Here is a 144,179-nt window from a genome sequence, read left to right as displayed (position 1 = left end):
TTTACTTTACCGTGTTAGTTGTACAGTAGATGTACAAGCTATGCAGCCTTTTTCACACGCCATTTTTATTAAAGAAAAAAGACCCCCCCCAAAGGTCTCATGATGGAAAGTAAAAATGAACTGAGATAATGTGGTTGCACAAATGCGCGCACTACCATATAAAGTAGATTAACTCCAAACAACATTTTGATGTTCTAGTAGGCTTTTCCTGACTTTTTGTGTGTGTGCTTTATAGCCGAAGCCAGAACGTTTTTGTGCTAACACTGACTGCTGGAACTGTTTCTAATTCCCTCCACCTTGACTAAGGCCACATTTGCAGCTGAAGGAAAACAAACCCACAATATGATGCTGCTATCACCATATTCACTGTCAGTATAGTATTCTTTTGGCAATGAGCAGTGTTGTGTTTGCCCTAAAAATACCTTTTGCAATTATGTCAAAAATAAATTCAACTTTGGTCTCACGCGGCCATAGCACATTTTCCCACTTACGTTTGGGCTGTTTCAAGTGTGTATTTTTTTCCTTTGAATGAGATCAGAGATTGTTGTGACGTGTACAAAATAGCCAGCACTTTTCAGAAATTACTGCAGCTCATTCAGTGTTGCTCTCAGTCTTATCATTCTCCCTGGACAGTTTTCTTCTGGTCTTTTCAGCAATTTTAAAGGGATGTCCAATTCTTGGTATTTTCTCCACTTCATAACAACCGTCTTTGCTGGTTACAAGGGATTAATGCCTTGAAAAGTCTTTTGTGTCCTTCTCCTGACTGATACCTTAGATTTCAGCGAGATCCCGCTGATGCTGTGGAAGCTTTCTACGATAATGGCTTGTTTTGCAACATATGACTACAAAGACTGGTTTGTTTGCGGTTAAGATCAAACTTGTTATTTTTATTTTATTTTTATTTATTTTTTCAATTGAGTTCTACAGGTTGTAGGCCACTTTTGATAGTGCCAAGTTTTGAAATTTGAAATTATCTGTCTCTTGTGACTTTTGAACGGGGATGTGTGGACTTCATATCCAGTGTAGCATGAGTTGTCCTATGTAAACAATTTAGTTAATAACAACGCTGCTTGAAAACTATCTCTTCTTTTTCTTATTAACTGTTACCTTGTAGACTGGACTTGATGCAGCTGTAACTCGTGTTCATTCACGGCTGCATTTTAATTATGAGTGACAACTTATAGCAGTGGAGAGAATCAGAGCCGGGCCTATTTATGGAGCATTCCAAATGGTAAATCTATACCCAGCGTGGGACACTTTGTCTCCCCGACATCGCCTCCAAATAGCCAGAGTGGTAATGAAGTCCTAAATACTGTACAAGCATGCTCGAAAGGAAGATCGAGCACACCTAAACCACCGCGTTAACTTTGCGTCTTAATGTTATTTGATCCTCGCACGCTGGTATGCAAGTCACTGTGTTACAGTCACTTAACGATGACGAGCATAAAAGTGAGTGAAATGTAGGACTTTATTACAAGAAACTTCGAGAACGCCGTCGTCATGACAACCCTGGTCGACACAACAGTCTCGTGGACGCAAGTAGTCTAAATCAGCCAATCGGAGGACAGGATCCCGTCACGTGGTTGAATGCCCTGGGTCCTAAATCACCCCTAGTCTTTTTGCAGTGACTGTAATCGAGCCCGCTGCACCTGTGGCGTACACGGACTATTATGTTGATTTGAACCGTTTGTTTTATTAGTTCATTATTTTCTTTTCTTTTACGATTTTTTCCTCGAGATGTTCAGACGCGACAATGTCGGGGACATTGACGACGACCCCTTCTTCTCGTAAGTTATTGGCCACAACAATTTAAGAGAGTTTGTTTGATACTCCTGGAATGGGGGTTCAAATCTAGAATATTTTTAAAGTGTAAAAAATAGAATGTGGGAGGATTTCTCTCAGTCTCTGTCATCTCTCAGTCTCTGTCATGTGTGAGACCGAGACGCAAAGGATCTATTAACAAAACGCCTTGGTGAATTCACTCATGGGGAATGGATTGTAACCTTGCCTGCAAACTTGAGTTCTCGCGGTATTCGTTGGTTCCGAGTAGTTGAACTCTTTTGAGTGATTCTCGTATCACTCTGGCCAGGATTAACTTTAGCAGGTTAAATGGTTTGCTCCACTTTCTCCTTCATATCAAGGTCCAGTTTGTAACTACATAACGTAAATGATGCTGAAATATAATTTTTAAGAATTGCCATCTTAAACCAATTACTCTTGTTTCTGTTCTGAATGTGGAGATGTGCTGGTGCTCACTGCATGGCGTATCTAATGGAATACAGGGACAAATCCCACCCCCAAATCCTGAAAAAGCCTATACCACCGATTCGCAGAGTGATACGAATACGTGGGCTCCCTGTAGTTTTACACAGAATTAAACTTTCGAAATGCATAATGTTATCGTAGCAGTTTTAATCCAGTAAGGGATATTTAAGTACAAGTCAGTTGTATTTAACTTTTTATTACGATACCTTTCATTTAATCATTTAGAAATGTTTGTTTTCAAACCGTTATTCGTGTACATGTGTCATGTTAATGTTCAAATTGTGCATTATGTTAAAGTGGCTAACAAGATAACTGTGATGTAGCAGGTTTCAAAATATAATCAGTCTATAATCAATACACACTTGTTTGATGACTAAGGCTTTAAATGGGAGGTCAACTCAAACATGTTTTTTTTCAAGAATATGTTCTATGCAGGCCCACTAGTTGAAACAAGGCATTCTGATTAATGTTGATTTTGTGGAATATGAGTTAATCCACCCGTTTTTAGCTATCTCGTGGGGGCAGCCGTTTTGTCACTTCTGTCGACTGAAAATGACATCACAACTGCTCAGGCTCAGGTAACGACCAATCATGGCTCACCTGTTTTCTGAAGCTGAGCCATGATTGTTCGTTACCTGAGCAATTGTGATGTCATTCTCAGTCGACAGAAGTGACAAAATGGCCGCCCCCTGAGATGGACAAAAACGGGTGGATTAACTCTTATTCCACAAACACAATATTAATCAGAATGCCTTGTTTCAATTAGTGTGCCTGCATAGAACATATTCTTGAAAAAATATGTTTGAGTTGACTTCCCATTTAAAAAAATTAAAGGTAAAGGATGTCAACCCTCCATTTTTGTGTATGCGGCCCTCGGACGACAAAGTTTAGACAACCCTGCCTTGACTGTTGGGAATTACAAAGTACATGCAGTGGAACCTTCAAGCTCTCACATGAACTCATGGAAATGGAAATGAATACCACAAGAGTCAGCACCTTTTTTCAACCGTACAGGCAATGTTTTAAGCAACTTTTAATCATCATACCCTGCGTAGAGATCCATTCCGAGCACACCGGGATCACATGCGCCAGATGATGCGGAGCTTCTCTGAGCCATTTGGTGGACCCTTCATGCCCAGCATCACGGACGGGAGAAGTCGTGGCCACAGTGCGGCGGAGCCTCCAGCACTGAGGGGCGAACACAGGGTAAGAACATGACCGTGACGTATAGGAACCGATCCAATCCACATGTGCAAGCCTCATTAGTTGTGTTCTCAAGAAATTAAAGTATGGAGGCTTAAGAGGAGCAACACTCGCACAGACAGGCATTAGGCTATGATAGTGTCTGGTTTAGAAGAAGGTCAACAACACCCTTGGCCTCTCCAAGCGTTATATCTGTCGCCCAGAGCAGCACTATTTATAGGCCATTGTTTCACTGGCACATTATAGTTTCTTGCAAGTACAACAGTCTCAAAAGTGACTGAACTTGTTCCAAACTCAAACTGTCACTGTCATCAAACAATTTCATATCGGTGCCGGCAACTTGTTCCAAGCTCAAACTGTCACCGTCATCAAACCTTTCATAAGTAACATTTGAACATTCTTAACACAAGTGTGAAATGAAAGTGTAAGCTGGCATTTTACTAAAAATTGAGCGTCCATTATTCGTCATCCGTCTGCAGGGTGGGTACCCTTCCGTCTTCTGTCATTCGCTTTTTTTCCACTCGAACTGGATTTCATTCTGCTTCACAACGGTGGTATACAAGGCTGCGACATGAGAGCTTTTTAAACTACTTACATTGTATACTTACATTGCTATAATAAAAGTGTGAAAACAATTGCAACTACTGTGCTAAATAGATGACTGACCTCCATCTTGATAAATCACTCTATGCGTGTCATGCAGTTTTAAAATATTTGATATTTTTCAATCTTGGGGTACATGAACCAGCAGATGGGAATACAGTACATCATGTACTACGTAAAATTTGAACAAACAGTCTTTGCTGGTCTAATTTCAAAACAGATTTGTTTAAATGTAATATTAGGTGATCATAAATTAGGATTCCCAGTCATAACGGCCCTCTTTAGGAAGCCAAAAGTATGATGTAGCCTGCGACAAAAATGAGTTTGACACCCCAGATTTAAGTTCTATCACTTTGAGATCTAAAAAAAAAAATAGCTGTTGCTGTACCAAACAGAATTGGACGCCGCTACTTGGAAAAAAGGGGGACTCAAGTTTTGTACCCGTTAACCTTCCCTCGAATCAGGACAAGCATGTGAACGGGTTTAATCCCTCCATACCATGGAGGCCTGCATATTTATCCTTGATAATGACTTTCATTACAAGCTTGGCCTCAATAGGCAGCAACTCGATGCCTCTTAATTACTGCAGCCTGCTGCCATTAACTTGATAATGCGTCCTGCGCTAATGACCTCAGTGACTGAACCGCAGCTATCCAAACATTTGGTTTGATCCTTTTGGTTTGCATGGGGTGCAGATATCCACATCATATTTTGCTCGTAAGTCGTAACTTGCTCATTTACCAACCGATTTTCATGACGTTTAGTTCTTTAACGCCAGTGCATGTGCAATCATTTTTTATCGTTTGAAAACATGCCAATAAAAACATATTTTTACCAGTGAAAGGTTACTCCCAGTTCCCTTACAGCATTGTTTCCAACTTTATGCAGCACAATGTACTGGCATCCTTGCCTTTTTTGTCTTCTTGCCGGGCGTCCACACACATGGAATTCATGATTTAACCCTCCCATCTTAGCATCATTGTAGTCACGCAGCTCAAAGGGAGTGTCATACCTACCTATTCATATGGTGAATAATCAGTGGCGTGTACAGATAAACTTCAGGTGATGCTGAAGCACTTGCCCCTCTACCCAAAGCTCTCGGTGGTCCGTGCATTAGTAAGTAAGGAGCAATTGTAGTAATCAATACAAATACAATTCAATGAAGAAATCGAACAGTCAGTCAAGATAACTGGGCTCAGGTAACGTCCAATCATGGCTCAGCTTCAGAAAACAGGTGAGCCGTGGTTGGTCGTTACCTCAGCCTGAGCAGTTGTGATGTCATTTTCAGTCGACAGAAGTGACAAAATGGCCGCCCCCAGGAGATGCCTAAAAACGTGTGGATTAACTCTTATTCCACAAACGCAATATTTAACAGAATGCCTTGTTTCAACTAGTGGGCTTGCATAGAACATATTCGTCAAAAAAAATGTTTGAGTTGACTCCCTATCAATACCAAACGTCTTCTATTGACATTTCCAGACCTATGTCAAAAGGACGTCACAAGTCAAGATGGTGGTCAAGTCAGTGAAAACAAACTCTTGTATGACATTTATATAGATAATGATTCAAGCTGGTAAAAACCTAAAATATCTAGGAAGGATACAGTGCATTTTATCACACTTGAGAACGATTCCTACCATTTAAGAATTGCTCACTACAAAGCACTGCATTCTTGGTTAGCTTCCATTCCGGAAAGTCTAGTTCCACCCTCTTCACTCTGTTTACCCACTTTCTCTGTCAGGATCCACACAGTAATATGGAATGATAATTTCGTTTCCATCATGTTATGGTTGGACTATCCAACTGCACAACAACCTCTAGGCATAATTTTCTGCAAGCTTTATATGCTAGTCACAGGCAAAAGCGATACAATACAGTGGATTGTTTTCACCGACTAAGGCGTGGTGCATCGTGAAATGCCAGGATGTTCGGAATTGTCAATAAAGTATTCCATGTGTGCAGAAGTCCCTTTTTTTTCCTGGAGCACTTGCCCCCCAAAATGTCTGTGCACGCCACTGTGAATAAAAATGACAATAATTATATAATGAGTAATACTGATCTAATGAATAGTGTAGATGAGATCAATCTCTTTGATTATGCCAAAACCTCATTTTTGAAATATGGGTCACTGTGACTCATTTTGCTGTGGAAGGTCACATTTCATTGAAATGTGTCGCAGCTTGACATGACTGATTGAAAAACATGCAGTTGGGTGTTAAAATGTTTCTGACACCTATTCACACTTATGGTTTAAGTTTTCAATGAACCTAACGTGCATGTTTTTGGATTGTGCCAGAGTACCCGGAGAAAAGCCACTCAAGCACGAGGAGAACACGCAAACTCCCCACAGGAAGCCCGCAGCCAAGCGATGCGAACTCCCAACTTCAGAACTGTGAGGCAGACGTGTTGCCCCCTCAATACAATAAAACTCAAAATCCAATGTCACTGAAATAAAACAATTTGGTAATTGAACAAATAGCAGAAAATATTAGGAACCTCAAAGCGTAAAAGAGCCATCGTCTAGTCACTTCAAAATATCTAAGGCAGTGTTTTTGTATATGGTGGTAAAAAAGAAGCCACAAAGGTTGTGTAACAGTTAAGTGTGTTCAAATCTTATTTAAAACATTCTTAATACAGTTTACTCATTTACTGACAGCTGTTTTTGAGCATTTTGACTGATCTTTACCCACCAAACCCACCAAAAGAGTAGACTAGAGGTTTAATTTGACCGCCTTGCCTTCTGTGGTAATCAGCAGTAGAACATGGGATGTTTTCTGACCAAAACGTGCGAAAACATTTTTTTTGGTTTGTAAAAAGAAAAAAGAAAAACTACGTTAAGCAGAACGTTGACTTCAACACTAATATTTTTTGCTTTTGTGACACCACAAACTATAAAAGAAAAACAAAAACAACACGATAAAAGGTATTTTGATTCCATCATAATTATTTCATTACACATAATACAACGAGACACGCTATGTGTGATGCTGACTCACCGCATGTCTCGAGTTAAACATCAGTGGCTTTTTTACAGTGTTCATCATTCACTACATGAACTCCACAAAAACCCAACATATTTGGGATGAAATGTAACAATTTATTAATGTCATGTTATAAATATCGGGCTACCGGTAATGTCAGACCCTATAGGATCGTATAGTTGTTACAGTGGTTTTACAAACCTCAATATCATAGACAAGCTGGGCGTGACCCTCTTCCATGCCTGTCTGCCAAAAAACATACACTAACGATATAGTGTTGGATTTCATTTGACGTACATAGAAATCCAAGATATTGTTCAAAGATACCTCTCAAAACTGAGGCTTCCTCTCGTTCATCGAGATTGGTGCAACTTTGCTTCAGTGTCACGATTTTTAATTCATCGTATTTTGCTTTAAATTCTGAAACCAAGGCATAATTTTCTCGTATTCAAGAGACGTTAGTCCTTCACATTCTGGTTGCGAAGCAAATCATGCTGGAACACGTTGGCCACATAATACACTTGAGTATTTGTCTGTTTTTTATCTGTATTTTTTTTTTTTTATCTAGTTTGCAACACATTAGATTCCCAGAGGGAAAAGTACTTCTGTCCAATTACCTTTCATGGAGTTAACTTAGCAAAGAGTGTTCACATTTCCCTGCTGTCTCCTGAGGGAAGCCGCTCACTGCTTCATATCACTTTTCATCCTCTGGGCATGCTTGTTTATAAATGTACAGTCACATGGTGCTGTTTTTGAGTCTTAGAATAATTCAGATTTTCTATTTGTTTGAGATATTTAGATAAGAGATATATATTTTTTACTGTATGACTGTATTTGTGATTAGCACGTGACTGTAGCATAGTGGAAGGTGTTGATAAAAATGTGAACAGCCAAAATATTCAAACAAAACTCTCAGTACAATGCAGTGACCTTTGGAGCCTTAACAACACGTTCCTTATCTTGTACCCTCACGCTCTTCTGCTCAAAGGCAGTCAGGTCTAAATATAAACAAGTCACAAATGGAAGTGGCATTTATTTATCCAAAGATGCCACCGTGGGATAAAATTGGCCTGCCAGATAGTGAGCAGGAGTGTTTTATTTACATCAGCTTGACCTTTTGGGAAAGAGCTGAGCGAGCGGAGCAGAGCAGCCTTGGACTCTTCAGCCCCTGCGTAGCCTTCCCAGAATGAAGCTCAGTTTCAGCGTTAAAGCCCGCGCTAATCTCTGGCAATGCGACCCAATTACACATGGAACACAAGTCATTCAACACCACGCAGATTGTGGCCCCTGCGCATAACACACACATGCATAGCGATAGATGCCAAGATGCTAATGCAGAGCTGCGGAGTCATAAACACCGGCAGTTTTGTTCTCGATGAAGCCCCGTCTTCCTGTCGTCAACACGCAAGGCTTCAACTTCCATAATTATAAACTTGCATGTATCAGAATGATCAATTTCTCAGGTAAACCAGCAGATTCCCTGCAAAAACTCCACTTTGTGTCTTCTCATATGTTCTATATTGTGCCTAAAAGTCTATGCTTATTTTTCATATAATTTTTTCAACTTTCAGGACCTCAGTCGCTCATTGTTGCCCTTTGACAGAACGGTCAGTAGATTGCTCTTCAAGTAATGTTCAACTGTTAATCTATTTTTGTCGAATGCATCCTCTTAACGCTTCCTCTAGTCTAGTACTCATCAAAGTAACCCAAACTTGTGTCCAAAAAGTCACTCTTGCTTCTTTTTTTATATATAGTTACTTTCAGGTATCATTCGGACAGATGTGAGGCCAACAGCTTAATAAGCTTTGCAGTTTTTATAAGTCGTTTCCGTGCCTTATGGCTTGCCAAATGAGTGTTTTTTCTGTCCTCGACTGCAGTTCTGTGCCAAGTTTTAGACGCTTCATGGCCGTTACACTACTCCAACGTGAAAAACAAACTACTCCAACGTGAAAAACAACATATAAAATTTGTGATAAACAACACAGCGAGAGGCGTCCTATTTGCACCGTGGTTGAAAACACCAAATTCCTTGAGCGGGCGTTCGCATAAAGCCAGGGAAAGTGTATCTTGTAACTCGGCATCCACAAAAGCTTGATACAGCGGAAGCCTGCCGAGTTCCGGTGGAGCCCTCTGGATAGACTTTCCCAGGCTTTGCACGAACGCCTGCTCTCGAAGTTTGGTTTTTCATCCATATTGGTGGTAGCAGCATGCCACTTTATTCTCCATTACAAAGCTGACTGTTTACACAGCAAGCAGCGACTCTCTTTCGGTCTTTCATATCTATAATCCCTTTGAACCCAGAAACATGTCACCCTCCCCCAGAGGTGGCTAGCAACGAGTTACATTTACTCCATTACATTTATTTGAGTAAGTTTGGGGAAATTGTGTACTTCTAGAAGTAGTTTTAAATCACAATACTTTTTACTTTCACTTGAGTAGATTTGTGAAGAAGAAACTACTCTTACTCCGCTACATTAGGATACATTTAACCCGTTACTTAAATCCCCTCCGCGTACGTACGTCTCTCTCTCTCGCTCTCTCTCTCGCTTTCTCTTTTTCTTTCTCTCTTTCTCTCTCTCTCTCTCTCAAAAGCCGCATTTATTTTGTTATTCGCTGTCTGCAGCCTGTGAGAGACTTTTCAGTCAAAAAAAGTACAGGGGCTGAAATTTTGTGCTATTTGTGCTTAATTTATTTATTTCATTTTTATTTTATTGTTTCTTAAAGTACTTTTAATTAAAAAAAATGTTGTGGTAATTACCATCCTCTATTTTGTTACAAAGACGTCGATATTGTCATTGTCTACAAACATATCTTAACTATATATCACCTTCGACTGGCTTTAGTGGTTCAAAGTCCACAAGCCCATCGTCTATATCACTGCCCTTACTCATTTCAAAGCTCCCGCTATCGATGTCGCCCGCCATTATGACTCGAAAGAATTCCAGAACAACCTCTGCGGGCTCACGATACCCTCACGTGTATATTCTGATATATTTCATTGGTTTAGAGAACAAAAATTGGTTTAAAAAAAAAGAAAATGACATATATGTTCTCCAGGCTTAAAGGGTAGAAAGACACAACAGCGCTCCGGGCTTTAAGGGTAGAAAGTCGGTCCTTAATAGGTTAAGGTACATGATCCTGGTGAACATGTCTTTTCCATTGCGCTGCTTGTTTAGCACCGATCCTGTTTATAGGAACTTGCCATGATAGCATAAATTGCAGAGATGGGCACTTACCTTATTTTGACGGCCCATGCTCTATCCGCAACCTTGGCACACTTCCGTCATCGTCCCTCCGTCCTTATTCGTAAAAATAATCGTTCTCCGACACCGTCCGTCCTCAACCTTTTTAAGGCCTTCCGTCTTTATATTTCATCAGTCATCAGCTCTGTGGTATTGTAGAAAGGAACAGTGGTCTTTCTTTTTAAAAGAACGCAACACGTCATTCGGTACTTGATCCGGTTAGGGATGATGACAGGGATGGACAAAAACCCACTTCGGTCCTTGCGTAGTCCGTCCTTTTTAAAAAACTTCTCCTCCGTCCCCAAAATGCGCTAAATTGCAGTCAGGGAGGCAAATGCAAGCCTGTGCTGTCAAATGCTGATGAGCACAAGTGTTCGCATCTGTCCAAATAATACCTGGAATGAAACAGAAAGGAAATGTATGGTCTTTTTTTTTTAGACACCCTATATTTTTTGATGTTCACATACTCCATTTATTTTCACAACCAAACAAATTGCTTGATTCTTGAACAGTTATTGAACAATGGTCGAATAATGCAAACAATTGTGTTTGTTTTGCTAGCACCTCACTTAAATCCAAATTGTGGTGTTGTCCATAGACATACAAATCTGAACACAATGCAAATCTGGTGTTATAAACTGTTATAAAGACAGCACTTCAGTCTTTCTGCACCTATCAATTAGATTTTCTTTAGTCTTAAGTCAACCTAAAATGCATGTTTTGGACTGTAAGAAGCCAAAGTAGCTGCAGAAAAACGAGCATGAGGAAAACATGCAAATTCTGTGCATGAAGGCCTGAGCTGAGATTTGAAACCCAAACCTCAGAACTGCTAACAAATAATCCACAATGTTGGCCGTGTTTCTGAATATTGTGTGAACGTGTCAAATGTGAACACTGTAAACTGGCAAAAGGTACGACGCAGAGGCGAGGGAACCGCGGCACATGCCAATTATGACCTGCGACTAAAACTCATGAAATATACACTATATACTCTTAGTTAATGTTCATTTAACTCCTACAGGTGTAAATATACTTTTTTCATGTATAATGATCAATGAAAAAACAATCACGTCAATATTATGTTGTGACTGAGTGAGATTCAAACTTAGAAGTTAAGATGATGTCTTTTCAACCAGGAGCCAGTGATGATCGGGTGCAATTATGTGAAAAGTCACTGCATGAAATACAAACAACAGTCAACGCAAAATCGCAAACAGAACTCGACAGCATCACGTCTTCAAATAAATACGGCCTGACAATTTTAGTGTTAAGTTTAATTACCGCTGTTAAGTTTAATTACCGTACACAATTCTATACTTACGATGCCAGTGGTCCAAGCCAAAAAGAAATAATTGTTTGCATGCGGTTTACGTTGCCGTGGTTTGCGTGAACGTTAATAGGTCACAGTGTGGTGAATGTCCCACTTTAATGGATGTAACACGGATGACGCATATGGCACGCCGAACCTGACGCATGTTTTGCTTGTATATGAGTTGTTCATGAGCTGCTAATGCCTTGAGAGCAGGTGGCATCCAAGCATAAGCTTCCAGCCGCGGTGACTATTCTTTGTACCTTGTGTGTTTGTGCAGGACGCCTCCACGAGCCCTTTCGGCATGTTCGACAGCATCATGACCAACATGAGGAGCAGCATGGATGGGATGTACAAAAACTTTGTGAGTTCACACCCAAAACTGTTTTTGTGCCTCTTACATTCGCAGTGCAAGTAGAACTGTGTTCATTTGTGTTTGTGTGTAGGAGAACTTGTCTACAGACGCAAACACGCACTCATTCAGCTCCTCGTCAGTCATGACGTATTCCAAGGTTGGAAACGACCCCCCAAAGGTCTTCCAGGCCTCGTCGTCGACACGCCGGGCCCCAGGAGGTGTAAGTGCATCACCACAGGCATATGTTGACCCTCTCATGTAGGACCGGCTGATTGGGTCATTAAACTCTCAACTTAACTTTTGTTTATCTAGCTGTATTCAGTCAACTTATTGATGCTTCTCTGGTAGTAGCAATCAAAACAGTGGTCTTTGTAAAAGCAGAATTCCTGATACCGTCTGAGACTGAAGATGTGCTGACTTGTGGTCAATGAATTTAGACTGTATTTTTTAAGGAAATAGCATGCTTGGTTGGTTTTGACTGGCTCTCATCTTGGTGACAAACTGCATTCGGAGTCAATACAACTTTATCGTTGTAATATTATAATGTAAATCTTTAAAAACCTCTTGAGAATATAAACGTTTTGGTCGAAAATGTACGACTTCAATCTCAAAATATACCACTTTTTCTTAAAAGATACAGATTGACATTAATCTCAAACGATTATGACTTTGGTCTCAAGTGTTTGTTTTTTTATCAGTGAGGCCCTAATTACCCTTCCTTGAGTTCTTACCGCTGCCAAGGCGGTTAGGTTTCCATCACTTGTTAGTAAGCAGGATGACACTGACCAAGGAAAAGGAAAATATTTCCATATTTGGATAATACTATACACATGGACAAAATTGTTGGTGCCCGTCTGTTAATGGAAGAAAAAGCCCAAATGGCCACAGCAATAACATTGAATCTGACAAAAGTAAAAAATACAGTTTATCAATATAAACCCAAATATTAACCAATGAAAATCACATTGCTTTTGACCTATGGTTCATTTGTCAGATTCAAGTTATTTCTGTGACCAATGTGTTTTTTCCTTAGAACAGGGGTACCAACGATTTTTTTCCACATTTGCAGAGAAAGATAGCCTTTAATTTCTTAGTGACTACAACATGAATCTTAACGACAAAACCATTGTGCCTGCATGAGGTGATTAGCTGTGAAAATGTACAGTACGGCTCTAATCCAAATGAGTTTTTTTCTTCCTTGGTGTGCCATTAGAAAAAAAAAATCAAATAACATATACAGTAGCTATCTGTTTTGAACAATTTTTAAACTATCAATATGCTTATTCATGTGCAGATGAAGGAGACTGTGAAAGCCTTGAAAGACTCTGAAAGTGGTTTGGAGAAGATGGCCATCGGTCACCACATCCAAGACAGAGGACACGTCGTTGAGAAGAAACTGAACAAGAAAACAGGAGATAAGGAGTTTACACAAGACTTCCAGAATATGGATGAATGTGGGTTAATGAGTTTTATCAGTGTCATGCATGGCATTGCATTGATTTTGCTTGTCCTTCTCTTCATGGCCGTTCTCTCTTAGCTGAAGCACAGTCCTTTGACAAGGAGTGGCAGCAGGAGTTGTCCAAGTTTAAGCCGTCTAGCTCCATGGCTCAGCTGGAGCCATCCCGACGTCGCAGAGGTCAGCAGGCACCTTTAGCTGCACCTGAGCGGACCCACAGGTCAGTAGAAGCACAGGTTAATACCAGAGGTGGGCATTCCGTTGGACTGACGGACCGGTCCATCTAGCCATCACTGATGGATGCCCGTTTTGCTGACATTAGGTGATAGATGGAAAACTTTAAAAAAAAAAAAAAAAAAGACGACTAAGCACAGACAGACGGAGGTTGATTTTCGTCCGTCTGTGTAATCATCACGAACCTGGTTAACTCCATTACGTTATGATGTACATAGTGCACTCCATTTACCATTTTAAACAAATCGGGCCAGATAATGGATGGATGGATTTTTCAATTTTTCATCTGTTGGACTTTTTTTTTTAATTGTACGGATTGATGATTGACAAACTGGCTTTGATGTTTACTGCCTTAAGCACAGTTAAAATAGCATGACGGACTAACCGACACACGATTACAGTTTAGTTCGGCTTGAAAAATAGACGGGATGACGGACGGGTACCCAGTCTGCTGACGAATGACAGACCAGAAAATAATAAAATGCCCACCTCTGGTTAATACAGTAGTACCTCCATTTATTTGACCCGATATATGCGTTTTTCAAGAGACGAGCCATCATAAGAGCTGTCGCAACAAAAATGTTTAGTTGCCATACATGGTGGCAGGAAACTTCACAACAAGCAGGGCTTTGTGAGCACTTCTTTAAGAAAGAGGCTTCAAGCTGTTTATTGCCACTCGCAGTTGAAGTCTACTTAAAAATTAAACAAAACAAAGAGACGTACACATATTTAACCAAACAATATTGCTTTGTCTTATGGAAGTCTAGTATCTTAAGGCTAACACACGATTCACAACGCTTTGGACAGGCTCACAAAACTAGCATCGGTGTTGCGGTAATTTAAACCCCTTACTCACATGTATGTCTGTATTTATCCTCTGCATAAATCAAAGACTTATTATTACTATTTAGTTTGTTCTTACTGTATGTGAGTCAACATTTGAAGTTCAACCAAAAATCTCTGGAAAAATATACCTCAAAAATTGATGAAAAAATGTCAACCTTGCCATGAGTGATGATGAAGGCGTCGAATGTTTGAGCTTGTACTTTCTTTTTTGGGAGGTTTACCAATGATGGCAAAGAGAACATCTACTATATTTTCTTTTGGACTTGTCGTCATTAGAGTCAAAGGTGATGGAGCCTATCCCAGTTGGATTTGGAGGTTCCACTATAATCATGTGTCATTTTCAACAGTACAGGGTCGTGGGGTTGGGGGACGGGATGCTGGAGCCTATTCCAGCTGACTTTGGGTGAAAGGCGAACTACACTCTGAACCCTGATCTGGTTGCCAGCCAGTTGCAGGGCATCTACTATAATCAACAACAAAAAAAGAAAACTCAGACCAATGGCTTTGTTTATTAATGTGTTTTGTTGTCTTCCACAGAGAACCCAAGTCCAAAACTAAGAGTATCCTGAAAGCTTCCAACTCGACAAATCAGTAGAAATCATCATCATCATCATCTTCTTTGCAAGTCTCCATGGCTCACAATACAATCGCACACACACACACTGAATGGTATCATCCCCATGACTAAATCAGATGGAGCTGACCCATGAATTGAAACATACACACTTGGACTTTGTATTGTCACAGTTTCTCAAGGTTTGTTAGTGTTGCACAGTTTATGGGTGGCAACTTGACGTTTAAGGTGCTGCTTCTGCTCCCATCTCACTCCATATTAACGGTCACATCTCCCACTTTGGTCGCAATGGCATAGTCGATTGAGGAAGTCAGGGAGTGAAGCGTTGCAAATAACAGGATAACCGTGAAGTGTTGGCTGGTTTCTGAACGAGTGGACCAATTGGTGTCCACCAAAGAGATAAGTGAGAAATGTACAGGAAGTGCCAGCAGAAGAAAAATGTGTGGACACTACCACAGGGGCAGTTTGATCAGGCAGACAAGACAGCGTATAGAGTTTTTTTATTTTTATTTTTTCACTCTTAGCCCATATAAGACACTACTGTCTGATTGACTTGCTGATGGGATGGATGCTGAAAAAGGAATTCCACTTAAATTGTCACTGTAGGGCCGTAACAACTTGAGTGACTGACTTAGGAGCTACTAATGCGCTTAGAATAGGTCAAATGTATCTTGTCGAGTACCTAAAATGTCGTGTCTGCTGTAATCATTGTACAAAGAAACATTTGTTTCCCTTTTTGTATTGTTCATTTTTCATCCGAGCTCAGTAATGCCATTTGCAAGTGTTGTGTATATTTTTGAATATACATTTAGCATCAAAAAATAAAAAATGTCTCCACCAAAATGCGTCGACAGATAATTTGGGATCTAAGCACTTGATCTGAAACGTCATACCCACAAATACTACTATTCGGCACCTGGCCATGACAGAATATTCAGTCGCTCTCCCCCTTTGTAAATACAGTACACAATGGATATAAAAAGTCTGCACACCCCTATTCAAATGCCATTTTTGTTTTTTGCGGATGTAACAAATGAGACCAAACATGTTATAAAAGACATGGGAAAATGTGAGTCAAAAAGGTCATCATAAAAATAATACATCTACACAAAAACTTTGACAAAAATAAAGTGAATCCAAATAGAGAAAAATGATGAAGCGTGTAGTGTTTTTCTCCGTGCAGAATTACCTATATTTGGCAGGACACGTGCTTCTCAACCAGGTAAAGGAGTTGCCGGTTGAAGAGAAGCACCTGTGGCTAAAGCCAAACTGTGGCAGTGTTTTTACTTTCTGGACATGGATTTGACAAACCTGAGCACACATTGGGGAAAGGGTTCAATATTCAAAATACTGTACAACAAAAACTACTTGATAAGTACACATTTGGCACCACCTACTGGCCATATTGAAACACAACGTAAGAATACGTAGCAGTTGTATTAAATTAATCTTGTATTCTTTAGATTTTGATTGATTCATTTATAACAGACAATAGTGATTTTTAGGTCGTTTCATTACCTTACATGTTTCGGCGTGTTACTTTCGCCTTCATCAGAGAGACTTTGATCAGAGAGACTGCACTCCCCTTTGTAACACGCCGAAACATGTAAGGTAATGAAACGACCTAAAATCACTATTGTCTGTTTTAAATGAATCAATCAAAATATAGGTAAGAATACGTAATTCAAGACAGGAGGACACAACTATGGGAGATACCAGACCAGTACAGAAGTTTAAGTGTCATCAGAGATTGAGTTTGAATTTCTAACGTTTTTTGGTTTTTTTAAACCATTAGAACATTGTGTTAAAAAAATGTTTGGACACAACTATATAAAGATATGTATGTCGTCATTGTAGGATTTTGTACTTCTAACATTTTATTTTTGGGGTTTGTTTTTAAATATTTTTTGAACATTTTTTTTTTTTTACTTTCAATTTTCAAAAATGAAGTTTGTACACAAGTATGGAAGTATATCTGTGCCATCAGTTTAAATTTTAATGTCTTAACACCACTGGAAAATTTTTTCAAGAATTGCATTTGGACACAAGTATGGGAGAATACCTGTTTATACCTTAGTTTGACATTAAATTTCTAACACTGAATATTTTTTTCCACCAAATTTACAACAGTGATTCTTTACCATCCAAAAAATTCTATGTCAGAAATTAAGTTTCAAAATCCAGTGTCAAAAATTCGTTGTAAAAAAAAAACAAAACACATCCAGCTAACCAGGGAAAAGCTATCAAATCTTACACGTCATTCAGCCTCCAGCATATTGGTACAGCGCTCTTGTGTAAGGAAATTCCTCAATACTGTGACAGAACACTCCTGTTGTGTGCACAGCAATTACTATCAGTTTTTTTAAATACATTACAGCAGACATCTCCGTTTTTTAAAAAAATACATTACAGCAGACATCTAATTATCTGCTTACGGGATGCTGAGTCACACTGTGAAAGCGCAGAAAATTGCAACAATGTACTTTGCTGTGTTCTCTGTAGAAAAAAATAACAGGCATATCCAGGATCCAACAGCAAAATTGCTCAGAGGAAATGTGAGTTTTTGGGTGTAACCTTGTAGAAACAAAAAAAGGCCTGAAGCATTACTCCTCTGGTGGAAGTGGTACAAAACAGCAATAAACCCAACAATACATAACATTTCAAGAGAAGTCCTTGCGAGAAGCTCTACATGATTCCTGAAGGCTGTCCCTTTCCCGCGATCTTCTTGGAACACTCCAACAGAGCGTTGTGGATGTCCTTGGCACATGAGATTTGGGACTTGATCATACCAAGGTACTGGGCATAGGACATGGACTCCGTCTGCACCGTGTCCGGTTTGGTGGCGGTGGGAACCAGGTTGGGCGAATGCTTGGCACTGTCGATGCTCTGCGAGAGGCACTCATACGCCAACCGCTGTGACGGTGGATATAGGTGAGTGGAAGACAACTAAGGAAAAGCAGAAGTATTAAAGGTGTCAGTCTCACCAAACACAGCTCCAGCTGGTCGCAAAGGGCGTAGAACTCCTCCAAGCTTTTGTCAAAGCGCTGAACAGCACTGTCGTTGCTTGTACTAAAGCACAAAGAAACAACACAACCTGAAGAATTTAATAGCATACAATTACAACCTCATAATAAACGCATTTTACTCATAATTTTCCTGTAAAACTTCATTTTGTAGAAAACCTCCAAAAATGATTGGGAAAAAAAAAATCACAAAATTATCATCCATCCATTTTCTACATCCTAACTAGTAGAGCTGTTAACCGCGGCCCCCCCACCACTCCAAATATTGTGATTCAATGTAATCATCTTCGAGGTCCTCTTGCCATGTGTTTTTAAACAAACCTGAGCAATAAATTTATCTGTATTATGATCAGATTCATTGTAAGTAAACGTGTTGGTGTTTTTGGTTACCTTACACTAAAATAAGGGTAAATGACCCAAGACTTAATATGAAAAACAGATGTATCTACTCTACAATTAGAATTGCTAAGTTTTTAATTTACCAAACACTTTGACTTGCAGTCTTTTACGTGCTCACTACAACTACTTCACAATAGTTAAGCAAGTGTGGTTTAAACGTAAATCAGATTACAACAATAAAAAAGCGTGCATACACACTATATAAATAAATAAAATATACATATATATTTACTGTACATATTCGACAAAAAAAAAAAAAAAACATTTACTGATCGACCTATATGAAGCAGAGGGAGTTTATTTTGGGGGGTTTTAAGTCCCCACCGTAGGAACACAACCCTGTTGTGAACTGATGATCCCCTGTACAGTACAACAATAACAAATAGGAATCGTACGTACACTCCGTTGTCTATGATCGTGTTGTGTGTCAGGTTGAGCGACGCGATCTTCATTAGGTTCTATGAAGATAAAAACAAAGTCACCACTCTTTCAACAACTTGTGTGACGCGTTTGAGCGCGCATCCTACAAGGGCTTGTAGGTTTTATTACCTGAAGACTTTCTTTCAACTGCGGAATGAGCATTTTAAATCGATGCACCGGGTCAAAGTCTTGCTGTTGATTCAACTGCTGCTGCTGTTGTTGTTGCTGCAGAGAAGTGGCTTGTTGTTGTTGTAAGCCTGGACCGCCAGGTTGCTGCTGTTGAGACGCCATCTTGGTTAGGTTAGATGAGCACTCTGACACCGGAAAAACAACATACATTTCCGGTTGAGCTGTATGCCATTAGTGCAGTTTGATATTCACTCATTTTTACCATATTTTGATGTACTGTATTTTTTGTGAAAATAAAACTTTTTTTAAAAAAAGAAGAATTAAAATGACTTTTGAATAAATTGTCCACCCCGGGTTGTATAGAAGGCGAAAAAGGATGTCAATGTTCCGTCTTTTATCAAAAATGTAAAAAATAAATAGAAATATTGGGGGAGGATGTCGGGGGAATAATTCGACAGATTTTTTTCCCCACAGTTTTCCCAGTTGCTGTGGCACGTTTCTCAGATCAGAATTGAATTTCTCAAAAGTAAAGTCAAAAGTTAAATTTTCACATCTTGTGCACATCAAAAAATGAGTTTCTCATTGGTTTGCAGAAGTTTCAAATTTTTTGGAACAAGATTACTGAACATTTAAGATACAGTTTAGTTTACATGAGAACATGCCTTCATAGATAGAACAGTATACTGTTATAATGACAAGATCACTAAGCAATTTGACTGACCCGCACACAATGACACAACGACTCGATTTGCCGTACTGATGGCACTGACAAATATTTACTTTTGAACGATGTACTAAGGATTTTGAGAAAGAAAATGGCTTTTGCAAGGGAACTATGATATTTTTTCTATTTCTAACAATTGTTTTGAGAAATGTACTTAATGCTTTGCAAATTTCAATTGCGGGCCGAAAAATGTATCCGTTAGCTGAGAAAAACTCAATTAAAATTGAATGTGTTTGGTTTTTTTTTTGTGTGTGTGTGTGTTTTTTTTATGTTTATTGTTTTTTTGTGGGGGGTCGGCGGGGGGCTAACTAAAACGTTTGAAATAGATAGAAATATCAACTGAGACCCAAAACAGAAGGTTCATACCAAAATATTCATGTTCTACAGCTACAATAAATTATTAAACCTATCCGAAATTAACACTTTTTACTACACTCTTTTTATTATAGCCTGTTTTGGTGACATCTCCAAGGAGATGTGGTTACTCCGGAAAGAAAGCTTGTCTTGTAGACAAGCAACTTTAAATCTCAACTCAACTTTATTTGTATAGCAACAAAATTGGACAAGTAGTTTTGATCAGTTTAATGATCGTGTACATATTTGAATGCGGTATACCGATTGCGTGTTTAATTGCGTATTTTAAAAGAAATATATATATATATCTATTATTGTCGTTTGTAAATGACGCGATTAATACATGAACGGAGAATTCTTTTATTTGCATTCTAAATCTGGTTTGCTGCTTTTGAACGTCATCGGTTTGAATGAATAACAGGCGACTTTGAAGGCGAATCAGCTCCCTTATAAGTGGGCCGGAAACCCCGTAGTCGGCCACAGCAGCGCTATTGGTTTCATCGCCGCACTATCCAAAATGGCAGGAGCCGATGGAGACGATTCTCTTTACCCTATTGCCGTTCTCATCGATGAACTGCGGAATGAGGACGTTCAGGTGGGTGGCGAGCGCTTCATTCGATCTTGCTGTTAATATTCAGAGGGAAACAGGAGTCCGGATGTGTGACATTTTCTTCACCAGTTGCTAACTGGCTAGCATCGCTAACCAGCGGATATGCTAGTTGGGCCTATCCGGATTTCTCAACCATGGGCGCACCCATGAATAAGCAATCGCTTGTTAATTATGCCTACTGTGTTAAATAGGAATTATACGCGCAAGTGGGATTTGTAGTTCGCCACCAGTTGTTGTCCGGCTGTGACACTGATGAACTAGAAGGAATCGGGCGCTTTAGAGTTACTGGGCTAGCCTCTGACGTATTCCCGTATCGATGGTTAATGACAATAGCGTTTCATTTTTAGCGAGATGCTGTTTCTGTTTGCTATTCTGTTGGGTACTAGTACATATTTCATTTTAAATGTTTCAGTAGGTTGCACTTTGTGTCGCTGCTTGATGTTTGTCCTCGCCGGTGGGCTTATAACACGATAATAACAGGACCTGTGCTCTGCTGTATTCTAAATTCAGTCAGTTACCACTCGCTATTCGCCAACCACTCTTCTTCGAAGGGTACGCACCCTCTCTAAAATGTTCTCAATTGTCTTTATTTTTTATTTAGTAAATGAGCGCAAACTGAACATTCTGAATACGACGTCAAGATACTTTCCTGTCACTAATTCTCTCTCTGCTGTTCTACAGTTGCGACTGAACAGCATCAAGAAGCTGTCAACTATTGCACTGGCTCTCGGAGTGGAGCGAACTCGCACTGAGCTGCTTCCTTTCCTCACAGGTAAGCAATTAACTCAGTACAGCCAATAAAAACAAATGGGGCGAGGGGGGATAATTCGACATTCGATATTATTCGACAGTCATGTTGTAACAATGTTATCACATGCTAAGGTACCATCAAGAATAGTGCCATATTTTCAAATCTGTATACTGATGTCAGTTGGAATGCTGACCTCTTTCTGCGTTAGACACCATCTATGATGAAGATGAGGTGCTCTTGGCTTTGGCTGAGCAGCTTGGCAATTTCACCATGTTGGTGGGGGGCCCAGAGTACGTCCACTGTCTCCTGGTATGTTTCAGACCTTCTACAGCATCATTTATACTAAAATGAAACACACTATTTTAGGCCTTATGATTTCGTTAAGGCTGGATTTACACTTAACGTTATTTTTTTCAGATGACTGTGTACTAGGGCAGAACAATTAATTTGAATTGAAAAATTGAAAAACATTGCAATGTAGTAGAATTCAAATTACAAAAGCTGTGGTGTGATGTGGGTGTTTTTACTTTACATTATTTATATCTTGTCTAGATAGTCAGTGCTTAAGAATTGCAGTCTACGTGTCTAAATGTAATGTTTCATGGCGCATGAAAAGTTGGTGATAAAAGTCACAGATTTGTTGCCATCGTTGCTGTAATCTAAATTATGACTTACTGAGTTATGCTTACGCCACAGCTGTTTAGTAGAGTTTTGTGGGGTTGTAGTTAATGCTTAGAAGACCGCAAGTCAAAGTATATAGCAAGGTAACAACTCTATTTTTAATTAAACTAAGTTTTTCATTATTTAATGGCGTATTTAAGATATATGTAAGCCTAACCAATGAGACCACAACATTTATGTATAATAAATCTATTCTTTAATTGTAGTACAGATTTAATTTATTGCTTTTTTAGTGAAAAGTACATATGCAGAGGAGCTTGAGTAAATATTCCATATTAAATCACAATTGCAATACAGGTATTGAGGGTAAAAAAATGTAATTGGATTATTTTTCCCAATTGTTCAGCTCTGTGTACACATGAAACAACTTGCAGGCGTAGTCAGCCAAATTCGTGGAAGTAACTGCACAAGGGTCAACACGGGATAAACAATAACACAAAAATAATACAAATACAAAACTGTTACATCAGTGTTTTGTTGGATTTTTCTCACCCATTGATTTAAAATGAGGGTAACCACCAAATTACTCCACACTACTAGATTCATCAAAAAATTGATTTTAAAAACATTTGACAACTGCAGCCATACATGTTCAGACTTGAACCATGCAGTGTAAATCCAGCCTAAGAAGCTATACAAAGTCCCGCCAATATGTCATCTACCGCTGTCCTCCTTTCCCTGACTCGTAGCCTCCTCTGGAGAGCCTAGCGACAGTGGAGGAGACCGTCGTCCGAGACAAAGCAGTCGAGTCCCTGCGTAAGATCTCCCAGGAGCATTCCCCAGTTGACCTGGAGGTCCATTTTGAGCCCTTGGTCAAGCGTCTGTCCTGCGGTGACTGGTTCACCTCTCGCACGTCAGCCTGTGGACTCTTCAGTGTCTGTTATCCGCGTGTCTCCAGCACTGTCAAGGCGGAGATTCGCCAGTGAGTTGAGCTTTTTACTTTGCACAGCCACCAATTCTTTTGGATTTGTTTGTATTCAAAGTCTGTTCCTATGGTGTTGCTTGATTGACCAGATGTGTTTGTGTCCACTTGTAGGCATTTCCGCACTCTGTGTTCAGACGACACCCCGATGGTCCGTCGTGCTGCCGCTTCAAAACTGGGCGAGTTTGCCCGTGTGTTGGAGTTGGATTATGTTCGAAGCGACATCATCTCCCTCTTCACGGCTCTGGCTTCTGATGAGCAGGTACCGGCCTGCTTCCAGAATTATCTGATGTATCCGAGATAGTCACAGAGGGAAGCAGAAGCTAATCAGTGTGATGGAAATGAACCACTCTTTTAAAAACAAGACTAAATGGGAATAGAAAACTTCACATTGCTGATCCACCTTACTCAATTTTATTATGTTTTTGAACAAGCGTTATTTAATTATAGCATGAATTAAACCACTCAAGTAATATATGCTAAAAGATAACTCTCATACAAGTCTTAGTTGTTTACATCTTCACTCAGTGCACCCTCTTGTCTAATGGCCAAAACCAGCCAAGGGAGATGCACCACTCATTTTCTTGCTTAATAATGCAACAATGAATCAATAAAAAATAGTAATTATTTGAAAATGGTTCAGAAATGTTGGATGGCTGGCTGCCCAATAATGACATTAAAACACCTGGACTCTGAACAAAGGTAACTTTTAAAATTGCTGGAGACGGCTTTCTAAGTTTTTGCTGTCATCCATCACGGGGACTTGAGATGGATATTTTTATTCTCTTAAATTGTCATTCTTTCCAGCAAAATAGTGTTGCATAGTAAATTAGTATGATGCTGGCTGAAATGAAGTCAAACGAGGTCCTCTGCGTGATGTGTTGACAGTTCAGTTCATACCACGTTTAAAGCGTGTTTTGTTTTGCAAATTCCGATCCTTTTGAGCCTTAAGATTTTCCTCGGAACGTCCGTTGTACTTTTTTTTACTGTCAATGTACTACTTGGTTCTTGCAGTGTGCAAACTTGTGCCTTCACTTTGCTCTCTCAGGACTCCGTGCGGCTGCTGGCAGTGGAGGCTTGCGTCAGCATTGCCACTCTGCTGCCTCAGGAGGACCTGGAAACCCTGGTGATGCCCACCCTGCGACAGGCCGCTGAGGACAAGTCCTGGAGGGTCCGCTACATGGTGGCTGACAAGTTCTCTGAGGTAATCTTGACACAGAATTGCACACGAATGGGACAACTATCCGTAATGCTGCATTTGAGATGGATGCAGTTCATCATTTGGAGTAGAATTCAGCTGTGCTGTTCAGCCTACTCTTGCTGTGAATTTAAATGAGGTGGACTTTGTTGAGTTGCAGAATAAGCCCTTTGTCCTGCTGACATTGATTGCCACCGTGCCAAAGTGCTTGTTATGAGATTGCGCTTTTTCAGTGCCATTATGATGGATGTTCACTGGGCTCTCATTTGGGCTGTGCTTAGAATCACTACTCTCCTCTTAGCGCCTCTCATCGATGTCAGTCGTTTTAAGAAAAATATGTAAATCTATTAACAGCGATTGCTTCAAGTTCTAGTATGTGCTGATGGTACAGTTGGTTAGAACTATTTTGATCAATTGAAATGTGCTACAACTTGTAATTATTTTGGCATCAAGCCAAAGATGCTTAGTGTTTCACAACCTTAGATCATACAATATGTTTTTTATTTAAAAAAAAAAAAAGATTAACTATTATAGTTATATATATATAACTAGGTCCTGACCGATTAATCGGCCAACATTAGCTCTCTTAAAATAAGCACAAATCAGCTTTATTTTCTATTCCTCCATATTGCAACATTGTAAATATTGCAAAATTGCTAATATTCGGGCTTTGAAAGGGTTATTGACTCCATGTTAACGTAGTCGTTGTTGTAAGCGTTAAGAGACCAAAAAATAAGTTATTTCATACATGTTTTTAATTCATCAATTATTGGAATTTTACTCTGCCGGAAACGGCATCTGCCTCCAAAAGAAATCGGTCCGACCCTAGTCTAGACTTAAAAGTAACATCCTGATGTCTTTGACTGTGATGGTTGAAATTAATATTCATGCTAGTCAGTTGTTTTGATATTGAAAGGATTTTTTTCTTCCTCCCTTCTAGCTTCAAAAAGCAGTGGGTCCAGAAATCACAAAGAATGACCTTGTCCCGGCGTTCCAGAACCTTCTCAAGGACTGCGAAGCTGAGGTCCGCGCCGCTGCCGCTAACAAAGTCAAAGGTCAGTCCATAAATTCACATTAGGTAGAGAATATCAACATTTAATATCTTAAATATCTTACTGAGTGTTCTTCTTGTTTAGAATTTTGTGAAAACCTCCCAGAGGACAATCGTGAGCAGATCATCATGACTCACATCCTACCCTGCGTCAAGGTAAAAAAAAAAAAAAGTCATTTCCATGTGCACTTCAGATGCCATTTGTCATAAAGTGTGTGCGAAAAGATTTGTTTTTACAGCCCACCTCTTAACTTTTTACAAGTTTTGATAACACCTTGAAGAAAGATTTACATGCAGTCAATATTCGGGTTAAAGCTCAAGTGTGACGTAATTGCAGAAAATGCCAAATTAAGTCCATCCATCCATTATCGATACCGCTTATCCTCACAAGGGTCGCGGGGCGTGCTGGAGCCTATCCCAGCTGTCTTCGGGCAGTAGGCGGGGGACACCCTGAATTGGCTGCCAGCCAATCGCAAGGCACACAGAGACAAACATCCACACTCACAATCACACCTAGGGGCAATTTAGAGAGTCCAATCAACTTACCATGCATGTTTTTGGAATGTGGAAGGAAACCGGAGTACCCGGGGAAAACCCACGCAGGCACGGGCAGAACATGCAAACTCCACACAGGGAGGCCGGGGCCGTGATCGAATCCACGACCTCTGAACTGTGAGGCGGACGTGCTAACCAGTTGACCACCGTGCCGCCCCCAAATGAAGTCTTAGTAATTAAATATCATACAAAAAACAAAGCATGAAAAAATCATTTCTATTTCGTATATTCGACAAAGTAATCGTTTTTCCAAAGTGAGATCTTGGCGATCGACAACCTGGAAGTGAAACGTCACGTCAAGAAGACGACGGCGGCAGTGTGCAACATGGAAAGTGTACAAAGCCAGTCAGAAATCAACTCGGAAAGCAATATTTTAAACTTATGAGGCAATCTAGGTGTTTGAGTTGGAGGAAGATGAGGTTTTTAGCTTGATGTATGTTGATGTATGTACGAGCCAGATGCTCAGGCAAGGAAAGTGTTGTGCCCAAAAGACCAGACATGGAGTTAAAGCTATATAGGCTACGCCGCTATGGTTATTAGCCTAGCGTCATTGTTTTGAAATTCCATGTTGTGCCTTGCTGTAAATTACACACAATGAGATAACTTGGTCCATTTATTCTGCTAGCACCGAGAGCACGTCATAGTGGGTTGGTGTCCCACATTGTCAAATTAGCGCCATTCCTTGGCCAATTGTGATAGTACTAGTAGGCACAACTCGGGTATATTTAATCATAAAATGCAAGTGAGTTTATAGTAAGATTGCCTTGATTGGCAGTTTTCCAAGTGGACGTGGCATGTTCATTCATCAACGCTAATGCCATCTCATGGCGTAGTTTGAAGAGAGTTCGCTCCCGTGGTGCTTGGTTCTTTTGTGTCACGGGTTTGAATAATTTATTTATTTATTTATTTTTCACTACGTACATGTACAGTTTCTTGCAGCCAGGCGAGAGTTGTAAACGAGACGTTTTGTTTCAAGAGTTTATTGAACAGGTATGCAGTTGAACAGTTTCAATGTCGCTTGTGATGCATCTGCAAGACGGGAAAAAACTAAATTACTGGACTGGCATTGCCCGAGCGGCCCCAGCTGGAATCGGGAGCCAGTTAACGTGGAAGTCAGTTGAACCGTAACACTAGCGTGAAATCCATGCGCTTTGCAAAAACGAAACTGGTCCATTTACGTGCCTTATTCATATCTTTTAGCCACTCAAACAGCTGCTGGCCTGAATGTGAACACTGCATCGCCACACAGCGCCGAGGCATTTCGCCTAAAAACGCTATGACAACGGCAAAGTGCAGTTAGTGGGACAATGCAAGGGTTGCGTCATAAAAATGAACGAACGTATGCTTAAAATAGTTTTAGCCATATTACTCAAAAGTTGGTTGGCCAAGTTTACTTCACACTTGATCATTAAGGTCAAAATTCAGATTTCTGAAACATTTGGAATAGCCTCTTTACATGTACGTGAGTGGACAGAGTTACTCACTCATTTGAATAACCCGATTGCCATCTGTGCACAAATAGACGCCATTTCCGCTTGTTACTGGCTTCTGTCAAAAAAACGCCTTCTTCATGTCACTCACTGCACGAATGAAGCAGACGGTTTCCTCCTTGCTCCAAAAGTGTGGTGTCGTACCTAGTCTAGCTTTCACCATGTTTTGGTTATCACTACGTGGGTTGCGTGCTAAACACCACGCATACAAGCATTTCCGGTCCTTGCGTTTGAGCATGCGCAGAGTGTCCTGTGCAAACGGGGTATACATGCATGTGTATTCGGGTTAGAAAAGGAGTAACCCAGGCATGATATTGGGAATTTTAAAAACCCAAATAAGGGCATATTCAGGTTATTGCACGCGCCTCCATGGCTTTTTAAAACCTGAATACTGGCAACATTCTGGTTTTATAAGGTTTATTGACTGCATATAAATGTGTGTGTGTGTTAGGAGGACATCATTTGGATGGGCCAGCTTTCAAACAACAGGGGGCACTGTTTACTACATTAAACCATAACAGTGTGTGAAGCTATAATTTAGCTATTCTGTTTTTGTGTAATTTAGGAATAAAATCTTCATACTATTTTTTTTTTCCCCAAAGAATCTTATCATACTGTATCACCTTTTACCAATTAATATCATTCATTTTTTTGTAACCTTTGCACAGGAGCTGGTTTCAGACACCAACCAACATGTGAAGTCAGCACTGGCCTTGGTCATTATGGGCCTTTCTGCTATCCTGGGCAAGGATAACACAATAGAGCATTTACTGCCTCTCTTCCTGGCTCAGCTCAAGGACGAGGTAAAGGAAATGCACGGTTCTTTCTTTTTCTACTTCTTGACCGAACTACACAGCCTACAGCCAGTTTGTTACCATCACATGATTTTGTGCAGGCACACTTTGCCCTCAGACCCTTTTTATAATTTTGTTTTTAAACCAAGAAAAAACGAATAGAGTGTTATGGGGCTGTGCTACTAATCAAAATTAAAGTGCAATTACGACGACACTCAATGATTACAAAATTGACAATCGTAAACAATTATTAATATGCATTATTACACAAGGAAATAATACTTGAATTTAAACCTTTTTGTATTTTACAATAACCTTTTAACATTTTATGAATTTTGATTTATTACAGTGTTTCAAAGAAATGTACAGATATTTGTTTATACTTTTTACGTTGAAAGATTTGCTTGTTCTGTACCAAAAAATAAATGATCATTTGAATATTTGTGATTTCAATTATTACCAAAATAATCGTGATGAATATTTCCACATCGAGCATCCCTAGAGGATTATTTAGCACTTTTCTGTCGCTTTGTCCAAACACTTTGGCAGATTATTCTACAAATGTTTTGAGTGAGGTGAAACTGTCATGTGCCTTCGCTTTCCTCAGTCCTCCTTAAAGTTGGCCCACTTTCTTGTCGATGCAAAACAAGAGCCAGACTGGCTAATTAGATTACTCTCCAAACACTGACAGCTTTGACTTGCAGAACTTCAATAATTTATAGTGTAGCTCCTACAGGCCTTTTTTTTTCACTTTAAGGACAACAGTGTTGTTTTTATATTCATTTTAGCCTAGCTGTTCAGGTTGTTCAATTGTGGTTTTGAAAGTATGTTCAAGAATTTGTCCCGAGCTGTTAAATGGTTAATCATTTATATTGAAGCATACTTGGTAGTTTGGCTTTCTCTGCGTGTGAACGCTTGTGCAGGGAGAAGGAAATAAACATGGTGGAAAAGGTTTATGAAATGTGCCCAATTAATGAGCATGTGCCGCAGCGTAAGAATCCCACGGTGCAAGACGCATGCTCACTGACTAAAACTGTAGTTATGACTTTCCTACTACAGTATAATATATTTGCCTACAAATTTGGGTTATGTCAGCTTTTTGGAACAGAACACCGTCATAAACCAAAAGACCCCTTCTACTCGGCTCATGAAATTATATCGGAGTAGGTACTGTACTTGATTTGTCTACATTGAAAATAGTTGAAGGGCTGTGCATTATTTACATTTTATTGTTTTAGGGTTATGCAAACTTCTGACATGAATGAAAACTACAAATTGTATTATGGTATATCAAATTATTCGGGGAAAAAAAAAATGTTTAAAACTTCTGTGTGTCCCCAGTGCCCCGAGGTACGTCTCAACATCATCTCCAACCTGGACTGTGTCAACGAGGTGATCGGCATCCGCCAGCTGTCCCAGTCGCTCCTGCCGGCCATTGTGGAGCTGGCCGAGGACGCCAAGTGGAGGGTCCGCCTGGCCATCATCGAGTACATGCCCCTCTTGGCGGGTCAGCTGGTGAGTCACGCCGCTGAGGGGGACGCCTCAAATCATCATCAAAAATGTTCTGCTGCTCCCTGTGACTTTGTTTTTTTATTGTAGTGTATCAGTGACAATAAAGCATGTTTTGATTTTAATCGCGTCTGTCTGCTCAGGGTGTGGAGTTCTTCGATGAGAAGCTCAACACTCTTTGTATGGCCTGGCTTATTGACCACGGTAAGGCGCTTGCTGCTCTTGTTGATATGTTGCAGCGATTTTCAGAGTAGTCGCATACGTTAATGCAGTGGAACACAATCCGTTCCGTGACGTTGTCATTTCAAAACAAACATTTCATGTACAGTTCCAACTATCAAACATTTTCTAAGTAACTTTTAGACCTTGCTTTCAGACACGTGCAGAGAATCAAATCACTGCATACAGTACGTATCAGGGTCCTACATTTTATCAGACTCCTTATTGAGCGGTCACCATGCCAGAACCAGCACTGGCCCTCTATATATGCATGACATAATTCAATATGTTTCAATGATAATTTCATTAGTCATTGTACTGTATGATTTAAGCCTTTAAGAAAATAGTATGTCTGTAAAGTTACTTTGTTTTGCATGTTATCGTGTGGGGGGGTTTTCAGTATAAAATATATCTGAATATTTAAGATTGGACATTTTCTGGGCTTTATATTTTGTTCAAGCCATCTCTTATGGAAGGATTTAACCTAACATGGGGAAAAAAATGTGTGCAGTGCAGTATCAACATAGTCAATATAAATAATATTTCAATATTATTTGAGATTTGTACTGGCTCTGTTGGACCTACGCTAGTGAACTTGAAGTGGCCCGACACAGTCACATGGTGACCCGGCCACTGTTAATGTTGAAACTGACACTTGGGCATATTTGTGATGCCAAACAAAAGCTCGAACAACAGGAAGGTGTTGAGCTAGGCTACAATGATTAATTGAATATTTTGAGTAGGATAAAGGACAAACCAAAATCTCTTGACGTGATGCTTTGTAGGTCACTTTTCCACATTTCCCCAAATGCAGACACCAGTCTGTGGAAATGAGTGGCACCTTAATGATGAGCCAGAAGGAAAGAGTCCATTAAAAAATTGAATGTCCAAAGTTTTTGGATCATTTCACACTTAGTGCACATTATCCTCCTTGCTATGTACCACAACAATACCTTTGCGATTGCTAACACAAGGTCACGTATCAATGTTAGCTCATTTAAACCAGTGGTTTAGTTAGTCCGTGTTGTAATGTGCCCCGCAAGTCGTTAAGGACATCCACAAGTAGCACGCCTATTCGCTGACGCCCACGTCACTCACCAGGCCAGGACCGGTCTTTGAAAGCCGTACACACACTCATGGTCACAGATACAACAGTAGAACATGAGCAACAATTGGTATCCTGAGCACCAAAGCATCTCTCTATATAATATCTCCACACGGCAATGAGCCACAGTCACACCGAAGAGGTTGCGCAACATGTCCTACTCGGTTCTTCACACGAGAACATTGTCTTTTGTGTCAGGTGTTGAGGGCTTTCTTTCTCTCCAGTTTTCCCCAGTTAGAAATGTGTGATTGAGGACAAAGGACCAGCTGCATTACATCATTGGAATGTTGTGTGAGTGTCTGGCGGGTTAGGGTAAGGGGCCGGGCTACTGTTACATAAGAGAGGACGCACACACACACTCGCTCTCTCTCTCTCTCTCGCTCGCTCTCTCTCTCTCTCTCCAGAATGCTTTCATCGCTGACTTCATACGATCATCTTAGCATCTTCACCATTTGGGGTGCATTTTTTAAGACTTAAATACACTCAAGTCAGATCTCTACTGCACTGCAGTAGTAGTAAGAGTAAATTTGAAAAAAATAAATGTCATTTTGGTCTTTTTCCTCAGAGGAGGCTTCACATGATGTTAGGCTTTTTCTTTGGTCTTAGTGTTCCTTGGTCTTACCTTATCTTAGCTACTGCGCAGAAATATGGGGAAATACCTATAAAAGTTCCATTACTTCAATAATCAACCTTCAGAAAAAAGGAATTGGAATCATAAATCTGGTTATCTTGAACATACTAATATACTGTCCTTGAAATCAAAAGTAAGTAAATTCAATGCTCTGGTATCTTACCAAACAGAGTACAACAGAATTTCTTGCCTAAAAATAATCAAAAACATGTTCATAAACAACAAAGTCTCTACAGCTTCAGGAGCAAGGATCATAAATTCACTCTTCCAAAATTCCGAACAACTATAAAAAGTTTTTGTTTCCATTATTGGTGTGAAATTATGGAATAAATTACATTCAGATTTTAAAACAATGTTTAAGTTTGAATCAGTTTAAGAAGAAATTTTTTTTTTTTTTTTATGAGAAAAATTAACTGTGCAAGATGCTAATGAAGTAAACTGTCAGTGTTTTGTTGTTGTTGACGGAAAATTTAAGTAAGGAAACTATTGTTGGAATAAGGAGTGGGATTAGATAAATTTATGCTTCTTCCCACTACCTTTTGAACATGTAAATTCACTATTGACTGTAAAAAAACGTGATTTTGGTTTCGTTTTGCTATTGAACAGCCCCGATGCTTAGTAGTTTTTTTTTTTGTTTTTGTTTTTTTTAATTTTCCGTCTTGAAGATGCCTTATGTTGTCTACATCTACATGTTCAAATAAAATTCATTCATTCTCTGCCCTCCTAGTGTTTTCAGTCACAGCGGGCAGTCGTAGTTAGCTAGGTGCTAAATTTTGAGCGGCCCGCTAGTCACAGATTTCCTGCAGTCGGTCTAGTCACCAGCTGACCATATTTCCTGAAAGTGGAGGACAGTGCGAAGCGTTGCTGTTCCTGAGAAATTGATCTAACGGGAGGGTTAAAGGTTGTGTTTTTAGCCTTCTTAATTTGATACCTATAAAAGTGGGATCAGAGCACTAATGTAATATTGATTTTTGTGGCGTGGTCGTGCAGTGTATGCCATCCGCGAGGCGGCCACCTGTAACCTGATGAAGCTGGTGGAGAGGTTTGGAGCCGAGTGGGCGCAGAACACCATCGTGCCAAAGGTTCTGGGCATGGCCAACGACCCCAATTACCTCCACAGGATGACGACGCTTTTCTGCATCAATGTGAGTCACTCGCGTGCACGCCCTCTTGCCGATGTTGTGCCCGTTGAAAGGCGATGTAGTTTCTCTAATGTCGAGTTCTTAAGGTCGTGCATGCATTTAATATTTCTCTCAGGCTCTGTCAGAGGCATGCGGTCAGGATATCACCACCAAGCAGATGCTGCCTGTGGTCCTCAAGATGTCCAACGACCAGGTAGCCAACGTACGCTTCAACGTAGCTAAATCTCTGCAGAAGATCGGACCCATCCTGGACGGCAGGTAAATAGTTTTCCCCATCCCTTTGGGCAAAATGTCTCAGTGTCTCTTGCTTGACCGGCCACTATTTTGTCTTCAGCACCCTGCGGGATGAAGTCAAGCCAGTGCTGGAGAAGCTGGCCACTGATACAGACATGGATGTCAAGTACTTTGCCCAGGAGGCCATCAGTGGTAAGCATACCTAACATCTCGAGTCCATATTGGCAATACTACTACTACTACTAACCTTTTATTTCCTCTCTCTCCAGTTTTGCCCTGGCATAAGTGAAGCAATGCATCTCAACTGACCCCTTTTACAAGATATTTATTGATGTTCAAGATCAATGGCTAACTGTATAGACCGATCCGATAACTTTGATTTTCCTCTCCATTTTCCTTCTTCAAGCCCGCTCGCTGTAAACGAATGCTTCACAGTCAAGTGTCAATCAAGTGGTGCATGCTGACTAATAGTGTCACTAGCTAGCTAGGCATCGCCGAGCCCCACCAACCCCTCTCACATTCCTCCTTTTTACTCTTGGGATTTTTTTTTTTTTTTTTTTTCTTACCTGTTTTAGCAACATCAACATGTTGTGGCGTTCTATGACAAGTGGTTTAAAGGCGACATGTTCTTATCTTCACATACTAAGTAGCATCACTTGTCTTGTTGCTCCCCAAATCCTTGCATGAAGGCGAAAGTAGTGGATTTGTGCTAATAAAAGAAGCGGCGGTATCTTGAACTCCTTTTAACTGTATGTACACCAGGGATGGGCAAACTAGAGCATTTGATCTGGCCCGCCATGGAAGAAAAAAAGCAATGAAACCTCATAAGCGGGCCCTCAGAGGACTTAATAAAATGGTTCCCCACCGCTGATGTTTATCCACTTCGATACAGTACAGTTTATTCTTAGTGAGATGGTAGGAAACGTCAATGGACTGTAGCTATGAGGTCTTAATCCTCCCTTATACTGACGTAATATTCACATGAATGGAGAAAAAGTAAAACACAATTAGAATCAGAAAGCTCTTTGCCCAGGAAATAGCTTGCAGTGTTTTATTCTTAACAATTGGCCACCCAAAAAAAAAAAACAGAATCAATTTTGTCTCGCAAGTTGTCAAAGTGTGCTTTCTACACAAAACCACTTTCCAAAATGGAAGCACACTACAGTTTGATAATCTAGTAAAGGGGGGGGGGGCAACGAGAATGTTTTACTAAGGGTCAAGGTGGGCTTGAATGGAAAAATATTTGGTCTGAAGTTCATTGTAATGTGACTTGAAATGCCTCGTCAACGTTTTCAAGTGAGGCTTCCAAAAGACTTTTTTTTAGTCTTGTTAAGGTTTTTTTTTTTTTTTTTTTTTGGGTTGGGGGTGTCTTTTGTGCACCATTTGATGACCAGTGTGGATTTTATTATTTTCAGTGCTTCACACACTTGATGCTGTTCTACTGTATCTTCATCTGAATAAAGTAACAAAGAACATGTGTGTCACATCTTTAATTGGCTAACACTTAACAGGAGCAGGAAGTTGCAGACTAAAATGTCAAAGGCCAGTGTGCACATTTGCAACTGTTAAAGACTAGCCCATCTGTCTCTTAAAAGATAATGTGGTCCTTGAGCCCAAACATTTTCCCACCCCTGCATTACTAGGCAGTGTATGTACCCAACATAATGGTGAGTGTGCGTTCTGCCTACTCTGACCTCAGCTATGGAGATGAAAGCTGTGGTCTAGTGGGAAGTCCATCAGAACAAAGCAACAATTACAGCTGACACCTGCTTTCAGTTTATTTGGCCTGTGTCTTGGCTTCTGTATTGGGGAGCGGAGCAACACTCAGGCCTCACAGCAGGAAATCTTAAAAAAAAAAAACAAAAAATAAAACTTAGGTTTGATCACTGACTTCTGGTTGGTTGCTTTGTTGAGTTTCTCTATACTTTCACACAGGGGCGGAGCCACGGGTGGGCCTGGGTGTCCACAGGCCCACCCAGATTAACAGACTGCCCACCCAGTGAGATTCATGAAAAAAATATATACTTTGACGTTTTTAGTAAATTATTACATTATTTTTGAATTTGTGTTTTGTTGTGTTTATTTTATTGAACATTAAGAATGGCATAATTGTGGTTGTCTAAGGAGGTTCTGAACTTCGTATTATTCAGTCTGTCATTTTATTTGAATATACGATGTGTTGGGATAGGATTGTGCTCAGTGAGAGAAATATTCAGGCCCACCCTGATTTTACCAGGCCCACCCATTAGCCATGTTCTGGCTCCGCGCCTGCTTTCACAACTTCCTTATCTTCCAGACATGTATGCTGGGTCAGTTGAAAGCTAAATTGCTCATAGAGCAAAAGAAAAAAACATGCATGGCGGTCTCTTATTAGGAACTACATGAATCAACAGGAGTTCACTGGAAGTTTGGGCAAATTATAGGAATTTTCCTATGAACAGATGTCTATTTCCAGCAACAAGTCAGATTTCTAAATGTCTATTTCCAGTCAAAAGTAGATTTCTAAATGTCAGATATTTTCAAATCAACATCTCCGCATGTGGGGAGTGTGTTACAGCCCATTGAAACCTATGTTGAACTTTTGGCCATAAATCCAAGCAGTCAGTGTTGTCATAAAACCTAGAAAACAAAAATCGTTGTCAGGCTACAAGAACATCTGAGTTTGACTTTAATTGTTGGCACTAGAAGTGTGATTATGAAATCTGAATACAGCCATGTCCCATTCATAAAAGGGGATGCAAACTTATGCAATCACATTAACGTAAATTTTTACTTCCCCTTAAGATTTTTTTTTAATTTAATTGAGTTTCACAGGTCATAGGTTGCATTCAATTTCCTTCAATCCTGATTAGTTTGCCATTTTCTACCGCCGAAAAACATCCCCGCAGCAAGATGCTGCCACCACCATACTTGACTGTAGAGATGCATTGTTCAGGTGATGAGTGAGCCTGGTTTCCTCTAAATATGACACCTGGAATTCATGCCAGAGTCCAAACTTTGTCTCATCAGACTAGAGAATTTTCTTTGCCATGGTCTGACAGTACTTCAGGTGCCTATTTGAAAACTCCAGGTGGGCTGCCATTTGCCTTTTACTAAGGTTGTGTCTACGTCTGGCCACTCTACTGTATTTAGGAGGTTATCGGATTTTTACTCTGGCAAATCTGCATTGGCCTAAAAAAAAAAAATCCATATCGGTTAGGCACATTTTTTTCCCCTCTTACCCAAAAAAAGCTCCCTTCAGTCAGGCAGTGGGCGCATGCACCCTCTTCCTCTTCTTCTGTTGCTGCTGCTGCATTGTGATGCACTTGTCTGATGCACATCAGCACATTCTGCCAGTGTTGAGAGCACCTTGGGGAGCAGCCCAGAGGCATGAGGATGTACCTCTGAAGACAAGAGGAGGAGTGAAGGTGGATGGCACCTCCGAGACTTGATCGTCTTTCCTCATGCATGTGGAAGCTTTTCTAAAATCGGAGCCTTAGTGTTCATTAAAAGGAGATTACGTGGAAGGAAAACAGCGAATCCGCTCGAGGCCGCTATCCGCTCGCTTTCTTTCGAATGTCGTTAATTTCAGCAGGCGCGTCAGCAGACAGCCGTGAGAGGTCCTGACGTCAATGAAGCTGCCTCCCAGGACTGTGACACTTCTACATTCCAGTGGAACTAGTCGAGCGAAGCCACTGCACTCACAAGCTAACCATAAACACGGATGCTCTGTTGGTGGCAAATAACCTGCACCGGTCAAGGAAAAATGGCAAAAATTGCTCACATTATGCTGTCTGTGACTTTGAAAGACATGCTTTGTGCATGTATGTATGAGAGAGAAATCTTAAGATACTATCTTCCCCAATGTCCCTCAACAAATAAATAAATAATAATACAAGTGATATAAAACTACAGAAGATGTTAAAGTGCTGGATAATGTAATATATGGTGGTGTCTTAAATTACATAGAAGCTTAATTTTCAACTCAAAACATTACACTCTCAAATCACCTTTCCCCATTGAAATTAATGGAAGTGAATGAAGTAAAAACAAGACAAAAAAAACACTTGTTCATTTGTTATATTGTTGTATTTTTTTAAATTATTTTTTAATAATGACCTTGCTTCAGGTCACAGAGATAGACCTATAAAAATTGCGCACCAGAATTAGAAAGTTGCTTCTCAAATGAATCATTTCTTAGCTAAATTGCTCCCCAAAGAAAAAAAAATGTTGAGTTGGTGGTTTGAGTCATTTTGATGACTCGTCATTTTTGACATTCTTATTGGGACTTAATTAGCATGTCCAATTTTAACGTAGAGTATTTCTAACTATCATTGTATCTTTTTGTGTTATTGTGTTGATTACATACTGTAATTGCATGTTGTACAAGTACTGGCTCGGTGAACCCGATCACTCCTGTATATTTGCAGAGAAGACAGAGTATCTGAAAAAGCAGGGAGAAACAACACATCATAGGCACAGCATGCACCATATGAAATGTGTCATGTGTCTGAGACCTCAGGGCTTGAAAATGCACTCAGACAAACTGTCCTAAAGTACACAGTGCTGTACTGTACTATCATGTGCTCATTTTAGACCTTGTGATGGCTCTTTCTGTGAACAAGAAAGTGCAACCACTCTTAACTGGATGAATTATTAAAAGAATACTTTTTAGACAGTATTTTTAAGTTCCGTTACATCTGCTAGGAAGAGTGAGCTATTAACTAGAGCGTATATATTAATAGTGTAATATTTTTTATAATCTCAGTAATGTTAGTTTGTTTTCACAATAGAGGTCTGCACTTAAATGCTCTCAAAATCATATTACGGGAGACCAAAAGACCATAAAACCCATTCAGAAATACAGTAGTCCCTTGTTTACGTGGGTTTACGTTCCCCAAATATACTGGGTGGGGCCGGGGCGGAGCCAGAACGTGTCTAATGGGTGGGCTTGGAAAAATCAGGGTGGGCCTGAATATTTCTCTCACTGAGCACGATCCTCCTGTCCCGCCGACACATCGTATATTCAAATTAAATGGCAAACAGAATAATATGAAGTTCAGATCTTCCTTAGACAACCACAATCATGCATTCTTAATATTCAATAAAATAAAAAAACACAACGAAATACACATTCAAAAATAATTTCATAAAAATTTACGAAATATTTTAAAGTGTATATTTTTTCATGAATCTCACTGGGTGGGCAGTCTGTCAATTTGGGTGGGCCTGTGCACTTTCCAAGTCACCAAGATACTCTAACACATTGCGTTCTGAAAGGCTTTTTCATCAAATGAATTGCTCATAGGTTGTTATAGATTACATTGAAGGAGTGATCTTGACTTACTTTTCCCCCGAAGTCCACCTCTGTCTATGAGGTACTCCCTTCAGTGCCTGTCGGAAAAATGAGGTGCATTACACGGCCATATTCGGCTGAAGGGTTGGACTCGCTGGAATTCCGGTGCTCTGAATCTTTCCAAGTCCAACGTTGACATTTTGACAAGCCGACCTCCGGGGCTTGTAATTATCTGAAATTGACTCACACGCTTTTGGTGCGCTACGGCTACATTGGACGGTGTGCCACCGTGATGAGGAGGTCTGGAGGATTTTCCTCATAGGAGCTCACGTATGTTGTTAATAAATCTCAAATATTGTGCAGCTGGCTTTTATATTTTCACGGGTTGAAATGGACAAGGGTAAGAATGTGCGTATGAATTTTGGTGGCAATTAATCACTGTTTCAGAGACTAGGTGACAACCTAACCAAACCGAGCCAGGAAACAACACGTATTAGAATACTTGGCTCCCCGCTATGACGTAGACAGCCTGAGATGGAAAAAACCCAAACTCTGCACCATAAGTAGGCGTGCCAATCTTTAGTCATCACAAATAAGACCATAGATCATTACAGACTCTTTTAGGGGGGTGAATTTTAGTGCTGACATCATTTTTACATACATACCCATTTTATAAGTGCCGCTGATCAGCCCAATCAACTACTTGGTACTTAAATTATTAAATTTAAACTGACACATTGACTAGGTCCACACCGCAAGTAAATGCGACACAATATTGGATTTTTTGCCCATACGCAACCTGTTGATCTTTTTTAATTTAATTTTTTTATGACAGTCTCAACGGCTCAATTCTGATTTTTTTCAAATGTGACCGGGGCCACTTATGTCCTGTGTGATCCTAGATCGGATACGATTTTATGCAGAACGACTGCAGCCTGAACGGCCAGGTCGCATACATCCAACATTAACGTGATCCGGAATCCAAAATGCGCTCCGCGTGGGCGTGCCCCGACATGCTGGACCATGCGCATTTTCCTTCTGTAAAACGTTACGTTGTGAGTGATGTTGTTTCTTCTTCTGCGCATGCGGGTCACTTTAGGGACGCATTATGTTCTCACACGAGAGAACACAGAGGTCGCATTCATTATGTAATGTGAACGCTTACACACAAAAAAAAACAGATTTTAAAATCCAAATTGAGCATTTAGACCTGCAGTGCGAACCTAGCCTTATATTAGTTTGAAATTGTCCCAGTGAAAATGTTTCTAGACAAGAAAATACAGTTTGCTGCTATACACAATGTGAATTTAATGAATAATAATAACAATAAATCATAATAATAACAGATTTAAAAACAGTTGATTATATAAAAAAAAGAAAACCAATTGTTCATTCTGGGATTCATTTCCCCCAAAATTGCTCCACAAGATTAAAACTTGCTCCTCAAATGAGGTCATTGATTAGCAAAGCTGCTCTCCCTCAAAATATATATATTTCAAACCTTGTTTACAGTATATATGCAAGTCCTATTTTTTCAAACATTGTTCTGTCTAGATGCTAATCCATCCATCTCACAGGTGTGGCATATCATGTGTGTGCCTTGGATATGTTGATTATCACTAAACACAGATTTGTGAAGAATATTAGTGAGAAAAAGGCCTTTTATGCCCATAGAAATTGTTGGATTTTTGACCTTTGTGAATAATGGGAGCGAAAACCAAAGCGTATGATATCGTGTGTGAATCTGACATTGGGTAGATACTAGATACCAATTATTTTATGATTCAACGTTATATCTTTTTTCCCAATCCTAGCACTGGCCTGTGGTGTCGAGTGACTTGCGACTGTGTCCATCTGCTGGTCAGTATGTGTTTGCGTGTTCTCGAGAAGTGTGTGTGTGTGTGTGTCACATTTCTGCACGCAGCATGATCTTCCATGATGTGATTTCATGTAAAAAGGGCAATCTTTGTTCCCTTGATTGTTCCAGTAAAGTATAAAGTGCACTGGGTCATTCCGACGTGCGTGTTCATCTAGAAAAGGTAGAGCCTCATTAATGTCTTTTTTTGTGTGTTTTTTTAATGAACTGCACAGCTCTAATCTGGATCGCCCCCCCCCCTCTCATTTTCTTGCTGGCAAAGATGCAGTAGGATGTTGTTGTTCCCCCTCTCCCATTGCCATGGCAATCGCTGATGTCATCACACCATACTTTAATCTGATGTGTGATAATGTGTGTGTGTTTCACTGGGGGTGCACATGCTGTTTGAATTGTGCCTTAACGGCTTTACCTTGCAAGACTTAATAACAAGCCAGGAGCTGTATTAAAAATTCCATGTTTAAAAACAATTATCAAGGTCAGTTTTGATGGGCTAGCAAAACTGTTTTTTACTGTGATGTGGCCAATGAGTGTACATAATACAATAAAAAAAAAATAATAGTAATAAAAATCATGGGAAGTTGATGTAATCATCTAATAACTTGATTTTTTGTTTGTTGCATTTGATCATTTTATGCATCAGTTTTTCCCAAAACAAAACCATAATCCCCTCCCCAATAAACTTAGTTTTTCTCTACATTTTCCTCAAAATGTAAACTTTTTTTGTCACGTCATTATGACTTCATTATTATTGTAACATATTGCTGTACAATTACAAGTTTATGTTCCTTGTAACATTGCTCCTGTAAAAAAAGTTAGTCTTATCATAACTGTTTAAAAAAAGAAAGAAAAACTTAAAGGGGATTCTGATCGCATTTGTAGAATATGAGTTAAGCAGCAAAATCCCCCCATTTTTAGCCATCTCAGGGGGCGGCCATTTTGCCACTTGCTGTCGACTGAAAATGACATCACAGTTGCTCAGGGCTCGGATAACGATCAATCATGGATCAGCTTCAGAAAAGAGGTGAGCTGTGATAGGTCATTACCTGAACCCTGAGCAACTGTGATGTCATTTTCAGTTGCCGGATCGCAATATTAATCAGAATGCCGTGTTGAGACCAGTGGCACTGTATAGAACGTATTATTGTCATGGACATTTGGGGGTTGACTTCCACTTTAATATTCCCTGTTGTTATGGAAATACAAAAATCAAGAAGATCAATTTCCATTTTTGATTATTAGGATAAGCGGCTTGGATAATGGACGGATGGATAGTTTTTCGCCCACATAATTTTAACCCCAGAAAACATGTGTAACACAAAAACTGACATTAATATTTATAACTTTGTCACATTTGTAATATGACAATGACATAAATGTTTTATTATTTTTTGTGTAACCTTTTCATCCTTTCTTTGTTGCAATCTGCAACGACGCACATGCTTGTACCCTGACTGAAGCTCCCAATATGCTTTCTTGTCCTTGTCTTGAGGTCTGACAGCCATCGTATACCAAGCTGAAAGCATGGCAATAAAAAGCATCCCAGATCAGTTTATTCTTATTGTAATAGTGAACAGGATCGACTGTTGAGTCTACTGGGGTCAAGAGTGTGTCCTTCGCACTTGACTGAGCATATTCCCACGAAAGCGTCTTGCTTTTCCGTGAAGAGGTCAGGTCAGCCCCCATTTCATCTGCATGTCGTCTCATGGATTAAGTGTTCTTGGCCAAATGAGACCAGAATACATTGTCACCTTCCCTCCACATTGAGCGGACAAACACAGATGTTAAAATATTAGAACAAATTGCTCAGTAAGTCCTTTATAATTAAAAATAGTTCAATTTGATTTGAAACCTAATTTAATTTTAGCATTACTCTAATTACAATAACCGGGTTGCAAATCAATGCTGAAGTTCGCGCCAACCATGTTTGCTGCTCGGCTAACTCTTCATGAACAAATTTGGCTACAGTGGATAAAAAAAAAAACATACTGCTTTCAACTGTGAGTAATTTCTGTGTTGAAGGTTTTAACGGATTTGTGAAAAATAATTAGCCCTCCTTGTTTTCAAAATTTTCACGTGTAATTTGTCAGGTTCACCTTAAAGGATGAAATTGCAGAAGGCACCCGTATAAGGGCCTGTATTTTATTTTGAAATATTACTGTTTCAACATCTTTGGTTTTTGGAATATTTGTTTTTTACCATTATAAAGCTGCAAAACACTAATTCATTTTATTTACTCGACGTTGAAATAATACAACAGAGAAGACTTGGCTGTGTTGATGGTCAAGCGCAATTAGGTTGATGTCATTTCTGCTGATGAGTCATGTACGAAACTCCTTTTTTCGCTTCCTCTAGTTTTGGCAAAAGGGTTATGTGTATGTTAAGACTTGCTTCAGAGCATAGTACTATTAAAATATGTGATAAAATAAAATTATTTGACAGGAAAACACAAATAAAATCCATTAAAAAAAAAGCTAATTTAGATTTATTTTATGTTATATTTGATATGTAAATGTGTCCTCTCTCCAGTGATCTTCGGCATTTTAAATACTGAACATAGTCACTTTTCCTGGAGTTATACAGTAATCCCTTGCCACTTTGCGGTTCCGAGTTTTGCGGCCTTAGTGCATCGTGGGTTTTCAAAAAGTATTCATCAGAAAATAAAATGGAAAAATACAGCCATATCAACAGCCATATTGCGGAAAGATGTCTTGTTTCAAACAGTTGAACAGTTGATCTGATTGGCTGCGCATCATCGCAGCCTCACCCGGCATTTCCCGTTTTGTGTCTCGCCAATCTCGTCCACGCTAACAAACAAACAACATTTTTGTTCTGTTCTGTTCGGAAACTCATCACGTTATTCAAATGGGCCGTTCAGTTAGTCAGAGTCAAGCCGGATAAGCAGATCACAGGATCAAGGATGACGAAACATCGCGTTTATTCAAGTTTTTAAAACATATTAGCCTAACTAGAACCCTGGGTTGCATTCAAAGGTCCTTGTTGATGTTACATCTTCTTCATCGTCTTAAAAGAAGAGAGAAGACGACGGCGCCGCCAATGAAGAAGCAGCAGCAGCAGCAGCAGCAGCAATAAGAGCACAAGTAATGACACTGACTTTTGCTTTGCACAACAACAAGGGTTTAAAAGTGCATTAATATACCAGTGATGTACCTTTGGCTAAAATGCACTGCAGGATTCTAGTTAAGGTAAGCCAATAAAAAAGAAAACTATCATATTCCGTCGTAATCGTCCAGCGGATGTTCCTCTCACAGCCTGCATCTTAGTATTTATTCTTTAATTTGCATTTTAAAGTTAGATTTGTTGTGTTACACATATTTTGAATGGATGAAACCATGTTGGGGGGTTCGCAACCCCCCCCCCAAAATAAAAATATATTGAAAAACATTAAAAGGTCAACCTCTATTTTGCCGTTTTTCACCTTCCGTGGGGGTGGGGTTCTGGTGCGCATTAACCGCGATAAATGAGGGAAGACTATTTACATTTTGTCTCAGGAAAACTGTAAAATTTCTACAAAAGGTTATATACCTCCAATTCTAGAATGACCCAAAGTGTCATCATTAATGTGATTTTTTATGAGTGTAGTTGTAGACACAGAAGACAAGGCAGCAATAAGCTGTTCAATAACCCTTTTTTAATCTCAACAGCAAGTTAGCTTATGTGTGGTCGACAACAATGAGGGAAAATTTAGAAAAGTCTATTTCATGTTGTTTCATCAGCAGGGCGTGTGCGTGAAATGAATGTATTGTATCCACTACTACTGTCTTTATGACTTCAGTCTTCACCTATACACAAATATATTGCTAGAATACTTTTGACACGTGTGGCCATCGAGCCAAGGGGTTTAAAAAAGAAACATTGTTAAAAGTCACTAAGATGATGGCTCGCAGTGGCAAAATCTTTGAGGGACTTTGGTTTTTGTACCTTTGAAGAAACTGCTTCTACTCACTTGAGTGTGGGTGGGGGACATGACAAAACAATTGCCAACCATGATAAATCATCACCGTCATTGAAATGTGAAAAGTAAAAGGCACACAGAATACATACACTACCGGCCCGCTCTAATTAATGCTAATTTGTACACTTTTTCAAACAAATGTAAGTTCATGTCCTCCACCTGCAGCAATACATCTACATGTCCAGTTCACCTGAGCCACCTCACAATAATATGAATACAACAGTTGAGTATTTTGTACACATTTTTCTCTTTTGGCTAAAATGCATTGTGGACCGTGGCGTCTGTTGTTATTATTGCTGGCATTACCAATTTTTACTGTCACGATGGCAATGTGAGGTGAGAAAATGGGACTTTAACTCAATATAGTGCCATAGTCAATTCATGAAAAGTGAAAACAAAAACTATAAAGGGTCTCAATGTCGATTAAATGAAATTTTTGTGAGTACCAATGAATATTAGGGCCAATCTAATGTAATTTCACAACCTAGTCAAAATATAAAAATTGTAATTCATTGAGTGAATATCAAAAAACTGTAACCTTACAAGGAAAAAGTGGTAACCCAGAGAAAAAAGTCGGAATTGTGACAAGTTTCAATTTTAACGCGTGAATGGTATTGCCATTATTATAAGTGAATGATAAACTTGTAGCGTTGTAAGAATAGCCAGAGAGAGAAAAAGTCGTAATTTTATGAAGTCAAATATTAAAAAAGCCGAACTCTTAAAGTGGAAGTCAACGCAATTTTTTTTTTTTTTTTTCAAGAATATGTTCTATGCAAGCCCACTAGTTGAAACAGGGCATTCTGATAAATATTGCGTTTGTGGAGCACGTGTTAGTCCACCCGTTTTTCATCCATCTAAAACTGCCACTAATGAAAACACATTTTTTTCAAGAATATGCTCCCAGCAGGCCCACTACTTCAAAACACGGCATTGTGATTAATATTGCGTTTGTGGAATATGAGTTAAGCAGCAAAATCAACTTTTTTTTGGCCATCTCTGGGGGCGGCCATTTTGCCCCCAGCGATGGATAAATATGGGTGGATTTAACTCTTATTCTACAAACGCAATATTTATCAGACTGCCACGTTTCAACTAGTGGGCTTGCAAGCCTTTGGCTATTTTTTTTTTTTTTTTTAACATTCCAAATGTACTTACTGTAAACTATAAATGTATTCTTATAAAAGTGCTTTTAAATCACAAGATTATGACCAATATTTTAATTTGGACATTACAAATTTTTACTTGTACTATTTTTTGACCAATATTTTAATTCGGACATTACAAATTTTTACTTGTACTATTTTACTTTTCTTGTAAAATTACACAACTATTCCTGTTTAATGACAATTGTATTCTCGCAACTACAAGAGAAAGTACGCAATTTCTCTTGTAATATTAACGTTTTATTCCCTTCCAACTATTCATGTAATTACGACCTTTTCATCACAAGACTACATTCTCTACAATGTTATTCATAAAATTATGACCAACGCAAAATCGACACTTATCTTTCTTGACACATGAACAATTTGTAAAATTACAACTTTTTTCCTTGTAAGATTATGACTATATCTAGGAAATTTAACCCCGCTCCCTTTTTTTTTTCTTTACTTATCATCTTGGCTCCAATAGTCCTTGGTGAATGAGGGGTGTCTATTGCTATTGATAGATAATAAAAGCATTTGAAAGCTAATGTCATTTGTCTGTCATTTTTGTTACGGTTGCCGTACTTTAAATTAAGACACCTCACTTCTCCCCCCCAAAAAAGAATCACTTTTCAATTTGATTTGACCACCCACACAATTAAAATGTCACCTGTCGGAAAGATACTTCAACTGTATTCATCACAGTCCGAGTGCTGCTCGAACTAAAGAATAAAATAACTAAAAAAAGTCTCTCTCATCCCGACGCCTCCTTTATTGTCCATCCCAAAAGTGGTCACACGCGGCATCATCCGTTACATTCAGTCCAAGAAAAAGCGTCATCCTTCTCAGTCACATGACATTCTCTCCAACTTGTGCAAAAACAAAACAAACAAACAAAAAAAAAAACACCGCTCTCACATCTGCGCTCGAGGATGTCATCAGTTCCGAATGACAAATCAGGTCAGAGTGAGCTGCACAGATGAGGTGCATCATCATCATCATCATCATCATCATCTTTATCTTCATGATCATCACAGAGGATTAATATTGCTTCAGTATTGCCACAAAAAGGTACAATAATAAGTTGTCACCCAACATTCACTACCGAAGCCCTCGTTTACCATGAGACACAAATCAAGCGCTCCTCGGGTTTGAAGGTGGAGAAGCCTTTCAGTAGTGTTAGTTCAGTAGTTGCAAAGGAAACACTGAAGAGACAAATGTTCTGTGTGCGTAGTCATCCAATTGGTGAGTCTTCCCATCAAAATACTGTGTGCTCTTATTGTTAGTGTTGCAAGTGGTCAACCATACGACCATTGTGCCCGCCACTGTACAACCTGCTTGAGTGCAAAGTGACACCTGAAATGGTGCTTCATGATAAATGAGGGCATTGTCTTATCTTGCCACTAAAAAGTGTCTAAAGACTACTTACGGTTGTTGTCCAAGGCGCCTTATTTTAAAAGAAGAACAACATTGCCAATGGCAAGCCGTTTGAGCACTTGATTCATATCCTTGATACCCATCTTAAGGTTCATCTCCTAGTGTGCTCGTTGTCCACACTAGTCGGCCTGAGTTGTTTGAGCATGTATTCTCTTATCCTGCTAGTGCACTGAATTATGAAGACATCTAAACCACGACAAATAATTGCTCAAGTGGCTTTATGGCAATCCATTGGACAATTCTCTGCTACTAGTGCTACTACTGAATTTAAACATTTCAACCTGTTCTAGCCAATGTAGCACTCCATATAGTACTCTGGCAGCACGCTGTCATCAACGAATGCAATTTTGCCTTACGAGTAACATGTACTTGTCCTACTAGGAGACTAAAGGTGCCCTACGAGTGAGGACAAAGAGCATACTAGTACTAGTACAGGGACTTTAAGCAGGATATCAAGGGTATCGAGTTAATTTTATTCACTGCATTAGTTTGCTGTCATAATCAAGCGCACCAACTACTGGATATTGAATAAATGTACAACAATGCCAAAGTTGTCCTACTAGTGAGGACAAAAGAATGTACGAGTACAAAGTCCCTGTAAAGTGAAACTAAAAATGTCTTCTAAATATGACACACCGGCAGATGGATTAAATGAATTGCCAAACATGTAAAATGAAGTTTCAGAATCATGAAAAATCAAGCCGATGTGCCTGCTTCCAATGGCTGTGGGAGTGTCCACTGAAACCACGCCCGCTCAGCTGTCGACCAGTTACCACTAGTATTGCTGGAAAAGCGGATGCTACTCTACCTATCATTTCTCGTATGCCTACAAATCCATACGTGTTTGAGCCGCAAAAACATCTGCCGAAAGCCTCTGGTGGCTGAAATATATCCCACTGGGTCGTCGCGGAGCAACGAGATGCACCAACTACCAGCTAGCTTGTGAGCTAAAAGGCTTTGGGCCTAGTAATAATAACGAAGCAACACACAATTGTGCTGGATAAACACTGCTGCGAACGAAGGCACTCAAATTCATAAAGAGTGAGGGAGGGGGAGGACTCATGCGCGATGCTGAAGTGCGTCACTGGCCGTTATAGCCACGCCCCCACGTTTGCACGTTTTCAGCAATTACCTTCAAACACCGATAACTTACTTAAACTTTCTGAATTCACATTGCAGGGTCTTTAAGATGGATATGAAGAATAACTAATAAAGCCTTGAGAATTGCTATACTGGTGCGGAGAAGGCACGTACTAGTACGTGGGCCTTAAACTACATATCAAGGATATCAAATAAGTGCAACCAACTTGCCATTCTGCCAGCCATTTTGTGCTTTTGGGTGCCACTCAGTCCCAAATGAGCTCACTTCCAAAGCATTTCTGTGTGAAATGCTGCACATTGTCATCATTGTCGTCGTCTCACTGCCACTGGTGCAGCCCCGCCACGGCGACATAACAAGAGTTCCGAGTGCAGCGGCCCGCTCCCCGCTGGCCTGGCGCTGAGGAGGGGTGGGGGAGAAGGAGGGAAAGGAGGTCAGCTAAGGGAGGGATTTTGGTACGAAAGATTCCTCGAGGTTCGTCCCAACTAAGAAACGGAGTTTTCGTTCGTCATAGGAAAATCAGCGCATTCCCCCGTTGCTTACGTCCGTGTCTCCAAATCTGTCTGCTGCTCAGGATCTCCGTGCTGAATACTGCTTCTAACTTCCCCTCGCGAGGCTTCAGTTGACCAGCACAAAGCCGTGCTGGGAGTCCACCGTCTCCATCATCTCACTGTCCAGGAGCGGGCTCTGCAGCTCGGCCAGAAGCACACCCTCGGGCTGGCCCGGCTCGCTTGAGGCCTCCGCCCCGGGCCGCTCCGCCTCGCCTATGACGGGAGGGGGAAGCAGGCCCAGGTCGAGGGGGAACTCATACTGACCCGAGGGCAGGGCTTCAGTGGAGAGGCACCGGGCCTGCTGCTCTACAGGGTAGCAGAATCCAAGACTGGTAGCTGAGGTTTCATGAGGCGATTGGTGGTGTTGATGGTGGTGGAGGGTGTGCAGGGGATGGTGTTGAAGGTGGGCGACGGGGGGCAGGTGCTGGGTGTAGTGGTGGTGGCTCATGTAAGGGTCATAAAAAGGGCCCTCCCCCGGTTCCATAAGGGGGCTCAGGCTGTGGGGGTGGCTGTATGGCGGTGAGGCCTGTGTCTGCGGCGGGGGCCCGCCGGCCGACATCGGCGGCACCTGGGGGGAGTTCTGGGAGGCTGCTGGGTCCAGAGGGGCGCCACCCGCTGGATAGGAGCCTTCGGCGATCTGCATCTGATTGAAGTAGACGGGCAGGCCCAGACCCTGCGACTGCTGAAGGTACATCCGCTTCTGGTTCAGTCTGTGAGGACGACACAGCCGAGTTGGACCACTGGTTCTACATCATTACATATTTCATATGGCTGTCACTGTGCTAAGATTACATGATCAAAGCAACTCCTCTTCCAGGAACAAATATGATGCAGCCATTAATAAACGGTATTAAAAAACAACAAAAAAAAAGGACACTAAAAACGTGTGAGCCAACCAGCCTAATGATACGATTGTAAAAGAAAGCCGAAATTACACAACTAGTTGCTGAGGGAGTTTATTTACTCCACTGGGAGACCTTTTATTTTACACAAACCCATTTGTTGAGAATAATATCAAACAATATTACTGGCAAATTAAAGTGTATACAGCATGTCAAGTGAAACTGCTGTTGAACATAAAGAAAAATTATTATCATGGAGAAATGTAGAGAAGCGGCAAATTATAGGAAGACTGACCTCTCAAAGGCATTTCAACTACACAATGATATTGTATATGCAATGTTAATAATCAGTGTCAACACGAACAAATATGAAAGTTAAAGCTCTTTAAAAACAGGAATTCTATTTACCGTGTGCGGTATGTGTGTGTCCCTTGACCAGTTGTAGCTAGAATTGTTCAAGTGTATTTCTTGCCGATTGTGTCTCTGGCTTAATAGCTACGCTCTCGCTCGTCTCGTTTCCTGCTCGTCGCCACGTCCTTATTCAACGCGTTACGTAATATCCGCCCAGCGGACAACAACTTAACTTCCGGGTTAGGGGCGAACTAAATTAAACGGATACATTTGAATCAATTTCAATATAATATTTGTTCTTTTTGGGGCAGACTTATGCAATCATTTACAGACAGAACTAACACGTAACAGAGCTACCTGTTACATTAACATGGAGACACACAACCTTGTGGTGCCGTCATGTCCACTGGAATGCTAAGAAGCCATCTCCACTAGAGTAAAACCATCTTCAGTACTGCCACACCTTCATTCAATTGAGATAATGGTCACTTGCATTATGTGTGGCTGCTTTGGTTAGCAATGGAGTTCAAATCTCAGCAGTCAACTATAGTATTGATGAACTGATTACCATATTTTTTCTGATGAGAGGTAGTATCTATTTGAGGGAGGCGTTGAAGAAAAAACGAAATATTCTACTGTGGATACAATTAGAAAATTTGGAATGGTCTAAGTGTTTAAAAATGACTTACCGGTGCTCTTGCAGTTGCTGCTCTAAACTTCGGGGGGACTCCTTACAGAACATCTGGCAGCTCGTGGGACTGTTTGCCAAAACGCCGGTCTATTGGACAGAAGAAACAGGAGACCGCTTTCAGATAAGCTCCCCACTTCAATGAACATGTGTTGTATGAGCTACAAAAAATATGGACAAACTCATTGGGACTGACCATTAAACCAACAGGAGTGAAAATTCAGTGGTCCCTCCGTTCACGAGTGACACCATGAAATTTTTTGAGATATGAGCCGTCGCTCAGCCCAATTGTTTGTTCTGAGTTGCGAGCAAAAATTGTGCTAGCCATGGTGGCAGCGAACTTCACAAGCAGCAGCAGCAGCTTGGCAGATAGTGAACAATTCTTCAAAGAAGAGGCCAAGTGCTGGCATCAAGTTATTTCCACTCGCAGTTGAAGTTTACTTTAAAACTAAAGAGAACAAAAACAATTACACAACATGTGTTTAACCAAACCACAGTAACATTGTCTAACTAAAGTCCACTGTCTCAATGCTAACTCACAATGCAAAAAGCCATAGACAGGCAAACAACACTAGCATTGATGTGGCACTTATTAAACCTTGAAGCAACCTCTGTATGAACACAAGCAGCACATCGTCGCTGTCCTGTGAAAAACATTTGTCCATTTTTTTCATTTTCTTAATTTATCACTTTTCTTAATAATAAAAAAAAAAAATCCAAAATTGGACATACATGCTTTTCACAGGACAGCGACGACATGCAGACAGAGCCTACAAGAATACTCACTTCTCAAAAAACAAACAAACAAAACAAAACAAAACACTAATATGTTGCAGTTTTCATCAAATCCAAATGCAGTATGTCTGCAGTATGTCTATGTAAGTCTACCACGCCTGTTGGCCAAGGTTCACACAGCAAAAGGAGCAGCGCAATGCACATTGAATTATCATGACAAACCAACTGTTTTAATTCTTTTCATTCTATTCAATTAGGTTATTATTGTATGTTCTTAAATGTACATTCATGTAGAGTGCTATTTTTCTTATTGGGGAAAAAAACATCGCACATTTTTTTGTTGACCTTTTTGAGGCCGTGGAATGTATGCATCTCAAAGCCATTCATTTTAAAGGAGGAGGCTCTGAAGGATAATGGCGATATATCCTCTGAAGCTTAGAATAATCCAAAATGTCAACACTGAAGAATTAGTCCGCCTAGTTCAATGCGATTGGATATTTAATAGAGAAAGAGGTGTGCTATGTACCAACACTCTTGTCCATTTAGTGTAGATGAAGTTGAATCAGAATGTACCTGCAGACGATGGGCGAGGTACTGCGTCTCCAAACTCTGCCTGCGGGACAGGAGAGGTGGCTGCGGCCCACCTTGGTATAAAGTCGGGCACTCCTGTTGCTTGGTTGCCTCAGTCTTCCAAGACAAACATTGACAAGTTACAAACAGGATGTCTATGACTACAACATACTGTTCACATCAACTCAAGGACACACTCAGTGTCCATCCTACTCGTGTTGGCTAACAAAGCTGTGTCAGGGCCCGGGTGCTTCATGGCGCGGTCTAAGTGGATTATCCATACCATGTGCTGCCAAAATGCCTTTGTGTTGACTGATCAGACAGATTCCTTTCACTAAATGGCATGTTCCACAGGGATTACACATTGGTGGGCGAATGAGAGAGCGTATTAAAAGACTGATGGGGCCCAAACATAGGAGCTGTGTTATTGCATTATGAAAGAGGGGCAGCAAATGAACAACCAGATCTTGTCCGTTTTGGCTATCAATTGTGCGTTTGTGTTTATATTTACTGGAAAACACATGAATCCTGTTCCCATGCAGTGTGTCTCATTTAGTGTGGATGTGTGCTTGTGATTTGGGGTTATTGAATGCCAGTTTCTGCTATGGCTAAGTCTGACAGCCTTCAACAATGGCAGCATTCACTTTGGCCGAGGCCACAGGCCCCAGGGGGACTAGACACAGTAAACAAGCCTCAGTTGGCCAGCTCTTTTAGGGTTACACAACAGCTCGAGTGCCTGCCTGTCTTTTTTTTTTTTTTTTTTTCCTTTGCAAAATGGGGTGAGGATAGTGGATGAACTGCCAAGGAATGAGTCTGCCATGCGTGTATGTTTGTGTCCTGATTATCCAGTGCGACTGACCTCTAGGAGGTTGTGCAAGTGGTGCTGAGGTCCTGGGGGGCCCATGACAGCCATTTCCCCCGAGCCCATCTGCTCCACCAGCATCTGGACTTTGTTCAGCTCCAGGATGCCTTTGGTCCTCGCCAGGTTCTGGAGATGCTGTCGGAAGGCAACCAGACCTGTGCGAACATTAGGTATATTCAAAGTTGGATTTCATAATGGCCCTTTCTGACAAGTGTCTCCACGCACGTCACTGAACCGTTGTGAGCGTGTTTGCGTGTGTGTGTGTGTGTCTGATAAGAGCCATCCAGCAGTGACGAGCAATGGCTGCGAACGATACGTCCTGACTCACTGTGGTGGTGGGAGTTATTATTTCTAACCCAAGTCAGCAGTCTGACGCAAAAGAATCCGCCGCATCAACTCTCTCACCCCCAAAGAGGATTTACCAAAAAAAAAAGAAAAAGAAGAGCAAGCGAGCGAGCGGGAGAGAGCGAGAGAGAGAGAGAGAGAGAGAAATAAGTAACACAAACACCAACTGGGAGCACACACTGCAGGCTGTCAATGAAGAGATGGAGAGACAAATGTTTTCAAGCTGTAATTATACTTTTGGCTTGGCTGATATGCACATGATTTATACTCTGTGGGCCAAGATTAAGGAAGGCACTATATGGAATGGGAGAGAGGATGTTTAGAATTACCTACCTGATTACTCCCACCAAGGTTTTCATTGCTGTTTTTTTATGACCGGGTGGGTCATGGGGTGATGTAATTAAATGTTGCTGCAGACCTAAGACATGATATGTGCAGTAGGTGAGTATCTACCAAGTTGTTTAATTTAGTGCTGATCCATATTTGGCCCTGAATGGATGGCTGCTCTCAACGGAATGCCATCACAGTCTTGTAGCCATCCATCGAAGTATGTACTTCATATCTTAGTGTGTTGCAGAAAGACAAACAACAGTGAAAGGAAAAGCAAGACAGGGGCTGGTGAAAGGGGTGGGTGCTGCGGGAAATGAGGCATAGAGGGAGCGCTAGAAATGGAAGACTGTGACATATGTGGGCTGAAACCGTACCAATCTAATATGAGTCAGTGATTCATAATCTGAATCAGAGGGCCTAAGTAGAAGGGGTGATAGGAGGTAGGGTAAGAAAGAGGGAGGGGGTGTGAACTATAGTGTGAGAATGAGGGGCTTTATAATCTGGAAGGTATATACAGTACATGGAAAGTGTGGAGGTAAGGGTGTGAAGGAGCAGCTGTTGCAGGGGTGTTGTGAATGTGTCCCTTTGCAGCCGGTGCCGCATGTGCCTGCCTGCACTCTGTTGCACGTCAAAACTCCCAACAGTGCCTCGTGACAGCATCCAAGGAGACATGATTTGACAGTTTACTGACATTTATCCTCACATTCAAGCTCGTCTTCTTCCGCACAGGTGACTTTCCCGGTCACAAAATATCTGTCAGGACTAGCTGGCTCAATCTATCTGAACTTGCCTCAGTCATGCAGGGTTCTGGGTAGGGCTGAATGATTTTAGGAAAAAACTGCATTGCAATTTTTCTGATAGATACTGTGATTTTGATTCCATTTTCTTGAACTCAAGCTTCAGCGCACTATTCACAATGTTCGGGAACATTTACAAACATGACAGAAAATGCCATCATACCATTGAAAGCTATTGCTCTAATAATGCAAGGACACTGAAGAGGTTTTGTGAGTGAGGCAATCCTTTTTCAAAGTTTTAAAAATGGTTCAAGGCAAGACCTACTGTACTATTTGCTGTCAAGTATAAATATCCATCCATCCATTATCGATACCGCTTATCCTCACAAGGGTCGCGGGGCGTGCTGGAGCCTATCCCAGCTGTGCATCGTGTAATTGTGTATCTAAAAATACCTTTTTTTAACCAAAAATCTTTTACATTTTGTACTAATGTACATGTTCTTTGTACATAAATGTAAGGTTATATGCCAATATGTTCCCCATATTTTTTTGGCTCGAGACTTAAGTGCTTCAAACAGACACTGAAGGCTTAGCGATGTGGCCTGAAATCCATATCATGGTATTAATTGAATCTTTTGGTCCTAACAGTAATGGTGAGTGTAAAAGTGTAACAATCATAATGGTAGTATTTCTGATTGGGCCATTTAAATATGAAAAGATAAATATTTTCTGTTAAGTATCATATTCATTCATCAGTCTGCTTTTCATTCAAATTTAGCATTTTTGTAAACATGTCTGCTTTTTCTTTTATCTACTGGAATCTATTTAACAAACATTGTCCATTAGCAAAGCTACATTGATTGGAAATGGTAATTTTGAGACATAGTATTGTGTCGATCTCAAAACTTAGTACTCTGTGGTGCAAACTAGTGCAAATAACATTGACGATATTCTAATTACCAGTATTTAATATACGTTTGACATTGAGCTCTTCTCCTTGGCTGGTCTCAGCCGTTTCCGTGTTCAAGAGTGTGCTAAATTGCTAATGTAGCCGTTGTCTAATTTTATGTCCAGATGTGTTGTATTGTTTGTAATACAAAATTTCTGTTCATATCTGTTGGCTCTCCACCCTAACACGTTTCTAGCCAGACGTCTGTGAAAAGTCTACTGTACACCTAATGCACTTATTTTGGGTCTTTCCCGACTCTGCAATTAGCATGCTTAGCCACTTCTCCTTCGCCTCCACGGTGAAAACGCTACTTGTTAGTGGGGTACTTCATTTGTCACCACGGAGGAGAGGATCTGCATCATGCAGCTCGTTGCTGCTACTGCGCACGGACTTTCATATGGTATTAATAAAGTCTGTGCTGCTGCGGCGCAAGCTAGCTTAGCACCTAGAATTGCCAAGCAGCTGCAAAAGAAATGACTTCCGGGTGTACGGGTGAAGCGTGAAGTACACATGATGCTCTTTTTTTTAATCTCTCTTTTTTTATTTTAACCAGTTTGCCGCTGCTTAGTATTACCGGTCCATAGTAGATTGCCGCTTATTGGCGAGCGTGGGGGCTAAGAGCCCTTTAAAAAAAAAAAAAAAAACGCAGCTTTGATCTCGAAACTGTGTTGTCTGAGATCGCGATTTCAGTCCCAAAAAGATAAATCGTCAAGCTCAAGTTCCGAACATGTAGTATTGTACCGGTAAGAATGAGTGGGCTACTGACCTTGTGTGAGTGAGGTATCAGAGGCACGGCGTCCTTCTCTGAAGCTGATGGGTGAACGGTTGTGGGTGTCCCTGTGCTGCGAGGTCAGGGCAGCCATTGCTGGGTTGGCGGGCCGAGTGCTCAGGAAGGACGTAGGTGGGACTCGGGGGGCCGCGTTGTTGGCCAGCACCACTTCGTTGACCGGCGGCGGGTCCTCAAGCAGGCCGAGGTCACTGTGCATGGAGCCCATGTCGTACCCCATGTCAGAATCCACGCTGCCCGTGGAGGGGTTGTGACCCAGAGCAAACAGTTTACCTGGTGGGCGTGCAAAAGTCTTTTAAATGAGAAAATGCCAAGAAAAAAAAAAACATACATTTGGCCTTGAGGTGTGTGGACAGTTAGCTGACATCATACCCTGGTTTGATGTTCCTGGCTGGTTAGTGACCTCAGAGAGGGTGTGTCGCCTCTGGCCAAACCGAGCACCCATATAGGCCAAAGACATGTGGGGCGCATCCTCCTCAGTGTCGGGCTCTTCGGTCTCAATGCCCTCATCAATCGACATCTCCATCATGTTGCTAGGAGACGAGGTGGAGGACTTGCGCAGCACAGTGATGGGGGGCAGGGGGTCCAGCAGGCAGCCGTTTAGCTTAAAATGATGTAGAATATTCATTTGTTAATTCATTCTTTATGAAAAGAGTCAAGTGTATAAGGCACACACAGCTAAGGTTTTTATTTGCACCCCCATTGGCAAGTTTGGATAAGGCAATGCCAACAATTGGGCTTTCATTGACAAAGCCACTCAAAATCATGCACATGAGTTGTTGCAATAACAGCCTGTTGTCGGTGTAGAGACACCAACTTTGCCCAATTTCTCCATCTGCTTTCACTAGTGCACTGGGATCGGAATGCTCTTACTCAACAGGCACACACGCGCATGCATGCACGTACACGCACGCACACAAAACACAAAGGGGAAACCATCATTGAGACACAGATGATGAGAAGAAGTAGAGTAACACACGATTAAAAGTAAAGGAAGGAAAGAAAACAAACTTTAACTAATGCCTGATAAGCTATAGAAATGACTAGAAAAACTCAATTATTCACATTGGTGACAGAGCGTAGCGGCTTCTTGTCCATGTGTGTTTGCTCGGCAACACATTTGGTCACATCATCACAGGACTGCTTACATAACCGCTCCCCCTTCATGCAGACACACACACTACTGTCTCCCTGACCCGCTGCACTCCTAACCACACACATCACATTTTGTTGGAGCCATTAGTGGAGGGGGTGCTGTAAAATACATTTTGGGAATGACAAATGAGAACTACAAATGTGTTTCGCTCTGAAAATGTGTGAGGCAGTGGGACTCTATAATAGTCTGCCAGCTCATGACAGGCCAGCAGGAAAAATGTTACTAGTTGGCACAGATGAACAGGGAAAAGAAGTGCGTGTATGTGGTGTGCGCGTGTGTGTATGTTATGTGTGTGTGTGTCTGAATTTGAGACATGTGCAGGACAGGCAGCTGTCCTGTCTGATGTGCGCACTGGCTTGGAGCTTACATAAGATGACGAATCATCTGAACTCTGGTAGGTTGATGAAGCAAGCAAATGCTGGAGCCCTCAAAGGAGCATGACATGCGCGCACACACTTTTGACTCACAGTGAGTGAGCTTATCAAAGCGAATCACTGTCAGAGCACATCAGGATAATGTTTCTGGACATTCTTTGGCAGCACGATAATCACTGCAAAACTGCATTTTCCATAACCAAATCCGGATGTGATCGGGCCTGTCAAATGAGGTTAGAGAACATGCACGCAAACCCAGGACTTAACCCTAACCCAGCACCTCAGCCTGCTGCTACGTCTACTAACGGTGTCGTTGGACCTACTTTGGGCGTGTTGACGTCCTCAGCTATGAAATTCTGCTCCAGGGCGCACGTGGGCTGGTTGAAGGTGAACACATCAGAGGCGGCTTGGGAAACCGCGGGGGGGCGCAGCAGACGGACCCCCTGCGAGAGCAAGCCCACCTGGGCTGAACTGCTAGTCGACTGCACAGAAAAGAGGAATGGTGTTATGGGTCTTTCATGGCTGTTGACTCTCCAAGCACGGTGATGCAACAAATGGAGCGGCTGAGACTTTAGTATTTTACAAGCAATAAAATGGGTTGAGGGAAATGAGAGGAAGAGGCAAGAAAAGAATGCATAACCAAGTGAGATTGATCAAGGCTGAGGAGAAGAGCAGATGGAGAAAATAAATGAATGGGTCAGTCTGCTACTGGATGCAGGTGTGAATAAGTGTGCTTTGATCAGGGTGGTGAGGATGTCATCTATGGATTATTCACAAGCCTTTGGCTACCTTGGCGACAGTCTGTTCAGCGATAGTGCTGGGCCGGCGCTGACGTGCATCCAGTCTCTGCTCCACTGGGAAGCTGCAGCGGTGGGCCTTGAGCCGCTCCACAAGCAGGTAGTAAATGGCAGCAAAGTGGTTGTAGCTTTTGTTCTGCAGAGACTGGAGCAGAGAGATGACATGCAAAATGAATGATCATCGTGAGAACGATCATTTCCCATTGTCAGAAAATTTTACAGAAGGTCAAATTGCATTCACTGGTTAAAATGTCCCTACCAGGTTCATCCTGAAATTTCATCTAATACTCCATAACTTTTTATGAAAATTCTAATTATATTGTATAACATAGCCATGTATATCTGCATACGATATTGAATGAATCTTCATTTAATAAATGTTTTGATTAGCTAACAATGATTCTCAATAATCATGGTGCCATTATTTACTGTGGGGATACCGTCACAAGGTTCAACACCTTCATAATGAAGACTCGAGGCATTGGAACACCAATCCTGTCCGTTAACGGGGTCAAGTGAAAAAACAGAGAGCCAGGTTTGTTGAATGCAAAACAGGAAGGAGCAAAAACTCAAGAGGGACTGGAACACTATTCAAGTATTAGTTCTCCAGCTCTCCAAAGCGTCTGCTGCTCTAGCAACAACAAAAAACACTTCAGCTAACCCTCACGCTGGCGCTGTTATGCCTTTTTCCTAGTTGAACACAAGCCAGAAGCATAATTCCTTCATTACTGAATTCTAAGACCCATTTTGCAGTGCTGTGTAGTGGGTACTGATCCACTATGACTATGTGATTTTCTGCTTCTCTGAAATTACAGGCTTCTCATGTGCTTCTATCTTGTGACGGGTGGAGCTGTACAGTTACTGCATGATTTGTTTTCGCTTGTATAACAACTGTGTCATAAGAGTTGCGGAAAAGATTGGTGAATAATGTCCAATGACAGATTCTGCCTCCAGGAGGTGCTTTAATTTTTTTTTTTTTCCTAATCAAGAGGTGGACATGGGTTTTCTTTGTTAGTTTTCGTCGTATCAAGAATAGTTTCATTGTTGACAACTGATTTCTGATTTTCAAAGTGATATTGTTCGCCCTTGTGTTATAAAAGAAGCCAAATGTGTTCACCATTACCTCAACAGTCTTGTGCTGGTCGATGCCAAGGCTGTGCATCAAACGTACAACCTGCTCGCTGTACTCGCCCACGCCCGTCTCGCCCTCGGCAGAGACAGGCTGCTGGTACAGAACGGGCCGCTGCACCGGAACTTCTAGTGCCATCCACTTGTGCTCTTTGATCTGCGCTACGGACAGACGCTTTGATGGATCCAGGACCAACATCCTGCGGATTAGATGCTCACAGTCTGGGAGAGGGGAATAGAAAAACAGTGACAATGATGGATTTGAACAAATTCACCATATTGTTCTTTATGAATTAAATTGTCATTTTTCTTCCTCTGCTAATGAACAGTGTTTCCACTCCTTTAAACTTCGCTCCTGTCCAAATGAAATCTCCTGACCTCTTGTTAATGGCTAGATGAGATTGACGTCAGGCACAGCTGGGTTCTTATCAGGATTAAGATCCCCTTGCCTGCACCCGCAACGCCTCAAATACATTCCGACCTGCCGCATGGCACCCTGAGCCATTTGCACTGCTGCTAGGCTATTGAAATAACAAGAATTTTTTGAAAGGTGTCTCGACTTTGTTCACCATCCAATCGCAGGAAACTCTAATCCGTCAATGAAAATCCTGATTAATATTGTTCGTCCATTAAAAGCTGCTCCATACCGGTTAACAGTCCTATCAAGTCAACATCAAAGGAAGAAATACAGGATTTATGAGCCAACAAAAATAAAAGGGGTAACAGCGCTTCACTTCATCACTAAACAGAAACAACACTTGTGCTGTATCCACACGGCTTGTGGTGATCATCTCCAACTATTATGGTAATGTTGCCCTCTAACTCAGGACAAAAGTACTTGGACACCAGTACACCAAGCCATTTCTGTTTCAATTGTGAGTCCGCTTAATTCAAGGTAACCTAAGTGTACAACCAGTAACAATAACGCTTGGCATATATATGCTTCATTCAGTGTGCGAAGAGACAGCGTTGTGACAAGACAACTTGTGGCTATTTTGTGATGATCAAGCACCTGCTCACAATGCATGGAACACTTGACAATTTCCGGCAGATTAGATCATTGCAGTGCTGGAGCAACCTCCCTATTCACCCAACCTGGTTCAGTGTGATTTTTTTTTTTAAACTTTCCCAAGATCATTGAGGGGACAAGTTTTGACAACGTTGATGACATCAAGATGGCCAGGACGACGGAGCTGTTACAAAAACACATTGGCCACAAAATTAAATACACTGGCACTATTGAGTCAGTTTGAATAAAACAGTTGCAACAAACACTTCGCCTTTACAAAGTGAATATTGCTAAGATTTAATTAACACTGTTGGAGGTCAATTCAACAATAAATATTTGTTATACTGTTTGGAGTTTGCAGCGGTGTAAAAATACACTGCATCAGTGTCTACATTTTGAATAAAGCACTCAGATAGTTCGTGAATATCCTACTTATAGGCCACTTATCCTGTCAGGAACTTAATTCTTCTGGGTATGTTCTCCCCAGATAGTTACTGATAGGCTTTCTATTACATCGTTAGACATCCCAGGCACTTCAATAAAATGTTCACCCCATTATATGCACAACCATCAAGAAAGAAGTTTACCTCACACGCTTACATCTTAGCAGCAAGCGCCCTACGATCTTCGGCAAGTTAAGTGGGGCTGTGCTCGTTGCCACAGCTGTGTTTATAGCAACAACCAAAGATGAATATGTTCCTACAAAGGTCTAACTGCCCAGGGACGGTTGTGGACTATGTCAGGGGTAAAACTGCTGGGAGCTGGTTGGCTGACTGATTGACACAGTGCTCCTGGCCAGGACATTACACCACCACCATGACTCAAGCACAGAAGCATCCCGGTTAACACTCACAGCCTCCAAGTGGTGTAGAATTGCATCAAGTGAAGGAGAACAGCACTCAACTCTGAGAAGGCTCAGATCAAGAAGCAGGTACTTCATAAGTGACACTTTATTAGCGCCCATTTGACATGGGTGGAAAAAAAAACAAAAAAAAACTTATATGCACTGATACATTGTCAATTGTCTACAATGTGGTAGACCATGATATCATTAAAAAAGTTGTCCCTGTTAAGTGAAAATAAATGCCTTGTAAATTTGACCGAGAACAGTGTTTTTAATAACACTGCTAAATTTGAATGATCAAGAATATCACCAAGTATGAAAAAAAAGACAGCTTCAAAATTGTGAATCTCAAATACTGGAGGTGTGACTGCTGAATAGGTTAGGACAAGATCAGCTGAAAACTAGATGCAACTTTGTCCGGCATCTTTCTTATACCTACACGTTCCTACGCATTTCAGCAGTGAAAATATCTTCACTTAAAGCCTCAGGTGGCTGGAATTGATCCCACTCGATCACGGAGCTTTGTGACAAGAGGCACTGGCCACCAGCTATCTTTCAAGCTAACAGGCTTCTGGGATTCTTGCCGGCTGGCAAAATGGTGGCAGGCTTGTCAATGACGTCACTTCCTTGCTTGGGAATTTCAGTCATGACAAGGACCAAGGGGCTGTGCCATCCAGAAAAGATGCAGTTTTGGTGTGTAGGCATAGCTGGTAGGGGTGTAGCGGTACGCTAAATCACATTTCGGTTCGTTTTTTTTTTTTTTTTTTTAAACTTCGGTTCGGTATATTTTCGGTACAAAAACAACGTTTTCTTTTTTTTAAAAATATGTTTATTTTGAAAAGAAGTGGTAAATTTTTTAGAAAAAATAAATAGAAGCAAACCATTCGGGTGATATTCTAAGAAATTACACCAGAATAAAAAATACACTAACAATAAAAATCTCTTAATTTAGTAAATTATTAAGACACTGAAATCTTTAAACACTCAGCAGCAAAAGCCTATGACACACGTAAGTATTCAAGTTAAAGACAAGCTGTCATTACAGTGCATGTATACACTTTTTGTGATAAAAAAAAAATACATAGTTCCAATTATTGCTAACTATATTAAAACTCTTTTTATAATGACAACATTTTTTAAATTCTTTATGAAATTGTATACACTTTTTAGGCATTGAAATCTTTGAATGTTCAACAGCATATTGTAACGAATTGGGTTATCTGTGTTGTGATCGGATTTGTGTGTTGCTGAGTTGTGATGTGACCGAGGTTCATGAGTGCATCGCACTGCAAGCGAGTGGAGCAGCGGAGAAAGAAGAGCGCGAGCAGTTTTACTTGAATTAATAAAAACGTGATAATTAAACTACGTCTGACGGTGTGTTCCTGGAAGACGCTACAATATGATAAATCTCGCTATTCAAGATTGACGTTTTGGGCTAAAAAGACTGCTTGCTTCCTTGTCGAAGAAACATTCACAGTCGGATGATGCCGTGCATGTTAGACGTGCTGGACGCAACACAGCCGCCGATTTCACGTAGCAATGTCGGCACACAACTTTCGGACTTATCCACGCACCTTTTCCCATCGGTGATGGGGAACAGGAAAGCCAAAATGTTCCCAAACAGGAGACCGCAGTGTACGCGGGGACCTTCGAGCTCTGGCTCTTTTCTGGCTCTCTCTTTTGTGCCGCCACTCTCGTCTCCCGCATGCAACAGTCAGCGTCCGTGTGTAAAATCGCGCTAATAAGTGGACCGAACCGAACGCAAGTGGAACCGAACATGCCATACCGAAACGTATTAATACACCCGAGTGTACCGTTACACCACTAATAGCTGGCTACCTAACTGCAAGCTGTAGTGGTAGTAATGGGCCAAGCAATAACTCATGCCGGACTGAAATGGTGAAAACCAGTTCAACACTATCTTCACAAGTCAGTACTGCATAGTTCTCAGTCTTCACATGTTTTCAGCAATTATCTTCAAATATATACAGTTATAATAGAACCAAATCTCTGAATTCACATTTAAGTGTCCTTAAAGATGCTCTGTTGTATCAGAGATGTACCAGTAATTTGTGTCCAATAATTTCATTTACAATCATTTAAACCTCTGTGAAATCTCAATCTCAATCTTAATCTAAAATCAAGGTGTGGCTTCGTAAAAAGCATATCAAGGTCCCGGAGTGGCCTAACAAGTCTCCAGACCTCAACCCAATTGAAAACCTGTGGAGGGAGTTGAAACTCCATGGTGCCAAGCGACAGCCCTCAAATATCACAGCTCTAGAGAAGATCTGTGCAGAGGAGCGGGCAAAAATACCAACCAAAGCACAGGTGTCAAGCTCCGGTCCTGGAGAGCTGCTTTTATGCATGTTTTCCAATTCTCCCTGCAGCAACACACCTGTTTCAAATGATCAGGATAGTATCAGGCTCCTTCAGAGCTTGCTGATGAGCTGATCATTTGAATCAGGTATGTTGCAGCAAGGGGAGATGGAAAACATGCAGGAAAGCAGCACTTGAGGACACGAGTTTGACAACTATAAACTACAGTCTGTGAAGACTTGGTCAAGAACTACAGGAACCGTTTGACTTCTGTCATTGCTAGGGTTGGGCACCGAAAACCCGGAATCGAGTGGTACCAGTTCCATCATTCCGGTTTTCCCGGAACCGTTCCCATAAGTTTTGATTCCTAGTTAGCCGCACGGAAGAGCTATGAAGTACGACCGATTAAAAAAAAAAAAAAAAAAAAAAAAAAAGCTTCGTAGCAATAGCACGTTAGCTCGCCCCCACTTGCGCTCAGCTCCTCGGCTCGCTTCGTCCCGGCCGGCAAGCGTGGGCAGCGGCGGCGACTCTGGGTGACCCCTTCCCACAGATCTCCGCAGCTGTGGCGGCCGCTGGGACACCACGTTGGCAAAAGGCGCCCTTCACGGGGCCGGTGATCCTGCCCGGGCCAGCCCGGCCGGCGTATTCGGCCGACGCCAAGCCATAGAACTAACGCGATGCGGATCATGACCCAAAGTCAGAATTGGCTAAGTATGTCTAATTGCAACATTGAGCCAACAAGTTCAATACGCAAATGCACATATCTAGCCAATATTTATCTTATATCATACATATCTGCAGCATATGCATAAATACTGTACATACAGATATATCATATGGTACCTTATGATTACATAAATTGCTTAGGTTAGATAATTTCCTTACTTGTCCTTAAAATGCAGCGTTGTGTTTGTCATAATTATTTCCTTTCTAAAGCAAGACAAGGTTAGCCAATTGGTGTTCAGTAGCATGCTTTCAGTAAGGAGCTGCATTATTGTATTGTCTTGGACTTCTCAAAATTAAAGCTCTTGTGAAAATAATACTAAATACAAAAACATCTATTAAAATAAATCTACCGGTAAAAACAGCCCTTTGAGTAATACATGGTAAAGTTCACAAAAAAGTTCATGAAATTGAAGAACAGAGAAGTTCATGTGATTTGTCCAAAAATAACTCCCTTTTTTTGGTTAAGAATCGGAATCGAGAATAGTTAGGAACCGGAATCAAATCAAAGGACTGGAATCGGAACCGGAATCGTCCAAATTCAAACGATGCCCAACCCTAGTCATTGCCAACCAAGGCTACATTACAAAGTATTAAAAGTAACTTTTGCTGGCTGCCCAATAATTATTGGAGACTTATTTTCACAAATAAATTGTTTAAAAATTATACATTGTGATTTGTTTTTATATTCTGTCTCTCATGCTGGATGTGTATGATGAAAATTGCAAACCTCTCATCTTTTTAAACGGGTGAACTTGTAAATTTTGAAGTTGCCCAATACTTATTGGCCCCACTGTAGTTAAGAGTCAAGTAAGAAATCAATATAGCACACTAAACAGAAATTATTACACAGAACAAACGAGAACTTTATGTCAAACAGAATACATATAAATTGGCTCCTACAAGGACTATACTAATAAACGTGACGACCCAAATGTAACAAATAACCGATCCAATAAATTTGAATTACTGATAAAGAAAAACAACTTTTGAATATGCTTTATTAACTGCAAAACAGCTTCAGTGACGCAAATCTTTGGATTTATTGATTATAAAAATAACATTGCTAATCAATTAGCCATTGAATTTAGGGCAAAAATAGCCATTCAGCCACTAATCATACTAGGGTTTCCTTGATTCGAGGAATATTATTATGTAAGCTCTGTTAGCATTCAAGAAGTTAACCTAATTAAACTATTATGAACCACAAAATGTGATTTGAATCTTACAGTTATGACGCTTTTAGCAACCCAAAGGTTTAAACATAAACACACAAACTTGTGATTCCACCTGAACAGATCAATTGTTGTTTTTTAAAATCTACTTTTTAAGGCAAACTAGTATAAATTACGCTTCTTATCCCCCAACTGTAACAGCTTCATACTGTATATAGATATAACACACTGTGCAATGCATGCCAACTGTGTGACACTAAAAGGAAATGTGAAGAAAATTCTTTTGGATGACAGTCAGAAATATAGCTTTTTATAAATCTATTCATGAAGATATTTTCCCTAATTATTTGTATTACTGCAGCCAATGACTTTAGTTTTAATGATACTCTGGTTTGCAGTTTCTGTTGCATTTTTGCCACAAACGTCTGCAATGGGAGTCAGACATGCATAAATAGAAACCCGGTGTTGGGTTGACGGTTTCCCTGGATAACATGACTCATGCGTCCTCTGCGGCGTGCCAACATCCAGCTGTTGAATAGAGAGAATGGTGGCAGACCATGCTCGCAGTGATGAGATGTTCTAGTGAGAGTGTGCGGGGCTGTGCCCCGATGACAGACCCCTTCTAAAATTCATATATATGTGTGTGTGTGTATATATATATATATATATATATATATATATATATATATATATATATATATATATATTTTTTTTTTTTTTGCATCCTTCCCTCACTTTATTGCGGGAAGATCATCAAACAAATGTAAAGATCAGACAAAGACAAACGGACACGAACTTGGAGCGAAAACTCGGTTAGAAATCAGGAAGGGGGCACACACTTTTTCACAGCACTGTATTTACTGCCTGGTGAGATGAGCAACAGGAGAGCAGGCAACTGATTTAAGGAAGGAGCACAGCACATCCTGTTCTTACTGCTCAGGACAGTCGGTCTGTCTGCCACTCTCCTACGTCACCATCCCAGCGCATGTTAATTGTTTCAAGGTCCCTTCACAAACAAAGAATGGCACATAGGCCAAATAATGCTCATCTAGATCAACTCCAGTATGCTGGTTGAAAACCCAAAAGTTACATTTATGAATTCATCGATTTAGCCAGTCCCGGACCTTCATACATTGTAGAGACAGAAAGAGGCAAAGATCTACACGGTTTCGCTGGCTTGTCGTCAGGTTAAATAAACAGCTAGAGTTCCGGAATTCATCTCTTGCCAACTACTGTTGCTAGCACGACCACTAACAGCGTGGACGCTTTGACACAGTTAGCAACACGCATATACACTGAAACACACATGCACATCACAGTAGAAATGCTTTCTATCAATGTGTGCCCTTGCCCTAAATCAGGGGTGTCCAAACTTTTTGTAAAAAGGGCCAGATCTGATGAGGTGGAAATGTGTGGAGGCAGACCATTCAGCTTTCAGTTGCTTTAAACTTTCACAGCGTTCGTTCCCAGTCACCTTGTTGTGGTTTGCTTGTTTTGTCTGATAGTTCCCTTGTTAGCGAGTTCCTTGAAAACAACCCCAGTCCCTTGGCAAATTAGGCAGACACAGGTGTTTCGTATTTCATTAAAAAAAAAAAAAATACACCAATTTCCACTTGCTCTGGAAGTGATGGCCCTCTCTATCATTTTTCCTTTCCTTAGTGTCTCCATTTTACAAATGGTCTGGAAAGGGTCGCACAAAGGTCAAGCAGCGAGGGGTACGTTCGGAAATTCACTCTGACGCCTAACACGAGTGTGTGAGCGGGTGGTGCGTTCAGAGAGGCAGAGCACCACCCAAGTAATTCCGAACACACCCAAAAGCGCAGCCATGGGTTTGCTCCCATCTACTAGTGAAACATAAAATAGCTTTTTTTGTATGTGTGTATTTTGTACTGTTGTCAACAGTGCTGATGGGCCACACCTTGTTGATTTTATGCTAGTGGCTGAATTTTGTTGATTTTATGCTAGTGGCTGAATTTGAACATGGGCCTCAAATGGCCCCGGACTTAACTTTGGACATAAATCAGGGGTGTCAAACTCCAGTCCTAGGGGGTCGCCCTCCTGCATGTCTTAGAGGTTTCCCCCCTGCAACACACCTGATTCAAACGATCGGGATTGGTATCAGGCCCCTGCAGAACTTGCTGATGAGCTGATCATTTGAAACAGGTGTGTTGCAGCAGGGAGAGATGGAAAACAGGCAGGACAGCGGCCCTCAAGGACTGGAGTTCGAGTGTCTCCTGATCCACCTCATTAACACAATGACCTCTAAAGTGGGTGCAGCCACACTAGAGTGTGTTGACCCAAGCAGAAGGTATGGTGGTGTCACATGGAGAATAGACGTTTTTACCTAAGGTTGATATAAGCATGAATACATCTCATGCAAACCATGGCTAAAATGGGCTTCCTACCTTCAGTCATGAAGTAGGGGATGCGGAACCTTCCTTCCAAGACTCGTTGTCGGAGCACAGGCAAAGTGGGTCCATCAAAGGGCAAGGCACCACAGACTAACACATATAGCACCACACCCATACTCTGGAACAATCCACAAGACAGATGATGCTATTAAAAGTGGCTGTTACTAGTCAAGCCCAAAAATTATGTTGCAAAAAGCAGCAAACTGGGACGCGATTGTTGCGGTTGGTAAACTACTTGGAACAACACCAGAGCATATTGTGAAAGACTTGCAGTGGAAAAGGGTCATTTGTAGCTGGACCGTGGCACAGCTCATTCAGACAACTTACCCAAATGTCCAGTTGCGGGCCCTCATACTGTTGGCCCTCGAAGATCTCAGGAGCCGCGTACGGGGGGCTGCCACACCACGTGGCCAGAGGCTCGCCAGGCTGGAAGAAGTTCCCAAATCCAAAGTCTGCCAAAGACAGAAGGGTGGGATCATTTTCATTGTGTTGTCAGAATATCAAAATTCTCACTTTGATACATTTAACCAAAACATGGCAAAACCCTAAAAAATTAGCAGAAGCAGTCAAATCATGGATGGCAAAACACAACCAAAAAAAGCACAAACTATTTATTCATTATTTATTAACAAAACATATTGACAACACTTACATATTGTTGGCAACATGCCAGTCATTGTAGCAGTCCTTACTGGACATAAAGCAGAGTGCCACATTAGTGCACTTGCCCGATAGTGGCACAACCTGCTCCTCAAACTCACTGCACCTCACTTCCCCAATTGCCTGTCTACTGTGTATTTTGTTTATGAAATACATTTTGCCATATTTGAACACGATAAAAAAAATCAAAGAAGGTTGACGCTGTGTGACGTGTGCTCTTATGCACGGGCTGGCATCACTGCGGACGACTTTGAAAGTGTGTGTTATGCAAGTTACGCATGTTGTCGTTCAAAAAAGGTTTCCAAGGCAACCTGGATACGTTTTTTGAAGAATTTCATTGGTCGTTGAATGCGTCAATCACCAGCAAGCTTCGTTGTGACTGGCACAAAGGGCGAATCACCTGTGGAGGGGTGGTACTATTTACGCACAAATTGTTCATTGGCTGTTGTGGACCTGGTGACACAGTAAACAGTTTATTGGATCAAGTGAGGTGTCAATCGGACACCAGGAAGCAGACCTACGTTTTGATGCCTCACTAGGATCAAGCGAGCTCAACCTACGACGGAAAATATGTAAAAAGTATGCATATCTGATGGAAATATGCAATGGCTGCAGCAGCTCATAATGTGGCTGTATGGATCTAAGGCTTGGTGTGGACTAACTATATTACTGGAATACTTTTACTGGACCCTTGTCGACGTAATTGGATCTTTTTTGATGGATTATGACATTGTCTTGGACATTTATGAGGCTGAAATGGTGAGTTCCGTATTTTTGGTGTGTTTGCGAGTGTTTGACTTAAATGCTCACTGAGCCTGCACCTGCAGATATGATTGTATCTTAAAATGTTGGGCATCATTCGAATCTCTGGGAACTCAGTTTTTTAACATCATTCGAATCTCTGGGAACTCAGTTTTTTAACAATGTCCCGCCAGCGGGACGCTGAGTTCGCAATTAATACTTAGATCAATTCCTGTCATATAGTTCTGTCAAAAATGACAAATTGTTTTAAAATCATCTGTCTGGTCAATAATTGATGTCACAAGGCTTTGTTAGCTATGACATATCAATTGAGTGAAGATAAAAGAGCATGCAAGTAACCTGTTGGACAAAGGACTAATGAATTTATAAGAGCTTACATGAAGAAACTCACATCACAGGTATTAAGACTATTTCTTGTACCTTTGTTATGTGGACAAATGTGTAGGATGGAAATTGTCGCAAAAACTAATTGTTGATGCTAGGGTTAATTGACAGAATAGTCTTACAAGTGATTCCATACAACATTTAGAGTCTGTCTTTGATTGGCGGTGATCAACCTAAACAAAGCCTCCTATAAATAGTTGGAGCGTGAAATAAAACTCAAGAAAACTACTATAGTAGATTTGAAAAGGCATTTTCATTTCAAACCCTCAAGTTCGTGAGCTTTCTTCACACAATAGACAATAATTTAGAGTATCATGAAAAACTTCAAAATATATTTCAGTGGTTGAATTAAAAAAAAAGGGAAACTTGTATTTTTATAGATTCACAACCAACAGCATTAAATATTCCATGACGTTATTTCTAAAGTTTTGATGACTGCAGCTAACTGCTGATGAAATCACCAAATTCAGGATCAAGAAATTTGAACGTTCCATAAAAAAAACAAAAAAGATGTTGAATTGAGAAATTAGGGAAATACTTTTCAGAAGGCCTATTCTTACCTATGTATTTAATGAATATGTTTTAAATTTTGAATTGCGGGTCAGATAATGGATGGAAATGATTTAACTTTTGATATTGTAATTGAGTTGCATCTGTGTACAGTATGCTTTAACATAGTAGGCTGTAGGGGTCGGCGATATATATGCATCATCATCGATATTATTGTCAATGTTGCTTCCCGATGTGCAATTTTACATTATCGAGTATTTATACTGTCTTGAAAAGAGAAGACGAACAAGTCAATTGAGGGCTGCAATGTAGGAGAAAGTCAGGAAATCCTCATTTGGCGAATCAGCTTGCATAGACGGCAAGGGGGAGGAACTGATAAACCGGGCAGAATTCAGTCACATGACTCTGTGATAGCAGCCGAGCGATGTTTCAAATATGGAGGAGTGTCCAGTCTCAGCGACGTAATTTAATTAATAGCAAGTCCACGTCCATAGCCTGGAAATGATTCGGGGTTGACAAGACTGACGTCGGTCAGAATAACATTGTTAGATGTGCCAAAAAGAAGAGCCTGAGCATTTCACCTACAAATTTATTCCACCACGCAACATATGAATTATGTGGAAAACTGCGACTCCACAAGCACGCTAAAGAAAAACTAAGTAAACATAAACACTCAGAAAAACCTCTGCGAGTTGAGCAAACAAATACACTGTATGTGTCAAGTAAACGTTGGCGAAACGTAACTAATGACGCCATCAGCATAACATTACTTTATGTGAACATGTTAAACTCGATATTCTCTTGACAGTCAGTTTACACTCTCGTAGTCCGCATCATAAATACATTTGCGACTGTATCACGTGTAGTATGTGTAGGAAAATTTCAGTAACAGTACAAGTCAGCACTAACAAGCCATGACCATTACCTCTATTATCATTTCACATGTTATTGTAACCCACATAAAGAAACATAAGATAAATCCTAAAAGCTATTAAAATGCATGAATAATTTAAACGGTTAAAATCAAATGTTTTGTTAAGTAATTAAAATAGTATGATAAAAAGACAATTTGACTGTTAAGGCTTTGCTAGCTTTGCTAGCTCGAGGAAGCTAGCTTATCCAAACAGCTAAACATTCACAAACAAACTCCACAGACTCCAGGTGTGCAGCGAAGTTGCCTGTTTATATTGTGAAACTGCACAAGAAACAGAAAATACTATCTATGCATTACATACAGACGTATTTTCATAGACATGAACAAGATGAGCCTATGCTAACGATTAGCGATCGTGATTGGCATTAGCGATAGCGATTAGTATGTTCAGTCAACAACCTACAATCATCCACAATTCAGCTCGTATAGAAATGTTGCATGCTCATTACACACAATTGTCTAAATTACTTACAGACGATGGTTGAACAAGAATGAAACACAAACAGGCAGTTGCCAGCCTCTGGGTGGGGTATTGCATCATGCAGCCACACACGTAAGGAGCCAAGCGCAGAGGAGACGATGACATAATTACGACCGAAAACATAAATACTTCTACATGGTCGGGATAAATAAAAGACTTATTTTATCCATCTACAACTGTTAAGTTACCGTAACTTTCTTGTATGCTACATGTGTGAATGTTAGCTAAATGTTACCATCGTAGCTCGGTGGAAATTATGTGTACTAAGCGCACAATTTCCTCCAAAAATGCGACTTATACTCCAGTGCGACTTATAGTCCGGAAAATAAAGTATGTTAATGTTAACTAGAGTACTTTTGCTCGACCAAATTATGTGATTTGGTTGAACATTTTGGTATTTCAATATACTGTACGATCTTCAATGTTTTAGGTGCCAAGTGGTAGTTGTAGTAAATTGTAATGTAACTTTTTTTTATTCCATAGTTGATCCAGATGTTCTTTGTGTGCTTGCCACATTGTTGTTTTGTGGGACCGGAGGTTGAATAAAGTATGCTACAGACTACCACAGAGTGCTAATCCGTCTTTTTTTTTTTTTTCCATGTACAAATATGGCACATATTTTACAGGAGTGACTGATAAACAGCTTGAAGCAAGCACACATGACATCTTTTTGGGGAACTCTTCTGCATCGTAGTATTTGTTTTTTATGGCAAGGTCATGTGGTACTTAGCTTGTACTTGTATGCCAAGCAACCATATTTTCATTTATTATAAATTACAAGATCACTTTAAGAAACATAATGGTGGCGTCCTCTCTTTGCATCCTAGTGCTGTGTGTAACATCTCCATAGTGTCAATGGCCTTTGCATAATGTACTATATAAGCCACATATTTGTATGCTGAGCAAATGGGCCCCCACTGGGGGTGTGGTCACCTGTGCCCCTAGAATCACATGAGCTGATCAAAGGCTTAGCTCCGACTGGTTGTCTGCAGAGCAAACAAGTCAGATTTTATCTACCGCAAAGCGTGTATGTGTGGACACGGGAGGGGTCCACACATTCACTAAATACACACACTTGGGAGATTCCAGTCCACTTTTTAAAATCAGTGTACAAGCTGCAGTAGCTACAAAAACACACAGAGGCATCTTAAAAGAATAATGATTAAAAATATTTCATTAATCAAGAAAGAATATCTGTGAGGTGTATAGCTCCCCCCCCCCAATTGCTACAAACTACGAAGGACACTTTGATCCTGACCTTGTGCACCGTTTTGTATTTCCAGTGGCCAACATGGGGTTGGGGTTAGGGAAAGGGTTTGGAAAAGGGGGGAAGAAAAGAATGGCAATAGTCACAGGTCAGGAAAACAAACTAGTATTGTTTGCTTTTTACCAATGCAATCTCTGTGATTACGATGACAGCCACAATTCACAGGCGCAGACAATGGCGGACACTTAACCCTCTGCTCTCATCCTTTTTCCATCATTCGACAGTTATGTAAACAAGGGGGGGGGGGGGTCTGAGTAAAACGTATAAAAAAGTGATTAAAAAAAGTCAGGCTTACATAATCGGGCTGGAAGTGATGTCATGCACATGATTGCAGACACACATGGACACACATTGTGCAGTGTGAGGGCAAGATACAAGAAGACTTCCACATTCTGTTCGGCAACAAGACCATTTACAATTGATGGGGTAATTATGTCCTCATAAACGTGAGCAGATCTTGAAGGGACTTAAACTTATGTAATAAATTCCCTAACCACCCATACTAAACGCAGCGACTGAATGCGATGAATATCGGAAGGTTCTTAAAATCCAATGCATCACCAGCTATCTATTGAACAACTCAATACTTCCAATCTGCACACAATAGCATTAGTTATTTTCTTCCTGTCAATCAGTGAACAAAAAAAAGATGTAAATGATGACGCATGAATCGTCAAGACCATATCATTACTACACATAGAACAAACAAGTTGCAAATCTGCAATCATTTGTATTAAATAATTTGTGGGAGCATGTTTCAGTATGTTTCCATGCAGGTACAGCAGCAGAGGTATTAAAGCAAAGAAGTCAAAATGGTGTGCCGCACCCAAGGCTAACAGCAATTGGGCTGGCTGTGTGATGCTGCTGTGAAGGCAAATGTGACACAGGTAAGAAGTGTTTTTCTTTGGTTATTGCCAGTGCAAATTTAGCTTCACAAGCTGTGAACCACTTCGTGAAGCGGAATACTGAGCAGCCCGTTTGACATTAAAAAGCTGCTGCACGCCGCAGGCATGTTACACGGTGTGTGTGACACATAGCCACATTAGCATATTAGCCTTAACAACGGCACACTCGAAATTACTACAGCTAAAGGTTCATCAAACTTTGCGTTGGCAAGTGCGTAATTGTTACCATCATGATACGCTAAGTTCAACATTACTAATTGGTCAATACGAGGCTTAAAAAAAAAAAAAAAAATATGAAACTCCATCCGTGTTGGTTGGTAAGGCTAACTAGTGCCTGCAGATATTTAGATATGCCTAAGAAGGATAGTTGAGTCATTTATTTGCCCCGATGACTCAACTCCAGCTTCTGTTGCACAAACATGTCATATGATGCACCATGGTTGTGTTATGCTTGAGACTGAACAACAGAGGTCTTTTTTCGTGTGTAATTTAACTCTGTCAAGGAGTTTATCATTTCATAACTGTCTATTAGTAATGTTATGATGATTAGGCAACAACCCAATATATAGAATACACAAACGAAGAACCCTGTCAAGATGGTGAACATTCAGATAAAATGGTGCATTTGTTGTCAAGCACTCAGACATTCATATGGCAGATGCTTTTAAAAGATTTACAATTTGGTGCAGGTCCAAAATAAGGTTTGTTCTTTGTTGGTGGATGTCTGAGTGACATTTTATTTTTGGAAATGATATTCATCCACCTCTCTATCCAACTTCAAACAGTCCACCTTGCATGTAAAAAGGCTTTTTGAGGTGGAAACATGAAGGGCACCCCCTGCTGCCTCTGAAGCCTCCTCTACTCAGCAGTCTAGTCGAGTCTGACCTTTTTTTCACTGACCGCTACCTGGATGAGCTTCAAATAGCTAGCTCAGAGGTGGTCTTAAGAGACTGGAAAGACAATCAAGCAATGAACAGACAGAAATTTGGCTCAAATGTGTGAATGTTAGGAATGTGTGAAAGAGAATGGGATTGATATTGACATGCTTGTTGATAACATACATTATATCGAGGGAAGAAAAAGGTAATATAATTTCTTTAGCTTCAGCAGCTGAGTCGCGTGGGGCACAAGTTTAAGCAGACCTCCGTCTCCCAAGCCATTTCATCCAGTTCTTCTGGGTTATTACTGAATTACCAGGCCATTTGGGAGATATAGTCTCTCTAGCGTGTCCAGGCTCATTCATGGGGGCCTTGTGCTGGTGTGACCTGCCTGGAACACCTCACCAAGGTGACGTCTGGAAGCATCCTCACCAAATGCCTGAGCCACCTCATCTGGCTGCTCTTGATGCGTAGAAGCACAGGCTACTATGAACCCTTCCCGGATGACCGAGCTTCTCACACTATCTATGAAGGTGGTATTTCACAGAGCGGCGAATGCTCACAAAAGTAGCGAATGTTGGATTTGTCAACTTTTCTGGCTTTTGTTGATGAAAATCAGGGGGGGCCCTCTGTCATTAGCGAAATTGAGAGATGCTTAGAGACAGCGTTTGAATGTTTGGGAACGTGTTTGCGACTATTACAGACTATCTGGGACAGTATTGAGAAGATTTGCAATTTGCCACTCCTTTGCCACTCTTTGGGAACCTTTGTGATAGGGATGCATGATAATTATCCGGTAAAGGGAGTCTTTTTACGAACGAGTTCCGTTCCTACATTGGCAGTGTAACATGAAAATTTCCGCGTATGTCGGATTTCAGAGCTAAAGTTGACATTTACGTCAAAATACTTTGTATAAAAAAGCGAAAATACATTTAAAATAAAAAGCATAAGATGCTGTACTTAGCATTACTGCTGAGAAGTGAAGGGAGAAAGAAGAGAGAAGGGCGAAAAAGGCAACGATGCTGCCAGCTCGCAAACAGACACGATCTGCGCATGCTCATTGCTTAACCGCAAGGATTGCTGGTCTTTGTAGTACAGGAAGTGCTTGTATGCGGAAGGGCATTGTTTGGCACGAAACCCATCGCAAATACACAAGCAGAGGTACACAAGCTCAGAGACGCAGCACAAAAGCAGACTTTTGGAGCGAGGAGGAAAACGTCTGCTTCATTCATGAGTTAAGTGACATGAATATCAGTGTTTTATTGACAGTTGAAAGTAACAAGCAGAAATGACGTCTGTTTGAGTCATGACGCTATGTGTCTTGGATGTTTCAGAAATCGGAATTTTGACTTCAACCCAAATATTGACTGCATGTAAACGTAGTCACTATGGTGCTGGGGACAAAATGGAGGAGGAGGCACGGGCGTGGTAAAGTTGATACGTCGTAGGTTGCGTACGTTGTAAATCGAGGACTGCCTGTATTTGGAAAAAAAAAAAAGTCATTTTGATCAGTCCGCTACCGCAAAATTAGGCGGATATTTAGGCTGATATTGAAAGCCGCATTAAAATACACTAACATCCAACCAGCCAAATTTTTACTCAACTCTAAAAACAATAAATATTGTAATTGTAAATATTGTATAAATATTGTAAATATTGAAACTTGGGGTAAACATTTTCAATGACAGCCTCAGGGGCGGCCTTTCTGCGGCTGCCGAGAATGACGACGACCGATGCCTTTTCCGTTTTAACTGTACTTTTATCTTCATTGCTGGATACCATAATCATGTGGACTTAATGGACATTATATTAGAGTACAAATAACTAACTGAGGCAATAGTGATTCATTACCAATTTGTTAGAAGAGATTCTCACCCCCCCCAATATTGACTATTCATCGCGATGTGTATTCCATAATTTGGTGTCACTTTAACAAAACATTTTTTCGTTGTTGTTGTAGCGTTGCCGTTTTTGCATGAATATCAATAAAACAAAAAGGTGCTCATTTATACTCAATTTATCATGTCCCTCCATTAGAGTGCATTCTGAGTAGAAAGCACAAAGCGTACAATGCTGCTCATCTCCTCCCCAGAGAATTTGTTCCCTTCTGCCTAATCACTAGCCAAGTAATGTTCTGTTCATTGTTTTTCAGAGCTAATCTGTGCTGTGGACAATTGGCGGCGAGTAAAAAGTGTCTCTTTAAATTGGGGTAATAACATCTCAAGGTTGTAATCGTGGGACCCATCTGAGAAACACATGAGCGGACTCAAAATACTGTGTAAATGTGTCAGCAAAATTGCATCTCAGTAATATGCTTCAGTCAAAATTGACCTTTTCCGCTTGGAACATTTGGGAGAAACAAACAGCAGCTGTAATTTGATGTTCTTCAATGGTTTTGCTCTTTAAGTATTGTTGAAACAATAGTAAAACCGTGCACAGTTCAGAAGCACAATTTTTCATCAGAGTTACTGGGGGGCCAAATAGGAACACATACTTCCTAATCAGATGTATGAAAAAAAAAGCCATTTTAAATATCGACAAATATGCACATGTGCAAAATATGTAATCTGAATATAAATCCTTTTTGTTAACACATTTTTCAATGTGAATTGAATGTGAATTTTGGTGCTGAAAATGCATCTGTTTTTAGCTAGCTCAGGGGGTGGCCATTTTGTCACTTTTGTGACAAAGTGAAAAAATGGCCACCCCCTGAGCTAGCTAAAAATGGATGCATTTTCAGTTTTTTGGGGGGGTATGAATTTTAGCAAGTTGTAACGCCCCGCAAATTGGGAGTTAACACATCACTCAGACCATGTCAGTGAAATAAGGAGGCAAGCATTGAAGTTTTGTTTCCTGGCTTTGTTTGTCACATTCTTTCATCATCTAGTGTCTGTAAACGGTGACCAATCGCCACCAAAATTCATATGCACATTCCTCCTCGCATCCACTTCAACCTTTGAAAATATAAAAGTGATCGGCATAATGTTTTGGATTTTGTTAAATGTGAGCTCATATTGCGATTACTAGAGTAATAGAAGAAGTAGAATATCAAATCAAATCAAATTTATTTATATAGCACTTTTGATTACTCGAGTAGTAGAAGAAGTAGAATATCAAATCAAATTTATTTATATAGCACTTTTCATACAAAATGAATGTAACTCAAAGTGCTGTCCAGTAAAAATGTCCAAAACACAACATAGAAAGGAAGACCCGCACACGCCCTCCCTCCCAACAAACCCAAAGATATATATCCGCCAGTACATCAGCACTCGCAACTACACACACAAACACACACACATCCCACACATACACACAAAGCACACAACCTGATAAACTTTGTTAAAAAGACATGACAAGGTACAGAGGAACCATATGAGGAAAGGGTACCCAAGGGGGGCTCGTTCACGCTGAGGGGAATGACAGCCCACGGGCCACAGGGAGTGCCGCCATCACAGAGACCCCCGGCCGGCCCAGGTTAGCCGGGGAGACCCCACACCTAGTGTAGAGGCCCCCGGCCACCCGGACGTTTCTTTATGTTGGGTACAATAACATGTGAAATGATATAGAATTAATTGTCATGGCTTCTTAATGCTGACTTGTATTTATGATGTTTTGTCTCCCTCTGCAGGCGCTTTAGCCAGAGGGAGGTAAAACATAAGTCACAAGTCAGCACTAACAATCCATGACAGTAGTGTGTTAATAATTTCACACATAAGTCGCTCCAGAGTATAAGTCGCACCCCCGGCCAAACTATGAAAAAAATGTATAGTCCGGAAAATACGGTAAATTTAGACTTTAACAGTGAAATCCGACATAACGCGGAAATCCATGTTACATCGCCAGTGTAGGAACGGAACTCGGTTGTAAAATGAGGACTCCCTGTACCAACAGTTTTGTCCACATGTATAAACTGGTCACTCGTACTGTCATACCTGCAATTTTAATGTTCATGTGGCCATCCAGCAGCAGATTCTCTGCCTTCAAGTCCCGATGGACAATTTTGCGGTTGTGACAATATTCCACCGCTGACAAGATCTGCCAGAACTTCCTCCTGGCCTCCATCTCACTCAGTCGGCCGTGCTTAGCCAGGTAGTCTGCAGCCAAGTGGAGAGATAAATGGTTAGAATCTTCATAGACTATATACCATGCACAGGCTTTACAAATACAATCCAAGGTATTTGATCAAACAACCCTTTTAAGAGTAATTTAATGTTTTTTTATGAAGGGCAGGCCAGCTTCCAACTACAGTTTATGGCACTGTTACATCATAGCATACTGTACTTTGTACAGTCAGAACTGGATAGTGTAATATTCTTTTATCCAAAACCGCTTCTTCATGTCCGGTGTCTGGCAGCATGGATGTACTGTGTCATTACAGCTGGAGGAGGAAGGCAAAGCGTGCAAAGCATTGCTAGACTGGAGCAGAGTGGGTGTGTGTGTGTGTGGGGGGGGGTTGTGTGTGAAAGAGAAAGGGGAGTGTGAGACTGCTCTTGTATGTGTATAACGAAAATACATTAACTTTGTGAAAGTGTTTGATCCCTGTTTATCTACTTTATACAGTATCTGCTATGAGTGAAGTGAGACAGATTTACAGCTCCTACGTGGTAGTGCCGTATTTTCCGGACTATAAGTCAAGTTTTTTTTCATAGTTTGGCTGGGGGTGCGACTTATACCCCAGAGCGATGCATTCTATGGCTGTATGTACTTTGTACTCCGGAGAGACGTATAGTCCGGAAAATACAATAGTTCAAATACAAAATGCCAATAAAATTGAGTAGTGTTAAAAAGCAGAGTTGAGCATTCTATCTGACCGATCGACCGATCCATCCATTCATTTATGATGGGCGCCCGTTTTGCTCACGGAAGTGGATTTTTGTCTGTCCATATAGTTATAACTAACCTGGTCAAGTCCGAACGGACCTCACAGTCCATTATTGACCGATGCCCGTTTTGCTGAAGACAGACAGAAACGCGACCCATACTGCATTGACTGTATATATACATACAGCGGTATGCACAAAAGATCATCTATTGGACCTTTTTTTTTTCACGCATTGATGGACACTTAATGTTTACTGACGGAAGTGCAGTTTAAATAACATGATGTGATGGACACTTAATGTTTACTGACGGAAGTGCAGTTTAAATAACATGATGGACTGACCGACGGTTTGGCCGGCTTGAAAGATAGACTGATGACGGATGGGTACCCAGGCTGCTGACGGATGACAGACCAGCCCACTTTAGTAAAATGCCCACCTCTGTTGAAAAGTGGGATCGCTCACAGTTTCTAACTTACCAAGATTTCCAATTCTGGTATTTTCCTTTCTCATTTTAAAGAATATGCATTTTTCCCACCCAAGTAAAAGATGTTTGCTATCTTGAACCTTGTTTAGTAGCTCTACATTTGCTCTGTGGCAAGCAATACTGAACACAACATTGTCTTTTTTTCAGGCTGCAAGGCAGCCAGACTATCAACCACACCCAACAACCCCAACCTATTCAAATTGCACAAATTATTAATAAAAAATACAGAAATCAATGAAGAGCTTTAAGCAGTTCGGATTGTCCAAAATGTATAAGCCTAAAGGGTATTGGTTTTGGTGTAATGGCAAAAAACACAAAACAGATTGAAAGAGTGACAAAGTCATCAGTAAACTGAAAAACTGTGGGTGATATTCATGAGTAAAATGATACAAATCATATCATGAGTTGTTCACAGTTAATGATCTCGAACCAATTAAACACCTTTTGGACATGTTGAAGTTACGAGTGGGTGTGTCCTGAAAACAAAGTTCTTGGTCACCCAAAAATAAAAATAAAAAATAAAAAATAAAAAAATCACGCTTGACCTCTACTGCATTAAAATATTGCCATAAAAATACACATAAAATGTTAGGTAATGCAACATATTTCCCACAGGCCAACAAACCAAGTAATAAAATAATCAATGACTCAAAAGTCTCGTAGAATAAAACATGCCAATTGCTCCAAGGGAATTTAGGTCATCCACAGCAAGGTAGAGGAATTGGCAACATCAGAAAAATGTAACTGATTAGATAGTAGCTGTTACATTCCAAAGTGAATGCCATTCAGAGACCAGGGCAGCGTTTATATTTTCATGCAAAGCTGCTAATCAAAAGAAACACCACAGAGGGGAATGTGTCGAGGAGGTCCAAGAGAACAGGTCGCTGAAGGAACGTCATCCCTCCACGCTCTTTTGAGGCTACAATCAAAGCAAATTGAATCGCTCATCGTCGTTTGTCACCTGGGGTCCGTCACAAAGCAGGTTCAACAAACTCTGAGTCTAACCCTGAAGTCTGAGTTGATCTAGTCTGAGATAGGAATTTCTTGAGTTTCTAGTTCCAGAAGAGATTATTTGAATCAATTTACTCAAGTTGGAGTTTCTTCACCTGGAGTTAACCACGTCCACCACAACTATGAAAAGACAGCAGCAATGGAGCCCCGATTCGACGAATCACCATGGCAAACGGGGAAGAGACGTGGGAATGTAGTCCTTTGCAATCACAACAGGGGAAAACTGCTTTAATGGAAGCCAATTTATTTAATTTAGGTGCAATCTCGTGGGGGAGAGTGCACTTGGCAACATCTGAAGATGAAATATAAAAACATTGTTCAAACAGTTAAGACCTTGGCATAATCTCATAGGGGTGTATGTGCACTGAAAAAAAAATTGTGCATCATTTGCTCAATTTTATTTTGTCAAGAACGAAATAAAATGATATGAATCTAGTTAATTTTGTAAGCAGACTATACATCTACTTTAAACATGTATTTGGATACAGATGATTTTATTTTGTGAAACTGAGTAAATTCAAACAATTTTTTTCAGTGTATATTGATGATGCACGTGAAACGGTACAGCTCAAAAAGATAATATTTTGGAAACGCTAAAATTTCACTTCACGGTCTGATCTCGTGACGAATATTTAATTCTCTGCGTAGTAATTCTGCACCTTCATCCACAGGATTATTATCAAAATTACATGCTATGTTTGTCTCCACCTATCACTGAAAAAAATGGTGTGTTGAATTTACTCACTTATTTCGTAAAGTATTTGCACAAAATAAAATAATCTGGATCAAGATATATTCATTTTGTAGATGTGTAGTATACTTAAATATGTAGCTGGATCCAGATGATTATATTTCATGCAACCACTTGAAGAAATAAAAGTGAGTAAATTGAACAGAAACCTTCAGTATACTGTCCTACAGGCACTTATCATATACTGACTCCGATTTTTTTAAATGACTGACAGCAGAACTAGGCTACGTCAAAACTTGCCTGAGAACTGAATGAATGAGGAAATGGGGGATTGGTAGGGCAACTGGTGGATGTCCTACTGGCTCACGTCCCCGTTGACCCGCCAGTGCAGCCCCCCCCTCCCCCGAAGACAGAGATTCAATTACAGTTAACACCGACCCGACTTTGATATTTGTAAATCACTATCACTACTAACTGAGCGTTGGTTTAATGAAGCAAGACTCAATAAAATGGGTAGATTGTAATATATTAACACCACTTTAAACTACATTATACAGTATAAATCAATGCAAATTACAGCCCTGTAAAGCGTTCTCGTAAAAATTAAATTGACAGAGAAATCAGACAGAGACAACAATCACTGTGTTTTTTACACAGTTATTGTTACTAATCTTCAATCCAAACTCATTGGTATATGACCTAAACAGAGAGACATGATATTGGGGCCATTACAGACATTGTCCCAGGATATTTCCAACGACATGCTACATGACTAACCTCAGATTTTACCACTGACTCGAAAAACCTTTTGTTTCCAATTGAGCACACATATTTTGAACTCCAGTTGAACAGGCCATTCTTCATTACAGGTCAGTTAAGTTGGAAATTTGTAACCAAACCGAGTCAAAGTCAAGCAGGATGAGTAATCCCCAAATACAATGTTGGCCTCTGCTATGCCAGAGAGCTGGCTGAGGAATTGAGTCTCTTAACAGCTGCTCGGGTTTAGGTGGGACAAACAGTGTGTCTACAGGGAAGATTGCTGGATTGAACCTTGGCCTAACTTCAGATCACACCGCGGTGGAAACAGGAGAGAGAGTCTGTGGAGGACAAGGGGCAAAAACACTCAGTCTTTTTCCACACCAGTAACCGATAGTCAAGCCATTGAAAGGCAACAACATTAAAGTCACATATGTGTGCACAGTGGTGCTTATTTCATTCCGGAGCACAAAATACTTAAAATGGCTTGGAGCCAGTTGGAGCTCGGCTCGGTTTTAACGTACTACAACTACTAGGGGTGTAACGGTACACATGGGTGTATTAATACGTTTCGGTATGGCATGTTCGGTTCGGTCCACTTGCGTTCGGTTCGGTCCACTTATTAGCGAGAGCCTACGCACGGGCGCTATTGACTGCGTGCGGGAGAGGAGAGTGGCGGCACAAAAGTGAGAGCCAGAAAAGAGCCAGAGCTCGAAGGCCCCCCCGTACACTGCGGTCTCCTGTTTGGGAACATTCTGGCTGTCCTGTTAAAAATCGCTGATGGGGAAAGGTACGTGTACAAGTCCGAAAGTTGTGTGCCGACATTGCTACATGAGATGGGCGGCAGGTAGCACGTCTAACATGCACGGCATTATCCGACTGTGAATGTTTCTTAGACGAGGGAGCAAAAACGTCAATCTTAAATAACCGTCTTCCAGGAACACACTGTCAGACGTAGTTTAATTATCACGTTTTTATTAATCCAAGTACAACTGCTCGCGCTCTTCTTTCTCCACTCGCTTGCCGTACGATGCATTCATGAACCTCGGAAACATCACAAATCAGCAACACACAAATCCGACCACAACACAGATAATTCGTTACAATATGCCGATGAACATTCAAAGATTTCAATGCCTAAAAAATGTATACAATTTCATAGTCTTTTTAAAGTTACTTTATTTTTTTTCATTATAAAAATAGTTTTAACATAGTTGGCAATAATTGTAACTGTTATTGTATGTATTTTTTTCATTACAAAAAGTGAATACATGTACTGTAATGACAACTTGTCTTTAACTTGAATACTTAGATGTGTCATAGGCTGTTGCTGCTGAGTGTTCAAAGATTTCAGTGTCTTAATTTACAAAATCAAGAGATCTTTATTGTTAGTGTATTTTTTATTCTGTTGTAATTTCTTCACCCGAATGGTTCGCTTTTATTTATTTTTTTGAAAATAAGGACAGTTTGCTTGTCATCTTTTCAAAATAAACAAAAAAAAAATCTGTTTTTTGTACCGAAAATATACCGAAGTTTCCAAAAAAACGAACCGAACCAAAACGTGATTTTGCGTACGTTACACCCCCTACATCTACTACAACTTTTTGGTGTTTAGGTGAGACCGGTACAATTAAATAGGTTTCAAATTCCATGCTTATTTTGCTGATAGTTTGACACTTAATCTGATCAAAAATATTATTAAACCCCTTGACACTTCCATCGATATCGCTTTCAGGCAGTTCTATACGTATTGAAGCTATCCTTTCAAACTCTAAGGTTACTATTAAAGCATCAGTAATTTTAACAGACATATCTTATGAATGATTTGTCAGTAGATACAATTTTATAAGAATCTAAATCCTATTACAGCCTGGTGATTAAGTTTCATTACTGTAAAATTAGAGCTCTATTAATGTGTAATCCCAGATTCATGTGGGTAATATTGAGCCATTAAGCCTTCATATTATTCCATGTACTGTTACAGCTAATGTTATTTATAAGACTAACTTAATAAGTTTGAAACTTGAATATATTTGATACAGGAGATAATGGCAATAGGTTCTACTTCAGTCATACATTTCTGACAGTAAATAATCTATCTGAATGCAACTGTATTGTCAGTTACTACTCTTGTACATTTTAGTAGTACTTTTACTTAAAGGGGAAGTCAGCATATAAAATGTCTTAACAAGAATAGGTTCTATGCAAGCCCAATAGAAACAATGCATTCTGATTAATATTGCGTTTGTGGAATATGAGCTAAGCAGCAATCTCCACCCATTTTGCCACATCTGATGCCTAAAAATTACATCACAGTTGCTCAGGACTCAGGTAATGACCAATCATGGCTCGGGGTCAGAAAACAGGTGAGCTGTGATTGGTCGTTACCTGAGCAACTGTGATGTCATTTTCAGTCGACAGACGTGACAAAATGGCTGCCCCCTGAGATGGCTAAAAAACGGGTAGGTTTTGCTGCGCAATGCATATTCCACAAATGCAATATTAATCAGAATGCCATGTTTAGACTAGTGAGAACATAGAACAAAAATAAAAAAATATAAGATATTTTTTGCAAATAATTTTGGGGGGTTAACTTTTCTTTAACGTAGTGAGATGTGCTTAAAATCATTAACATAAATGTCTAAGTCGGAGAAAGGGGAATGAGACCTGCAACCTTTGATTGCCGAGATGCCTATTCTATTCTATCACCACAATAGCTAGATAGGCACACACGGAGCCAGAATTAAAGGTTCCTTGCAAAAGGCCAGTTCTTTGCCAGTGCTCTACAGAATGTAATTTTCAAACGATCATCGTTAAACTGTTTCTGTCAGAGCAAGATCCCCCGCTGATGATACTGATACTTGAGATGCTTTAGGTAGCTGGGGTCAAACATCATACTGTTGTTTATTTTTCATCTTTTGTCTGGTCTGAAATGTAATCTACAGTATGATCACTTGACAGAAACTGCATGCTGCTTGCTGACTGACAAATTTCTAGATCATCAAAATACAATGTGTGTTTATTTCTTTTTCTCAAAAAGTTTTTACAGTACATTTAAGTACATGAGGATTATTAATTTAGCTATATTTGAGCTATGACCTCCTGTATATGGTATCTAATTAAAATACGTAAATCAAATATGCATGGACACACTGCAACTCTGGTTGTGCAACAACAACATTCCACAGTCATGACCATGACGTATCACTTTTGTTCAGTATGCATATAAGCTTTTGTCCTTGAAATCTAATTTGTAAAGTGTGTAAATTTGAGTTTCACCGATCATGTAACAATCAGTTGTGTCCATGACGAAACAGCTGCCAGTGGGATTACTTTGCAAATGACTCCTTTGTGGTAGATAGGTCAAACAGCCTCAGTTATCTGTTGTCATTTTGAAAGGACATACCTAAGATGCATTTCAGATAGAAAGCAAAGCCATGCAATTTAAAAAAAAAAACATCATGGTTAATTTAACAAGTAATAACCATTGCCACTAAACTGCAACATGGTTCTGCAACATGGTCTTCTAAATTCGCTTGTGTACTGTGACAAAGACCGTATTTTCCGGCCTATGACTTTTTTCCTAGGTTTTGAGCCATGCGGCTTATAGTCCGGTGCGGCTATTCTGTGGATTTTTCTTCCACCGCTCGGGGCGCTCTACCCGGAATGACACTACAATTCAATACAATACATTTCCCATTAACTGGATGTGACTGCAGGTGGAGGAGTTCAACAGACGAGGGCGCTATGCACTAGGTTATTGCATTAGGTGCTGTAATGCTTTGAATTTTTGTTTTCCTAGAGGTCCCTCAAGTGCACATGAATGCGATTGGCTGATGTTACGTCTGTTCTGTTGTTTCGATGTGAAATACTATTGTTGATTTAGTACAGTTGGCAGCACGTCATGTGTTAGATTGGCTGACTTTATTAACATAAAACAAGACAGGTGCATATGTAGAATGTAGTAGAACAATAGATGGAGGACATTAGCTGACAAACTGGAGCGGCAGCCGGCAGTGAAATGACGATAAGTACTGTTTATCTTCTCTTAGTTCTGTTCCGTTTTAATCAGCAACGTTGCAGCAGTGTTAAAAGGCACTGTTAGGAAAGAATCTGCTCAGGTACATGTACATTTACAGTTCATAATAGTTCTGTAAATGCAGTAATTATTAAAGTTTTCAACAAGTGCGGCAAAATTTTCTAAAAAATAGAGTGGGCGCGGCTTATATAACGGTGCGGCTCATAGCCCGGAAAATACGGTAATCAAGAAAAACAGGTTTACTGTTTTGCTGAAATATGGAAAGAGATGTAGATCAGCAAAATGAATTTATGTGTAAAGCACATTTGGTGTAGTCATTTTGTTCCTTTTTTTGTCATGTTAACATCAAAGACAGCTGCAACACACCGGTGTTAAAATATTCCCAGTGACCACATGATATGTCAGAGGGCTCATGAGCAAAACACAAACTGACAGCTTATGGAAATATGGCGGTGTATCAAAAATAGGATTTCTTTGAAGGCAACAATATCTCCTTCCTTTCCCATCAGGCAGACTGAGATCTGTGTGAGTGAGTAAGCTCTCTGCCAGCTACAGCGCTCCCCTCATCCCGCCAGTAGTGCTTTCTTAAATATGCATGCCCTACATTTCCCCACCACCTTCCAAATTCAAATGGACGTACCCACATGCTTCTCTATTCTATTCTGCTTCCTTTTTCATTAAGCCTCCACTGACTGGACCACTGCTGTATTTGCATTTGACCCAATTTTTAGGTTGGATCTGTCCAGTGGTTTTGAAATATCTTGAGGCGCAGCAGGCACAAAGGCACATCAGTAAACAAAGGGTGTCCACCTACCTCTTGGGAAAGCATAAACAAAGCCATCTCCAAGGGTTTGTGCCATACTCCGCTCGGCTTTCACATACGAGGTATACCAAAAGTGTCCCTCGACTGGTGTCAAAAAAGACACATTATTTCAAACCCAAACTACAAACATGTTTTCCCCTTCCATGTAATTGTCTTGGGGTATTTAACTGGCCTCTGCTCTCTCCAGTTATGGAACTTTTTTCCACATGCTTTTATATAAATATCCTCTTGTGTCAGGTCATCAATAAATGAACAGAGTGCCTGATGAGACAAATGAGACCAGACTTGCTAGGGAGGGAAATCTGAGCCAAGGATTTTCGAATATGATCCCAAGACCAAACATCAGACGTACCTGCTCACAACACCCTGAGCATCCGACAGTTCCTCGGTGAGAAGATCATTGCTGTGCTGTAGCAACCACCTTAGTCACCCGACCTGGCTCAGTGTGTTTTTTTTTGTGCCCCTTCCCCAAGTTTAAGGGGGTCATCAAGACAACCCATTTTGAAGACGTGAATGAGTGAAGACGTGAACGAGATGGCTATGACGATTGAATCCCGCCAGGCAAGCATGACGGTGTGGCAGAAACAGCTAGGGGGGAACTAGTAGTTTGTATTTGAAATATTTAGCGAGTCGTTTACAGTGACAGTTATGCCGATGTCAGACTACACGAATGTAGCCCGAGTTTGTGCCGATAGATGTGTCGCAAACGTAGTGTTTCGTAGCCAATTTTGAGTTGCCTTGACGCATCGTAGTCTGTGTAGCGTGACATGCTCAGCGATTGGTCGTTTGGCAGGAGCTGATTAGCAAACGGGGTGTGTGTCATTAAACAAATTTGTTATCTTAAGTTCTTTGTTGAGAATAGACTGTCCATACTGCCCCCTCCCCACCATTCAGGAACAAGGTCCATAGTCTCCCTCCCATTTTTTTTGTTTGTGCCTATTCAAAGCAGAGAACAAATGTACATGCACATAATGCCTCCATCGACATGACAACAAAGCTACTTGTCCCGCCTCCCTGACAGACCCGCGCTGATGGACAGAATCTTGACGGGAGTATGCAACGATTGGGCGGGGTCAAGTCGGTGACGACTTTGTAGTGTGACGTCTCGCCCGGTCCAAGACATAGAACGATATTATCTGGGAATTTGACCATCATGAACGACAAAAAGTCTAGTCTGAGAAGACCATTACTGTCACTATAACAGATGCGTGACTTTCATTACACCCTCACTCATCATTATAAGTTGAGAGCGTGCAAGGAGTGTTTTATTGTTTTAAATATTAAGAGTGGTCCCTTTTTTCTTTATATACACACTGGTATGTCAGGAATCTTACATTAAATGTTACCTGCACAGTTAATAAGGCATTTATGATGCCGACATACTGACTGTCGAACAGCTCAATTTAAATTTCATTATTTCTTATGGGAAATTTTGTTTTGAAATAGGAACAAACTGGTTTGACCTTTAAGGTTCCACTGTACAGGATTGTACAATCCAATGTAATAAAATACTTTCATCTGCCTGTCTGAGTCAAAGCAGTGACTGCTGCAACTGATGATGACATATACACTAGCTCTTGCATAACAATATTCCATTGTGCAATCAGGGCAAGGGGGTCAGAGGAATCAGGACACAATGGTTTTATAAATCCCAGTGATGATCTGAGAGGAAATATAAATAATGTGCAATATGAAATAACCATCCGTCATTGGTTATTTAAGACAGTGGTTCCAAAGCTTTTTCGACTCGTCAACTATCCAAACCTTTTGTCACTCATACGTTTAGATGATTTGCCAAAAATAGAAGGTAACAACTGATTATGGAATGAAAATCATTTTACTTTGTTTCCTTAATTTGAACATTTATTAATTCTAAGGGATTGTCTTTTTATCTCAAACATACAAGTATGTTACCTTGAAAATAAATAATATAAATAAAATAATCTGAATTAAAAAGAATGAGCCTGCCTTTGTTAAATATAACTTAACATTGACCACAAAAAAACTGAAGCTCCTTTGATTAAGTCCCCTTTAAACAGGCTGTTCTTCCTTCGGCAAGTTTTGGTTGATTTGTTCAGACTCTTATTTTGGAAAACATGCTTTTATTTTGGCGCAAATAATGTAAAGCAGGAAGTGATCAGGGCTCGTGTGATATAGCACGAAGAAATTACGGAGTTGAGAAAAAAAAGAAAAGGAAAAGACATATCTTCAAATCCACGTGTACAGTTTTCACGCTGCCAAACGGTCAAGATTCTAGCTAAAAAGCTACAAACAACTATCGGGACGTCTTGCATCATGTCTACAGAGTAGCTCGCTGTCCAGCTCAGACTATAACACACAGGGCACGAGGATTTTACCCAGGAATTTAAATATCAGGAACAAAATGATGAACATGAATAGTATTCAGAGCAGACGCACTATACCAGTTGTACTTTCTTTTCATCAGTCATCTGAGCTTTAATGAGACATTTGTGATTTCGGTACAGCTGTGCAACAGTTCTTGGAAAGAAATGATTAAATGTTTCCACGTACACCCTGCAATGCGCTCGCGGCCCCCTGGTTGGGAAACACTGATTTAAGAGAGACGTGGTGAGAATGAGATGCGGTGGCAGCTTTATTGCAAGCCCATATGGATCCTTCCTTTGGGCATCATTGTAGCATTCTATTTTTTTTTTTTTTTGTTCTGTTTTCTTACTGTCTTGCTGCCTACCTCTCTGTGGGTCACATAAGCAGGAGTGGCAGTTGCTGAGTCAACATCACAAGTGGAACATTGGCCTCAAAGACACACACACACGACCATTACGTTGAGTGTTGCGTAATTCTCTCAAACCAACGGTGTCTGGGATCAGGTTTCATTCATTATCAGACATTCTATAATAGGTGTAAATTGTTTAAGTTAAGTGCCAGTTAATAAGATGTGTGGATCATGATTTGCTTTGTTCATATCGAATCCATCTTGACAATGTCATTCTATTGTGCATAGACTGTGTCAACGTTTTGTGCAGCAATATTTCCACTTAAAATGTTCTGCAAACTGCAGTTTCATTTCAAACTGTAATAAGTGTCAAGGATTCTTTTGATTGTTTTATTTTTTACCATAATACGTCAAATCCGTTTCTGTTTTTTCCTATTTTGTGATTTGGAAAAAGTTCACAATTGATGGTGATTTCATGCTGAAATGAGAGGAATTACAAAAGCTTCCAGACACTTTTTCAGGACACTGTCTTAAATAGACTTGCACTCAAACTATTTTCAGTACTTCATATCAGTTAATAATTTGTAAAATGAACAGACCACATGGGGACAAACCATTAGTATCAATTTGTGGAATATAATATGCAATTGACCATATTTGGACATTTGAGGGTTCTGCTTGATAGCGATGTTTTTTTTTTTTTTTAGTTCTTTTGAATATGTTATGAGTTTGTAGAAGCAGCAACAGTGTGCACTCAAAACTAAATACTGTACTGTTTTCAATTGGTTTTCTTGTGCTATGAATGTCCTTGTTAACTTGCTTCCCTGTAAAGTGCCTTGAGATAACCTTCGCTGTACTGCTATGCTATAAACAATGTTTGTCCTCTTATTCTTTTTTTTTTAAATTTATTTTGTTTGGTGGAGAAGCGCCGTTTCCATGGCTGGCTCCATTTAGTGTTGAAACTGAGAAGTGCAACAGAGTTGAGCTCAAGCTTCTAGTGCGGGCCATTTTAATATTATTATTCATTATTTTTCCAAATTTCCGCGATCAAATGTGTAGCTTTCATTTTTAAGGACACTTGTTATTTTTTATAATTAGACTATTGAGTCAGACTGCCGAGAAATATGAAGACTTACCAGAATTTACAAGCACTTCACCCAAAATTGAAGCATTTTTCAAACCTTGAAAACACAACATGAAAATCCAAGCACTTCAAGGTGTTCAAGCACCTGTACGAACCATGTACATAAATAAAATTCACTTTACTAGACTTTCCCTGTCAAGCCCAGTGTACATGCGGCGCCATTGGCGCTCGTTGCCATCCGTGCTTGGTATTTCGCCATCTGTGCCTTGTGTGCGTGGGCCGTGCATCAAACATGCTTGATCATTTCGCCACTCAGGCACTATCCTCACAAGGTGCGGGGCACAGGAGCCAACTGCACACGGCCATTATCCACAGCGCATGCGCTCTTCATACACCAAATATGGCAGTACATTTCGGAGACTCTCCTGGAGGATAAATTAGTTGATCTTTGGAAAGATTACGCCTGCCTTGACGATGTCAGGTCCCCAGAATATAAGGACAAGCACAAATGGGACAAGGCGATGCAATAACTCTTCGGCTTCGAGATATATTTAAGATATTCCTAAAAAAATTACATTTTTATTATCCAATGAAATATTTTTTTTTCATGCAGCAAAATAAACAAACAGAATGTATTCTTAGCTAACTAATTTTAATTACTCTAGATAATGTTCAACTTTGGGCAGCGATACACATTTAAGTTTGCGTCTGACTGGTCAAATTCCGATAAGAGCATACAATTCCGTGAGAAAATTGCATGTCTCGATATCAGTATTTTTTCAATATATTGTGTTTTGGCGTGCGTTTTGGTTTTTGAAGTGGACAGTATTTCAGGCAATTCATTGTTTTGTTTGAAACAAAAAATGAATTCCTGACTTCATGATGTTTTTGAACAAAAATATAATAAGATGTTATATTCAAGAACATTGTTGTGGGACTATTGTTGTTCATGTTCCGACTGAGCCGATAAATTGTTAAATGAGAAAATTAATAGGTTCAAATTTGCAGGCCTGTGTAAATATGTTCTTTTAATAATTTTTGCCAAACCAATTGATTAAAAGTATATGGAAAACAGCTCTTCAAATATTTGATTATTAGACTAGCCTGCAGTGTCACCAGAAAATCCTTGCAGAAATATTTTTCTTATGAAGAATACAGTCCTGCAGTTGCTATTTATAATCCTTGCAACAAATGGAAAACATTTTTTTTTTATATATATACGTATACACGCACATATATATATAAACGTATACACACACACACACACACACATATATATATATACACGTATACACACACACGCATATATATATATATATATATATATATATATATACGTATATACACACACATATATATACGTATATACACACACATATATATATATACGTATATACACACACACACATACATATATATACGTATACACACACACACACACATATATATATATATATATATATATATATATATATACGTATACACACACATATATATATATATATATATATATATATATATATATATATATATATATATATATACACGTATACACACACACACATATATATACACACACACACATATATATACACACACACACATATATATATATATATATATATATATATATATATATACACACACACACATATATATATACACACACTCATATATATATATATATATATATATATATATATATACACACACACACACACACACACACACACCCCCACACACACACACACACACACACACACGTATATACATATCTAAGTATGTATATATACAGTACATATAATGTGATATGTTACATGTTGCAAAAAAACTATTAATAACAGCAAAATCTACTCATTCCCATTGATTCAGAAAATCCAACAATGATATAAGAAAATGTGTGGGTGTGCTTCACACTCGTCAGTTGTACTGTTGTCTGTGGCTGTGCAGTGCCGAGCTTGACCGGGTCTTTTTTTTGGTTAGGGTCAAGGGTGTGTGAGTTATGTGCCTGTGAAGTTGCTATTGTTAGTTAGTGGCTAATGCATAACAGCAAAGACCTATAAACTCCCATTGGTGATTGATGGCGTGTGCTAATTTGCCTATTGTTATCCAGTCATCCAGCCATGTTGAGGTGGACCAGTCAGAAGCGGTACTAGCCCAGTATATTCATGACATCATAATCTAAATTATAGGGATTATTTCATATTTATTGCATCTGTACACTTGCATTCATAGCAATGACTTTGTACTAACATCACTAATACCAAAACATTGCAATTGCACAAATTACCATATTTTCGGACTGTACGTCCCTCCAGAGTAGTCGTACCAGTCAAAAAGTGCATCATGAAGAAGATAAAAAACCCTAAGCGTCACTTTAGGGTATGCGTCAACTTATTTTGCAAAAACTGAGAACAAGAAAAATAGATCTGGGACCCATCCCCAAATCCCCATTACGAAGTAGCTCAGAGTGCACACTGCTTCACTCCAACTGTTGAGAAACTCAGAGCGTTGTTCAAATGTGCCATTTGGTTATTCAGAGTGCCTCAAAAAAGGAGTGCTGGAGACCAGTGTGTCAGACAGTACAAGGAAAGGAAAAAAAGTTCAAGCAGGAGCTGGTGATTGCTTTATAACATAGGCTGTATTCGGAAATTAACGCAAGAGTGCGCTCTGCCAAACACACACTCTCACAGTGGTGTTAGGGCGATACTGCATTCACACCAAATCCGTTGTGAACGTTTCTGGGGGTACTTTTCTATTGAAGCCTATGTAGTTTGCGAGAGTGGGCGCGGTTGCGTGCAGGGCCGCATTTACCTACTCACAGGCCCTGGAGGTAACCATCAAATATAGCCCCCCCATTCATCTTGGCTGCGTAAACAAATAGGCGCGGGCATCAGTCAAGTTCTGTCATGGGAACTTCCTGTACATGGGGATTGGCTGAATGGTACGGGCGTGTGATTGGTCCGCGGATGCCATGATGACATGACTGACAGACAAATAAACAAATGACAGAATAATGTAGAATTTAATGCCTTCCGATAGGCCCCCTAGAGTGGGCTTTGTGTACTGCAGCAGAAAGTGACCCTCTCTACAGCCACGGCCTTGCACAGAATCGCCTGCGGCTTGGTCAACTTTTTTTTTTTTTTTTTTTATTCCGATAGGACCCGACTTCCGTAGGCCCCTGGACTCAAGCCCAGGTAAACCAGTTAGTAAGTGCGGTTCTGGCGACATGGATTATGCATTTGGAGTGGTGGGATGCTGCGCGAAGCACAGAATATTTGTGCATTCGTTCATTGGATAAAACAAATGAACTTTTTTCCCTCTTCGCCTCGCAGCAGCCAATCTTAAACAGGGCACACTACGTCACACACAGCATCCTGTACACTCGGCAGGTTTTGCATGGAGGGCTCAAAATGGAGGAAAAGACGTTTCTACCACTAGAGCCAGGAGCGCTGTTGTGTATTTCTACCTTTGAAGCTGGGAGAGCGTATTCGTCATTTTCTTTCTTTTTTAGCCAATTCTATGTCTCTTAGACAATGAATATCAGAGTATCAGAATAAACGTGACGGTGTCGTAATCCCTTTTAGGATGTCACAGAATTTTTTCAAACCGTAATGGCGGACGCAGACGACCAGGAGAGTTCTGAAATAAGTGACAGGAGTTATATAGACGGCGTGCTTGTGGACTTGAAACCAGTGGAACCAGTTGAACGTGATATATGGGGCTCAGATATTAATTATTTTGTAGGTGTTGAATTTCTGGAAAAACTTCAGGTTTTACAGTAGAGGGTAATTCTATAGGGCCCATATTTTTGGGGGGAGATGTTGATCCAGGCGCTTTAGGCCTTAATGGGTTAATAAGGGTTCTAACAATTATGTCCATGTGTTTAAGTTACAATAGATATCTGCTAAGTTTACGGCTTCACCTACATGTTTGCCTCTCCTGTCTCATACCTTTCCCTTAATGTTACTTGTTTCGCGCAAATATAACTGTATAACTAATGGCTCAGCAAGTAAATAGTAAGCGTCTAAGTGTTTTTATCCTGTTACTTTCTGCAGGTGCAACAAAGGTTTTTGCACTCATCATTTAATCTCCTGCTGTGAAATGTTTCATTTCAATTGACTGAATGACATGCAGAGGTATGCAGAAACTTAAGCATGCCAGCAGGTGACTCCACACTACCATATAGCAATAAATAAAGGGCAATAAATTCTGTTAGTATATTGCATAAGGCAATTGCAAGCAGCATATGACGTACACATGATCAGGACATTGGTCTCAGATTTCTATCATATGCCATCTCAGAAAGAGGTCCGAAAACACTGCGAGGGTTACGACCAAGCTAAAATGTTCATAAATGTTTGTTTAAAACGCAACAATAATGCAACAGGGACGCTATGTGGTGAAACTGAGCTGAGAGGGACAAAAAGGTTGTGCTGACATTGAATTTGAAAAGATCACTCACCGAAGATCTCCCCATTCTTGGCATACTCCGTGACCAGGTAGAGCATGTTCTTTGTCTCCATCACCTAAGAGGGGCAGAGGCCAGTATTGAACGGAAATACACACAAAACTAAAGACACAGCATACACTTTTTTGATGCAAACGAATGTCCCTCAAATAACCCAATCAATGCATCCACAAGGAATAAGGGAAAACAAATGTGTGATACGACAACAGTGCAAGAAAGTGGAGGTGGATGGGTAGATATCTGAATGGGACTTGAAAAACCATTGCAGTGCTTGCTCAATGCGGCGTTGTGTGGGAGGAGACCTAATTTAGAAGCAGAAACATTCAGGAGATCAAACAGAATTAAATGTGGAGAGGGGAGGGTGAATCAGACACACTGAGCCAGACGTTCACACTAGAAATCCCACTCTTTTTGTTGATGATCAATTTTCCATCTGTTACACTGAATTCATTGAGTGAGGAAATGTTTCTTGGAAGAGGTGGAGCATCGTTTCATAACACATTTTAGCTTGAGCTCTTCTCTGGCTATTAACCAATGAAGGCGTAAAGCGCCTAGCTCAACATCTAGCCAAAACCTGTGGGTGAACATTGAATCACCCTCTAAAACCTGAAGTTTTCCCCGAAATTCAGCCCCCGTAGCTGATAGAAACATAATTACAAAAAAATTTGAGCACTTAAACATGTGACTTTCACACAGGCCTAAGTTCATAATTATTTAGTGTTTCAATAAAAAATGTTAACAAAGCATCAGTGCAAGAGAAGCACTATTTTCAATTTTTTTTTTTTTTTTAAATCGAGTGGTAATTACCATCCTCTATTTTGTGACAAAGCCATTGATATTGTCATTGTCTACAAACATGTATTGCATTTTGACCATGTACCACGTTTGACTGGTTCCACTGGTGGTACAAAGTCCACAAGCATGCCATCCATATCAATGTCATGTATATTCTGATACATTTCATTGGCTAAGAGACCGAGAATTGGATACAAAAAAAAAAAAAAAAAAAAAAGAAAATGACGTACACGCTGTAAAGGTAGAAAGACACAACAGCGCTCCCGGCACTAGTGGTAGAAACGTGGTTATGCGCTCCCGGCCTTAATGGGTTAAGAAACTAGAGTTATGCATCAAGCAAATGAACAGAGAATCCATTTCAAATATGCTTTAACGGCAGATTTTTGGCCATTAGTCTGGAATTCAATGTCTGTATTATAATTGAGAAGAATAGCCGTTCTTTTTCATGAATTCAACGGGAGGACAACGATAAACTTGTAATGTACAATAGGCTGTTCGATTTTGCCTAATAAGAAAATCCAGATTATTTTCTCTCAAACGCGATTTTATGATTACGATTACGATTTCCTTGTAAAATAAAAAATAATGAAAAATGAAGCATTTTGAATGTCTTTTATTTAAACTTAATTTTTCTTTCTTTGAACTCAAAATGCCAGTCAATTTAACTTAATACACAGAACAATCCATTGGGATTAACAGTATTTTATTTACACAATAGATTTCAGATCTATTCTTAATTAAACCAATAATGAAAGAAGAAAGTGCATATACCATCTGAAACGAAATCAACATGAGAGAAGGTAGACAGTCAAGTCTGTAAACCAAACAGTCTGTCAGCAAGTCATTTTGCCAACAAGCAAGTGACTAGCCTTTCACCTTTCTCCCTGCTCTTACTTAAACATAAATCAATGATTAGTGCAAAACTGTCACTCAATAATACAATGCACTGCCAATCTTAAGTACGGATGCATAGTCCGGCTGGACCAGACGTCCGTTGTAGAGGAGAAAAAAAAGGGACGACTTTCAGACGTTGAGTTACTTGCTCGCGGGTTGTATTGTACATGCGGGGCACACACTGCACTACAGATCTATTTTTGCCCGATTTATGAACTAAACGCTCACTGGCCTGAGCAAATAGCAGAATCGCCAGTAGCCATGGATGTTGTTTCGGACTGCGCACTCGTGGGAGGAAAAAGAAATGCAGAGGAAACTACGGTGGCTTAGATGCACCAAAAATAACAAAATAAATCGAATGTGCCGATTTGAAATTTTTAACATCGTTTTATCCAGAAGATTCGGTTACGGTTCAAAATCGCTTAATCGAGTAGCCCTAATGTGTAATGAAGGAAGGCGATATCTGATCAAACTAAACATTATTGCCTTTATTCAATGCCATGCTATGCTTTTTCTTAGAAAACAAAACGATTATTCATTCAATGGTTCCTGAGGCCCACAAATGTCTATGATGATAAATGGATAAAAAAATCTAATATCTTAAATGATCATTATGCTACTTTTTAGAAACAGAGGGCTCCTTTCATTCTGTATACTGCCATTTCATAACATTAAAGTGGCCCCGCACAGCAACAGACTATAAAGGTAAAGGTACTGTACTGTACACTACTGTGGTGACACCGAGCCTCCCTAACAACCCATAGCAGGAGCTGTATTAGGATATTAGCTGTCCCTGCCGTAAACAGATGCATTGTTGTGACAACATGCTATGCAGGGAAATAACTCATGTGTCATGTCATAAGATGCAGTACAAGTGGAGGATTCATAGTTACAATTCCAGACAGTGCAAAATGATGCGGCGCTTTGTGTCAAGCATTCTGCTAGGCCCTTCTCCAATAGTGATCAATGAACCAAGACCTATCATTGGTATGTTAAACATGCGTACAAATGATCATAATTTGCAATCACTCTTGTTTGGTGCTGAGTCAAGACCCCCAACTTTTGTTGTTGTTATTGTTGCGGTGCACGTTTACCCCCATGAGCTTCCGTAGCTTCCGCGCTCCCTCTTGTTTCCGTCCCAAAGTTATGCTTGTCAAGAGTAGCGCAACAAGTGTGCATGGCGACGGCTAAAGAGGGGGAAACATGTGTTCCTGGGAGTAGTAATGTCAGTTGTTTGGAAGTGGTTTGGGTTTGTTTGTAATCTCATAATGATGACTTTAAACTCATCACGATGACTTTAAATGTCATCATGTCTTTTTTTTTTCCTCGCTGGGTGACACTAATGCACCATCTGAATATTAAAGGGACACTTGGGTGAGCCTAACATTGGCACTTATATAATAGGTTTGCTTGTAAATCAGTACTAAATACAATATATCAGTACTAAAGTGCCCCCCCCCCCAAAAGACTCTGTCGAGATTTAAGGTCTTTTTTTGTGATTAGATTTACGACAAATTGCCCCGCCCCCTTTTGGGGCGTGGCTTTTGGTATGTTTTCGGTCTCAGCGGTCTACGTCACTGGAGGGAGGCAAGCGTGGTAATATAGCTCGCTTTGTCAGTTCTGTTGTCTAAAACGGCGACCGATCGCCACCAAAATGCAAATGCACATTACTACTCTTGTCACACAACCTGTGAAAGTATAAAAGTGTTCTGCACAATAGTTTGGATTTATTGACCTAAAATATGATCTCATCATGATCACCACCACAAATTAAAAAATACCGTGGCGATTGCTCCTCCACTTTCACAAGCTGAAGTGGACAACAGCATGAATGCGCACACAAACCCCGACTACTCCCAGGAGGCAGACGGCGGCTTGCAGCAATCAGCAGGGCAGGCAGATTGGATCTTTACACCCCCACCCGCTTCCGTCCCCGGATAAAGGTAGGATAACGGGACGGCTAATAGCAACAACTAGCTTCAGACCGTTAAAACAAAAGGCGTTAGCTCATTACTGTCCGCCCAGCGTGTGGAGGTGAACATGAGCCTGCGTCTTCATGTAGCGGGGTTGCCAAGCAGTCGCGTGCGGTGTCCGACACTGCTTGCAGCCGTCCCCTTCTGCCTGAGTGAAGCGGCGTGAGAGTGAGGTAAGCCCTCATCGAGCAAGCGGCAATGTTCAGCGAACAAAAGGTTCCAGCAAGGCTGACTGCACAGCCGAGTGTGGCCGCATTGGAACGTACCATTTCGGCTGTTACGTTCCAAATTGGATGGCGTGTTGTAGGTCGAAAAACTGGGGCCATTCCTCATCCGAATAAATGTGCACGTCTACTCATTCCCACTTCAGTCTCTGTAAATATCCTGACTGGTGTTTAATGCCTCGCCCGTCCCAACCATGATTTTTTTTTCTAAGCAAAGCAGTGCGTGCTCGTCCCAGCATAAAGCTATGTAGCTCTGCTCACTTCCACATTTCCTCATTCTCATATAAATTAGTCACGGAGAGATGAATCATTTTGATATGTTGAAGTGGGCATTAGTAGGGATGTCCACATAAATTTTGGTGCCAATCGATTGCCGTTGGACGTTATAAGCAATGAAAGTACAATGATTTCCAGTGGAGAGGTTGGAATCGGTTCCTCCCGTGACTCCGGCCGAACAAGGATAGAACAGTAGGGGGCGTGGCCATTCTCCTTATTAACAAGAGGCGTTATTCATGGAGTAACTTATTTCCTCTAAAATAAATGGATAAAATAGAAAATGACAACTCTTTTCATTTTCCTGATCAAAAAATATATAAAATGAACTTGTTGGTGAAAACAAACCGGTGAAACCGTTCCTTTAAGTGAACAAGTAGGTCTGTTTATCTTTTAAAGTTGTAATAGTTTAGGGTTGAAAAAACAGTTCTTGGTTTGCCCTTTATAAATCTAATTCATTGTGTTGTGTTACATTTGTTGCCAGAAGTATTTTTATTTAAGGCAGACATTGTGCACTTTGTGAAAGTAATTTTTTTACTTATGTTTGATACAATAAAAGCAAAAGTTGTTTTGCATTTGTGTGTTTGATAAAATAAAAGCAAAAGTTGTTTTGCATTTGACATTTTTACTTATTTTCTTAAAAAAAAAAAAAAAAAAAAAATCATAGATTTAACTTTTAGGCAAAATCGTCTAGCCCTAGTGATTATGGTAATTTAATTTTCAAGCCTATGCCTAGTACGCATAACACAAGCACTTACCTCCAGATTTAGTCCCATGCATTTTTACTTTTGGTTAATGTATTGGACAGTGGTCACAATCCTATTTTCCATCAAGTGCATGAATAAAAAAACAATTGCGTTTACCCCTTGAGGAGGCTGTGCAACACATGACAATCGAGGGCGGCGGGTCCATTGTGTGGGTGTCTATGGGCTATGTGCCTCTCTTTACTCAAGGCCAACACCAGTTTGAGACTGGAGAGGAAAACACTAATTGACCCAAACTGATTAGTTGGATATGCCTTTGGAAAGAATGACACACACCAAAATAACATGGCAGAAAGCTGGAAATTTGCCACATGGTTGTGTAAGGATAATGAATACTTGTCTACTTTGTTGAAACAAACTAGGACCCACATGCTTACATAATTTCACCAATATTGCCAGCATTTTGTTGTTATTGTGTCAGGCTAGTAAATTTAGTGCATTGTTGCCAAGGTACTTTGCCAAACAAATGTAACATTCATGAGATTTGAATGCACGTTCAGTGAAGAATTTTATTGCCAATGCAATACTTCAAAACTGCAAGATTTGTTTCCTTTTCAGAGGTGACACAAAGTACAATGCAATCAGTTCGAAATGAATCCATTCAGAGAGTGATCACATACCTAAATATTCCCAGTGAAATCAACTGAAAAGTGTAATGAATCCATTTTGCCATAAGAACAAAGTAGGACTGGACCGATAATTCAATATCAATATGTATCGCGATTGACACGTGATCAATATGAATAGAAATTGCCTTAGATAAAACGTTCGTTAGAAAAAAAAAATGAAAACAAACCCGATTGCAGCATGGTGCGTGATGTAGTAGCCCGCATACGCCTCCAAACACAAAGGAGAATTAAACCAACGAAGAAGAAGCATATAAACCAACGAAGAAGAAGCAGCTAACCCAAAGGAGCATGCGTGCGGGCCCGGCAGCCGTGCGTCATACTCGCGTCGAGTAAGCGAGTGGCGTAACTTGGTTTAAATAAATAACCCTCAACTCAGGACCACTCTTACAATGAAATGATATTATGCATAATTAAAACCTACAGATGGAGCCGTGATGTACAGGTAAAGGATTATGCAAAACTGTTTAACCGATTTCCAGTCAATTTGGAGAAGCTGTAACATTGCAACATTTTTAATTGTTTCTTAACTTCTCATTAACTGATGCACAAATCTTGGGAACTCAAGCTCACAAAGGAGATCAAATTGCCATTTAGAAAAAAAAAATTGTTAATGGAAAAAAATGATAGGACACAAAGCTGTCTAGAGCATTTATGAAAAAGCAATGTCAAGAGCATTTAAAAAAAAACCCAATGTATTTTAAAAAGCTTCCAAGAGTTGAGTTTATTAATTGTAGAGCAACTTACTTGGTAGAGTTTGATTATATGTGGATGGTCAAGCATTTTCATTATCTGAACTTCTCTGTAGATCTTCTCAAGATTGACTGCATCCAGCTGGGTCTTGTCAATGATTTTAATGGCCACCTGTGAATCGGTCACACAAGTTAATGATCGGTAGCGACAGTAAGTACAACATTTTATTTCCATTAGTGTACCGACATGTTTCTGAGACTTGAGGTGTTTTTACACCTACTGTTCACTTTCTCTGGCTCAGATCACTTAATGGATTTGTAAAATTGATTTTTCAGTCTATATTCACATTGTGACAAATTCTGACAGGGTGCTACATTAAGCATTTTTGGTCAGCCATGTGGTGGCAGGCCTTGTATACTCATGATAGACAAAAACTTTCAATGATTATTTCATATTAACCCATTAAAGCCTGAAGCCCCTCGAGAGACATCTCTCTAAAACCTACGGTCGTCTTTGGGGTCACCCTTGAAAACATTTCTTGAAGACATTTTCCCCACCTACAAAATAATTATCTCAGCCCCTGTGGCAGCAGAAAAATAATTCCAAAAGAATTTGAGAGCTTAGACATGTGGCTTTCACACAGGCCCGAGTTTATCAATCTTTACTGTTTCAATCGAAGATGCAAGTGAAGCACTATTTTTTTATTTTTTTTTTTAAATTGAGTGGTAATTACCATGCTGTATTCTCTTACAAAGATGTTGAAATTGTCATTGTCTGCAAACACATATCTTTAAGGATGGTTTCACGGCTTTAAAGTCCGCGAGCGTGTCGTCTATATCACTGCCGTGACTTATAGCAGAGCTCCCGCGATCGACTGTGCTGCCCTTACTCCTCGAAAATATTCCAGACATCCTCTAACAACTCGCAACACCGTCACATGTATATTCTGATGCATTTCATTGGCTAAGAGACTGAGAATTGGATTTAAAAAAGAAAATGACGTATACACTTTAGTGGTTAAATGTCATTACACTGCATTATTTAAGCCTTTATGATAATAAGAATTATATCTAGTTACTTTTTTGCATGTTTTTTTTCATGAGAATTTAGCATTCGACATCTCAAACCACAAAATTAGCTGGATAGAGGATGAAAGCTAGGGGTGGGAATCTATGGGTACTTCACGATTCGATCCGATTCCGATTTTGAGGCACACGATTCGATTCAATTCCGATTGAGAGGCTTATGATTCGATTCGATTCCGATTCTGATGCAATACTACATTGGCTTACATTTTATAGTCCATGTAAAACACTGGTACCTTTTTTTAAACAAAACAAACAAAAAAAAAAAATCAAGGAAGAGCAAGGATTTATATTTCACACTGACTTGGCTCCGCTCATGAGTTTTGCTTGTACCGCCATCTAGTCAGGTATTAGCTTAGCTTAGCACAGACATCTGACGTACAAACACACGTAATCGCTTGCGCATGCTTTTAGTTTTTTTTTAAACTTTTAATATTGATGATAAATACCTATGAAACGATTCAGAATCTTTTTAATATGATGTATCGAAAACACTATCATTCCCACCCCTAATGAAAGCCCAGTGATTTCATTTTGTATTGTGACACCTGTGTTAAGGCAAGGCAAGTTTATTTTCTATAGCACATTTCATGCACAAGACAATTCAAAGTGCTTTACATGAAAAATCAAAAGTAGCATTACAGAAAGAGAAACAAAACGGTAAGAATTACAAAAATCTAAATCATATAGAATAATTAGATTAAAATGATTACAAGCAAGATAAGTTAAAAATAAAATAAATAAATACCGAACAGATTTCATGCATAGGTGCATGAGAAAATAATGTTTTTTAACCTGGATTTAAAAGTGTCTAAATTTGGTGAAAGTTTAATCTCCACTGGTAGTTTGTTCCACTTTTTTAAAGCACAACAGCTAAATGCTCCCCATGTTTAGTCTGGACTCTGGTCTGGACTAGCTGACCTGAGGCCTTCTTGGATCTGAGGGCCTTGCTGGGTTTAAGGTCACCTATTTGTCTGTTATCCACACACATACACTAGAGAAGCCCACTTATTTAAACAATTTAAGCACACGGTGACCCAAAAAAAAAAAAAAAAATACAGGAATTTTTGAATGCATTCGTACAGGAGGACGCCATCTACAGGACGTATTTTCTATTTTTTGATGGAAATTCCACAATTGTTTCTTAAATGGCATGTTTAAGGTTTCAATTGCTATGAATAAAATTTTATTCCATCACTCTTGATTTTCTTGGATGATTAAAAAGTTCCTGTTTTTCTGTGTCACCCTGTACTTCTGCAGCCATGAATATTGTGCCTTTGTTGATGGTGCTACCCATCTTATTTGTGTAAAGATAATTCCACACACCTGAGGCACTGCTGCTAGTGTGTTCTGTCAACCCACTACATGTTGATGATGGAACACTGGTGGTGTCAACTCATAAACATGCAGATTTGAACGTCTCTTCTTCATGGCTCCCATAAACATTATTTTGTCGACGTTATCAAAATACTAAAAATCAGACGGAGTTTTGTTGATTAAACGGCGATATAATTTCACTTTCTCATGCAGCAGTAAACGCTGTTCAGTCAGTATGGGTAGTAAGAACAAAACGTACATGCTAGAACGTTATTCTGTGTCATTTACATCTTTTCCCCTATCTGTCATATGTCCAGTAAGTCGCAATGTCTGTAATAATATAAAAGGTTTACGTTCATGCTTGGCCTTGTTAGTGTTAAAACGGTCTCCCGTTTCGGTTGAACTCTCTCTGTACATCATAGATTTCAAATGCAACTGTCAAAGATGGCATGTTTGACATGTAAGAAAGGCGTCTCTGGATTTCGAAGTCATCACTTCATGGCGAAGTAAATAATGGGAGTAGAAGAAATGATTTAAACATGAAAGGGCATCATGCAGAAATCACATTTTGCCAGTAACTTTGTCACATACTGTATGTCCTGTATATATTTATGGTCTAAATCTAAAGCTAAAAATTCATCAGTTAATGCTTTTTTTTTTTTTTTTGCATTTTATTGAACTTGTATATGCTTCTCTGTTGTAAAGTTAAACAAATATTAAAGAGAGATTTGTGGAATATATAGTTAAGCGGCAAAATGCACTCGTTTTTAGCCATCTCTGGGGCCATTTTGTCTTCTGTCGACTGAAAATGACATCACAACTGCTCACAATGACCAATCGCGGCTGACCTGTTTTCTGAATCTGAGCCGTGATTGGTCGTTGTGAGTAGTTGGGATGTCATTTTCAGCAAACAACGCGACAGTCCAGTTGCCCACACAGCAATTCCTCACGTACAAAGTGGAAAGAACACCACTGCTTTGAGAAAACACACAAGTCATTGTGCTACTGTGCACGGACCACAACACAAACGCTGTGTTGGTCAAAGGAGAATTATCACAGTCATAACTATACTAATTAATTCAGACTAACTTTGTCCATGGCAGACAAGGGGACTAGTATTACACATGTTGCTGTCACACAATGTTTAAATAAAAGGTCAACCGTGAAAAGCATCACTCTCTCTTTTAATGACATTTCAGTGGTGTGCATACTCATTTGAAGACGCAAAACACAAAAGAGAAGCTACTATTTTTAGACTTCTTAAACATGAATATTCTCTTGTATGTTGCTGCACTTTATATGACACACTCACAATTCAAATGTGCTTGTTGTGTTTAGGATGTTAATTGTTGAAATCCACTGTGTTACATGTATTATTACTATTATTATGAGTGTGTGATGAACCGTCTTTTTCATAGGCAATTACGGACTGCAGTTATTGTAATTCAAGTGTTATTTTCCTCAGTCATGTTCATGATCTCACAACCAACAACACAATCTACCGTAGGTTATTTCAGTGGCTCAATTTTTCATCTGACTATAACAAAAACAAATGCATTACAGCAGTTATTCTAATCAAATCTAGTCATTTTTCATGGTTTGCCAGGTGAGATGGGTGGAGCAATGAAAATGCAATTTCTATTACCGTAATTTGATGTAAAAATACTGTTGGATTTTCAAAGTGTTTTGCGACACCTTATCACTCCCATTCATCCATTACAAAGCAGTAATAATTCGAGACATTTATAACTTGCTTGCTTCGTTTGAAACTCAAAGGGGACTTTGACACCAACTGCTATCTTATAGTACTGTACTGTAAATGCAGTAATGAGTGTTTTGGTTTCTCAAGCTTATGACATCCACGAGCAGCACCAGTATCAGTGAAGGGCAGAAATTCAAGCCTGGTCTTGAAAGAATCACATTAGAGAACCTTGTACATGTTCACTTGAGGAAAAGGTCTTCAACTCACATTGAAAGCTCAGTTAGGGGGAAAAAGTACAAAAGGTTGGGACAATGCAAAGGTCAGAGATGGCGTAAGATGACTTCCTGCTGAGTGGACTGACTGGAGGGCCACAGGCAGCAAATTCATCGCATGTGAATGGACGGATAAAGTACAAAAAGTAAGTTATACACACAGACACACACCTGGCTAACCTTTCTTTATTGGCACCGCCAAACACTCTATTGCATCACACAAAGTAAACCCACAAAATTAACTCTGGGTACTTTTACAATTGGCCGGGTCAGCCGCAGTTGCCTTATGCGCCAGCCAGCCAGTCGCGAGTGACCAGCACGATTTGGCAACCAACAGCAGATCCTGCTGTGAAATTGGCAGCTGTGTCATTTGTGTGACATGCATTTACATTGTGATTAGTGCTCCATGGTTACAAATTACCCGGCTCGAAAATCACTTTACTACTTCACGACTCAACTAGATTAACGATAAGAGGCTTGCGAAGCGCTGCCAAACAATGTCAGTCATTAAATGCACCGAGAGCTTTGTCTTGGTAATTGTGGTTGTGTCGTATGGTATCACTGATTAACCACAAAGAGTGGAAAGGCCCCAGGTGATCACAGATCAAGCTCTTTTCGCATGTCTCGTGACTTATTTTGTCTCCAGCAACTAGCACGGTCTTTTTGGTACCATGCACGAAAGGCTCCCTTGCAAGATGACGACATGAACTCAGATCTCTGTCCCCTCCTTGTGCTGCTTGGCTTGAGAGTGTGCAGTGTTTCTAATGTCAAATCCAGCAATGTCAGTGGACTGCGCGTGTGCGTGCGTGCGTGCGCAACACATCCCAAACACAGATCTCTCCAGTGTATCCTTCTCTTCAGCACCGCGGCCACAAGAAACCGCTAGATCACGTCATTATTTGGCTTACATAACTGTACCACCAACCCATGAAGCTCACCCCAGATACTGCTGTGTTTACACGCAGACAGGATCTTTGCATGCTAGCTAGCTGGGCTGTGTGGGTCATGATCACAAAACGTACAGGTACATGGTGACGCTTTGTAAGTCATCGATTCAAGATATACAGGTGCCATGGGGGTCATTAACAAAAAAAGAAAAAGAAATACAGGACCATGGCAATGGTGCAGTCACACCAAGTGGGTTTGCAAGCTGCATGGGAGAGCAGTGTTGCTCTTAAGATGTGTGACGCAAATGCTAAAAATGAATGACAAGAGTATGATACACAGAGAAACTACCTGGGTCGTAACCCCTACAAAAGCGCAAGAATAAAATATGGCTGCCCATCATGAATGGGTCATAATTGTAAGCTGAAAAATACATGTGTGTACTGCAAATAGCATGACATTGGTAGTATTTCCCACAGGAAGTACAAATGTAGATGGGCACTGCAGAGGACAGAAAGTACAAGTGCAGTACTTGCCTAATGTTCCGCTTTCACGGCTAGTACCACAGCTGGAACCGAGGTGGTATAGCACCGTTGTATGAGGAAAAACACAGAAAGGCAAAATGTTTCACACTTCTGTCGCTGCTAAAAAAAAAAAAATGGTTGCTCTCTAAAAAGTAATGCGCATGTTGCACCAGATGCTGCTGTTGACGTCACCACACATCTAAGTGTTGCGTCCGATACTGCTGTGTGAAAAAGCACTGTTGTGACAATATCCTGCTTTGCTGGGTTCTGTGTAAAACGCAAAGGTAGATGAAAGCCAGATATATTATGCAAATCTACACTTTTTGGGGGGTAGTAAAACAGGCTGAAAACTAGGTTTTACATGATCAGGATTTGTTGGGGGGGCTGTTACCTGGTTACCAACCAGCAAGTGGAAATAAACAGATCACTGATCCGATCACAGGCTGAAGCAATGAGACTATTGAATATGTACTGTTTACTGAGGCATCAACAAACATATTTAAGAATTTTTGCCAATATTTCGCACAGTCTTTGCCATGCTACAAGGAAGGAAAGGAGGGGGAAAAAGAAAAAACAATGAGTGTTATTTGAATATAAAACATTTGGTAACAGACAAGCATAGCCACATTTTTTGTCACCATGTAGGTACTTTCAACTGACAACTAAATACTGGGGATGTAACGATTCACTTAAGCCCGATTCAATTTCGATTTTCAGTTCCCGATTTTCGATTAGTTTATTTATTCATTTATTTCATTTAATCGCTACCAGGTTCTGTGCCAGGGTCGGAGCGTAGGTATCAGCACAGGGGGGGGGGGGGAGCATTCTTGATGGGCCCTTATGAAAGTCACTTTACCACGGTACCGGGCTGTGGGCCGCTTTGGACCAAGCCACGACACAACTGAACTAGTTTTGAAATCAGAGGACAGTAAAACAATTGTTTGATCAACTATTTTTCAATTATTTTAAATGGTCGATTAGTAACAAAAAATGCTTGCAATATGTCTCAACACTATAAAATGTAAAGACAATTTGCAATTTGGGGATTTTAGCAAGAAACATGAAGTCAACGCACAAAATTTGCCTTTGCATGCGTGCCACAATGAGGTGATGGGCCGAATCTGGACCCCCGGGCCTTCAGTATGCCACCTGTGTGATACGAACAGCTGAGCAGATCGGTAGAAATTGTACCAAAACCTAGTCAGTAACTGTATAGGTTGAACTGCAAAATCTCAATCATTCTTTACATTTGACAATTTGCAATTTTAGCAAGTGTGGTCTAAAACAAGTTATTTTAATAAAGGAGTCATTATCATTTAAATTCTATTTCCGTTGTTTTATTGAGCATGTTCCCCTGTTTATTATTATTGTTGTTCAGTGTGTAATTTTTTAGTACGGTAATTCAGGAACCCTACCATGGTGGTGTCAGTAATATTTCGAGTAGCATTTTGTCTTTCTTCACTGGGGGCTGAAACAGTGGATAGTTTACACTTACATTTTGTAATTATCATGTTATGTGTATAGCTTCATGTTGTCAAGTTTAACATGTCCACGCTATCGTAGTGCCATGTCAGTTGATTAAAAAATAATTTTCATAAATGTGACATTTATATGTTCCAACAGTATCATCAGTCATCTTTCTTAATCATGTTGCCAACTGGATGCCCACCATGGAGTCATGAATCTTTACACTTTGTTTCCCAGCAGCGCTCGCGCTCATTGCTCTTGCCTATGGCAAGCCATTTGAGCATTTATTCCAAATCCATGATATCACACATTAGTGTACTACACTAGTTTGGTCTTTGTCAGCACTAGTTGGACATTCAGCCACACTAGTTATGCACTTTGTCCTACTAGTTGCACAGAGACCCTGACAACACATTCATTTTCAGCAACATGTTAACTAGTCTAGTGGGTGTTTTTGTGCCTACATGTTCACTAGTAAGCCCAAATGTTCTTACTAGTTTTACTAGTGGCACTATGGAATGCCAAGGCAAGCCCTTTGCGTATTTATTCAGCGGTGTTCTCACAAGCCTACATTACCCAGGAGGCATCAGACATGACGTATGGACTCCAAAGAGCCAATCATGATGCATTTTGTGCTAAGCAGCGCAACAGAACCTGAGTGGGAAACTTTCACAGGTACTGCAAGTTTTTATGGTAAATATTACTGTTTTTGTCATTAAAAAAAATGTAGTTTTACGATTATCTTAGACGAGAAAGTAGTTGTGTGAACGTCAAATGTGGTGCCAATTTATCAAGATAAAGCCTGCTTAAAAGGTTGCTCAAACGATTTCGGAGTGTCCAGTGTGTTTTGACAGCTATGGCGGCAGTTTAACGCTCCGTAGCCGCCGAAAGCAGCTTTGTGTAGGCAGGACTTTCTAAATCTGTTGTTGGCTCAGTTTTGTAGCGGTTAAACAGCGATGAAAAAAGTTTTAAGTGGCTTCATTATTTTCTTGACTTTACATTACATGTAGTATTCATATGACTGCAACTGCATTGTAAATAACATTTTCGCTGTAATTTACTGGAGGGACAACTGGATAAACTAAGTCCTGACTGTGGGGAGACTCCACAGTACCATCCTGACCCATCTGACGGCAGCGCGAATCATGCTGTTAATAAGATGAAGGGTGATCAGCTTCACTAAAGACATCAGGAGAAAGAGGCACAACTTTCTCCTGAAATCTTAAATAATATCCAGTTTATTTGTTGTTAAATTCATTGTATCGTTTTTTTTGTATTTAAGTATTTTCATATTTTCAACTGTGTTCTGGATATGAATTGTCTGAAATGAATTAAAACAATGACATTTTCCTCTAACATCTTACCTTGTTTGATCACTCTGCTAAGTCGGCTGCCCCACCCCCCAAATAATAATAATAAAAACAAAAAACAAAGATAAAAAAATTTGCTTCAATAAAGATTTAGAAACCTCAAAATATCTACATATTAAACTGTATGAAAAGGTAAGAAGGTTGTGTTTTTGTATTTTATCTGTTTTCGTTGTTTTTCACGATAAAGATAATCACAGTAGAGGAGCCGAGAGGGTGACGATATCAATTCCGCTACTGTGATCTATTGTCCTTTTCTCACAAATCCACATTTACACCACAAATTACAGCATCCTAAACAAATTAGCAACTCTTTTGAATAGACTCAACCACAACTGAAAATTCACATCCTGGAGAGAATTCATTGCAGGAATGTTGCAATATCCTGCATTCCTCTTATATAGTATTACATATAAAGTGGAACGTGACAAGAGCTATGCCATTATCCTTTATCTCTCTGTAAATAATAAATATACATCACTTAGCGATCCAATCACTGGGAAAAATGGCTTGATTCTGCAAAGATACTACACAAGGGGCAGTAAACAATTGTGGAAGCTCAGAATCAGGCTTTACAAGGGTTAATTTTTTGCTGGGTGGAGCTCTTATCAGAGAGCCAATAGGAGGTGTTCACATAAGGCACTTTCCTGCCTCCTGATTAGCATTTAGTGTAACTAGTGTAATTAGTGAGCCATTTGGGTTTCACTACTTCTACTAGTGAACATTTGGGCAAAGTAGTTAAATCAAAAGATCCTTTAACTAGTTAACTAGTTAGCAGGTTGGCATCCACTAGTTCTACTAGTGAACATTTTGGACATCACTAGTTAAACTAGTTTAGTCAAAATGATGCGCTAGTGTAGCTAATGGACATTTGAGGCATCACTAGTTAACGAGTGACATTTTTGAGACTTCAAGGGGCTTTCACTAGCTAACTAGTTAGTGTTTTATACTTCACTAGTGGGTATTTTAGCTCTCACTAGTTAACTAGTGTAGGAAATCATAGGTCACTAGTTAACATGTTAGAAAAATCCACGTTTTACTAGTTAACATGTTAAAGGTTTTGTATGTTAGTAGTGAACTAGTAAGACTTTGAACATTACAAGTTTGGTCCAGTGGGCCATTAGAGCGTCAAAAAGCTGACTAGATGGGAATTTGGCACTACAAGTGTGCTTGTAGGCGTCACCAGTCAGTCTTCTGTCAGAGCTAGTTGGACTACAGTGTCACTAGTAGCTGAAAACGAGTGACTTGGCAGCGACTCTGTGCAACTAGTAGGACAAAGTGCATAACTAGTGTGGCTGAATGTCCAACTAGTGCTAACAAAGACCAAACTAGTGTAATACACTAATGTGTGATATCAAGGATTTGGAATAATTGCTCAAATGGCTTGCCATACTTACCGACAGTCGAGCGTGCCAAGCGGGGTTAAACGTGCACGCTGTCAGCCCTCCGGCTAACAAATACACACTTCACCAAACCAACCTTGTTTTGTGTCAACAATGTCGGCGCCAGATGCGCTGGGTGTCAGTGGCTAAAAAGTTATGTAACTCGGCTCTCTAACTCTACAGTAGCCCAAGTTAGCTTCCAAGCTAACGACTTCGCAGACTTTTCACTCACCTCCGTCTTGGTTATGCGATGTCGGGCCAGTTTGACGACAGCGAAGTTGCCCTTTCCTAAAGTGCGCTCGATGTCGTAAAAGCCCACACGGACCGGACCCCGGAGCAGCGGTTTTTGGACGCTGTCAGCCATGACCATGCTGTTCTCGACGGGACTGTCTCGGCGGCCGGAGGACGATGAGGTAAGCAACCACACAAGCAGGGACACACTACTGGGGGGTGGTGGTGACGTGGGGGACGGGCTTCCTTGAGCTGTTTCAGATCAAAAAGCCAAACTAACCATAAGCCGCCGCCGCCGCCGCCACCGCCGCCGCCGCCATTCGAAGCGTGTCCATTAAAAAAACAGACTTTAGTGGATTGACGGAGTCTCCTTTCAAAGCGGCGGCGACAAGAGGTGGTCCATTTTCTTTCTCTTTCTCTCTTGTTTGAGGGTCGGGGGGCAAACCTTGTATGTCACCTTGCTGCGGGTACACGGGTACAATGGTGCTTAATGTTTCAGCTCGAGGTCCCCTCTATTAGCCAGCGCACACGAGTTGCTTCGCAAAGAGGCATCATGTTCTCCGCCTGACGTGCATTGACGTCAAAGCCATGGGGGTATTTGTACAAGGGGCGGGGCCACGGCGCCGCTCCACACTTCGGTGCCAATTGGTTGCCACGACAACCAGACCCACCTCTTACGTCAACCGGTAAAATTGCTATTCTGAAATGCGTGTTCGTGTGTGTGCGCGTGTTTGCTCGCCTGCCCACCGCCCTTGCACGCATAAGGTAACTTTCTTTTGTACAGTCTGGGCCCATGCAGGTGTTTCATAAGCTTTTGCTATGCGCGAAAGGGTTAATGATGGTTCAGCTGATAGACTGTCTTTTGTCACGTGCATGAAAAAGTGCTGTGCACCGTGTACAAGCATTATGTGAATTGTGCGCGCTTTGAATTTTGTAACTTCTAGTGACATGTAGTTCTAATCTATTCCAGATAATTATGATGCACAGCAAACGATTTTACAGAAATATACAACTTGATATCATGGATGACACAAGTCCAAACGAGAACCTAAGCATGTCAGACAAAAGCGTCTTGGTCAGCTACATTACAGCACCACTTGCAGGCAAAATAAGGCAATTGCAGCAATCCATCCTTTATCCTCATCTATAAAGCCTTGGTTTTATCCGGGTAAGAGAACAGATTCTCATTTGCGAGAGTCAGCAGACAACAGAGTAAAACAAAAAGAAAGGCAAATACAAACTGTACAGTGTGATGTATTCGAACCATAGTACATGTTGAATAAAAGGAATACAACAGGTGCAGTGGTCACACACACTTTATTTCTAGAAGTATCTGCAAGTGTTTCCATTTTCAAATGATGACTTCTGCAACATTCAAAGGAAACCAAACCACAATGGCCCATTTCTGGTGAGCTACTTTTTAGAAAAGGCGCGTGGGCTCCTCTCCTTGGAGGCAACCTGTTGGTGACCCCCGCTGTAGGTCAATGCTGAAGAATGGTAAGAGGGTCCAAATTGTCCATTCCTTAATTCCCTATAACACACATCCTCATTAAGAGTTGTGGATGGGCCATAACCTATCCTGACTGACTTTGGGTGAGAGGTCGCTGTGTACATGCTGGACATTTGAGTTCATCTCATAAAAAATGGCAGCAAAAACAAGTGGTGCGTGACAGCAGGGGCCTTCGGAGCACAGCTCTGCCTGTCAACAGTCCACCGCTCAGTGGGAGACAACTCCCGGTACTGTATAGGAGTGTGTGCTGTACGTCAAAACATGCCATTAACGTTGGTCACGTTATATATATATATATATATATATATATATATATATATATATATATATATATATACATGTACATATATATATATATATATATATACATGTACATATATATACATGTACATATATATATATATATATATATATATATATATATAAATATATATATATACATGTACATATATATACATGTACATATATATATATATATATATATATAAATATAAATAAACTCATATATACATATATATATACATGTACATATATATATATATATACATATATATATATATATATATATATATATATATATATATATATATATATATATATATACACACACATATATAACGTGACCAACGTTACAACGTTAATGGCATGTTTTGACGTACAGCACACACTCCTATACAGTACCGGCAATTGTCTCCCACTGAGCGGTGGACTGTTGACAGGCAGAGCTGCGCTCAGAAGGCCCCTGCTGTCACGCACGGACTTCCTGAATGTAAGAGTTCCAGATGTGCTTTTGGCATTTCCTGTCGACCATTCTCCAAGAACATACTCAGCCTCTCCATGACTGGGTTTGCTGCAGCTCTCCATGATGACACACAGAGACCCAAACGGCACTCATTCAGTCACATACATCAGAGTTCATTGCACACATTTATGAGACAGGCACACTGGTGAGTGAACCCATGACATGTCTAAAACTTCCTAAAAGTCTGTTCAGTATCATGTAAGTTTATCAAACTGTCAGGTAGAAGTGGGAAAGCCCACAGGTTTGAGCTTTGCAGGGGTCACTTTTGGTCTGTCATCAGTGTTTCCACATGTGCTGTCCTGTTCCTTGGAATTGTGATTTCAAACAGGAAGCCTTACACTGAGCTGATGTCACTTTTCAGGTTAAGAGGAAAAGGCCAGAATTGTCCTGCTGAATCGTTTTATTAGATGAATACATCCTTCCATGAAAACATGCTGAACCAAATAAAGAAGCAGTGCATTTGCAGGCAAGCTGACAAGGCGGAATATTTGGGTTAATCACTCCCTCTTTGAAATCAAAACTGCAGTTACATAACTTGACAGAAATGACGGATAAAAGGGGACAATATGAACCACTAGAAGCAAAATGAATAAAATAAAAACATCTGTTATTGCATAACCTGTCTCACTCATACCAGACATTACTGTTCCCTGGGTCATGGTTGACGCATGCGGACTGTGTTGGAGGTGTTTTTTTGAATGATTATACAGTGGTATCTTGACTTATGAGTACACCTACTTAAGAGATTTTCGAGATAAGAGCCGTTGCTCGGATGCTTTTTGTTTTTTGCCTTGACATGCGAGCAATGACTCGAGTTACAAGTGAGCATCAGGCTCTCCGCAGAAAAAGATGGAGCAATTCAGTTGGAATCTCTTAGTGGATCCTCAGTTTACAAACAACTTTTTAGGACACTTAGTGCTCGGGTCAGGATTTATACTTCCTGACATCAACACAGAACGTGTACTTTCTCCCACACAGCGTAAACATCTGTCTTCTGTATATATATTTAGCCCTCTGAGTGGCTCTCAAAAAAGCCAAACGTGCAATGATTGTGCTATGAAGAAACTCTGACAAGCGTGCGCGACATCGGCCGAGCTCTCGCTGGTTAGGTAAGCCCTCCTCAGTCCCCACTGCAGAAGCTTACTCGCAGGGAAGATAGAATGAGCTAGAGGAGAGCTACAAGGCATTCTCCAGGCCACCGCATTTAAAGACATAACACATTAACGGTCTTATGGGTGTGTGACTTTTGGCTTAATTACACTTCATAAAAGTAGTTAGTTGTTTCACATTCTCTTTTGTTTGTTTGATTGACATTTTTCTCTATCAAAAACACGTAACAAAAATTGCTGTTTTTTTGGCAGGGGGGTGGGACTATAACAGATTTATGGCATTTCCATTAATTTCATAAGGTGAAGTTGATTTGAGAGATGAGCGATTTGAGTTACAAGCAAGCTGATGGAGCGAATTAAACAAGTCAAGGCACCACTGTATTTTAGTCAGCTGTATGGCAGCCACAGAGTTGAAGGTCACAAAGTACTGTAGATTATCCTCTCACCTGATTCTAATTCTATCACACTGCTCTTAGACAAAACACTGCCAAGGAGACGTGCAAAATACAGTGGGTTGATTGAGGAGTTAAAAAAGAACTGTTAAACTCGTTTTTGTGGGTTTTAGCATATATAGTGCCATAATAATGGCCTTAGTTAGCATGGTAGCATCACAGTATGCACACAATTATACATAAATTACATGATTAACAATTGTTTCTTCATTTGTTATTATAATAACTTCAATTAATACATTATAGGAACAGAAGTATTGGCTGTTATCTGTATGGATCCCTGTCATGGATTCCATTGTCTTCTATTACAAAGAGATCCCATAAAAGAAAACATTTTACACTGGCGGGACAGTTTCCTGCCTCAGTTTTGGCTCTGATGCAACCTCAACATTTGGAAATGTGCTGGCCGTATGAGATCTGGTGTGTGTCCATTTATCCAGAAAAAAAGATTTGTGAGGACATTGATAATGAAATGACAGCCTGGTTCACAATCCATTTCACTCAAGAGGTGTTTGCTATTAATGCAAGTTCTTCCACACCAAACACAGAAATTGACTTTGTTTTTTGGACTTTGCTTTTTGCATGATAGCTTGGCGGTATAAATAAAAAGAAGCCTCGTCGTCAATTTATTCCCACAAATTTGGAAGCACAGCTCTAGAATGTCTTGCTAGGAGGACAAATTAAGATTCAAGATGAACTAAAGAATCTAGCACATTCCGTGGTTGATTAATTGATCCAATACTTTTGTCTATCCATATTATATCTTTAAGTATGGCATTAATAGAATTCCAAGTCCTACTCGTTCCACAGTAGGACCTGGATGTAGATGCACAAAGTGGATATACTTTCCAGTCGCAGCCACATGTTCAGGTATCCTGCACCAGGCATGTGGTATAGAAGATGAAAGGAGGAAAAAGAACACTGAATCCCTTAGTCTGGCTGGGTAATATTCCTTAGCTGGCACCAGGCAGGCCGCGTAAGATTACAGCTTCCTACCCATAGATCTCATTTTCAACCCAACCAGGCTGAGGGCGATAGTGTCGACTCTGAGCTCCGCTGGTCTCGTAGATGTCATTAGTCACAAAGCCACTCTCCCTGTCCGCTAATAATACATTCTCGTAATCATTCCACTGGGGTTCCTTTGTAGGAGCGCAGGGGTACTTTGTTTTGAAGTCTGCTGGTAGGGTGCTGTCCAGAGCAAGGTGAGAAAATTTGGTGATGTCACTGAAGGCATAGGGTCCTTGAATAGGGCAAGATGACGCTTCGGTGGGCATCCACGGTTTGGGTTGGCCGTTGGAGCTTTTGGTCTCCAACTTCCTCCTGATGGCAGAAAAAAACTATGGTTACCAATAGAGGAAGGAATGTAGTAGAAAAGAAGTGCATTCAGGTTGCATTGGTTGTAAATAAGACCCTCTAATTCAATTGATCTTTCGACAGTCTACAAGCAAGTCTGAATTTAGAGTTGCACACCTTCAGTGTAGTACCACTTTGTGCCGAAACAAGCCAGGCACTGAGGTCAACTGGAACAGATTCTGCATGATTAAGAGCAAGAAGAAGAGGGACGGAAGTTCCCTAACTAAATTCCAGTAATAGTTGTTGTTCCCATTAGGCAGAGAGAAATTATCCCAAATAAGTATTCTTATTTGCTCTGTTTGTATGTATATGTTTCTGCGCTATGTTTTAAAGTAGCAGTTTTGATTACCACAACATCAATGCTAATTTCTGTTAGCCTTTCTATCTATGGTGTGTGGTATTATATATTAGCAAAATACTAGATGAAATTATATGGTTTTGGTTGATCATGGTTTGGTTTGGTCTTTTTATACATTTTAAATCAGGCAGGACGCTTCCAAGCATCCTGAGCAGGACCACCGGGCTTAGGTACAGCTACTTTCTGGAAGAACAGAGTGCTTTCCAGCCCCCGACATCAGGCCAAACCTGGGTGCTCGGTGATTGTATTTTGTGCCATATCATGTGGACATGTGTGTTGTTATTACAATAAAATTCCTTGAATCCTTGAATTTTCACCTATTGGTAGGTGGATCTGGAACATATCCCCGTCAATAACTGGGGGTTCACTGTACCGGACTTTGACTACGGAAAAGCACCAAAAGTCAGTGTTGCCCTGTTGGTACTGTGAAGTGGAAAAAGGGAAATGTATTTTGTGATGTTCATCAACTATTTTTGTGTTTTGGTTCGCACCGCTTAGCTTGTTTGTAGCAGAAGAATCCAGAAACTGCAAGCAACACCAGCAGTAGAGCAGGAATCGTTGCATACAGAATGTAGGGAACATATAGGGAGTTGTCGGAGAAAGACACTGAAAAGGGAGAGAAAAAACAGCTTTCATCATGTTATTCAAAAATATAACTGGGAGAGTGTAACACATTGAGTAAGAGAGTAAACGTTTTCTTCCAACCTGATGACTCAGGCATTCCTACTTTAATTGTCTCGCCACTTGATGTTGTGAAGAATATATTTGGCATCACAGTTGAAACTGGGGGAACAAAAAAGAAATGACTTCATGTTTGTGGGAAAAAATGTCTTGTCTTTTAATGATTCATCCAGTTAAGAGTGGTTGCACTTCCTTGTTCATAGACAGAACCATCACAAGTTCTAAAATGAGCACAAGATAGTACAGTACAGCACTGTGTACTTTAGGACAGACTGTATGTTTGTGTGAGTCAAGTCAAAAGTCAAGTCAAATTTATTTCTATAGCCCTTAATCACAGGAAAGTCTCAAAGGGCTTCACATGCCCATAGCTGACAGCATATAAATGACAACCCCTGATCTTAACACCCAGAGTGCATTTTCAAGCCCTGAGGTCTCAGACACATGAAATTTCATATGGTGCATGCTGTACCTGCATGTGCTGCGTTCCGTCTCCCGGCCTCTGTAAATACCGCCGTCTTCTCTGTAAATGTAAAGTAGTGATTGTACTTGGACACCATGTAATTATGTAATCAACATGTATAGTAACTTTACACCACTAAGGTGCTATGAGGAGAGTTAAACGTACTGTACATTAAAATTGGACATGCGGCTTTAGTACCAATATAAATGTTAGGTAATACAACAAATGACAAGTCATCAAAATGACTTAAAACAATATTTATAACATTCTTTACACACAAAACATTAGTTACAAAGGCGCAATCTAATACACTGCATTGGAAGAACCTTTAAAACACTGATATTGAACGGGAATTTTGATTAATGAGAGGTATTAATTGAACAATTGGTTTGTGAATATGGTGTAGAAGTGCACTTGATCATACTCAAAAGATCTTTCTAATATTTTGCTCCTGTCAAATTGTAAATGAAATTTATCCATACATTAGAAATGTCTCTTTATGTTGCAGTGCACTTATACTGATTTACTGTACAGTGCAACCATAATATTGTATATATATATATGTATATATATATATATATATATATATATATATATATATATATATATATATATATATATATATATATATATATATATATATACATATACAATATTATGGTTGCATAAATGATTATGAATAAAGGCGGGGGGGCGCGGCCGGAAGCGTTCCCAGGTCAAGGGTGGAGGGTCGCGGCCGGACCAGCAAAAGAGGGTCAAGTGCCCAGCGCTGCCAAAGACGTACAACTAATATGGTATTTGAATTTGGCTGTGCAAAGTGTGCAAATTATTTTGGATTTCTTCAATGAGCCGTCAAGCAACTTTTTAAAGTAAAACTATGTAAAAGTCCATCTTTGCGGCAGTGACTCTCCTCTACGTTTGGCTGTATAGTGAGCAGAGGGCAGCTGATACAGGAAGTAAATAAAACTGAGTTAACTGAGTTAGTTTTTTTGTGCGTTATGAAATTTAAATAAATAACATAGTTAATGCTTTAATTTAGACAGCCCTAATATATATATGTATATATATATATATATATATATAATATATATTAGCAGAACATTGCAGTACACAATTATAGAAAATGGCTCTGAGCTCGTATCAGTGGTCCTCCAGCTCACCTTTAGGATATTTACAAACGTAGTTGTTCTTGGTGTTGCAGTTGTCGTCATTCCACTGGAACAGGAAATGGCCTTCCTCATCAGGTGGTGCAGAGGGCTGGTAGTAAAGAACCACACACATTTCCCCACCGCAGGAAGGCTCGTCCCAGTGCCAGTTCCTGAAATGCACAGGGTTCAAATGCTCAAACTATTTTGAATTGAATTATGTTTAAACCAACCATCCATTCATTTCTACAGCACTTGACCTCTTTAGGGTCAGCTGGAAACCGTTCCTCAATTGCAGGGCACATTTAGAGGAACAACCATTTACACTCACTCATTTATTAACAATTTAGAGCATGGGTGTCAAACTCAAGGCTCAGAGGCCAGAGCATTTTAAAGAGATGGTCTCAAGCTCAACTTAGGTGTTGGAGCTAGGGTCTGGATGTCTGGGCCACATCAAGTATGATGAGTGAATGTTGAGTGAGTGATGAGTGGGTGATATGATGATGATACCTCATTTTTTGGGCTGTGGTTCAGTACATTTTCACCCTGCGTTTTCTGCATAAAAAGTGCAATCTTTTTTTCTCTCAAAAGTGCCCCTTTATTTTATGTACCTGTCAGTAAAAACTGAATTTTGTAGTGTACTGAATAGGGATGTAACGATTAATCGAAAATCTATGAGCGCAGATTAATCGATTCGACAAATTGATTAATGCGTATTGCGTTTGTGGATGGCTGCAGAAGCACACTAGTTCACAGAGACTCACTCACTCGCCAGGCATGACCAATCGACCCAACGCTTAATCCAACTGACATTCAAGTGGGGAATTAAAACTGCTGAAATGTGTATGTGGTTTGAGTGTTTTCGTTGATTTGGCCATTTACTTTGTAACTTTATATCTTTAACCACAGAAAAGGGCTGCAAATCTTTAGGAATAATAATGGTCCCATTGCATATTAACCTATTATCTTAAGTGGCACGGTAGGAGTGTCCAAAAGCATTCTTATAAGACGCTTGCTGTTTCGCTGGTGTTACCCTTCCGAGTCGCTCGACTGTCGTGTGTCCAGCATGCGTTACATCAGGATACGAACACAGGAGAAAATTGCTCATATTGCTTAAGTTTCTTAAAATATACAGAACATGTTTCAAGCTATGCTTGCAGATGACAGTAAAATGTCTGTCAACAGTTTTCACGCTTTCATCGTTGTATTCAACGGTAAAACCGAAATTAATCCACACTTTGAATGAAGCCAGTGCATCTTCAACTCTTCTGCTCGTGCTAGCGGTTTTACACTTTACAGCCTCTGTGAGCTACACTTTGAAGCCAGATAAAGTTACAACTGTGAGTGGGTTAACACAAAACAGGCATGCACACACATACACAACGTGAATGTAAATCAAATTGCAAAACAGAAGACGTGCAGTCCATATGTGTGTATTGTCCTGCGCAGAGCGTACTGAATGGTAATCGGTTTTCCAGAGTACGGTCCCATCCCTAATAACTTCCATGTGGTCTGCGACAAAAATGAGTTTGACGCCCCTGATTTAGAGTCTATGTTGAACCTAAAATGCATGTTTTTGGAATGTGGGAGGAAGCCAGAGAAAACTCAGGCAAGCCCAGGAAGAGATTTTAACCTGGGACCACTTGACTCTGAAGCAGACATGCTAAGCACTGTGGCAACATGCTGCCTATTGTAATGTATTATTATTCCACACAATTTCAGTATTGCAGTTTCAAACTGCTGCAGCAAACTGGATATATTCCCAACAATGACTCATTTAAACCAATAGTGTTTTTTTTTTTGTTTTTTTTATGACACAAGCTATATTCCAACGGGTTTCTCTAATAATGTCTGTGGTTATCAGTCTTGAAACAGCAGTGGAAACAACAACATAGCACATGCAAGGACAGTTTTTTAGTTGCATCTATGAAAAGGAAAAGAACCTGAATTTGGCTTTGCTTCCGTCCAGCCAGTAGTACTGGGAGGGGCATCCCGGGTTGGCACTGCCAGTCCTAAAACGCTGCGGGCTGCGACGAAGGCCAATCCAGAAATCTCCGTCGGTGGCGTGCAGCTGCTGTATGAACCTTTCGATCAGGCGCTGTTCACTTTCTGTTTCGATGCTGAGAAGCTCTCCTCCATCCACCCTGCAGGCTTGCCTGGCATCCTGGAAAGTCAGCCTTCGCCTGCTGTCCTGGATGTAGGACACCTTATAGCATGGGCGCTGTGTCCCTCGCCGGCATATCCTTTGGCCTGGGCAGGGACATCAGGCATGAGGGAGCGAACAAGAGGCTGACTGTTCGATTAAGAATTCCTGTTGCACTCACATGGTTGCAAAATTAGAAACCAAATGGGTCTGTCCTGCACCGGGAATGCTTGCACAGTGTTCCCTCGCTATTTCGCGGTTCAGTTATTGCGGCTTCACTCGCAAAGTTTTTTTGTGACCATACCTTAATTTATTGTGGGTTTAACTCGCTCTTCAGCTGATTTTCTTCCTTCTAATTTTTTTTTCAGGGCAAATTTGTTTTACAAAAAATGAGACCATGAACATCAGAGTTTGTCACCCCCATAATCCCCATTCACTCATCGAGGGTGCATTCGAAAACCCTGCGACCGCACTGCTTCACGCAGACTGTTCGGAAACTCAAAACATTGTTCAAATGCGCCATTCAGTTATTCATCCGCCCCCAAAAAACAGAGTACCAGTATCAGGCAGTACAATGAAAATATTTGAAGCAAAAACTACTTATAGGCTGCGTTTAGAAAATAATTTGAGCGGAAGTCGCTCTGACTCCAAGACCACACGAGGTCGACGAAACAACCGCTAAATCTTTTTAGTTTAAAATGCATACCGGTAACCTTAACCAGAAGCCAGGTTAATGTGCCTTTTGGAACTGTAAATCCTTCTTGTGGAGACGTAAGCTAGTTGCCATGACTACTGTCTGTCTTCTTCTTTGTCTTATTTTCGTAAGCAAGTACGGAAGTAGGACAACGGTAGCAATGGCAACTAGCTTACGTCTACACCACAAGGATTTACAGTGCCAGTGTTTATTCTTCATTTTGCATTTTTAAAGTTACATTTATGAAGTATAACTAATGTTTAGAAGGATGGGAACTGTGTGTGGAGGTTCGTAATGGCTTATTAGTGGCATAAATACAAAAAACTAAAATTCAACCTCTACTTTGTAAAAAATCACCTATTGTGGGGGAGCATGGAATGTATCACCAGCAAAAAGTGACAGAACACTATACATTTTTTCATGAAGAGAGAAGAAAAACATGGATAATCCAACAGCTAAAATCTGCTTGAACGGGGAACTAAAACTTGGATGCTGGAGTGTACACATTATGCAAAATACAGCTTTTTATGTATTGTGACGACAAGGAATGTTTATTGTTTACTATTACAAACTTCCTCAGAAAATTAGGCGTTCCCAAATATGATATCCCCTATACATTGCAAGGTTGCATCTGGTCATGATCTAATAACCCATTTGCCACCATTAGAAAATATGCACCCACTATGGAATGGAGGAGAGGGTTGACATCAGATCTTCATCAATGTGATTGAACGTATATGGCCCTAGGTGTGACTGTGAGTGTGGATGTTTGTCTCTGTGTGCCCTGCGATTGGCTGGCAACCAATTCGGGGTGTCCCCCGCCTACTGCCCGAAGACAGCTGGGATAGGCTCCAGCGCGCCCCGCGACCCTTGTGAGGATAAGCGGTATCGATAATGGATGGATGGATGGCCGGCGTGCCATGACATCATTATTACTTCACTACTGTTTTCAGCTTTTTTCCCTTTTCCAGTTTTCTGATTTGCCTCAGCCATGCATTCATGGCCTAGGGTAAACAGCAGAGTATAACTCTGATGAAATAAGATTTTTTCCCCAAAAGAAACATAAACAAAACTATGAACATTGTTGTGTTCCAATGTGCATAACCAACGCCGTTTTAAACTATCACCTATTCCCCAGCCATGTTGAACTCACTCATGATTATTGCTCTGTCCAAGAAGGTGCTTTCCTGGGCACATTAAAAGGAGAAAGACTCATTAAAGAAAGAGATCCAGTCAGTAAAAATTAACTCTGTATTTAGATTTCTAAGATTCATATGACAACATTCCAGACAAGGTAATATGGGAAAACATTACCCAAAATGTGTTTATAGTTTTTGCATAAAGTTTTGGAATAAATCAGACAAACATTTCTTACTCTATTCTGGTCCCCACCTTACTGCTTTGAGTGTAAGTCTTCTAACTTCGCGTGTATCTGTGTAAAGGTTTGTGCACAAAGGAGCAGGGACAAAAAGCAATCCGCAATGTATGCACGGAACTGAAGATAAAGATGTATGTTTGCACTGTAACAGATTGAGCATTGCTGGTAAATGAGGGTAAATGAGGGTGAATCTTGTCTATTGTCAATATATTTATATATGTAATTAATTATATATTAATTATCAATTATCTCCCTGATGAACCTATTGTGCTGTTTCCCATATGTAAGCAAAGAAAGTTAATTTAAGAACATTTATTGTGGCAGAATTTACCATCATATATTTATATATATATATATATATATATATATATATATGTATATATATGTGTGTATATATATATATATATATATATATATATATATATATATATATATATATATATATATATATATATATATATATGTGTGTGTGGGGGGGGGGTGCATATATACTGTATGTGTGAATATATCTATATATACTAATATACCACTGTATTCCTGTGATGGTATAATACAGACCATGCGTTCCAACTTTCCTTCCTTATAAAATAACATTTGGACTTGATTGCCTATTTGTCAGCATTCGCACAATAGTTCTTTTTTGTCCAACAATAATAACATTGGTGCGAAGGATTGACTGCTGTCTGTGCAACTTTTGTATTGATTTTGGCTAAACAATTCATGCCTGTGCAACTTTATGATCGTTTTCATCTGTGAGTTTGGCTTGACAGCTTGGGCCCAAATATTTGAGTTTTCTTAAAACTAGTATAAAAGCAACTGCACGAGTGATTTGTAGTCGTATTTCCTGCTACTGGCGTCAGGGTTGAAGCTGTTTAGTCGAACTCAACATGGGACCTCCTGACTAAGCAGCTGAGACGAAAACAACATGTGGCTGTTGATATTTTCCACATCACGCTGCCTGTTAATAATTACAATGCCGACGCTCTTCTCCCCTCTCAGTCACTCTCACATGATTTGAAATTTTAGCAAAAATACAGAACGTGGAACTGCGGCTAATAGTAGCCTAGTATGTACAAAGACGCATGCAACCTTTAAAATAACTGAGAAACTCGGAGTAAAGCAAGTGAAAGTGTTGGCGTCTTACCATTGATTTTAGAAGCGCACACATAGTGGAAGAGGAAGGCGATCAGGGCGCCGAACAGACTCACAAAATCCATCTCGACATGTTCACGTCGGTGTGCTGCTGTGCTCTTCTTGCGAAAACAACCGAAAACGTAAAATAACGCCGTTTTCGACCAGAAAGAACCCGTGACGTACACGCACTGGGGCGAAATCTCGCAGTGAGATGAGATGGGAGCGCTGGATGGAAAAGTGGGTCGTGCACATGGCGTCTGGCTGAGGGGGGAAAATGAGACCACCGTTTTTTTCCCCCCAGTTAAAAAGACAAAGCACAAAAAAGTAAATATGCCACTTTTCATTTGAAATTCAAGTGACCAATATATGTGTGTGTGTGTGTGGGGGGGGGGGGTCTTGTTTTCACCACTTCACTGTCTTTATTCTGAGGTTTCAATGAAAGGATGATAAACAGCACGAGCTAGCTCGAAATAAAAGTACTTTTAACTGAATTTGGCCTCCCAAAGAACATAAAACAAGACAGTTAAGCAAAATACTACTCAACATAGGGAAGTGGAAAAGCCTTTAACCTGGCACAAGTATAAAACTCCAGTCCTCCAGGGCTGGTAACCACATGTTTTAGATGTTTGCCTCCTCCAACACACCTGATTGAAATGATAAGCTCATCAGCAAGATCTGCAGAATCCTGATAACGATCCTGATCTTGATTACACCAGATGAACCCGACCCCCCTCCCCTCCAGCTTCCCTTCCCTCAGAATCACACTCAGGGTACAGGTGCAGCACACACATGGAAGCAGGGATTGGACTGCAACAGATCGGCTACTAACTTGATATTTTTAAAATGTATTAAATGTATACAAAATATTCAAAAATGTAAAATGAAATGCAAGAAATGGTTTGTAATTCAGACAGAACAGAACACTGAAAAGCAGCCCAGGGTTGATTGTGTTCAACCTTAGAGGTTCTGTTTAATCATCATTATCAATATGTCATTGTATGTACTAAGTATACCTTAACTTCTTTAACAATATGGGCCAAATACAGTCCCCTCCAAAAGTATTGGCACGGCAAGGTCCATTTGTTTGTTTTTGTTGCATACTCAAGACATTTGAATTTCAGATCAAAGATGAATATGAGACAAAAGTTTAGAGGTCTGGTGATTGACTTGGCCAGTTTAAGACCTTCCACTTCCCTTCCTTTCCCCCCTAATGAAGTCCTTTGTTGTGCTGAGTCTGACAGTGTGTTTTCAGTCATTATCTTGTTGCATGATTAAGCTTCTCCCAATTAGTTTGGATGCATTTTTTTGTATCTTGCCAGACAAAATGATTTTGCAGATTGGATCTTGCAAAAGTACAGAGATGAGCCACAAAAGTTTTGTAACAAAGCTTTATGGACTGATGAGCAGAGATGGGCAACAAAAAGACTTCATCGGGGGAAACAAGTGTCTTAAGGTAGTTTAGAATGAATAGAGTAACAGGTCACTTGAACAAACCTTTGTCTGCTTTGGTGCATGGACGCATACTCAGATCCTAACCCGAAATACATAGACACACAGGCACACACAGGCACACACACACGCACACGCACATGCGCACACAAGACCAGAATGAGTGAATGTCGTCTGGGGAGAAATAACGCACATGGAGTGAACAGAGGCAATCTTGACTTGAAAAGCAGCAATGAAGTGTGTTAAGAGTGCAAGTGAGAGCTGATCTCCTGTCAAGCGCATTATTCACCTCCCGTTGCATGCTGCAAAAACCAGAAATCAAAACAGACATTGTGACGAGAGAATGGGAGGAGAAGCGTACTGTATATATTGACCATTGGGCAGGAAGGAATCCAGAGGAAAGAGAGGAAATCTTTTTTTTTTTTTTTTTTTGTTAAACTCCATACTTCCTGTTCCTTGCTTTTCTTTGGTCTCCAGGCAGTGTGACTTAATTTCCAGAATATCACCGTGCTTGTGAGCATTGAGGATTATGGAACAGAGGTTAACTGTAATTCTGCCAAATAAAACATACTTTCACTTTGAATAAGAGTTGGCACCCATATGGATGAAAAGAAAATGCTCACAGATGCCCATATATGGAAATAAAGTCTCCTTTATCTTATAATAATACAGTGTGGTTTACATTTTCGGTAATCCGATTAAGATAAATTAAACTATGTTTCAGCGCCCTATCCGGAGCAGCTTTTATACACACATTGGACACAACAAGATCCAATAAAAGTGCTGTTGATTATTACGATGATTACTTGCAGTGGTATAAAAAGGCACTTCATGCCATTGTGGTGTTACAAATATTTTTAAGCAGGATAGACACGAGGAAAAAATATACATGTGTGTGCTTACCGCGCTTATAGTGTCTGGTGTACTGTACTCCTAATGACCAACACAGAACACTACACATGTAATCATGTCGTCACCGACAATTATATTGCGAGTCTCCTCCACGAAACCAGATGGCAACCGTAATACTAAAACTGACTTGTGAGAGGCAGCAGTGTGACACATGGAATCCAGAATTCAGGAAATACAAAGAATAAATAGTAGTAGTAGTAATAGTACAGTAGTAGTAGCAGCCGTAGTAGTAGTGGCGGTAGTGGTAGTCAGAGCTGGGCATCGCCTAACTGTCACAAAGTTCCCGTCTGCATATTTGGCTGACCCCCGTGGTTCCAGTCAGTCCGAGTCAGCTAACGCCGTCAAGAAAGGACTTAACCGGTACCACATCACACGCAGGTGCCGCACTCCTTACACGCAGCCAAATAAATAAAGAATAATGAATAAGACAGTGATGTATACCTTGCGGTTCCACAGATGCAACGACGTGTCCCATATTCTTTTTATTTCACCGATGTGTGTGTCTGTTGTTTTAATTTATTCAAAGATGGGACGATGAAATACTTCGTTACTGTACTTGAGTAATTTTTTCCAGTACTTAGTAATTCACTGGGTATTTATTGTTTAGAATACTTTTTACTTTTGTCCGTTACATTTTAACACCGGTATCTGTACTTTTTACTCAATACATTTTCAAAACAGGGTTGTTACTTTTGTTTTACATGATGCATAACGATTAAAAAATAAATTAGACCAATGTCTAACCGTGCCTGCGTGGGTTTTCTCCGGGCGCTCCGGTTTCCTCCCACATTCCAAAAACATGCTTGGTAGGTTAATTGGTCACTTTAAATTTCGCCTGGGTGTGATTGTGAGTGCGGATGTTTGTCTCTGTGTGCCCTGCGATTGGCTGGCAACCAATTCAGGGTGTCCCCAGCCTACTGCCCAAAGACAGCTGGGATAGGCTCCAGCATGCCCTGCGACCCTTGTGAGGATAAGCGGTATTGATAATGGATGGATGGATGTTAATCTGTGTGTGGTGTATAAGAGCTAAGTATTTTTTAGGTGGTATTTTTGTGAAAAAAGTATGAAATGCAACATTTTAGAAATGCTTCTCAGTGTGATGCAATGCAGTTTTATAGTACAACCATGTAGTTTTTTTTTTTTTAAATTTTCTCTGCTTCTGTTGCTTTGTCCTCTCTGGGCATGATTTGATTATGATGCACGCACATGTTTTTGTCATGTGATGAAGACTCGGGTTGGCGTGTTTCTCATTTCCGCTGTAAACTCACTGGTGGCAGACACACACAAGTGATTGTTGGTGCTTTGCTGGAATGTGTCTCTAATTTCACAGAAAGGCTCTAACGTTGAAATGTGCAGAGCAGTGTTTCTCTCTAACGCAAGTGTTACCGAAGAAAGATAAATGAGTCTAAATGTCCTCTCCCCTTTCTATAAGGACCCTGACCTATTATTACATTATTTTGACAATTTAACCTGTGCAGAAGTCTTAATTATTTTACTCTTATGTAATGCAAACAGGGCGGCACGGTGGTCGACTGGTTAGCAAGTCCGCCTCACAGTTCAGAGATTGTGGGTTCGATCCCGGCTCCGGCCCACATGTGTGGGGTTTGCATGTTGCATGTGGCCCACGACCACACTCTACCCTACGACTAATTTTCCATTTTTTTTTGGAAAACATTATTCATCCATCAATTATCCATACCGCTTATCCTCACAAGGGTCGCGGGACACTTTTTGTGAAGAAATTTACAAAATGAATTCTCACACTTAATGTTGGTTTGCTGTTAAGCAGTTTGGTTCCATTCTTGAATATTTTTTTTTATACAAGAAGGCATTGTACAGGGAAAAAAAGTGTATGTGCACTAGTATGTGGAAACAAATTTTGTCATTTGTTTTAAATGTATTGGGTTAGGATAGTGGATCTTTTATACATGCATTGAAAAAGTTAGGAAGTGTGTGGTCCAAAGGCCCCCCAGTAGCACTGATAAAAAATTGTGGCCTGCATCCCTGCTCTAAAGTCATACAGCGAATATTTGTATGAACACACTAGGCCATAAATACAAATCAATTACATAAAAGAACAGTAAGTGAGGAGGTACCTGCGCGTGTTCTTTTCCCTGTACCAACTAGTTTACTGTATAGCATGTTCGTAACTTCACGTGTGCACTCACTCAGTAGGCCTACGTACTGTATGATGTGTGTCCGAAAAGTTCCCAAAACTGTGATAACTGTGATAACAATAGATATATTTAAAAAAAAAACTACAAAGTACGCGTTTTCACTTCATTGTGAGCAAAACAATCAACTACGACTCCAGATTGTTTGTGACACCAGTCCTGGAACCTTCCTGACACACCATGTTTGTCTTTTAGTGTGGTCTACTTTTGGCCACTAGATAGCACCAAAGCCCCCAGTCAGTGGGCCACCATTTTTAGGTTAACGTGCTTGTTTATGAATATGTATGCACAGCAACTTTATTTTGTTTTTCCTGTAATACTTTTTTAGTTGCAGAATTTAGCATTTGATGTAGTGTTTACATATAGGTGATTTTGTGTACACTTCCCAGTGTATTTTTTTCCCACCCAAATCAACTTAACATCCTCCCTTCGGCCTTGTCACCATTGCGTATCGCATCTCACTGCATATACTTATGAGGAATTACACAGTCTAATCTCTTATATAATACCAGTCTTCCATGTCACTTTAGGCTTTGTGATTCATTGCCATTTGTTCTTCTGGCTGTAATTATCCCACTCTGGACATTTTGTCCTGGAACAATCACTAACTTGAAATAACCCTTCAACCAAAAGGATTATCAGAAGAAAGAAATGTGTAGTGTGATTAGCATGGAGAGATATGATATTTTAAGAGGTTTTATGCGTCATGAAGTCATGAGCGACAGGGATAGTCGTGGAGTGACGTGATTTGTGGATAGTGTAACAAATGTCACGTTTCACCATGGGGCACACTGATGCTCCTCTTCTTGTCTCCTTTTGTGAAGAATGACACACCTCACTTGAGCAGTTGAAGATATTCCCTGTAGCTATGTGAACTACCCACCATACACCCACGAATGAGACAAAAGTGAGCTTTGACGTGCAAGGGAAATTACCAAAAAAGTTTATCCTTTTTGGCTGTGCACTTTATAGCTTTCGGCAAATGTGATCAGCTTACAGCTCTGGACAATCTTTCACACAAAACTGTCACTGAAGTCTGTTAATCTCCACATGATGATATTGTAGCCTTGGATGAGGTGTTTTGCAACCTTTTCCCTTTAATGTCTGTGCATAAATTAATCTAAAACTGTGAATTTCACATTTTCCTTTTGCACTTCGAGGAAAGAAACTAAATAAACAATTTGACTCCTCTCGATGAATTGCATGTTTAAATCAGTGAAATATCGTGGACCTTAGTCAGTCAAGAAGTGTGTTACAAAACTGCAGCAACAGTGAACTTGAGGTGTCTGCTAGAATGTGCTCATCTGTGTTTGTGTGTATAAGGGCCTATAATTAGCTGAGTGGTGGGCTTGTGAGACACACCTTTGAGGTTTTAGGTGTCTTGCCGATGTCTTATCCTATAAAAGCTACTTTGCTTGACAGGCTCAGACAAACACTTGCTCAGGTACCACAGAGGTAAGACTCCCACAAGGCTATATATATTTATTTTTCTAAATTAAACTACATTGTTATTATTATACAAATTTAGATTTTAAATATTTGTTTTACTTGTGTTTCTTTTTCCCGCGATTATTTTCCATGCATCTACTGCTGAACTTTTTCAATTGAGTCAACTGCAATAACAATTGTATTCTATGTTATTCATTAGTAAATTTAAATATAAAAATATAATAATATGAATACAATCATGACACTTCATTGAACACTGTTACTATTATTAGACAGGGGATGCTACGGAAGGTCTGAAGCATCAGGTAGTTTCATGCATACATTTGGTGTATGTTTTCATTTAAAAATGAATAGAATATCATCATGCTAATTTTATTTTGCCTCTTTGCATGTGACTAAATAAGGTAAACAAGTTATGTGAAATATTAGTCAGTATAATAAAGAACATTTTACACCAATGCAAATTGCAACCATACTGATAAACATAATACTAAAGCTAAGTAATTATTTAATACCTTTTCAAAGGGAGACTTGTTGATAAATTTTTTTTATTGGCTCTCATTAGCTTGTACAGCTGTACCTAATGTTGGGGTCAGTGACTATGCACAATGTTCATACTGTAGCGTAATAAAAACAAGTCGTTTACCTGTTATAACAGGTTTTCCAAATAATATTTATTTGCATTTCCTATGATATACCGTGCATAAATCAATGTTGCTATGTTGTTCCTTCTTAGTGCACATGACTGACACGCTGCATCCCAACAAGATGACTCTTCTTCCCCTTTGTCTTCTTCTGCTGGCCATACTGCTGCATCCCACTCTCTGCCTCTACAACTGCTCCTCTGAGTATGATAGGATCCCAGGTAGGTATTCCTGAACTACTATTTCTGCTACTACGACTACTTAGTGGCAGGTTGTGTCTTTGGTACCTTCATATCACTGATTAATTACCACTATAATGTAGCATTGTAGAAACGGATTAGCTTCTTTTTTAAAATGTTAATTTAGGCTTAAAATGAGTTAGTGCTTCTGATAGTGTTTAGACCAGCAGAGAAGGCCTTGCTGGCGCAGAAGCTCCACCACTGCTACTTACTCCTGCTACTACCACTACTACTACTACTACTACTACAGTACTACTGCAACTACTACTACTTCTACTACTACTACTACTATTAATAATAATCCTTTTCATGTTTATGAAGAAAGCTCAGACCTGACAGTCGACTGTGGCACCACCATGATCACGGTGGAGATCAACCTGTGCACAGCTCAGTGGGCGGGGTTCAACTCGTCAAGCATGGCACTAAATGGGGAACACAACGTCACAGAGTGCCAGGGCTCCATTGACACCAGCGTGGACCCTCCCATCATCCGCTACCAGCTTCCAGTCAACCACAGCGACCAAAACCCCTGCCGACAGTCCCTGCAGGTTAGAAGCATGTCTCATGGAAGATGACCGGCTTGAATGATGCGGTTCGGGGTCAGGGACAGGAGAATGTTTAATGCAGAGTAGTGAATCATCTGCAGAATTCACCTGAACAGTATATAACTAATGACTCACTCAAATCACTTTTATGATGACTTTGCATTGTGTATGTTCTGGTTAAGATTGTGGATGAGACCCCGGATCCCACGGGGCCCTTCAGCAACTTCCTCACCATCCAGTCTGTCATCATCACAGGCTTCATCGACACCCCCAGATCTGAGCAGGGGGTGATCAGCTACACCACGGACCTCTACTATCACTTTGCCTGCCGCTATCCTTTAGAGTACCTTATCAACAACACACAGATAGTGGCGTGAGTAACCATGGCAACTACTGGCTTTGGGTCTGATTTTTGGGTCTGATGCAACAAGAGGCAAAACAGGATTGTTCACACAAACACATTTTGGAGGACTGAGTCAGAGCCGCGCAGTATGAAAGGCAGGTGCAAACCGGCATGTGCATAACAATGACTACGTTACTGTGATGAGGAATAGGCAAAATGAATGATCTTTTCCAGTACTTTTTTGAAATGTCATGAATTCATAATGTAACATATCATTTATTATCATTTATTCAGCAGTGCAATTTTGTAGTTTCTGAATGTTCTAAGGGCTGACTTGGAGCCACTCACATGAAGGAGTCATGCCATATCACCTATAACAAAACTCCTTTCAACTCAGCAATTTCGTATCTCTGGGTCATTTTAGTGCACTGTGGCAATTTGTGCTCTCCCAAATTTGTTTGCCACTTTCACTAACACTTCCAATTCCATCACTTCAAACTTCATCCTGCACTTGTGGTGTTCTCTCCGGTGTTCCATGGTGACAACCATCAGAGCAACCTAAAGCACAGACCCCCCTTTTAAATACGCTGGTTTCCACCACTAACACAATCTGTCAGAGAGAACATGCAATTTAGTGCTAATTACTGTGATCTTATAAAAGTCAGTGGTTTGTTTCTTGACTGAGTCATCTGTCCTTTTTCGTTTCTGTGATGTGTTTTTAGCTCCTCGGTTTCAGTGGCAACAAGTGACAACAATGGAAGCTTCGTTGACACGCTAAAAATGAACGTTTATAATGTAAGTAAGCATAGTAGGCATTGGGTACACTTCAAAACCTAGGCCAGCCTTTGTCAAGTGGATGTGTTGCACAGTGTAGTGGATGCAAAATTAATCTCTATTTAGCTTATTCTGCCTTTGTGTTTGTCTTCAGGACTCCAACTATGGATATCCGCTAATCGTCCCTTCGTCAGGACTACAGCTCCGAACAAGGATTTACGTGGAAGTAAAGGCTGTGAACCTGACTGGAAAGTAGGCCAAAAAGCTCTTGGATATTCTGAAATCCAACTTTGGAATACAAACACACTGTATTTCTTGGCAAAACAGTAACTGATCGGCCTGTTCACTACAGCTTCCATGTGCTGCTAGATCACTGCTTCGGAACTCCCACTGCTTATAATGTGTCATACACGGAGCAACACAACTTCTTCACTGGGTACGATGGCAGAAAACACACAGACATGGCTTCATGTTCTTATAACATTTGAAACCGCAGTCTTAAGATACGTGATTCATGAGCAGTTTTGATTGACATGTTCAGACGCAGCGCTAACATGCTCAGATGCCGCGCTTGAATGGTCTACAACTGTGCAAGCGTATCTAATGAAGAGTCCACTATAAGAATAATGGCATATAGTGTAATGTAGTGAATACTGCTGCAGTTTCACATTTGTATGCTGTGAGATATCATTGGATTTTTTTTAAACAAAAAATAATATACAGTAGTATCTTGATTTTATTTTTTTTCTGTGATCAAGCTTGTCACTCAAAGCTGTATGAAATAATTTTGGGAGTGTTGGTCTCTTGGGAGATTTCTTCCATGTTAAATATGGGCCCTGGCTTGCTGAGTTTACCACAACATGATACTGCATGTGATCAGATCATAGATTTTGTGTTTGGTTTTGATGAAACAGCATGTGGCTTATAGCAATTATAACAGCAGAGTTAGTCAGAATACGTTTTATAGTGCAATTTGTACATCTGGTCTGGGTAATTTATCCTGTTCTTTGCTAGGAATACATTAAAAACGAGCAGAGAATAATCTTCCTCCTTACATATCGCCAGTCCGTAAGCCCTGCCACCCCAAAACAAAAAAAAAGCGTCCGTGCAGGACGCCATGGGAGAGGTGCTAACGGTAGAGGTTTCATAATTCATAAACATTATTTAAAGATCATTAGCTGGCTAATTCCTCTTCACATCCACTTATCGGCTGGGAGTATCATGAGTGGATTGAATTGTTTACCACTGTATAAGTGTCACCAATTATAGCATTTAGCCAGGGGACATAACGAGAATATTTAAGATTGCGAAAACGCAATACTATTGCGTTTTAGTGCAAAACTTTTGAGTTATAATGTAATACATTTTCTTTTTTTTGGTGTTATTTCACAATTTAAAACAATATTGCAAAATAACACCATGTTATTTTAGGAGGAGAAGGAAATACTTCTACTTCTGGGTCTTAGCTTTAAGTGTACGGTGGCACTTCCATGAGCATGAATAATGGTTTTGAGAGATTTTTAGATTCTAGAGAGTAAAGTAAAGTTAAAATGATCTGGGGGGCCGATAAGGCCGGATCGCCGAGTCTTTAAGGGTACCCAGGTCGCGGCCGTAGGGTGGGGGACTGACCGGCAAAAAAGGGTCAAGTGCCCAGCTCTGATGTACCAAATGTTAACAGTTAGTCAACAAAACAAAAGTGCTACCCACCTTTTTCATCATCAGTGAAATGGGAGTCCTATGGCGTAATCCATGGTATTGCATGCGTTGAACCACTAGGGGGCAGAATTTCTTTTTAAAAGAACATAACACAACACGTCAGTCGGTACTTGAACCAGTTAGGGACGATTACAGGGACGGATGAAAACCCACTTCCATCCTTGCTTAGTCCGTCCTTTTTTAAAAACTTCTCGTCCTCTGTCCCGGACGGACGGAAATCTCTGGAAACTAGGGGTGGCATGTCTCAGTGGTAGAGTGGTCGTTTCCCAACCCGGAGGTTGTGGGTTTGATCCCCGGCCATGGTGACCATGTCGAAGTATCCTTGAGCAAGATACTGAACCCCCAGTTGCTCCTGATGCTGTGTCATCAGTAGGTAGATGAGGTGCAGTGTAAAGCGCTTTGAGTACCCAAGGTAGAAAAGCGCTATATAAGTGACAGCCCATTTACAGCCCATTTAGAAAGTAGAAACGCTGCATTTTTATAAACTGGAAATATTTTCTCTCCACTAGGTGTTCAGTGGACAAAATGGCAACAATAAATACCAATGGACACTCCAACTTCGCCCGCTTTGACTTTGAGGCTTTCCGCTTTCTTCAACACCGCGAGCAGGCCAAGTCCAGCATCTACCTGCATTGCATTCTGAGACTTTGTGAGCCCACCAAATGTGAAGAACTCTTGAACGTGAGTACAAAAAGTTTTGGATTAAAAGTCAGTTTTTTTTCTTTAAACTTAAATGGGAAGTCAACCCAAATATATATATTTTTCCAGAATATGTTCTATGCAGGCCCACTCGGTGAAACGAGGCATTCTGATTAATATTGTGTTTGTGGAATATGACCTAAGCAGCAAAATATACCCGTTTTTTGCCATCTCAGCCATCTATTTTGTCAATTTTGTCGACTGAAAATGACAACAAAGTTGCTCAGGGCTCAGGTAACGACCAATCAAAGCTCACCTGTTTTCTGACCCTGAGCCATGATTGGTCATTATCTAAGCCTGGAGCAACTGTGATACCATTTTCAGTGGACACAAGTGACAAAATGCCCGCCCCCTGAGATAGCTGAAAACGTGTGGATTTCTCATATTCCACAAACGCACTATTAATCAGAATGCCTTGTTTAAACTAATGGGTGGGCCTGCATAGAACACATTCTGGAAAAAAAATTTGGGGTTGACTTTCTCTTTAAAAAAAAAAGAAGAATAAGACGTTTGACCAAAAGAGGGACCATGGGGGACAAAACCCACCAAGCCCACGTCATCTATGCTACTGAGCAGATACAATAGTTTTGTGTGTCACAGGACTAAAATTAGCAACTTTAGAAGATCTTTGCTGAGTCAAAAACAGACTACCACTGCCATGTATATAATTATCATTTTTTAGCGAAGATACAGAAGATAAAAGTAAATTGTGCAGCAAAAAAATGTTTGGGTTGACTTCCCCTATAGAGTAGAAGTCAACCCAAACATATTTTTTTCAAGAATATGTTCTATGCAAGCCCACTAGTTGAAACTAGGGGGCGGCCATTTTGTCACTTCTGTCAACTGAAAATGACATCACAACTGCTCAGGGCTCAGGTAATAACCAATCGCGGCTCACCTGCTTTCTGAAGCTGAAGCATATTACTCACAATTCATTGTGGATTTGACCAAAATAGCGAGAAACTGACGACATTCAATGGAATTTCTGTACTATGGGCCGAAAGAATGTCTCTTCAAGTATAAATATAAAATGATTACAAAGTTTATCATATGTATAGGCTACGTGTAATTTCAATCAATGTTTTAAAGTCACCGTTTCACGTTTACATAAGTTTTTTGCCGGAATTTAGCTGCCGTACTTAGCAACCTTCTACGTCTGTGTCGGATATCGTGCAGGAGCCGCAAATAGTCCAAATAATGGAGCCACATTATCGCAACTTTGAGGGGGATGGGATCAAACCTGGCACACAAAAAAATACAAATGTCCTGAATTGAACGGCATACTCACTTCCTCCTTTCGCTAAAGGACGGCTCAGGATTTCACAACACTATGCGCTGGCACGCATGGAAAATGTGGTTGATTTTTGTGAAAACACTACCGCTTTTGTCCACATGGCGCTGCCATAATCAACAAAAACTGACATACTGTATGACACAGTGTTGCTATAAGAGGTGAGTCAGATTACTTGAATTCCCACTGAAGGCCCACATCCCAAACTCCTGCCACAGATTCTTTTTTTTTTCTTTTTCAAAACGAAAAGATTATGCCAAACAAAATATATTTGACACGTGGGCTATTGTTATTCTTCAGGCTTGTAACAGCAGGAAAAAAAGATCCTTGACCCCTTTCGGACAGGAGGGAAGAGATTCGGCCACTCTTTCAGTCGGACCGCTGTACACCTCCAGAGAAGGTTTGGACCCTCTGGCTCCCCATTGTCTACTATATGTCTCACAATGATAAATATTTGCCTTTTTTTCCCTCTTTTTTCCCTGCAGCGGAAGCCCACAGTGAGTATATGTTGGTCACATTCATAGCTTCAAATATACACATACAACCTAGAGGTAGCCAAACTTTATTGATGTACTCTATACCATCAGGTGACAATCTGGCATCACAGAAGGATGACCTGAATGTGACAGGCCTCGTAGTAGGGGTTGTGTTTGGCTCTGCCGCGTCTGCTCTGCTGGTTCTTGGCGGCTGGTTCATACTGAAGAAATTTTGCTTGGCGGGCCACTTACCTCACGCCTTCAACTGACACCAATGTTTTATATTATTTTTACAACACAGGATACACGAATCTTTTTCTAAAAAAACAAAACAAGCCAAAAAAAAAAAAACCTTATTGAATGTCAGAAATCAACGTAGCATATAAATCATGTATTGGTATCAATATTATATTTTCAGGCACACAGTTTGTACAAATGCAAATTTTGTGAAACATTTTTATGTTTTCCTTATCACTATAGTGGAAACTTTTCAATAATGATGCTGCTATGTATAAACAGGCAATAAGATCTTTGTCTTTGGACATGGTGAAGCAGTGCTTGGCTCATTATCCAAGGCTTTGTTTTTATCAGAACAGGCGATCAAATAGTTTTTGTCTTGATATGTGGTGAAGTAGCATATGGCTCATTATCAAAGGTATGATATTACAAAAGTTGTCTTTTGGAATGGTGAATCAGCATATCGTCGCTGACCTGTGAAAAACACTTATCTCCAATTGTGGAAACTTTTTTATTTTTCACATTCATGCAATGTCTGTAACACGGAAACATCATTCTTGTAAAAATAAAATGAAAACATTGGAGATAAGTGTTTTTCACATGACAGCGACGAAATAAAATAGCAAAAATTGTCTTTTGACGTGGTGAAGCAGCATGTGGGTCATTATGCAAGGATATTTTTGAAGACCCTATTCAAAATATCTGTAAACAATTGTATGTTTGTGATCATATGGCAGCTCAATATTTTAAGTGGTAAAGCAAATGCTATGTTAGTCAGAAGACTTCATGTCATTCATTTGCACTGTACAGTGTCTCTTTTCTTGTGAGATTAAAATCAAACAACTCTAAGTTTCCATGAGTTTATTTACAGTAATGTAGAAAATATTTGCAGAACAATTATTTACAAAAAATAGTTTCTTTACTCTTTCTAGAGTAGTAGTATATATGTAGTATATTTTACATACAATAAACAAATATCAATAAATTGGTATCTTTTTACATCTCTCAGATCAACATGCTTGTTGTGCAAAGTACAATTAAACTGAATTCAAACAAATGCTAAGAGGTGTGTCGAAAACGTTCCAGCTGTGGATTTGAGCAGATTGGGTAAAAGTACCCATTGTTGGGTTAATTCATTTGACCCAGCAGATTGGGTAGAAGATTAAATTTGGGTGGGCTGAAGAGCTGAAGTTGTTCGCCATTTTGTCCTGAAAAAAATTGAAGTGAATTGACTGCAATATTCATAGATGATGTTGGTTGCAACTTGATGGCTCAATGGGTAACATCACTGACTTCGAACAACAGGATTGGGATTCAAATTCCAGTTAGGGCGGAAGGCCCACCCATGGAAAATGGGCGGATTGTGTCAGAAAGAGCAGCTGGGGGAAAAAAGTGAGCCACACATCGTGCGAGTCGCCTGCTATGGTGATCCCTGACAGGGGAAAGTTGTTGCTCCTTCTTCTTATAAACTGTTGGTAACATCATTTGTATTATTTTTAACCACAACTATACTGATAACCAGAGCTGGGCGTCCATTATTCGTCATCCGTCTGCAGCGTGGGTACCCTTCCGTCGTCCATCATTCGTCTTTTTCGGGGGAAAACAGTACCCGAATATAGGCTGATTCGCCTCTATTTTTAAACAGGCATTCGTTGCGAGTCCGACTAAACTTTCACTCGCAATCAGCACCCCGCGCCCCCACGCTGTACGATATTTGAACAGAAATAGTGACTCACTGTGGTTTGGATGCCTACCTGCTGGATTTGACAGCCTGGTCCCTCACTCAAATCTGTCCCCCAAGCTTTTCCTCCTCATGCCCGCCACGGCCATCGAAGCCTCTCTGTGAAAAATATACTAATGACGGACTGCAAATGGACGGCAGACTAAATAAAGTGGTTTCCGTCTATGCTTAATCCCTCTATTTTTTAAAAACAAATTCTGTCATTCGTCAACCATCAGCAAAATGGGCCCCTCAGTGACGGATAAACGGCCGATCCGTCAGATAGGTAGCTTTAGGTAGCTTGAACTCATCAGTATGGGTAGTTGCCCTTGTTGGATTCAAATCCTGAACCAACGTGCTCAGATAAATCTTCAACCCAATGTGCTGGACATATGTTCGGAAATAGCCCAGTATTGTCTCTGTCTCTATTGAACCCAGCGCTGGGTTACACCCAATTTGGGTTACTTTAGAGCCAGCTGTTTTAAGAGTTTATGTACAAGCTTGTCACTATGTTGTGAGCCAACAATGTGCCAAACAAACAATTAAATGGTGATGGTGTCTCTATTTATAGTCTGCATAAGGGCGTGTCACTGCACTGAATGCAAAATGTCTTGGATGAGAGTGGACAGTTTGAGGGAGAAGTCCTCCTGCAACGAGCCACCAGACTGTTCAGTGTGGGAAGGACTAAACTGGACTTCCAGCTCCTCCTCCATTGATGAGAATAGCCTCTCAATCCTGGCTTGGAAGGCTTGGTGTTGCTGTGCTGAATTCTGGCAGAAGCGTTCCACCGTGGACTTCAGAGGCTGCGCAGTTTGTGACTGATCGGTAAGCTCTGCTTTAAGATTTTCCCAACTATTCTGTGACTCGGTCTGCAGTGAAGTCACTTCCCATCCTAGCCTCGAGCTAAATCCCTGCCAGATTCCTGAATTAGCCGCCTCTGCTTCACTCATCTCCCTCAGGTGTTCCATCACCTCTCTGGTTTTAGCCATGAACTCAGCCATGATGTCAGCCATCTTGGAGGCGCTCTGCTCCAGTGTTTGTGTCATCCAGTGGTGGACAACAGGGTTGGTCTCTGGTGCGTCCAGACCATGGAGGTACAGCCTGACCTGGTGACACAGGCCGTGGGAGTTGTTGTGGAGCTGCTGGGTGAGCGGGGCCAAGTGTTCCCTCACGCTGGCCAGCGTGGAGGTGAGGTGGCCCGGCGGCGGAGGCAGCCTCTCCCTCAGCTCAGCCAGCTCCTGCTGCAGACGGACTCGAAGTCGCTCTGACTCAGCAACGATCTTGCGCTGCAGCTCCACGGACACTGGGTTCTTGTTGTACTCTTCCTCGTGGTTGTAGAGGCCACTGTCATCGATGTGGCTCTTGTATATTTTACTGTGGGACATGAGCATTCTGTTTTAGTGTGCTTTTATGGATGGGTACTAATTACTTACCGCTCCCAATATTATTACAAATAAATAAAGCTTCAAAACATACCAATAAATATGCTGCCCTAAAATATTTGCATTCATAACAGTCATTTGGCATTCACTTGGTTTAATCTGAATGAAACCAAAGAAAAAGAGCAGTGTAAGGACACAATCTAGTGGCCCTAGAAAAGGAATTACCACCCAGTGATGACATGGAAACCCGAAATATATTAACATAAATTCACACCCTCCCACATTAATGTAGCAATCAGCAACAATCATTATGTTAGCTGACTCTACAGTATGCAAATAGCCAACAACATCCCCTTATGTGTGCATAGTGATGACTGCGAGCGGCTGTGGACCAATGCGGGAGGGCTAATGTGGCTAACTGACCCACGGACAGAGCATATGGATAGGATACAAGCACAGAACATTTTTTTTGTCAATAACTCAGTGCTGGGAAGTACATCAATGAAGTAAGTCATAATGAATGATAAGGAAACTAGGTTCTTAATTAGCTGGACTGCTGCGAGCCTGTGCGAGCCTGTGACCTCACCCCCCAAAATAGCATGGTGGAGTGAAAGTATTTTTTTTTACAACCCTTAGATACTGTTAACCGTCTTCCCTTTGATCCTAGTGGAATTTTGGACTTTTTGGGGGTAAAAAATTGCATGTTACTCGTGGGTAACTAACTACATTAATTCACAAATCCATCTCTCTTACCAACCATGCAAAAGAGACCATTATTCACAAACCTAGTGCTCTCTCTCTCTTTCTCAAACTTTTTTAACGTAATTAATTAACACACACGCACAGACACACACAAAGTGATGTTTAGAGAGTAATAGAAGACTCTGAAAATAAGGTTTAGCATAGGTGACACTGCATCTGCATGTTAGTGTAATTGAATGCTATTTGTCATCTTTCATGAATTATTGAGATTTGACCTATGTTTGGAGTAAACAAAAATATGAGGAAAACTACAATTTCTTAAAAAACAAGTATCCAGAACAAGTAATCGTTTCCACATAAATCGCCATGATATAAGTCCCCAAGATTTTATTGCAGCCATAAAACTCAATTTTTAGCTAAATTAGGAATGGACTCTAGTTTTCTGTGGCTCAGTTCAATTTCACTTTTATCCTTAAGTAGTTGGGAGTTGAATGAATTCTTCAAAATTTACCACTTTTAGGTCCATGTTTAAGTGTTAACTGTTTGCTTTAAAATTAAATACGCAAACATCGAATCATTCAATTTGCATTCAGATTGAATCTGCTCATGCTCAAAATGCAATGCAATGCTGCAGTTTTGAAAGTCCTAAAATTGTGGACCTTATTTTTGTTGTGCATATGTATCGCTGTAGCTGGCAGTGTTTTTGCCTCTGTCTTACTTTCTGCCATTTCCACTTGTTTATTTCCCACAATTATTATTTTTTTGTTTGTTTATTTGTTTGTTTGAACACCACCGAGCAAAATACTCTGAGTTTTACAATTTAATGTCATGAGTTAGGTCAACTTACTCGGCTTCTTTTGTTATTATTGACTTGGGATGAGCCTGATTGGCCTTGGAATCAGACCACGTCGCTTCCCTGGTGTCATGATGGAGCGGGTAAGCTGCAAAAAAAAATGTGTAAATGTCTCAGAGATAATGAACACAACATGGCATTAGCGTGTAACATTTATGTAAATAGCATACAATATACATTGTGATATATTGAGAAGTATTTGGGGAAAATACCTGAAATTGCCAAGATGGCAAAGGCGCAAATGGTGAAGATCACTTTTTCTGAATGCATGCTTTCTTTTCTGTGGGGGATAGAAATGATTAAGACCACTGTGCCGAGAAAAATTACCATATTTTTCCTTAATACATTCTGTAATTTTAATCATGGAAAGACGGAGAAACAATTGGTGGTCATTACCTGAGCTTCAAGGGTCCGTAGAGCGACCTCTGCACTGTCAGCCTTATAAAGGGCCTTGTTATCAGATCCTGCCTGTGTCAATATTCAACACGTGGAGGGTCACACGGGTGACAGAGCACAACATACACACACATGCCCACTAATGAACCACTGCGAAACTTTCATTTTTTGGACAGAACATGATTAGGGGTGATGATGTCAAACAACTTTCAGATAAAAATCCGTAAGTACTACAATAAGCATGAAGATAAAACAAGAATTTTTCAATTCTGGTGTTATGGAAAGACTTCACAGCTATTATCTGTTTCATTATGTACAAATGTGGTGGGAATTCAACAAGTTTAAGTTGTCCAAAGTCAGGTTTTGTTCATGCATTTATTCAACTGTGTGTTTTTCCAATTTGATTTTGGTAGGCTCTGGAAGTTGTGAGCCTGTCCCGGTTGACACTCCTCTGCAACATTGAGTGGACATCGGGACAGTACCTCTGGATTGGCAGACTGGAGTGGCGATCCTTCTTTTTAAGAAGGTGGACCAGATGATGTGTTCCAACTACAGGGGGGTCACACTTGGCTGCCTCCTTGGTAAGGTCTATTCAGGGGTTCTAGAGGGGATGGCCCATGTTGAAGTCAAATCTCAAATTCAGGAGGAGCAGTGTGGTCTTTGCCTCGGCCGCGGAACAGTGGACCAGCTCTATTCCAGCAGGGTCCTCGAGGTTGCATTGGATGGGAGTTTGCCCTACAAGTCCACATGTGTTTTGTGGACTTGGAGAAGGAGTTTGGCCATTTCCCCCGGGGAGTTCTTTGGGGGGTGCTTTGAGAGCATGGGGAACAGAACACCCTGATATGGGTTGTTCCATCCTTGTATCCCGCATTGCCGGCAATAAGTCAAATTCATTTCCAGTGAGAGTTGGATTTCGCCAAGGCTGTACTTAAAAACAAAAACCTTTATGGACAGAATTTCTAGACACAGCCAAAGTGTTGAGGGGAGCCATTGTGGTGGCCTTAAAAGCATCTCTGCTTTTTGGAGATGATGTGCTTCTGTTGACTTCATCAAGCCGTGATCTCCAATTCTCACTGGAGCAGTCGCTCCAGCCGAGAGTCAAGCAGTCAATCAGCAACTCCAAATCTGAGACCCACGCTCCTTCTCAATCGGAAAAGTGTGGAATATGTGCCCCCTTTAGGTCGGGGATGAGATCCTGTCTCAAGGGGAGGAGTTAATGTATCTTGGGGTCTTGTTCACGGATGAGGGGAGGATAGAGCAGGAAATTGACAGGTGGATCGGTGCAGCGTCTGCTGTGATGCAGACTATCATTATGAAGAAGGATTTACTG

General features: G+C 40.4%; 7 protein-coding genes across 12 annotated transcripts; 3 read left to right on the top strand and 4 right to left on the bottom strand.

Moving 5' to 3' along the window:
* The first annotated feature begins 1,314 nt into the window (after nt 1–1,314).
* mlf1 (myeloid leukemia factor 1) lies at nt 1,315–15,911 on the top strand. Of its 3 annotated transcripts, XM_086035254.1 has the most exons (9): nt 1,315–1,787; nt 3,321–3,471; nt 6,368–6,463; nt 8,624–8,659; nt 11,884–11,967; nt 12,050–12,178; nt 13,253–13,412; nt 13,496–13,634; nt 15,032–15,911. In XM_086035254.1, exons 1-9 carry the CDS (start codon nt 1,738–1,740, stop codon nt 15,087–15,089), a joined length of 903 nt encoding a protein of 300 aa, XP_085891380.1. In that variant the 5' UTR covers nt 1,315–1,737; the 3' UTR covers nt 15,090–15,911. The 3 variants fall into 3 exon arrangements, with proteins under 3 accessions (XP_085891380.1, XP_085891381.1, XP_085891383.1); XM_086035255.1 differs by lacking the exon at nt 8,624–8,659 and having other exon boundaries at nt 1,572–1,787; XM_086035257.1 differs by lacking the exons at nt 6,368–6,463; nt 8,624–8,659 and having other exon boundaries at nt 1,595–1,787.
* Nucleotides 15,912–17,042: 1,131 nt separating this feature from the next.
* Nucleotides 17,043–19,246, bottom strand: med29 (mediator complex subunit 29). Its single transcript, XM_086035258.1, has 4 exons — nt 19,040–19,246; nt 18,890–18,948; nt 18,053–18,137; nt 17,043–17,981 (listed from the first exon to the last, which is right to left on the bottom strand). Exons 1-4 carry the CDS (start codon nt 19,199–19,201, stop codon nt 17,754–17,756), a joined length of 534 nt encoding a protein of 177 aa, XP_085891384.1. The 5' UTR covers nt 19,202–19,246; the 3' UTR covers nt 17,043–17,753.
* A 1,310-nt stretch (nt 19,247–20,556) lies between these two features.
* On the top strand, nt 20,557–34,484 carry ppp2r1bb (protein phosphatase 2, regulatory subunit A, beta b). Its single transcript, XM_086036255.1, has 15 exons — nt 20,557–20,712; nt 21,409–21,499; nt 21,687–21,787; nt 22,849–23,081; nt 23,196–23,343; nt 24,130–24,285; nt 25,220–25,334; nt 25,416–25,486; nt 28,044–28,178; nt 29,511–29,684; nt 29,822–29,882; nt 32,624–32,778; nt 32,891–33,033; nt 33,110–33,201; nt 33,279–34,484. Exons 1-15 carry the CDS (start codon nt 20,635–20,637, stop codon nt 33,296–33,298), a joined length of 1,773 nt encoding a protein of 590 aa, XP_085892381.1. The 5' UTR covers nt 20,557–20,634; the 3' UTR covers nt 33,299–34,484.
* A 9,303-nt stretch (nt 34,485–43,787) lies between these two features.
* Nucleotides 43,788–112,207, bottom strand: sik2b (salt-inducible kinase 2b). Of its 2 annotated transcripts, XM_086036731.1 has the most exons (15): nt 111,631–112,207; nt 101,452–101,568; nt 95,150–95,213; nt 78,211–78,372; nt 67,822–67,946; nt 67,489–67,612; nt 59,012–59,238; nt 57,881–58,033; nt 57,415–57,573; nt 55,934–56,165; nt 55,541–55,834; nt 52,411–52,568; nt 51,555–51,668; nt 50,248–50,336; nt 43,788–49,075 (listed from the first exon to the last, which is right to left on the bottom strand). In XM_086036731.1, exons 1-15 carry the CDS (start codon nt 111,766–111,768, stop codon nt 48,433–48,435), a joined length of 2,799 nt encoding a protein of 932 aa, XP_085892857.1. In that variant the 5' UTR covers nt 111,769–112,207; the 3' UTR covers nt 43,788–48,432. The 2 variants fall into 2 exon arrangements, with proteins under 2 accessions (XP_085892857.1, XP_085892858.1); XM_086036732.1 differs by lacking the exons at nt 78,211–78,372; nt 95,150–95,213; nt 101,452–101,568; nt 111,631–112,207 and adding an exon at nt 68,147–68,296.
* Nucleotides 111,455–138,872, top strand: LOC147144948 (zona pellucida-like domain-containing protein 1). Of its 2 annotated transcripts, XM_086036735.1 has the most exons (11): nt 111,455–111,811; nt 131,569–131,697; nt 132,037–132,263; nt 132,443–132,633; nt 133,326–133,398; nt 133,532–133,629; nt 133,730–133,813; nt 135,603–135,774; nt 137,384–137,483; nt 137,569–137,580; nt 137,671–138,872. In XM_086036735.1, the coding sequence occupies exons 2-11, from the start codon at nt 131,574–131,576 to the stop codon at nt 137,826–137,828; spliced, it is 1,239 nt and encodes a 412-aa protein (XP_085892861.1). In that variant the 5' UTR covers nt 111,455–111,811; nt 131,569–131,573; the 3' UTR covers nt 137,829–138,872. The 2 variants fall into 2 exon arrangements, with proteins under 2 accessions (XP_085892861.1, XP_085892862.1); XM_086036736.1 differs by lacking the exon at nt 111,455–111,811 and having other exon boundaries at nt 131,633–131,697; nt 132,041–132,263.
* laynb (layilin b) lies at nt 114,324–125,207 on the bottom strand. Of its 2 annotated transcripts, none has more exons than XM_086036734.1 (7): nt 124,859–125,207; nt 121,443–121,749; nt 119,515–119,672; nt 118,364–118,414; nt 117,941–117,996; nt 117,705–117,819; nt 114,324–116,822 (listed from the first exon to the last, which is right to left on the bottom strand). In XM_086036734.1, the coding sequence occupies exons 1-7, from the start codon at nt 125,190–125,192 to the stop codon at nt 116,605–116,607; spliced, it is 1,239 nt and encodes a 412-aa protein (XP_085892860.1). In that variant the 5' UTR covers nt 125,193–125,207; the 3' UTR covers nt 114,324–116,604. The 2 variants fall into 2 exon arrangements, with proteins under 2 accessions (XP_085892860.1, XP_085892859.1); XM_086036733.1 differs by having other exon boundaries at nt 117,919–117,996; nt 124,859–125,125.
* Nucleotides 138,643–142,929, bottom strand: LOC147144947 (uncharacterized). Its single transcript, XM_086036738.1, has 4 exons — nt 142,850–142,929; nt 142,666–142,733; nt 142,448–142,541; nt 138,643–140,890 (listed from the first exon to the last, which is right to left on the bottom strand). Exons 2-4 carry the CDS (start codon nt 142,721–142,723, stop codon nt 140,104–140,106), a joined length of 939 nt encoding a protein of 312 aa, XP_085892864.1. The 5' UTR covers nt 142,724–142,733; nt 142,850–142,929; the 3' UTR covers nt 138,643–140,103.
* Between the last annotated feature and the right edge of the window lie 1,250 nt (nt 142,930–144,179).

Source organism: Filicampus tigris, chromosome 7 (assembly GCF_054856515.1).
Source record: "Filicampus tigris isolate MCC_2025a chromosome 7, RoL_Ftig_1.0, whole genome shotgun sequence".
Taxonomy (NCBI): domain Eukaryota; kingdom Metazoa; phylum Chordata; class Actinopteri; order Syngnathiformes; family Syngnathidae; genus Filicampus; species Filicampus tigris.
The sequence above is the reverse complement of the archived record's forward strand: the minus strand, read 5'-3'. Positions and strand labels throughout refer to the sequence as shown.

Excerpts from the sequence above, each read along its gene's own strand:
- mlf1 (XM_086035254.1), top strand. The coding sequence starts at position 1,738 with ATGTTCAGACGCGACAATGTCGGGGACATTGACGACGACCCCTTCTTC. Across the intron at positions 3,472-6,367 it reads CACTGAGGGGCGAACACAGG|AGTACCCGGAGAAAAGCCAC; the intron begins GTAAGAACATGA and ends GGATTGTGCCAG. Across the intron at positions 11,968-12,049 it reads ATGGGATGTACAAAAACTTT|GAGAACTTGTCTACAGACGC; the intron begins GTGAGTTCACAC and ends GTTTGTGTGTAG.
- med29 (XM_086035258.1), bottom strand. The coding sequence starts at position 19,201 with ATGGCGTCTCAACAGCAGCAACCTGGCGGTCCAGGCTTACAACAACAA. Across the intron at positions 18,949-19,039 it reads AGTTGAAAGAAAGTCTTCAG|AACCTAATGAAGATCGCGTC; the intron begins GTAATAAAACCT and ends TTATCTTCATAG. Across the intron at positions 18,138-18,889 it reads ACGATCATAGACAACGGAGT|TACAAGCAACGACAGTGCTG; the intron begins GTACGTACGATT and ends TTTGTGCTTTAG.
- ppp2r1bb (XM_086036255.1), top strand. The coding sequence starts at position 20,635 with ATGGCAGGAGCCGATGGAGACGATTCTCTTTACCCTATTGCCGTTCTC. Across the intron at positions 23,344-24,129 it reads CTCTGGCTTCTGATGAGCAG|GACTCCGTGCGGCTGCTGGC; the intron begins GTACCGGCCTGC and ends TTGCTCTCTCAG. Across the intron at positions 33,034-33,109 it reads GGACCCATCCTGGACGGCAG|CACCCTGCGGGATGAAGTCA; the intron begins GTAAATAGTTTT and ends TTTTGTCTTCAG.
- sik2b (XM_086036731.1), bottom strand. The coding sequence starts at position 111,768 with ATGGTCATGGCTGACAGCGTCCAAAAACCGCTGCTCCGGGGTCCGGTC. Across the intron at positions 67,613-67,821 it reads GCCCGCAACTGGACATTTGG|AGTATGGGTGTGGTGCTATA; the intron begins GTAAGTTGTCTG and ends GGATTGTTCCAG. Across the intron at positions 52,569-55,540 it reads TGATACCTCACTCACACAAG|GTCTGGTTGCCTTCCGACAG; the intron begins GTCAGTAGCCCA and ends ATGTTCGCACAG.
- laynb (XM_086036734.1), bottom strand. The coding sequence starts at position 125,192 with ATGAAAAGTGGCATATTTACTTTTTTGTGCTTTGTCTTTTTAACTGGG. Across the intron at positions 119,673-121,442 it reads GGAAGCAAAGCCAAATTCAG|GAACTGGCACTGGGACGAGC; the intron begins GTTCTTTTCCTT and ends TGTGCATTTCAG. Across the intron at positions 117,820-117,940 it reads CAAGTGGCGAGACAATTAAA|TGTCTTTCTCCGACAACTCC; the intron begins GTAGGAATGCCT and ends CTCCCTTTTCAG.
- LOC147144948 (XM_086036735.1), top strand. The coding sequence starts at position 131,574 with ATGACTGACACGCTGCATCCCAACAAGATGACTCTTCTTCCCCTTTGT. Across the intron at positions 132,264-132,442 it reads CCTGCCGACAGTCCCTGCAG|ATTGTGGATGAGACCCCGGA; the intron begins GTTAGAAGCATG and ends GTTCTGGTTAAG. Across the intron at positions 133,630-133,729 it reads GCTGTGAACCTGACTGGAAA|CTTCCATGTGCTGCTAGATC; the intron begins GTAGGCCAAAAA and ends TGTTCACTACAG.
- LOC147144947 (XM_086036738.1), bottom strand. The coding sequence starts at position 142,723 with ATGCATTCAGAAAAAGTGATCTTCACCATTTGCGCCTTTGCCATCTTG. Across the intron at positions 142,542-142,665 it reads TGCCATCTTGGCAATTTCAG|CTTACCCGCTCCATCATGAC; the intron begins GTATTTTCCCCA and ends TTTTTTTTGCAG. Across the intron at positions 140,891-142,447 it reads ATAATAACAAAAGAAGCCGA|TAAAATATACAAGAGCCACA; the intron begins GTAAGTTGACCT and ends CATGTCCCACAG.